Source organism: Schistocerca cancellata, chromosome 4 (assembly GCF_023864275.1).
Source record: "Schistocerca cancellata isolate TAMUIC-IGC-003103 chromosome 4, iqSchCanc2.1, whole genome shotgun sequence".
Taxonomy (NCBI): domain Eukaryota; kingdom Metazoa; phylum Arthropoda; class Insecta; order Orthoptera; family Acrididae; genus Schistocerca; species Schistocerca cancellata.
In genome coordinates this window covers 22,948,469-23,092,647 of record NC_064629.1, presented here as the reverse complement: position 1 = coordinate 23,092,647, position 144,179 = coordinate 22,948,469, and the positions used below count along the sequence as shown (strand labels likewise).

Genomic DNA, 144,179 nt, shown 5'->3' with positions numbered 1-144,179 from the left:
CATTAGGAAGTAGAGGGGGGAAATTTACCTTTATAGCTGATGCACAGTCATCTGTTTTACATTGTTCCAAGTAAGACTAAGAAACTTCTGTAAAGCAGCAATTAACAAGATCCATTTCAAAATTTACTGTCAGCACTGGTTTTCTCCTGGGTTTCTCTCTTTCTACTGCAATTACTTCATTTTCTCCTTTCTTACTTTTTCTGATTTAGTCACAAATAGTTGAGCTCAATACTCAGAACATTTTCTCCATTTTCAGTGTTCTCATTTCTTTATTTTGAGCAGCATGACATGCAGCCTGAAGACTTGATGTGGACTACATCTATCTTTTATTCGTATCAGTTGATATCTTAGAAGGTTTTCTTACAAAGACATTGATGCCAACATATTAGATTTATTAAACCAATATAAAACAGTTGGAATCTGAAGGGTACTTTCGCAGATAGCAGTGTGTGTTAGAGCATCACTTCTGGTCTGGTGAGGTGCTTTGGCCAAATCCGTCCAGCAAATTAATGACAAAGATTGGTGTGCTGGCTAGCCTGCACATGGTTTTTGGGCAGTTTCCTGCATCCCTTTAAGTGAATACTGGGCTGGTAGCCATGACCCAACTCATTTACAAGATTCACAACCAATTAGGAAAATTTTCTCACTTTCATACACTTAACACTACACACAGACAGTTGGGGTACACATATCGCATCCCGAGACTAATGGGATGGCAACAGCAAGGAGATCTGGCCACCCCTTAAATTAACCATGCCAAATCAATTAATAATTACCATCCAAACCCTGTGCTGATGTAGGACAAAGGCACAAGAAAAAGAACAAGAAAACAGAAGGGTAATGCATGTGACCACCAATATGAATATTAACAAAATCGCCTGTAAATGGCATTAAGTACAGGTTGGTGGGCAATATTATGCACACAGCCAATTGAAACACTCCCTCAAAAAACAGAAGCTCAAAAAAAGTCTATTTTGCAAAATATTATGCTACTGGATTCTACATTTAACACCCATTGTAATGGTGTAAACAGAAATAATATTTAATTGCATGCACTTGATTGTTTCTCAGCAGGAATTGAGGTCAAAACAATGACGAACAAGATGAGAAGACTTTCACTTCCATTATGGTCTTGTCTGTCAGTGTTAAGTTTTGTGTTTGGGGCTTACCAAAGCTTGAAGCTTATCATATGAAACCAAAGATGCTGTTTATATTGCCTTCTGAGTAGTTGTGGATAACATTTGGGACACTCCCTTGCTATCACACACTGGATCACATGGACTATGAAGTATACAAAATGCACAAGGGTTCCAAACCCAGATGGCATTCAGAAACATGTTCTAAAAAGAGTTCATAGATAAAGCAACAAACAACAAATATCACAAATGTGATCCTCCACCACCAACACTTCCCTTCCTAATGAAAGGTGACCAACTTTCTGATATTAAGGATGCCAGAGAAAGACTATCTATTTCAACAAAATTACCCACCCCTCTGTTTTCTGAACTTGCTCACCAAAATTGTTGAGAGATTCCAAAACATATGTCCAGGCACTGTAACAATGATGACACCCTGAGACTGGAACAACTCAGCTTCAGACATCACCACTCAACAACAAAGCAACTTCTCTGTTGGGAAGTGGGATATATCACAGACACCTGGACACAAGAAAGGTAACAGAAGTGTATTCCAATAGTGTGATTAAATTAATTTGCAACTTTTGACATTTAGATCAACAGTAGGAAAGGGATAATATTCTTCCAGTAACATCAATGGTTGAGCTGATGTCCTCTCCCATGCCAACAACATTTCAAGTGGTCATAAAATAACTTTGCAATTAACAGCTTGTAGAGGTAGAGGGCATTGTTGCCAGCATGTAGCCAGACACACTTGAAGTGGGCTGTACAAACAGCTGGCCAACTAATAGTGTTGCATGGTAAACCAGCTGCTCCCCTTAGCCATTAGATGTGAAAATGTTTGGCTTAATATTTAACATTGCTACGAAGCCCTGTAGAAGCACATGTGGATCCAGGATTCAGGTCTGGGGGACTCACAGTTTGTTAAATTTAACTAGTTGCCAGTCATATTTTTATAATGAAAGCAATAATAGTTGAATATATTAAATGTTTTTCTATATTAACTATAATAATCATAATACTTTACACATCTGTGCTTAGTCCATTGCTTTAACATAATTGCAACTCAGAGAAAGACAGCACTTGGAAAGTTTTCATTTGAAAATTTTAGAAGTACATACACCACTACAATAGCAACAAACAGCCATAATTATGACAAAATCAAAATTTGCATGAAAAAACTGAAGTGTGCAGTCATCATTAATAGTATTTTACTTAACACTATGATTGAGAACTCAGGTCTGCAAACCTAGTTTATGTGAACATGCAAATGAGGGGAATGTTGTTTCATTCAGTCATTTCTGCTTATGAGAAGGGGGGAGGGAAGGAGGGGGGGGGGGGCAAGGAGGTTCTTTGCGTATCTGCCTCATTTACTCAACTTCCTATAGTTTACCTGTCCTACCTGTGGGCACGTCGAACTGTGTTGGCAAGTATAGTCAGCCTGTGAATGGGCAGCTTTACCTGGCTTGAATATTCTCTGCAGATTATCAGGACACAAGCTCATCCACATGAGCAAGAAACTTAAAAGTAGAGCTTGTAACTTTCTAGAATTCTTTGTCATTTTGAGACTCTCACTTTCTTTGCTACTTTGTTTTCCTAAAGTGGCTGTAGAATATGGAACTTTATAAGTGTAAAAATGTAAACACTTTTAGTAAAGTGTTATTGGGAGGGGGGAGGGGGGGGGGGAAGGATAATGCATCCCCCATTCCAAGACAAACATCTCCTGGGTCAATATCTAGACAGTCTGGTTTTTAGAAACTTATCTTTGCCCAGACTGTTTCCAGTTTCATTTCCCCCACAACTATCAGAATGCCAACATGGCAACAGGAACATGCATATCTATAGCACGAGTTAGTGTGTTACTGAAAAGATTTCCATGGCTCAGGTTCACTCTGTTGAAACTTCTATGTAAATCTGTGTACAAGCCTCTGATTGACAACAAATCACAATAAAATTTAAGCTGATACAAGTTCATTGGCACCACTGCTGAGCTGGTATATGTTCATCCAGTTTGGGTCTCTTATGCTGATAGTTGTGGAGTAGAAATTAATAAAATACAATGAACAGCAAGTTCGTATTAGAGGGGATTTTATGACAAAAGTCTTGTAAGAAGATTTCTCAGTCTATAACATTTTTTAGTGACAGTCTCACCAAAGGAGAAGAAAGTTTTTGGATTATTTCAACAAAACGTTACTCAAATATCAGGAGTCATTCCATGGTCTTATGTTGCATCCAATGATGGCCCAATCCATTATACTTTGTGTTTGTCCATTCTGCTGCTATACAATACAGGCTGCCACACAGTAGTCTCTATGACAGTATCTACCACATTTGCAGCAATTACTTAGGTCAATACTCATCCACAACCACTATGCTTGGCTGCAGAGCATGCCAGTGACAGTAGGTAACTGTCTACCTACTGAAAATTTTTGCAGATGTTGTAAGAGTGTGCAGATCACCTAGCCAGTCAAAGATTTGCTACTATTTATTGTTACTTCCGAGGTGGTTTTTTTTCCCCCCCAGTTAAATTTTCATCTGCAACATTCGAGTGCAATTTGCTGTTACCTACATGCTGAGTAAAATCATTGTTTAAGCATAAGTTGTTTGTTCCAGTAGAACATGCAGACACATGTAACTCTGCACTGTTGTACCCAGCCAGTAGGAAGTGTGGGAGATAGAGCACATGTTGGCTGCCAGTCATCATCTGGAGTGTTGGGTCTATCTGGCGCTGTCTTTCAGCTAGCTGGGATGTCAACCATCTCTTCTCTCCCCCATTTTTTTCAGAAATTTTTCCAACACTAAAACTATCATCTTTGCTTGAGCACCTGGACTGGCTGACTTGGGGATTGTTATAGAGAGAGGTGACAAAAGTCACGAGATACCTCCAAATATCGTGTCGGACTTCATTTTGCCTGGTGTAGTGAAGCAAATCAACAGGGCACACAGACTCAACAAGTCATTGGAAGACCTCTGTACAAATATTGAGCTATGCTGCCTCTATTGCTGTTCGTAATTGTCGAAGTATTGCTGGTGCAGGATTTTGTGCACAAACTGACCTCTTTATTATGTCCCCTAAATGTTCAATTGGATTCATGTCAGGCAACCTGGTTGGCCAAATCATTTGCTCAAATTTTTCAGAATGCTCCTCAAACCAATTACAAACAGCTGTCACCTGGTGCATTGTTATGAAGTCCATGAATGGCTGCAAATGGTCTCCAAGTAACTGAACATAACCATTTCCAGTTAATGATTGGTTCATTTGGACCAGAGGACCCACTCCATTCCATTCTTCACATCTACATATTTGCAGTTGTCTGTCACTAGAGGGCTCCGAATTGTAGCACGCAACATGGCAGTGTGTAAAGTAACTATGTTAGTGTGAGGAAGCGCATGCGGTAATCACGTTCTGAATTCAAAGAATTCATCCGTAACATGCCAGATCACAAACAACCACTGCAACAATCTGATGTCTTAGGTTCACTGTCATCAACCATCCTCCGTACAGTCCTGACTGATTTTCGTCTATTTCCAAAACTTAAAGAACACCTTTGAGGACTTCACTTTGATACTGATGAGGTGGTGGAAGCAGAGTGAGGTTCTGGCTCTGTCAATAATGTCAAACATTTTGGAGTGACAGTATCAACAAGCCAGTTTCTTGTTGGGAGAAATTTGTTTGTTGCCAGGATGACTATGCTCTTACAGAACTATGTAGCCATGAAGAATAAAAATGTAGAATGTTAGTAACATTTGTTTTATTTAAAAAGCTTTAAGAGTTTCCACATAAAGAAATTTTGAGACATTACTTTTCAGCATGCCCTTGTACGTCTTTCTTTAGGTGGTGTTTATCACTTACTGACACTGCCGTAATATTCTGATACACAGGGCGAGTTTCATTATCTTGAGACAACAAAATATCTCACATCAGGTGCCAAAAATTCGTGTTCAGTATTTTAAAACTGCTATCCATCAAAACCCATGTTGACCCCCCCTCACCCCATCTCCAGGGGGTAGGGTAAAGGGCTACTTTGAAATCTTAAATTGGAACATCCCATTTTTATTATATAATAGAATTCCATGAGAAAAAGTATGTAGAGCCTAACTTTTGTGTGTAACATATTTTTCAGTGCATGATAGATAGTGCTGTAACCAATAAAAAACAAAATTGAGTTCAAAAACCAAATTATCTAAAAAAAAAAAAAGAGCTTTGGATTGAAAAACCAAAACCAGACAAGTTCAGTAATTGTGAAGAAAGCTTTTTGAGGTATCTCTCTTCCCCCCCCCCCCCCCCCCCCCCCCCCCATTACCACCAACAGGATGCTCTTTTGATGTGTTCCTCTCACCTCACACCAACGGGCTGCTTCTTTGTAGAAATTATTGCACAGTAAGTGCTGAAACATGTTGGCACACATTGCAGTGCCCTTACTTATCTGCACATGGAATAAACAACACAGCTACGAGGTATTTCCAATGTCAATCACCACTTAAGATGCCATCAATAAAGAATGGACCAATGCCAATATTCAATTTGGTGTTAGCAACGTGTATTTTCCACATTTCAATTATGCATATTGTGTTAATAGTACCATGGTTCATGAAGGTCAACTCATCAGATACACACATCAAAACAAGTTTTCCATCACCTTACAGAACCTGTACAGAAAATTGGAATGGAGATCAACATAAACATCATTTCCATCCTTTTTATTGCTCATGAAAACCACACATTGAATGTTGTACCACCAAACAGCGAGACTTTCAGAGGTGGTGGTCCAGATTGCTGTGTACACCGGTACCTCTAATACCCAGTAGCACATCCTCTTGCATTGATGTATGCCTGTATTCGTTGTGGCATACTATCCAGAAGCTCATCAAGGCACTGTCGGTCCAGATTGTCCCACTCCTCAACGGCGATTCAGCATACATCCCTCAGAGTGGTTGGTGGAACACGTCGTCCATAAACAGCCCTTTTCAATCTATCCCAGGCACACTCAACAGGGTTCACATCTGGAGAACATGCTGGCCACCCTAATCGAGCAATGCCATTATCGTGAAGGAAGTCATTCACAAGATTAGCACAATGGGGGCACGAATTGTCATCCACGAAGATGATTGCCTCACCAATATGCTGCCGATATGGTTGCACTATCGGTTGGAGGATGGCATTCAAGTATTGTACAGCCATTAGGGCGCCTTCAGTCACTACCAGCGGCATATGTTGTCCCCACATAATGCCACCCCAAAACAGCAGGGAACCTCCACCTTGCTGCACTTGCTGGACAGGGTGTCTAAGGCATTCAGCCTGACCAGGTTGCCTCCAAACACATATCCGATGATTGTCTGAAGGCATATGTGACACTCATCGATGAAGAGACCGTGAAGCCAATCCTGAGCAGTCCATTCAGCATGTTGTTGGCCCCATCTGTACTGCACTGCATGGTGTCGTGGTTGCAAAGATGGACCTCGCCATGGATGTCAGGAGTGAAGTTGCACATCATGCAGCCTATTGCACAAAGTTTGAGTCTTAACATGATGTCCTGTGGCTGCATAGAAAGCATTTTTCAACATGATGGCGTTGCTGTAAGGGTTCCTCAAAGCCATAATCCGTAAGTAGCTGTCATCCACTGCAGTAGTAGGCCTTGGGCAGCCTGAGCGAGACATGTAATTAACAGTTCCTGTCTCTCTGTATCTCCTCCATGTCTGAACAATATCGCTTTGGTTCACTCCAAGATGCCTGGACACTTCCCTTCTTGAGAGCCCTTCCTGGCACAAAGTAACAATGTGGATGTGACCGAACTGTGGTATTGATCATCTAGGCTTGGTTGAACTACAGACAACACACGCCGTGTACCTCCTTCCTGGTGGAATGACTGGAAATGATCGACTGTCGGACGCCCTCCATCTAATAAGCGCTGCTCATGCATGGTTGTTTACATCTTTGGGCGGGTTTAGTGACATCTCTGAACAGTCAAATGGACTGTGCCTGTGATACAATATCCACAGTCAACATCTGTCTTCAGGAGTTCTGCGAAATGGGGTGATGCAAACTTTTGTTGATGTGAGTAACAATACTCAGGGTAAAAAATTGGTGTGTGTGTGTGTGTGTGTGTGTGTGTGTGTGTGTGTGTGCGCGCGCTTGCTGAATGAAGGAAGATTAGCATTTAACATCTCGTTGACCTCAAGGTCATTAGAGATGGAGCACAAGCTCAGATGGTTTCGAAGATGGGGAAGGAAATTTGCCATGCCCTTTCAAAGGAACCATTCCATCATTAACCTTGAACAATGTAGGGAAATCTGGAAAATGTAAAGCTGGATGGCTGGACACTGATTCGCACAATCATCCCCCTGAATGTGAGTCCAGTGTGCTAATTGCTTCACCACCTTGCTTAGTTTGTATTTGCTGAAGTGATACTGGCAAAACGTTACTCGGTTCTGGAAATCATTGTCATGAAGTTCCTGATGGAGGAAAATATGGAACAGACGCTGTTTTCTATATTCAAAATTTAACAAACAGTAGTCTAATTCCCGATTCATGATGTAATAGCTGAGTGCTAATGCAGGGGTTATGATTCACTGTAGCTAACACTACAACCTCATTACTTGCTCCAGCAACTGTTCGTCCATGGTACTTTTCTCATGGTTGTGCAGTTCCCTCAGTGGAGAACTGTTGAATAACTCAACAAAACGAAGTGTGTGAATGGACTTTGGAAAACACTTAGCATAAAGGGTTATAGCATCATCAACATTCCTGCCACTTTCTCTGTAGGCCTAAATGTAAACCTTTACAGTTTTCCTTTCTGTCATAATGGCCTGCATTCTAAGCAATAACACAGTCAGGTTATGAAGAAACATATGTAAGAAATGAGAGAGAATGTGCAAGAAATGATATCATCTCAAATAATAAATTAATGGTTGGTTGGATTAAAAGAGGAGGAAAGGGACCAGACTACAAGGTCATCAGTCCCTTGTTCCAAATAAAACAATGCCACAAGTGTGCGAATAAAACAAATAAGATTGACACCTCAAAACGGAATGAAAGGAAAAAAAAAATCACAAGAATGATGAAGGGCCACAAACATGTAAATGGACAAAAGGGGACAAGAAAACCACAGAAATGAAAGAAATGGGATGAAGAGATTAAAATAAAAAAGCAGATTACCATGGCTGGCTGACCATGAGGATAAAAAAGGAGAAGCCAGCCACTCTGCAACACATTAAAACCTCCACCCTAGAAGCACTAGGGTGGAGGACACAGAGGGACAAAGGACATGCGTTAAAACTTAGATCAAATGATAAAATCCACCCTCACAAATAAAAAGTAAAACTAAAGCAGCTGATGAGTCGTCGTCAGACAAAATTAGCCCAAGATTTCGTTGCTGGGCAGTCAAAGTGGGACAGTGCACCAGAACGTGGGCCACTGTCAACTGGGTGCCACACTGACACTCAGGTGGGTCTGCACAGTGCAGGAGGTAATTGTGGGTTGCCCAAGCATGGCCAATGTGGAGCCAGCAGAGGACAACTGATTCCCTGTGAGAGGCCTGCGTGGAAGTCTTCCACACATTCATAGCCTCCTTAATGACATGCTGTTTGTTGTGTGTACTGTTATGCCATTCTGTCTCTCAAAGTCAAAAAACCCTATGGCATAAGTCAGAACGCAGGTCAGGTTCAGAGATGCCCATCTCCAGAAGCAGTTTCCACGTGGCCTGTTTGGCCAGCCTGTCGGCAAGTTCATTGCTGGGGTCCACACAAACACCACTGAACAATGGGACTGGTCCAGGGCATAGATGGACTCCTGGGTGGATGCTACAAAAGGATGGTGAGGGTGGCACTGGTCGATAGCTTGTAGGCTGCTAAAGGAGTCAGTACACAGAAGAAACAATTCCCTGGGTCATGAACGGATATACTGAAGGGCACGAGAGATGACCACAAGCTTTGCAGTGCATACACTGCAGCCATTGGGAAAGGAAAACTGTTCAAAATGGCCTCTATGGATGTAGGCGAAGCCGACATGGCCATCAGCCACCAAGTCGTCAGTGTAAACCACTTCAGAGCCCTGTAACATGTCAAGAATCAAGAGGAAGTGACAGCAGAGAGCGGCAGGAGTAATTGAGTCCTTAGGATCATGCAAAAGGTCCAGACGAATCTGTGGCCCGGGTGTACACCATGGAGGTGTATGCAGACAGACCTGGATGGGAGATGGTGCAGGGAAGGACTCCAGTTCAAACAGAAGGGATTGCATGCGAACTGCAATCATTAGCCCTGACCTGGGCCACCGATGCTGGAGATGAACTGCTGCAGATGGAAAAAGGAGACGGTAATTCGGATGCTCAGGAGAACTACGAATTTGCGCAACGTAACTGGCGAGCAGTTGGGCACATCAGATCCGTACCGGAGAGACTCCGGCATCCACCGGGACATTGGTCACTGGACTCGTTTTAAAAGCTCCCGTCACTAGGCGAACACCACAGTGGTGCACTGGGTCGAGTACACGCAATGCTAAGGGTGCTGCCGCCGAACCATAAACCAGAATCCCATAGTCAAGGTGGGATTGAACAAGGGCTTTGTAGAGCTGCAGCAGAGTAGAGCGATTTGCACCCAGTTGGTGTTGCTCAGGCAGTGGAGGGCACTGAGGTACTGCCAGTACTTCTACTTTAGCTGATGAAGGTGAGGTAGCAAAGTCAATCAGGCATCAAAAACCAGTCCTAAGAATCGATATGCCTTCACTACAGTGAGTGGATCATCATGAAGGTAAAGTACTACATTCCAGATGAATGGTACAATGCCAACAGAAGTGGATGACACACGACTTATTGGCCGAAAACTGGAAGCTGTGGGTGAGAGCCCATGACTGAGCCTTATGGATGGCTCCCTGTAGGTGCCGCTCAGCAACACCAGTACTAGTGGAGCAGTACAAAATGCAAAAGTCATCTGCATACAGAGAGAGTGACATGGACGGCCCTACAGCTGCTGCTAGACCATTAATGGCCACTAAAAATAGTGATACATTCAATACAAAGCCCTGTGGGACCCCAATCTCCTGGATATGGGGGCAACTATTGGAGGCACAAACTTGGACACGGAAAGTACAGAGCGACAGGAAATTCTGGATAAAAATCGAGCGGGCCTCAGAGACCCCACCCGTATAATGTGGCAAGGATATGATTTCGTCAGGTGGTGTCATACGCTTTGCGTAGATCAAAAAAGATGGTAACAAGGTATTGGTGTCTGGAAAAGGCTGTTCAGATGGCAGACTAGAGGGACACAAGATTATCAGTAGTAGAGCACTCCTGATGGAAGCCGCCTGGATATGGAGCAAGTAGGCCACGTGACTCCAGGACCCAGCCCAACTGCAGACACACCATACGTTCCAGCAGCTTACAAAGATCATTGATGAGGCTGATGGGCCAATAGCTATCCACATCAAAAGGGTTTACCGGGTTTGAGCACCGGAACAATGGTGCTCTCCCATCATAGCAATAGAAAGACGCTGTTGCACCAGATCCAGTTGAAGATGACGAGGAGATGGCGCATGTAGTCAGACGAGAGATGTTTAATCATCTGACTGTGGATCTGATCTGGCCCAGGAGCTGTGTCAGGGCAACGTGCAAGTACGCTGAGGAGCTCCCACTCTGTAAGTGGGGTGTTACAGGGTTCACTGTGGCGTGTAGTGAACGACTTTCCTCTCCATCCATCATTTGAGGTTGCGAAAGGCTGGGGGGTAGTTCTTCAACACAGGGGCTCGAGTATAGATCTCAGCAAACTGCTCAGCAATTGTGTTTGCATCGGTACATAGCACACCATTGATGCCAAAGACACCTGTTGGAGTCTGGTACCCAAAAAGACATCTGATCTTCACCCAGACTTGTGAAGGTGATGTATGGCACCCAACAGTCGACACGTACCTCTCCCAACACTCTTGTTTCTGTCATTTTATAAGCTGGTGTACACAGGCCTGGAGCCGCATAAAGGCTATCAGATGCTCTAGGGAAGGGTGCCACGTATGTCACTGTAGAGCTCACCAACACTCTGTAATTGCCTCAGCATCTTCTGGCAATCACCAAGGGACTGTATTTCGCTGGGGGCACCCTTAAGAGCGAGGGATCACATTTTCTGCCGCAGAAATGAGTGTGGTAGTCACCTACTCAACCATCACATCGATGTTACCATGTGGAGAGAGTCAACGGTGACATCAGAGGTGAAAGTTTCCCAGTCTGCCTTGTTCAAATCCCATCTGGGCAGGCGTCCATGGGGCTGACTTACGGGCGGAGACAGGAAGATGGGGAAGTGGTCACTACCACACACATCATATGCTCTCCAGTGGGTAGATGGGAGAAGTCCTGGGCTGCAAATTGATAAATCAATGGCTAACTACCTCGAGCCACACTGAAATCTGTGGCGACCCCAGTATTTAAGAGGCAGAGGTCAAGTTATGACAGTAAATTTTCGACATCTCTGCCTCTGCCAGTAAGCACAGTGCCACCCCACAAGGGGTTATGGTCATTAAACTCTCCCAGAAGTAGGAAAGGTTTAGGGAGTTGATCAATTAGTGCAGTTAATACATTCAGGGGTACTGCGCCATCTGGAGGAAGATATACATTGCAGACAATTGTTTCCTGCATCGTCCGCATTCTGACAGCCACAGCTTCAAGAGGGGTTTGAAGGAGCACAGGTTCACTACAGACTGCGTTTAGGACATAAACACAAACTCCACCTGACACTCGATTATAGTCGCTATGGTTGCTGTAATAATCTTATAGCCGTGGAGGGCAGGGGTCCACATTGCTGTGAACAATGTTTCCTGAAGGGCAATGCAGAAAGCAGGTGTAAAGCTTAACAGTTGCTGTAGCTCAGCCAGGCGGTGGAAAAAGCCGCCACAGTTCCACTGGAGGATGATATCATTGTGAGACTGGGAAAGCATGGAACATTCAGTGAGGACATTTACGCCTCAGGGTCACCTGCTGCCACCAAGTTTTTGCCTGAGCAGTCTATATCCATTGTGTCTGAGGGTCTGGCGAGATCCAGGTCCTCGGCCGATGCCAGAATCTCCACCCCATCCTCAGATGCAGAGCTTGTAGGTAGCAGTGGTGTGGGTGCCACTGCATGTCCCTTCTTCTTGGAGTGGGGGGTGGTCTTCTTTTCCGATTTCTCATGCTGTTCCTTGGGTTTCCCTGGCTGGGACGACTTCACTGTATCACTCTCCGGGACTGAGGATGAGCATGAAGCCTAACGACCAGCTGCTTTTGGGCTCTTCAGTGACTGGTGGGTGTCCTCTTTCCCACTAGCAGAAACCTGGGAAGGGAGTGACCGAAGGGAGCCCATCCTAGCGAGAGGAGCCGAAGAAGCCTTATGCTTCTCTGGCTCAGAAGTGGGGACTGAAATGCCTGACAGTTGGGGGGGGGGAGGTGGGGGGTGTTGCTCCCAAAGTAAGTGGAGCGGGAGCAACAGGGAGGGAAGTTCCCCCCTCCCCCCCCTCCCCCCCCCTCCCCCACCATCAAGGTGGCAGTTATAGTCTCCCCATTCTGAGAGGCTAAGGGAATTAGAGGAACTGATGGGGCGACAACTGTTCTTGTAGCAGCGGCATATGAGGTGGTCATAGCCACAGGATGTAGGTGCTAAAATTTCCTCTTAGCTTCAGTGTAGGTCAGTTGGTCTAGGGTTTTATATTCCATGATTTTCCTCTACTTCTGTAAAATCCTGCAGTCTGGTGAGCAAGGTGAATGATGGTCTCTGCAGTTGGCACAGATGGGAGGCAGGGCACATGGAATACTGGGAATGCTATGGATGTCCACAATCTCGACAGGTGGGGCTGGAAGTATAGCAGCTGAACTTCCAGCACTTAAAGCACCACATCGGGGGAGGGATATATGGCTTGACGCCACAGTGGTAGACCATCATCTTGACCTTCTCGGGCAATGTGTGACCCTCGAAGGCCAAGATGAAGGCACCGGTGGCAATCTGGTTATTCATCACAACCCAATGGACATGCCGGATGAAATGAAACACCTTGCCGCTCTAAATTGGCGTGCAGCTCATCGTCAGACTGCAAAGGAAGGTCCCTGTGGAATATAATACCCTGTACCATATTTAAGCTCTTATGAGGCGTGATGGTAGCAGAAACATCTCCCAACTTGCCAGAAGTGAGTAATGCCCGTGACTGGACAGAGGATGCTGCTTTTATCAAAACTGACCCAGAGCACATTTTGGACAAGCCCTCCACCTCCCCAAACTTGACCTCCACATGGTCCACAAAAAAATTGTGGCTTCATAGACATGAAAGATTCCCCATCAACTCTTGTACATGTGAGGTACCGGGTCAAATAAGCTTCACTGTCATCCTTAGCCTGGTGTTCATCCCATGGTGAGCCCAGGGAGGGGAACGACTTGGGGTCATATTTCTTGGCATTGAAGTTGACTTTGCCCACTTAGAGACTGCTGGCAGCGGACCACCAGCAAGAGACAACACACTACGCTTCATGGCATGTCATCCTGCCACCCACTCCGACCAGGGGCCCTCCCCACCGGGGCCACCCAGCCGCAGCAAAGGCCACCTGGCAGGATGGTCATTGCCGGGAGTCCCGATGCACCAGGGTGACAGGCACCTACTCCTTGGCATACGTGGGGAGTTAACAGTGCAGGCATCAGCAAAAAGATCCCTTTGTTGTCAGGGGGCTACAACCAACAGGGTACATGGCGACCCCACCACAATGGACTGGCTACCGTTCTGGATATGAGGTGCAAAGAAGTCGATGGTTGTCGTTGGCACAGAAAGTGACATTGCATAGGCATGGTGGAAAACGCACCCAGGAAGGTGTCCTCGCCTAAGAGATGGAGAATGGGGGGGGCAGGGGGGGGGGAGACTGCTATGCGACAATGAGAAAATGTGCTAATGATCTCAATGCATGATGGACACGATGCACCATGTAAGGCACCCGTCGCCAATTGGCTTGTTCTTTGGGAAAATTTTGAAAAATGGAGGTCAAACCCTACAGGGGACTATAACAAAGGACGAAACATGTGAGACTCCTTTTAGTCACTTCTTACGACAGGCAGGAATACCTCGGTCCTATTCTAACCCTCGGACCTGAAGGGGGGAATGAATTAATGAATTTTTCAAGAGCTTCTTGGAGAAAACAGCACAACACTGAGTCTTTTGCCACACATGACTGTTTTTATGTTTTTGATACACTGCATTTGAGTTATGAAACCTTATTATCTCAACAGTCATATTATTCATTGATTACAGACCCATCTATCATGAACCACAAAAGTGTTACATACAAAAGTTACATATTTTTGCTGTAGAATCCATTTCTACAATAAAAGTTAAATGTTCCTATTTAAGATTCCAAAGTTGCCTCCCTCCCCCTACCTCATAGCCAGGAGGGATGGAGGGGATGGCAGGGAGGGTCAACATTGGTATCGCCAGAGAACATTTTTAAAAATATTGAACACAAATTTTTCCATTTGTTAGTCTGACATTTAGTTTTTTTTTTTTGAGATATTGCATTGTCTCAAGAAGGAAACTCATGCTACATAAACAGTGAGTACACTGCTATAATATGGTGTACAAAAGCTTGTCTGCATGGTATCTCGGCTATACATCCCACCGCTATTTTCTGAATTTTAAATATTCCTTTTAGATACCATAACTACCTTATGCAGTTCCTCATATATGAATTTAGTAGGACAGAGATAGGAACATAAGTCCATAGTACATTTTCCTGAGAATTTAATCATCGACAACTTTTCCTGTTTTGTGCATGAGGAAAATCTTTGTGTTTATCTTTTTATACAATGCACAACACTGACATGATGCCCACATCCTGGCCATCAACCACTCTGATCCTGCACAAACTGATATCAAAAGTGGGATCCCCTAACTTTCGGTCTATAAAGTGGGATGTGATTTCGTGGAAACATTTGCTATGAGTTAAGCATCAGAAGCTAACTGGGGCCGGTGAGAGACAATCTGAGTACTGAATCAGCATGCAGCCAGCTTGACATTCTCCTCTCTATCCTTAGCCATTGTGATCAGCACAATCCATGGTAACACACAGCCAGCCACTGACTGTCATCACACACAGTCCCAACACACATGCAGCTATGTGGGTCCTCGCCTCTGAACCAAAGATGTTGACACCTCACCGCATTGCATCACCTCAATGATGAGATGTTTATTGTAAGTATTGCTAAAGCACAGATTTAAAACTGCTAACCTGTCCAGCCAGGAGTTCTGAGGATGCAACAGACATTAGAGAAGAAAATAATATTTTTATGTTGATGAATTTTCCGGACCAAGTCCAGAGGAGAACTCCTAGCATATCTGCATGCTCATGTTTAAATTTTTTTCTTTGCATGCCTTGTCACTAACTTTATTACAGAAATATGTACTACCCATTCACAAATGGAAGGTTCTATAGAGGCAGGCAGTATGGATCCACACAAAGCATTGGAAATTCATATAGAGGCCTTTGTCCTGAGGAATTTACAGCTGTATGAACAGCTGTGAGCAAAACAAGAAGTAAGTAGGCTTGTGTGTTCAGTAAACTCTAGATGAGTCTTTTACACACACACATTGAAATTCCTTCTCTTATATTGCAGTCAGGAGTCAAACAGTTTTCCCACCGTTAACTTCGTACCTCTGTTTCAGAATGCATCTGAAAATGTCATCTGTGTTCTTGCAAAATGCACATGATATTGGTTGAAAATGTTCCTGGCTTGGGAAGTTTCAGTTGAATGTTACACATACGAAGCTGACTGTAGACCCAAGATCCTATGGGGAATCAGTTGAATCACTACAGAATGTCAGTACCTTTGACGTGTTGACCGAGGAGTTATTGATCATTACACCAATAAAAAGGGTACAAGTTTTTAGAGTGACAAGTTGTCCAATCTTCATCAGTGAACCAGAGAAGATTTTGAAGCTTTTACTGATCCCAGTGGATTCATTTCATGTCGTAGTTATGTCCTCAGTTCACACAAAGGGAGAAATGATGTGCTTCTTGGAAGAGGCAGAGGTGAGAGTTGTGGGTGTGTTTATCAAGGGAATAAACTCGAAAATTAGTGGAGAAATAATATTTGCATCAACCCCATTTATACAAGAGGCTGCATGCCTTGTTTACTGCTGAGAGAAGAAACACACAGCTGATAATTGGTGGTACTCTGCTGTCCACACTGTATAGAGATCAGTCATTTAAGTGCCAACTACAACAGTTCACAGAACAGACAAAACAGAGGGCATGGAGGACTTCAAGGAAATAGAGTTAATGGAAGATATGGGTCGAGAAATGGGAAGGGAGCCGGTATAGCTGCTGCTCTGAGCTTGCATTAAAATCAGTTACTCCTGTTAGTTTTCAAGAGTTAACTGAGATAGTAGACTTGATTGTAAAAGCCAACATAATTTTAATAGACACAGGCATTCACAGATGAGCCTATTACTTTTAACCTCTGGCAATAAACAGGCATTAAAGCCACCACACTGTCACATTAGTGGATTCTGGATAGAAACTATTTTTCTGCTGGTGACATGTCATGTCAAAATGGAGATCAGTGAAGGAAAATATAAGTGTGATATGGGAGTGCTTGGGAAATGAGGACAACACTGATGTTACTCTTGGGAACAATTTCCTGCGCCACTTTTGTGGAGTTGTCGACTTTTGGTCACAGAGTGTCCAACTCAGTGCACCAATTTGGCAGAGAGGACACTGCAAAGGCACAAGTAACTCAGGAAAAGAGGCCTACTGCCCAAGTTCACACCAAACCAAGTTCTTAAAGTTCAAAGTGTGCACCCCTAAATTTATTCATGGGGAGCAGGAAGAGTTCTCTGGATAGGAACTGAGATCCCAGAGCCCAAAGGAATCCTCTTTCTGGTTGATCAACTCAGCAGAAACTCTTTTAGATCTCTCTGCACCTACATGACTATTTTGCAATTCTTCGGACCACCTTCAGGCTATTTCTTTACCATTCCACTCTCTAACAGCATGTGGTAAAAATGAACACTTAAATCTTCCTGTACGAGCTCTGATTTTCTCTTGGTTTATGATGATGATCATTTCTCCCTGTGTAGGTTGGTGGCAATAAAATATTCACATTCAATGGAGAAAGTTAGTGATTGAAATTTCATAAAAGATCTCACAGTAATGAAAAACACTTGTTTCTCCCCTATTTAGCGAAAATACAAAATGAGCTGCTCTTTTTTTCCTATTTCATGGTAATACAAAATGAGCTGCCCTTCTTTGGCCTTTTTTGATGTCTTTTGTGATATTGCTATGTGGTAAAGATCCCATACTGCACAGTAGTACTCTAGCACAGGATGAACAAGTGTAGTGTAGGCAGTCTGCATCTTCTAAGTGACCTACCAATAAAACATAGTCTTTGGTTTGCCTTCCCCACATTATCTATGTGGTCGTTCCAATATAAGTTCTTTGTTATTGTAATCCCTAGGTATTTAGTTGAACTGACAGACTTTACATTTGTGAAATTTATCGTGTTACCAAAATTTAACAAACTCCTTTCAGTACTCATGTGGACAACATCACACTTTTCATTATTTAGTATCAATAGCCACTTTTCACACCATACGGATATCTATAGCAAATAATTTTGCAATTGGTTTTGATCTGCTGGTGACTTTACTACGTGGTAAATAACAGCACCATCTGCAAACAATCTAAGTGGGCTGCTCAGATTAATTCCTAAATCGTTTTTGTAGATTAGGAACAGCAGATGGCCCATGACACTACCTTGGGCAATGCCAGATATCACTTCTGTTTTAATCAATGATTTTCCATTGATTACTACACACTGTGGCCTTTTCAAGAGAAAATCATGGATCCAGTTGCAGAGCTGAAACAATACTCCATAGGCACACAATCCTATTAGAAGTCACTCCAAGTATAAGCAAAAAAAGAGGCATTTGTTGAGCTGAAAGCATTAACAGAGAAATATGTATTCCCATGTGCTTAGACAATTTTGGAATACAAGATGTAACAATTTCATATGGAACAGTACTGGCCAGTGTAGAAGAAACTGAAGCAGTAGCTACTGAATAGTATCACACACAAGAAATAGAGACCCAGGAAATTTCAAGGGCTCACAATTGTGTTAGAGGGTGCAGGAAGCAGTCCATGAAGAATCAAAAAAATTTGTTAAACCAAGAACTGCATACAATCACACCACCCATTAAACATTAATTGAGAGAGAAGTTAATGCATTTGATGGAGCCAGACAGGAACCTGATGCAATCAAAGTTAACATAATGTAAATGGCTGTTCAAGGAAAGATAATATTTACTGCCACAAAGTTCACACAGCATGAAATTCCAACTGGGGATATGAGGCTGACAGCTCAGAAGCCTTACCACATCCCGTATCATCTACAGTCAGTTGTAGAAGAAAGCTTTCAACAGCCATTAGATGTGGGAATAATTCAACCTTCCTCTAGCCCATGAGCCTCACCCACTGTCATAGTACCCAAAACAAAAGTATCAATGTGGAAAAAAATTACTGCATCTGTGTTAATATGCGAGCAGTGAATCAAGTAATCAAGTTACAACACTTGACACACATTCAGCCCCCTTTCCCCTCCCCAATCCCCCCCCCCCCCCTACCCCATGTCAAAGAAACATTCAACCACTTAAGAAATTGCTAGTGTTTGAGGGCACAAGAAATGAAGTTGGATTGCCTTCAGATACCTATAGCTACTTAATATAGACCCGAGATGGCATCTGTAGTGCCTTCCAGACTATATGAATTCCTCAGAATGTCTTTCAGACTAATAAATGCACCCCTACTTTTCATCACTTTGCAGACTTCTATTATGTAGATTGAAACCCACTATCTGTCTGGTATATTGGTACCTCAACAATATCATTGTCTTCTCTCTGTCAATTGAGAAACATGCGGAATGATTAAGAAGCATACTGTTGCATTTACAAAGTGCTAATCTCAGCCGAAAACTGGAGAAGTGTCCTTTTGCAGAGTCTCATGTGCAATACCTGGGCCACATTATAAGTTCTGCAGTAGCTAAGCTTGACCCATGCTTCACTGAAGCTATGGACTACTTTCTTGCACTGAAAAATGTGAAAGACCTAAAATCATTTCTGGGTCTTGCAAATCTGTGTAATTTTATGCCATAATCACGAAACCTCGGATAAATTATTGGAAAAGGGGGTATCATTCAACTGGACCACTGAATGTGATATGACAATGCAACAAATTAAAGATGATCTAATAAAATCCCCTCTACTCGGATATCCAGACTTTGAGAAACCATTTATTCCCTTGTGTGATGCTAGCGATTATGCTATTTGCTGTGTTCTAGGCCAGAAACAAGATGGTGTTGAGAAACCAATTAGCTATGCTTAACAACAACTGAATAAAGCAGAAATTAACTACAGTACTACTGAGAAGGAGCTGTTAGCTCTGGTATTCAGCATAAATTATTTCAAGTGCTATCTTTATGGGAGATGTTTACAGTAGTTACTGATCATGCTGTGCTTCTATGGATTCTAAATTTAAAAATTCTGAGTTCGTAGATTGACACAATGGGCTCTAACACTTTCTGAGTATGATCATGAAGTCAATCATAAACCCAGTGCACTTCACCAAAATGCCAATGCACTAAGTAAGAAAGTCCATTTGTTGCAAGTGGATGAAGTGCTCCTAGCTGAATTGAAAGAGGAACAGGAAAAAAAGGAGGAAAGTCAGCAACTTGCCATCCTGCCATACTGTGTGTCCAAAGATGGTGTGTCTTACCTTAAAACCCAACAAGGAAACAAACTAGTAATACCAAAAGCACTTCACTGATGTATTATTGTACAATAGCCTTGTGGCCACTAAATATTGGTGGTATGACACAACACTGAATACTATATCTGTACCTGCATCTCTCCCACACAAGGCACACAACAGACTAAAATTCTGCTACAAATACAAACTGAAGCCTCCATTCCCCTTTGAAATAGTAGCTTTGCTCACCGTATGGCCATGTCCACAAACACAGCAAGAAAATATGAACATATTATCAATCACTGATCACTTCTAATGTTTCCTAGTCTTGGTCCCAACTACTGACAAGGCAGCAGAAACTGTGGCAAATGCATTTGTTACAAATTTTGTTGTACACTTTGGGAAGTCCTGCAGCAATACTCTCAAATCAAGTGAGACAGACATCATGTCTTCATTCATCATTCATGTCTATAAGCTTGGGGAATGAAGAAATGGAGGACACATTTTCATCCTAAGGCGAATGGAATGGTGGAGCACATATGGGGGGTTTCCCCCAAAACTAGAATTATTCTTTAAAAGCTATATATTTTCAAATTGTTTACAAAACAACTTTATCCCCTTCAAAATAATCTCTATTACAACTAATACATTTGTCCCACAAGTGCTTCCACTGTTCAAAACATTTTTTGCAGTCATGGTTAGAAATGGCTGACAGCTCCTCCCCTTTTTTTCGCGATTTCTTCAATGTTGTCAAATTGGTGTCCTTCCATGCCCCTTTTCATGTGGGGAAATAAAGTGTGTCAAGCCTGGCGACAAAGAGTGATCCAATAAAATAAACTGGATTACACCAGGAATAAAAGATTATAGTGCCAGGGAAAGACAGCTTCACAATGAGTTAAAACGTAACAAAAATGCTGACTTTGTGGGGTATGTAAAGAGATATAAGAATACATTCAAAAAAGTTGTATAGGCAGCAAAAAAATTGGCTAACAGCGTGTATATTAGTAAACATGAAAATAAGTCACAGGTAATTTGGGGTGTGGTCAAATATGAGTTGGGAGTAAAGAACAAGTGCCAAGAAATTGTCCAAATAAAAATTAAAAATGATATAATTATAAATCCTTTTCAAATGTCAAACTGTTTCAGTGATTTCTTCATAAATGTGGCAAAATTGAAAGTAGATATCACAGCTCACCTGGACAAGGTAGATGTTAGCTTTGTAAATATAAAACAAAATGGCAAGCCTTAAAACATTCAAAAGAATTATCGAAAAAGATGAAGATGCTATAGTGTCTTCAAAAAACAATAAATCAGCTGGGTGGGATGAAATTCCAACTACTGTAGTCAAGGCTATTTATAACATCATTTCTCATCCATTGGCTAAAATTATTAATCAGTCATTTGAGGAAGGATAATTCCCAGATGTGTTAAAACTCTGTTCAAGAATGGCTCACCAGATGACACAGGAAATTACTGCCCTAATTTGCTGCAGCCACTTTTTGCTAAGGTGGTGGAAAGGATTGTTGCAAAACATCTTGAAAACTTTCTTATAGAAAATGATATTATAGTAAAAAATCAATTTGGATTCCAAAATTGGAAAAATACAATAATTGCGATCAGCGAATTCACTGAAAAGAAAAGCTCTGCTTTAGACAAGGGTAAAAAGGTCACAGGTATTTTTTGTGATTTGATCAAAGCTTTTGACTCGATCAATCACTTACCACTGTACTTCTACACAAGTTAGAAAGAGATGGGATTGTGGACAGGGCATTGCAGTGGTTCAAATCTTATTTGTAAGAACTGGAGAAAGATTTTTACAGAGATCCCACTGGGCTCAATTTCAGGGCCCCATCTTTTTCTGCTGTACATAAATGATTTACCTTTAAGCATTGATATTCACTGGGTTTTATTCGCAGATGACACCTGGTTTTAATTGAAAATTACAATTTAGAACAAATTCATGATACTGTGGAAAATACAGGGTGATTCAAAAAGAATACCACAACTTTAAAAATGTGTATTTAATGAAAGAAACATAATATAACCTTCTGTTATACATCATTACAAAGAGTATTTAAAAAGGTTTTTTTTCACTCAAAAACATGTTCAGAGATGTTCAATATGGCCCCCTCCAGACACTCGAGCAATATCAACCTGATACTCCAACTCGTTCCACACTCTCTGTAGCATATCAGGCGTAACAGTTTGGATAGCTGCTGTTATTTCTCATTTCAAATCATCAATGGTGGCTGGGAGAGGTGGCCGAAACACCATATCCTTAACATACCCCCATAAGAAAAAATCGCAGGGGGTAAGATCAGGGCTTCTTGGAGGCCAGTGATGAAGTGCTCTGTCACGGACTGCCTGGCGGCCGATCCATCGCCTCGGGTAGTTGACGTTCAGGTTTCATAACTAACCTTTTTCGTAGGACTCTCCATACAGTTGATTGTGGAATTTGCAGCTCTCTGCTAGATCTGCGAGTCGATTTTCCTGAGCTGCGAACAAATGCTTGCTGGATGCGTGCTACATTTTCATCACTCGTTCTCGGCCGTCCAGAACTTTTCCCTTTGCACAAACACCCATTCTCTGTAAACTGTTTATACCAACGTTTAATACACCACCTATCAGGAGGTTTAACACCATACTTCGTTCGAAATGCATGCTGAACAACTGTCGCCGATTCACTTCTGCCGTACTCAATAACACAAAAAGCTTTCTGTTGAGCGGTCACCATCTTAGCACCAACTGACGCTGATGCCTAGTCAACAGCGCCTCAAGCGAACAAATGTACAACTAAATGAAACTTTATAGCTCCCTTAATTCGCCGACACATAGTGCTTAGCTCTGCCTTTTGTCGTTGCAGAGTTTTAAATTCCTAAAGTTGTGGTATTCTTTTTGAATCACCCTGTATAATGAGAAACCTAGAATTATGGTTTCAGCATAATGGATTAAAAGTCAATGTCAAAAAACACAATTAATGCAGTTAGTTCTAAAACATCATCAGTATCTCCAATAAAAACAGTGCACGGAAATCAGGAAATGACTGAAGCAAATTATGAAAAATTTCTAGGTCTAAATCTTGACAAAAATTTAAATTGGGTGGCACACGTAGACTTCTTAGCAAACAAACTAAACAGCTTAGCTTATGCGATGAATATCTTATCTGGTTCCACCTTTATGGACACCAGGAAGATAGTCTACCACAGCTACTTTGAGCCTATAATTTGATACGGAATAATTTTTTGGGGAGACTCTACAAACAACCTGAGATTACTTACTCTTCAAAAGACAAACATAAGAAAAATGTGTTTAGTCCAAAAAGAACATCATGTCACCCATTATTTTAAAAAAATAAAATCATGACCATTCTTTCTCTTTACATACAGGGTGTTACAAAAAGGTACGGCCAAACTTTCAGGAATCATTCCTCTCACACAAATACAGAAAAGATGTTATGTGGACATGTGTCCGAAAACGCTTAATTTCCATGTTAGGGCTCATTTTAGTTTCGTCAGTATGTACTGTACTTCCTCGATTCACCGCCAGTTGGCCCAATTGAAGGAAGGTACTGTTGACTTCGGCGCTTGTGTTGACATGCGACTCATTGCTCTACAGTACTAGCGTCAAGCACATCAGTACGTAGCATCAACAGGTTAGTGACCATCACGAACGTGGTTTTGCAGTCAGTGCAATGTTTACAATTGCGGAGTTGGCACATGCCCATTTGATGTATGGATTAGCACAGGGCAATAGCCGTGGCGCGGTATGTTTGTATCGAGACAGATTTCCAGAATGAAGGTGTCCCAACAGGAAGACGTTTGAAACAATTGATCGGCGTCTTGTGGAGCACGGAACATTCCAGCCTATGACTTGCGACTGGGGAAGACCTAGAACGACGAGGACACCTGCAATAGACGAGGCAATTCTTCGTGCAGTTGACGATAACCCTAATGCCAGCGTCAGAGAAGTTTCTGCTGTACAAGGTAACGTTGACCACATCACTGTATGGAGAGTGCTACGGGAGAACCAGTTGTTTCCGTACCATGAACAGCGTGTGCAGGCACTATCAGCAGCTGATTGGCTTCCACGTGTACACTTCTGCGAATGGTTCATCCAACAATGTGTCAATCCTCATTTCAGTGCAGATGTTCTCTTTACAGATGAGGCTTCATTTCAACGTGATCGAATTGTAAATTTTCACAATCAACATGTGTGGGCTGATGAGAATCCGCACGCAATTGTGCAATCATGTCATCTACACAAATTTTCTGTGAACGTTTGGGCAGGCATTGTTGGTGATGTCTTGATTGGGCCCCATGTTCTTCCACCTACACTCAATGGAGCACGTTACCATGATTTCATACGGGATACTCTACCTGTGCTGCTAGAACATGTGCCTTTACAAGTACGACACAACATGTGGTTCATGCACGATGGAGCTCCCGCACATTTCAGTCGAAGTGTTCGTACGCTTCTCAACAACAGATTCGGTGACCGATGGATTGGTAGGGGCGGACCAATTCCATGGCCTCCACGCTCTCCTGACCTCAACACTCTTGACTTTCATTTATGGGGGCATTTGAAAGCTCTTGTCTGTGCAACCCTGGTACCAAATATAGAGATTCTTTGTACTCGTATTGTGGACGGCTGTGATACAATATGCCATTCTCCAGGGCTGCATCAGCGCATCAGGGATTCCATGCGACGGAGGGTGGATGCATGTATCCTCGCTAACGGAGGACATTGTGAACATTTCCTGTAACAAAGTGTTTGATGTCACACTGGTACGTTCTGTTGCTGTGTGTTTCCATTCCATGATAAATGTGATTTGAAGAGAAGTAATAAAATGAGCTCTAACATGGGAAGTAAGCGTTTCCGGACACACGTCCACATAACATATTTTCTTTCTTTGTGTGTGCGGAATGTTTCCTGAAAGTTTGGCCGTACCTTTTTGTAACACCCTGTATACAGAATTTCTATTTTCATATACAAAAAACACTTGAAAATTTTCATTTTGACCACAATTACAGTACTCGTCTCAGACACACTTTCAAACTTTTCTCTCATAATTTAAAACTTTACACTCAAACACCACTGTATATGGGATTAAAAATTTACAATAAATTAAACAACACAAATCTGCTAAATATGGAGTCTGACCTACTGAAAACATTGTTATTTAATACAATAGCAGAAAAATGTTATTCAATTGAAAATTCATGCTGGACAGTTAGGCAATTTGAAAAGAAAAGAAACAATAAAGATTATATATTGTACAATAAATTGTTAATATATTGTATAAATTGTAATGGAAGCTGCAAAATGACCATAAGTGTTATATATGTTCTTGTTAAATTGTTCATGTCTAAAAATTCAGAAATACCTGTTTAAATATGTTATTGTAATGTTATTTTTTAAAAGTAATTTGACATGTCTCCAGTACAAAAATCTTTGATTTGTAACTGCAAGTTACAAGATGATGAAATTACATCCTACATTCTGCTTGGTGCAGTGGAACCATGCCATTTTTAGCCAAATACTGTCTAACAGATTGGTTGTGGGCGAAGTTGCTTTGTCATGGTGGAAGAACCACTCTCCAGTCTGCCCCAAATTGGGTCTTTTTTGACTAACAATGTTGTGCAAGCTTCTTGAAACTTTCAAATAAAAGATTTGATTGATGGTCTGACCTGGGGGAACAAACTCTGAACGAACTACAGCCTTGGCACCAAAAAAGCACATCAGCATTGTTTTGATGTTTGATATAACTTGACGACTTTTTTTTTTTTAGACGGGGTGATGATGACATCTTCCACAGGCTTGACTAGTGCTTTGTTTCTGGGTCATAACTGTAGCACCATGACTCATTACTGGTAACGACCTTTGACAGAAAATATGGATCAGTTTCAAGCTGTTGTTTCAAAGCATGACATGTTTCAACTCAATGTTCCTTTTGATTGTCAGTCAGAACCTGAGGAACAAACCTGGCAGCAACCATTTTCATTCCCAAATCTACCATTAACATTTGCTGAACAGAGCTCCAAAACAACCCACTAATCTCTGATAATTCTTCACTAATTGTCTGTCGATGCACTGTGGGTACAAGCTCTTGAAATTTTTCAATATTTTTGGTGATTCAGGCAGTTGATGGACATCCAGAACAAGATTTGTCACCAACTGACATATCACCATTTTTAAATCGATCAAACCACTCATACACTCGAGTTTTTCCCATATTGGTAAGCTGTTTTCAACATTAAAACAGTTTCAGCAGACTTTTTAGTGAGTAGAAAACAAAATTTCACAGCAGCACATTGTTCACTTAAACCTGCCATCATAGAAAACAAAACAAGAATGAAACAGTGATTGAAAAAGCAATCACTGCAGGTAAACAGAACAAGCCAGATAAACAACACAGGTGGCACTGATCTGGCAATGAGCTGTGCTATACATGCCCAGCAGTAGAAATGCTTACTACAGAACTTGTGCCCACGGTAACGTTATTCCTGTCTTTTTTGGGTACCTCCTTGTACACAGGACCATATCTAGGATGCTTTCTTACTAGATCACTAACCCCCCCGACTGAGATAGGTACATGAGCTCCCCATTCAAATTAGAAAAATGATTCAAAGAGCAGTCACTGACCAATAAAGAGGTAAAAAGCTGCTATTGTACCACCCAAATTGGGGGGGGGGTTGAGTTTTATTGAGAAATCCTCCATTTAAAATGGGTAAAACAAGAAATTCTCCTCATCTTATGAGGGCCACACTGGATTTTGTGACACACACCACCTGTAAATGCAGAGTTACAACTAGCCAAATCCATTATGATAGTACATTTCAACAGCATAAAGCCTTAATGTGGTTATCTGACACTACCACCAGCTGTAATTTCTGTCAATCTTCCACCAACTAGATTTGGTAACTCACAAGGGGTTAAACAATGTAAAAAGTTTTTGCTTTTAGCAGCCCATCAATATGCTTTACATTCCAAGCACCCATACAAATTATGATCAACAGATTTAATTCTGTTTCTTCAAACTCCATTTTACAGGAATAATCACACTTTTTTGTTGATGAATTTGATGTTATCCTCCAGAATCTCATACCTTATGACCGTACAAGGACCAAACTTGGTAGAATTACTGTCAAGGACATGAGGAAGAGAAATAATGCAGAATCAATTCACCTGAAACACTTTTAATGTGCTGCTACAGCACACCATACCATTACATACCGGTACCATTACTGTTGCAAAAGGGGCTCAATATGGTACCTGTCAGTGTCCAGAAGAGTCTGAAAGCACAGGATTGGATTCTGCCCAGCAGAATGAAGCATGTCTGTAGGTATAATGGCTACCTTTCTTGATATGCTGTGCTTCAGATCCGCACGTGTGAATGTTCTCCTGGTAAACCCTGTTCTTCAGGTAGCCCCGCAACCCGAAATCACAGGGAGTGAGATCAGGTGCTCGCACCAGTCAAGTATTGGGAAAAAAGTCAGCTGACAATTTGATTGTTTCCAAATGTGTTTCGGAGAAGCAGGTGAACTTCAAGAGAGATGTGCGGTGGGGCCTCATCTTGCATGAAAACTGTTGAGTTCAATGTGTGTCTCTCCCATAGGGTGCGTATGACATGTGGCAAAGCAGTTGTAATTTTTTTCTTCTCCTGTTTAGATCAACTAAAAATGAAATGAAACCTCAATAAATTCCTCACTAGCATTTACAATGAGAGAGAGAGAGAGAGAGAGAGAGAGAGAGAGAGAGAGAGAGAGAGAAGATTACAGATGAAAATGTAAGATAACAGAATTTTAAATCTCATTTTAATATTATAGTCAACATTGTATCACAGTTTTGTAGTACTGTTCACATGTAGTATGAACGGTTATTAAAAGTTAAATTGAAAGCCCAATGACACAATCATTTTTGTCCATTTTATCTTATTATTATAGTTCACAATAGCTTTCAATTCTGTATCAAGAAAAATAGCATATATTATGTCATTTCACTAAACATGGATATGAAAATACTGCATCTCCTTTCCTTTTCAGTTTCATCCGTACCTAAAAGTGGATTTTTATGATACACATATAGTCTTCTGAGTGAAACCAAATCACTTATTTTCTGATATGCTAAGAGTAATTTGTCTTATCAAAGTTGAGAGTATGCAATATGAAGATTCTAAGGAATACAAGATCTTTTTTTATTCCCTCGTTGTTAAAGATATAGTATTCAGCAGTTGGTAACTTCTCTTCATCTTCATAGTCTTATAAAACTGAAGTGCAAGATGCACAGCTGCACTTTTACACATTTCTTTCAAACTGATTGAATTGTACACTAGATCACTGCAATACATGTACACTGCTGAACTTAAACACAAAATATATTTTCTTCCCAACAATAAAGTTAATTTGGTAAAGGCAATTTCTGGCGTTTGTCTGGAAAGATTTCCTGTATCTTGTGAGCTTCTTCTTTAATATATTTAATTTTACCTGCAACAAAATTAACCAATAAGACAAGCAACTTGCTCAATATGTCAAGTTTAAAAACTGCAAAGAAATTACTCAGTGAGTTAATTTGAAATACGTATACACAAAACAGAGATCAAAGAGCAACTTCATATATTCAACGCAATGGACTCGAAAAGCACAGTTGCAGGGGTTGGACAAAATCAGGAAACACCATAATAAATGCATGTTTGTATATAAATGTTAGCCAGGCCATGCCTGCAAGCTGTACTGTTGTTTTTGACCATGAACAGCCCCTGTGCAATGTCCTCAATACACTGCAAGTGTCAGTCATGGTCAGAACAATGTTCTGTGTAGTTGTGGGTGCATTATGTTGGAGCTAAGTGAAGTTGAATGTAGGCAAATTGTTGGTGCTTGTACGGTGGGTGCTTCCCTAACAAAGGTAACCAAAGTGTTTGGTGTTTCAAAAGGCACCTTAAAGGTTTATACTGCAAACAGGGAAAGCAGAAAAAGCAGCATCCACTAAGTCGTAATGTGGACAAAAATGTGTGTTGAGTGATTGTCTCACACAGTCATCAAAGATAATTGTGACAAAAAACAAGAGAACAACAGATGCAAAAGTCACTGCAAAACTGAATGTCGCACTTGCGAACCCTGTCAGCAACAAAATGACACAAAAGGAACTCCGTAAGCAGGAAATTGCAGGGCAAGCTGGAATTCTAAAATCTTTTATCAGTGATGCAAATGCCCATAATAGGAAAACAGTGCTGAAGTCATAAAACTTGGACTACGGAGCAATGGAAGAATGTCGTTTGGTCGTATGTCTTCCTTAACACTGTTCACAATTTTTAGCCAAGTTTACGTCCAAAGAGTGAAACATTGTGGGGTTTGGTAACGATTTTGGCAGGCTTATCATGGTATTCCATGGGCCCCATGGTTACTCAGCAAGGTCACAATAGGGACAAGAATTATGTGACCATTTTGGTTTATCAGGTCCAGCCCATGGAACATTGTTTGTTCCCCCGTGCTAATACTGATGCTATGTTTCAAAATGACAGGGGCACCTGTTCACACAGCTCGCATATTCCAGGACTGTCTTGTTAAGTACAAGGATGAAATCTTACATCTCCCCTGGCCTCCACAGTCTCCAGATCTCAATATTATTGATCCTTTGTGGCCTGCTTCGGAAAGAATTGTGCATCATCACTATCCAGCTCCACCAACATTGCCTGAACTTCTCAATATTTTGCAGGAAGAATGGTATAAGAATCCTGTACTTATCTGTTCCAAGATAACTGGAAGCCATTTTGAATGCCAGCAGTTTCGTGTACCACATTAGGCATGTGTTGCATTTTTGGTGTTTCCATATTTTTGTCAAACCTCTATATACAGATATAAATGAAAACATGTATGAGACTGTATAACCAAGCCATGCAAGGAATATGGGACAATATATAATGTGAGACAAATAGTAAAATACAGACTGCACTCATCACAAAGTTAAGGAGATTTCTGGATCAACTGCAATTTGAATAGTGATTGTGGCATCACAGAAAAGAGAGAGATTACACTTTACATTCGAGTTACACCCAGCATTCGTCTGCAGTGCCTTAATGAAACCAATCCAGATTTTCTATTTACCCATATGTCAGCCACAATATAGATGCTGAATCTTCCAGTGCCATATTTTATTTGTTAAATGTCACGTAACTGAAAAATAATCAGCACAGCATAAAAATGTAGTCGAATACAATGAAACACCACCTCAGACGTAAAAATGTGACAGATTAACAGATTAAACAGCTCTTCTCAGGAAGTTGATTAAATATTTTTAGAGCAAGTGGAGACTTATCCAGAATTCGTAGTGGATCTCTGGTCACCTTTAATGCTGACAAATTAAAAAGTTTATTTGTAGCATGCTAATTCTTTATTTCTATTTCGACATCAGGAGTGTGTTTGGCACATCACTCATGGTCAGGATTCTATCCTCTTAAGCAAAAATTTATTACTTTATTTACAGTAAGGACATGAGAATGAGCTCGCTGATACAGGTAGGAAAAAATATTCTTATTGTGGTTTTATAGAAACAAAGGTCTTCAGGTCTTAATTTAGCTGGTAATAGTGATGAGGAAGGGGAGAAACAGTGACCTATCTAGTTTGATAAACTGCATGAGTGTTAATAGTGCTGAACATTATGAAGAACTGTTGTTGCTATTAGCTAATACCACAAGGAGAAATTGTAGCACAGTAGACATGTACTAGCCTCTTACTGTGACAATTACAGATAGACTGGTGTACAGAAAAGGTTAGCATCCATATCATAAAATAATTTATACAATACTGTTAACCAACGGACTGTAACAAACAATACCCATAACTGAAACCAAGACAGGTTTTGTATATTTTTAGGAACACATTACACTATGAACTTAATTCAGAAATGAAAGCAGGGTAAAGTTCCCACAGTATCTTTACCATCAAAATCAAACAATCTCACAGGGAAGTTAACACAATAAAATCTCTCTTACAATTCTGAGGTATGTGACTCAGCAAAGTGAAGCTTTTGCATATTAATTTACTCAAGTTCAGTTTTCTAAAAGTAAACGTTAGATTCAAACAAATTCTGCCTCTACTTGTGGTCTGTCTGTACTACAACTGTAAAACTATGAATGGCAGTATTACATAATTTATCACTCTCTAACTCACTCAATCCAAATATTTAAAAAAATAAATACAAATAAAAATCTAAGTTTCCTATAATACTCAGAATTAAACATTGTGCCCTCTTACATATAACACAAATAAACTAAATTTACTTCAGTACTTTTTTGTATTTGCACAAAGTGATTAAAAATGGTAGACAAAGCACACTCATAAATTGAATTTTAACCAAACTTTTCCCAGTTACTACTCCACCATTATGTAAACAGAACTTGCTTCCTGCTTCTTCTTGCATTTCAGTATTCATATTAATCTTTTTTTTGCATGTTTTATGGAAAAAAATGGAAAAAAATGTTGCACAATCCTCATGACTTTCAAGGTTTTGTTTTCTTTTTAGCAGAAACCTCTTTCTCAGTACAATACCACCTTTGCAATGGGCATACAAGTTAGCCTTCATTCTCTGTGCAGTTGCATAGAGAACACTGTCTCCAATTGTTAACTGGACAATGCTGCTTGTCTACATTGTTCAGTATGTTGGCATGTCTCTAACGGTCATCTCAAGCTTAAATGATACAGACACACACTGTCACTTTATGCCAAAAAGATTTCTCAGCATCATCATTTCTCTCCTCTTACCTCTCTTCACTTGGTGGTATTCTACAAGGGAAGTTCAATAAGTAATGCAACACATTTTTTTCTCCGCCAATTTCAGTTGAAAAATGTGAAATTAGTTGTGGGACAGTGCGGAATAATTTTGCTTCAGCCACTACAGTTTCACGATTTTCTAATAGGTGATAGCAGTATATGTAGCCTTCAAAATGGTGTCTATAACGGAGGTGCATTCCAAGCAGAGCCATCATCAAGTTTCTTTTGGCAGAAAACCAGAGCATCGCAGATATCCGCAGGAGCTTTCAGAATGTTTACAGGGATCTGGCAGTAAATAAAAGCACAGTGAGTCATTGGACGAGGTGTCCGTCGTCATTGCAACAAGGTCATGCAAACATGTCCGATCTCCCATGTACCAGCCAGCTGCACACAGCTGAGACTCCGGCAATGTTGGAACATGTGGACACTCTCATTCGAGGTGATCAACAGATCACAATCAGACACCCCACTGCACAAGTAGACATCTGTGTTGGTAATGTCAACACACTTGTCCACCACTTAGGGTACTCAAAGATGTGTGCCTGCCGCATTCCTCGCCACCTAACAGAAGCCTGTAAAGAGCATTGAAGGACAACGTGTGTGAAGTTTCTTGTGCATTATGTGGCTGATTGTGATAATTTTTTGTGGATCACCATCACAGATGATGAAACATATGTTTATCACTTTGAACCAGAAACAAAATGGCAGCCCATAGAGTGGTGCCACACCACCTATCCTCAGAAAGAGAAAGTTCAAAGCTGCATCTCAGCTGGTAAAGTCATGGCGATGGTCTTCTGGGACTCTGAAGGGTATTATTTTGTTTGATGTCCTCCCTCAAGGCGCAACAATCAACGCTGATGTTTATCGGACTACTCTCAGGAAATAGAAGAAATTACTTCAGCATGTTCATCACCACAAAAATGGAAATTAACATATCTTTCTTCATGACAATGCAAGGCCTCACATAAGTCTGTGCACCTGAGAGGAGCCCACCAAACTTCATGGAACTGTTCTTCTGAATCCACCCTACAGCCACAATCTTGCACCTCCTGACTCATCTGTTTGTCCCAATGAAGGATGCCCTCTGTGGCAAGCAGTACATGGACAATGGGTAGGTTACTGATATAGCAAGATGGCTCTCACATCAACTGGTAGAGTGTTACCATGTGGGCATACAAGCCCTTCCAGTAAGCTGGTGTAAAACCATCTCATGTTGAAAAATATGGTTTTGTGGCCAGAAGAGTGGGGAATAATATGGTATGTTGTAATTGTGAATAAAAACCAACCTGCTTTCAGGAAAAAAATGTGTTGCATTAATTACTGAACACCACTCGTACGTGTAGTAGTTTTCTTTTTGGCTTATGGTACTAATACATTCTGAGCACGATGGTGCCAGGTACTAAGGGAAGCGTGAGAAGGTATCTGCCCAGGAGTTGATGCAGCACTTACTCGATCAAGTCACTCAAATGTGTGAGCAGATAATTTAGAGTTGCATAAGGAGTTAGAGAGGTTACGGGAGGAGAGAAGGGAACGGTACCCTCAAAGTGTGTGTCTATCCATACCACATGCTAGCACCACCAGATTAATGACTCCTTTACTGGGTAATTCAAGGGAAGATGTTTTGGCAGTCCGTGGACAAATTACACACAGCTGCAAAGTTAGAAGGATAGAACAATAAGCAATGGTTGATCACGGATCTATCAGTGTAAACAGGGGATGCAAGGGCATATGTTATGAGCCATAAAAGGTTACGGGATGCTCGTTCCTTCCAGGACTTTTGAGAAGGGTTACTGGAACACTACACGAGGAAAAAATATGTGTTGTTAGTATAAGGAACAGCTGAATAGTGTATCCAGAAAGAAGGGAAGACCATAGAAAATTTTGTGGACAGAATTAGGCGACTTAGAATTAATCCCTATGAGCTTACAGACAATGACAGTGTTAATTAAATCATTCTACAGGAAGCATAACAAAGGACTCTGGCCACATTGATGTGGGGTTTGCCAGCTGAAGTTTCCTGTAGGGTATGAGTTTTGACTTACTGAGTTATTTCCTGTTGGATCATAGGGCAGTAGTAGTGACCTCCCATCTGGTTCTGTTGGCATCCAAACATTTCACTTCATTCCACATTTTGCCAGCTTTCAGAGCTAGTTCTTTCACCACCTTCTCCAGGTTGTCTTCATGCAGCTATATCTACATGTTCCTTGTGGGTTCCAAACAAGTACTGCCTTTTCAATAGCATCAGTTTTTTGTACTGTGTGACCAATCCATCTCCATTTACTTTCCCTTATTTGCTCACAGGCTGATCACTAGTTTGTTATCTCCCACGATTGATATTTTATCTGGCCAGCTAACATTTATACTCTGCCAAACACAGCAGTTAATGAAGACTTATAGCTGATTTATAACTGCGTTTGTCACCTACCATGTTTTTCAGCTATACAGGACTCGCTCACTTTAAGTTGCTATTGAACGGTCACAACTTTCTTTGTCTCGCGGTATTATGACTGACAAGGTGTAGCTGGCTAAAGGCTCTATTTGCCTTCCATAACTGATTCTTTACACCCTACACTGGCCCTCCACCCTTCCAGATGGTACTTGCTAGGTATACAAAGGGGTCTACTTGTTCCAGTTCCTCTGTATGCTGTTAGCTACCAACAGCATCCACACACATATAGTACAGTTACAGGATGTGCTGCACAGCTAACACAAAAATAAAGGAAGTTCGCTATTTAGGGTATATTTTTGGTTGGGGGGGGGGGGGGGGGGGTTGTGAACAGAGACCCAGCTCATATAAGATGTGCAGTAATTTCTTACTCCTAATATGGAAAAAGAGTTGCAGTCCCTTTTAAGTATGGCTAACTATTACAGAAAATTTGTGCCAAAATTTGCATAAGTACCATGACCCCTCACAAATCTTATGAAAAGTGGATAAAGTTTTACTGAACACAGGATTGCAAAAAAGGTTTTGTGTGGTTGAAGCACTTATTGACCACTGATGCCAGTCAAGCTTTTCTCTATCACCAGAAGCAGTTCATACTGTCATGTAATGCTGACATGTGACATGATCTGTCAGTGTAAACAGGGAATGCAAGGGCATATGTTACGAGCCATAAGAAGTTACAAGATGCTTGTTCCTTCCAGGTTTTTCGAAAAGGGTTACTGCAGCACTACAGGAGGAAAAAATATGTCTAGGTAGTATAAGGAACTTGATGGGTATTAAGTAAAGAAGTAGATGGAGCAGAGCACCCAATGCCTACACTTCCAGGCAGCCATGAAAGGTGAAGAAGAATTATTCTACAAAAAGAAGATGCAGAGCTTGATTTATGGTATCGCATATTCCCGTTGTATGGCAGTTGCTTCAACATAGTAATGGATCAAGCAGCATTACAGCAGGTTATGGGCCTGAAAGATCAGATTAGCTGCAAACCTGCTGCACATTAAGGCTTAGTGACTGACTTTGAAGTTATACACAACCTGAAGAAAGCTCGAGGTAATGCTGTTGGCCCCAGTCAGAAAGGACATGCAATTTAAGATGTTGACATTTCTGCAGACGAATGGTGAAAGGCAGAGGGTGCTGACCCAGACTGTCAGCAGTTAGCAATCAAAACACAGTTCCGTGCTGATGACTGGAAATTCTATATTTAAAAAAAAAGTGTTGATGATGTAGAGCAACACCAACATGTTTGCAGGACTAAGTATGGAGACAGGTCACTTATTCTATCCTGGCAGGACATGGAGGACAATGAACTACAAAGTGACACATTGCAGAGAACTACTGGTGGTGGACACAAAAGTGGAAAGTGGAGCAACATGTGAAGTACCGTATAAGCTGAGCACAAGGAGCAGAGCTTAGCCACAAGTGGGAACCATTGCAGAAATTGCCGAAGGACAGCCCACTGTTCCAAATGACTGGCATGGATATCTTCAGTCCTTTGTGCAAACACCAGAGGGGAATTGGTCCAATTCTCATGCTGTCATACCAAATTAACAGGCAGATCAGTAGCTCATGCAGCATTGAACCAATTTTATACCTGAACTGATGAAGCTCCAGCAAATTTGGAAGTTATGGACGAGTGCACTGCACCCACAGGCTAATGTAAGAACAGAGCCCAAGGCCAGAAGTAAAATGTTGAGTTACTATGTGAACAGTCATCACAGTGACAGATGTTTACAATATCATATATAGTAGCAGCTTACAACTCGAAGATCCAAGAGAGTACTGGACTGTCACTATGAGAGGTTGACTATGGGTGGAGAATGGCATCCCCTTTAAAGTTATGCAAACCACCTCCTGACAAAGATGTGTCAACCATCCACAACACTGCAGAAAGGTTTAGAGATGTTTGGTATCAGGTGTGGACACAGATATCAAAGCTCTATAGCTGCAAGAAATTGAACAAAAACACAAAAAGAAACTACCTAAGTTCTGAATTGAGCAGTAGGTAATGATAACCAACCCTTATATTCCTAATGGTAAAACAAATAAATGGATTATACATTATCAGGTGGTCAAGAACATGTCCCAGGTCAATGTGAAATTACAGCTTCTGATATGTACCACTGTGGTGCAGGTGGAGAGATTGCGTCCATTCAGAGATATCCCAGAAGCTCTGCCAAAGTTGCCAGCAGCCTCCTCGAAAGACAGGAGGGAGATGGTAGGAGGTAGAGGTAAGAATAGTAAGACCCAGCAAAGTCAGCAAATTCCACCTGCAGCAATAGTAGCCCCTCCACATGAGGTTGTGAAGTAAGCCATCACCGATGTGGGAAGATACTGACCGCAAATTTCAACTTTTACAGGAATTACAATGCCGAACACCATTTATTCTCTGCTTTACTACCTGATCTTCCTCTGAAGATCCTGTCCAATGAAAACCTAACATGCCTAAACACCACTTTGTACTCAACACTTCTCACCTCCATAGACCAAACGACAACAGCACAGAATAACCTAATTTCAATGGAACAGCTACTGGGACATGTAAGGCAATATCACAGAGAGTATCAGAAGCAACTCTTTACATTATGCTAATTCGACTATCTGCCTGACAAAAACAGTGAAGCACCTACTGGAGGAGAAGGAAATGAAATGTAACTTCATGAGTTGAGTATGTATATAATTTTATTTCAATCCTCACAGATTCAACTTAATTTTACAAAGAACTTGGCAGTAAGACCCCATTTATTAGCATGACGTTGCATTCCCTCTAGCCTGTGTGCTCTAATTCGGCTGGGCATTTATCATAAAGCCTCCCCTGAGGCAAGTTGACCCCACAATTCTTAGCTGGTCATTGATATCCTGGATACTGGCACTAGGATAGAGTTGACATCCAAGCTAGTTACACAAGTGGTCTGCCGGGGACATAGTTGGGGACCTTGACGGTCACAAGAATACATCAACATTATGTAAACAGTTTATAGAAACATGTGCCATATGCGGAAGAACATAGTCTGTTAAAAAATGGCACCACAGTACTGTTGCACGAGAGGTAACATGAGGAGACAGTGTGCCCGATGCACCAGTGTGCCATCATTCACTATCAGATACAACCTGCAGTTAAAAGTGAAGCACCCGAAATATGTGGTTGAATGTCAGTATAACATTGTACATGTACACACCATCAGAGGGTATGTAAGGGATTACAGCTACAAATCTCTGTGGTGGGTAGAGTGACCACCAGAGTGCATAAGTGCATTTTGTGTTTGGTGTTGTCACCAAACCTTGTAGGGTACTGTAGTGCTATCACTATTTTTTAGGCACTACTCCAGAAACTAGCAGACCAGTCACAGCTGTTGAAGACAGCTGGACAGTGATAAACTGTTGACATGCTGGTTGCAGCAACAAGGCTGTTTATACAGCCTGGGGTGAACTAAACCAAGCACCAAAATAACGCAATGCAGCGGTAAAAATGGAGCTCTTGCAGGACGAGTCGAGCTGTTTACACATGGCCAGCCCCCGGATTTTTTGTCCAGAGTGTGATTAGAAACAGTGTGTTTGCATAACAAGTGCGCTGCGAACCAGTATAAATAACCATTAATTTTAGCGAGGAGAGCAGTCCACCCAGCACTTACAGGGATGAGGGGCCCCGTCAGATGACTGAGTGATATGGAACAGCACACAGCTGCTAAAATCTTAGCCTCCACTGCCGCACCTTCTGCTAGTGCTGAGTCTTCCTCCTCCTCTACATGTGGGCCGTCTCCTGGCCCACTCCTATAGAAGTCAGACTCCTGCCCTGGAGGGCAGTGGAAAGAGACCAGGACAGCATAGCCACCTACTCTTCGGTGCCCGTACAGACACCTAGGCACTACGCACTGTCACTTGCAAGGATGAGATCCACCACCAGGAACTGGCTTCCGCTGCGAGCAACATGACAGTCTTTGGCACCACTAGTTCCATCTGTGTGCAGCCGCGTCCCTGTAACTCGGGTGTACACGGCTGCATAAGTTTCTGCAGGCAGCATTCCTGGATGTCACTGTCACTACTTGGTAGCCATCAGCTCACTGCTGCCACATGCCATTCTTGCCAGATACTGTGAGGGGATGTGGCTGCTGCCTCCACTGAGACCCCAAAAAGTATAGTTGCATGAGTATTAATAATATGTTTTAACTTTTGATGCTGTCTAAGCTACCAGTTGCATGCTCCCTCATCCTAGCACACCCCAGAAAGCTGCAGTATGTGGAGAATGTGAACAGCATCAGATGTCGCACTATAACTGAAGGACAGTGAGACCATATTTTCAGCACCTAACAGAGTTTTAAAGGAGCCTCACTGTGGATCTTCATTCGACCAGCTTGTTGTATCGTGCAGTATCCAGATTTGTGGGGCATTCGAATGTGACAGTATACATACTTATTGTCAAGGTTATGAGTGACCATGTCTGACCACCACAGTGGAGCATCACTGTACTGTGCACTAAGCACACTGTAATCCTTTCACATCTGCACCTGCCATCTGAGAACAATTAATAAACTCCCTGCAACAGTCTGTGGCAATCTGCAACATTGGTCAGAGACTAACAGGAGCCGGGCTAGGGAATTACTGTCCCATGCATAGTCTGCATTAACAAAATACCACAAACAGTTGTTCTGGAGTTGTGCTGCGACTGAGAAGCATGGACTGCTAATGAATAGCATCGCATCATGTTCAACTGTGAAGCACAGTTCTGTACTACCTTTGACGAAAGTTATCTGCGACCTGGGGAGAGGTCCCATTCTTGATGTTTTGGAGAGGCACAGTGGTGTTCCTTGTGGCATCGTGGTTTGTGAAGCCTGCTTGTAAGGAGCTTGAAGGAGCTAACAATTCACTGTGTGTGTGTGTGTGTGTGTGTGTGTGTGTGTGTGTGTGTGTGTGTGTGTGTGTGTGTTCAGAGAGTTACAGGTTCAAATGCAGCATGGGATACGGGCAGTGAATTTTCCACAGTGGGGAGGAACATGATGATGCAGGTAGAAGTAAGTGCTCATTGCCATACTTATGCTACTTGCAGTAATCAGCTGGCACAGCAATTCGCCATTGTTCTGCACTGGTACATTGGTGTCAGTATGTTCACTCAGTCACTGACCAGGGGTGTTACGAAAACGAAGTTGCTTCTGCAGTGCTGCAGGGGAGCTACGTGACCCCATTTCATCCAATTTAAACATTTTCTCATGTGAGAATACAGCACCACCTGCCTTAATGGTGTTCTGATGGCAAGTGGGATACATTGTTTACGTGTACTGCAAGTCATCATTCCATGTGAAATTTTTCCACACTAAGTGCTCAATGGCGGTAGTCCTAAACCCATGCAAATATGCCTATGGCTTGTGATACACAATGAATAAAAGTAAATGTGCTGGTAGGTGGCATCTGAACCACACAGCGAAGTCGTTATTTTATATGAAATGTCATTGACAAGTACTGAAATGACTGTACTGTACACTGTGTGTCTTCTGTTACAGTCTGTGACAGCTGACAATAATTCCTGTTAACAACATTCTGTTGACAATCCAGGCCGACTCTGATGATGACAGTTTTCTCCAACTTTAAGTACTCATCATTTAGCCTTGACATGATGGCATGTAAAGAGCTCAATGCCCGGTCATCATCAGAGACAGAGTGCCCCATTTATCTGGCATCCATATCAAATCACAATTAAATGCACTGATATTTTATTTCTTGCCATCCTTGCCTGCTGAGCAAACAGTGAATACTAGCACTAATGATTACACTTGTCTTGGCTGCTAAAATATATTGTTCTCGGTTTTCACTTCTCATGACATGTTTCAGTGCCACCATCATCAAATCTGTGATATAAAATTGCAACATAAGAAAAATTTGAGAAAAGATCACTACAGTGGCATAGTGAAGCTAACAATGGGAATCTGCACTATTTGTCACAAAGATGATGATTTTATTTCATGCACAATATGTTTCGAGCTTTGTGCCTGTCTGCAGGTGGGTTACATTCAATTACATGTTTCCACACTCAATGCTGAAGATCACTGTTCAGATAGAAAACAAATAATGTGATGATGAGTACATAGACACAAGTGGAATAATTGGAAGTTGATAAGTGACATGTGTTGTACAATAGTTTAGTAGTTAAATACAGATGGTATTAAAGTGGAAACAACATGGATACTCCAGATGAACGTAAGTACTATAATGCTTTACAACACACTTTGCTCATCAACTTCCAATTGTTTCAGTTGTATCTGTTTATTCATCCTCACATTATTAGTTTTTTATTTAAACAGTGATCTCCAACACTGAGCATGGAAGCATTTCATTGTATGTATACCACCGGAAGATGGGCACAACCTCAAAACCAGTCATACATTAAATAAAATTATATATTATGACTGGTAGAAGTTATTATCCTACATCCTATAAAGGAACAGTCATTGAGTTCAATTGCATCCATTATGGGTAAAAATCACTTAAAAGGGTTCCTATTTTGGCTTAAGTGCCAACACTCAACATGTTCTGTGAGAAAGACAAAGTTTTGATAGTACTTTATCAGTTCATCCATGCAATTTAAATTCAAGCAGTGGTTCAGAGCACAACTTCAACTTTCTGCATCCTATGTTCAAATCCAATCTAGTGCTGGTTCTTTGTTCTTCCTTTTGTTGTTGCATAAGTATGCAACATCAATATTTTTTGTGACATCATGAAATACAATGGAATTATTGATAAAAGAAATAAGCATTTTAAATCTTATTAAAAATAGATTTTATCATTGCAAATCTTATATAAATCTCATAACTAAGAATAATTAAAAATGAAATGTAAATCCTAATATTTCAATTTTTGCTTTTTTTTTTTATCTTTTAAGGAAACCAATGCATACAAAAATCAAAGCATAAAAATTCAGAGCACCAAGGGCAATGTACGAAGTCTCAGTCACATTTTTTTTTTGTGTGAATATCATTAGTAAAAGCAACATCATTAATGTTGCTAAATAGCTTTCAATCTGGCACTAATTTCATGGCAAACTAAGCATATCCAAGCATTTTCTCAAAAGCAGGAGTTTGCAACTGATTGTTAATGAAGGTGCTTATTTTCGTTGCATCACTTCTTCTTGTGATTTCTCTTCACTGTGCAATGAGAACAGGACACTCCTGTAATCAGTAAATGTATTCTTCACATGGCAGTAAAAATATAAGTTGCAGGGTTCACAGAAAGGCATACTCTTTGGCAGAATTACTTTTAATGAACATGTTGGTATTCAGATTTCACTGACAAAACAGCTCATAATGTGAGGAGGTATGACATTGCTCATCCCAGGAGCCAATAACGTATAGAAACGGCTCCATTTTTTACTGAATGTCACAAAACTTTGTCCAAAAAGCAGTGATAGGTGTCTTTTTTGTTTTGTTTTAGGGCGCAAAAACAACTACGATCATGCATGCCCATGTCAGAACCTGAAAACATTAATGCTAAAAAGGAGTTAATTTTTTTTAAGAATAATAGAAATATTCAGTTATCAGCTGCACTATTTTTTTATTAAATTAACTTCTTGTCTAGGTTTGGCAAATAAATTTACCATCCTCAGAAGATCATACAATTAGGCTTGAATCAGAAAGCAATCATCAGGCAAACTCTGGACAATGGAGTCCTACAAAAATGGGTATAAAATAAGAATTAAGTGATAACCAGGGTTGGATCACAATTAACAGCTGATTAAAAACAAGAAGTGTACAGTGAAAACAGAATATAAACGTACCTTCGTTACAATTTTTACATAGTACTGTCAATCAGTTAAAAAGAAATGTAAAAAATGCGAAGATGTGGTGACCAAAAACAACTTCATATCATAAGCAAAATATTAAAATACCATGAGACACACTACGATTAGCCCTGACAGAATAATAAAAGATTTCACTTCACTATAAAAGATGAGAAGAAACAAGCACTAATGTGCCTAAAAGCTTGCGAAAACTAAGCACAATAAGGACACTTGTATCTTTACTATAAGTCAAACAAAACAGAACATCAGTCTTAAAAAGAAATGAAACACCATTATGACCTTACATCATGTGCTAATCAAGTGTATAAATTTATACACAAAAATAACATATCTGGTGAAAAGGGGGCTAAAAATAGGTACAATGACCAAGTTTATTTAATAATCAGCTGACAGTGGTGCCATGGGCCGATGGAGGAGCTTTGAACTTTCATGTATCTTGATGCAGAGACTGGCCGAACAGCAAGTGTGAGACTCCACTGCATTTTTACAAGTTGCCTTTCTGTTTAGGACCTCTACCCACAGCTCTTATAAATAACAGCTGCAGTACAACACATTTACATTAGTACCTTAAAACCTTGTCAAGAAGTTAATAAAAAAAATTGTGCAGCTGACGACTGATTATTTCTATTCTTAAAATGTGCTTCACAGCAGCTGACTGACAGCCATGAATAAAATTTTAAAACGAGTTACAAGCAACTACACAGTAAGCCCAATCGATGGAAGAAAAGAGACCTAAGAACAAGGACTTCCTCTTGGAGAAATGTCCACAAAATATGCCATACAGACAACAGAGGTCTCGAACTAAAGATTAAATGCCCTTCACCATTATTGCTATGATGCTTAAAAAGTGAAACATGGTCAACAGCCCACGTGGCATTCGCTAAAACGGCCAGTAACTCAGGCGGCTAACATATATAAGAACCTAAGTGGTTAAGAGAAGGGCATTTGGACTGGAGATGGTGAACTGTCAAAGGTTGATGACAATTAGCACAAGTAAGATCAGTGGTGACGCTAACGTGACACAAGCTGCTGACAGACAGCAACATGGAGCTCATTGGAAGGAATGGAAGAACTAGCAGGCAGAGATTGCAAGACTGCAACCTTGGCAGCAGCATCAGCAGTCTTATTTCCCCATCAGACAAACGTGACCAGGAACCTAGAAACATCACAGTGGTTCCCTCAAGATTGAGCAATTGGAAGCTTTCTTGGATCCACTGCACTAAGGGATGGATTGCGTACAGCACACACATGCTCTGAAGGATACTGAGAGAATCTGAGCAGATGACTTAACTGAAAAGCCTGTGTCGTAAGATGTGCTGCATGCCCTGATAGAGGGCAAAGAGTGCTAGTGTAAATACTGAGCAGTGTTCTGAAAGCTGGTACCAAAAATTCTCGGTGCCAATGATGAAGGCACACCTGACACCACGGTCAGTCTGAGAGCCGTCAGTTTACACAAAGGTACTATTGCTAAGTTCTGTGCACAGGTCAACAAACTTACAGTGATAGATTGAATATGGAGTAGTTTCCTTATGAAACAAATGAAGTCCAAGGTGAAAACGGGCCGTTGCATGAAGCCACGGTGGTGAAGGGTTCACATCCACTGGGAGAGTGGCAGGTAGCGTGAAGTTAAACTGCTGATACAATAGTCGAAAGCAAACTCCAGGAGGTAAAAGAAGAGGGAAGTGCCCCATACTGGTGGTCAAAGAAGTCATATAAGGAGACGGCATAGGATGTGTGGCAGGGTATGGCAGACAAACAGCATGCATATCCACTGAGGAGAACATCATGCCAATAATAATAGTAATTCGGAGGCTTCTTTGTAGGGGCTCTCAACCAGGCTAGTGTAAAAGCGCCAGTGAGCAAATGGATTCCATGATGGTGGATTGTATTTAGACAGTGTAAGATGGACAGACATGCAGATGCATTAATGAAACAACCATAGTCTAGTTTTGAACAGACAAGAGATCAGTACAAAGGGAAGAGGGTGGTCCTATCCGCTCCCCGGTGAGTACCACTTAGGAACACGTAGAACAGAGACCAGATGCAGCGTGTGGCCAGGTAAGACACGTGGGAGGACCAAGAAAATTTTCTATTAAGCGTGAGCCACAGGCCTTTCATAGTTTCAGCAAACGGAAGAGCAACAGGTTCAAATGTAAGGATGGTGGAAGAAAGCCATTGAGCTGCCAATTTTGTCAGTGGGAAAGTGAAAGCCATTGTCAATGCTCCATACGTAAAGATGATCAAGACATCACTGAAGATGCTGGTCAAGGAGCCAAGTCCAGGGAGAACTGCAATAGATCACAAAGTCATTGACGAAAAAAGAGGCAGAGATGCCTGGCAGGGAACAGGCCATAATAGGGTTAATGGCTGCAGCAAAGAGGATGACACTCAGGACAGAGCACTGAGGCACAACGTTTTCCTGGGTAAAAGTGTCTGACAAGGCAGAACCCACACGTAACTTGAAAACTTAGTCCTGAAGGGAAAAGGGCAGGTGGCCTCAGAAACCCCACATGCAGATAGTATGGAGGATACCACTCCTTCAGCAGGTGTCATAGGCTTCTCTAGAACAAAAAATACAACTACAGTCCTGGTACTTCCACAGAAAACTGTTCACGGCATGGGTTGACAAAGTGATGACATGGTCAACAGCAGAATGTCATGCCTGAAATCCACATTGTGCAGTGGTTAGTAAATTGTGAGACTCGAGCTGCCATACCAGCCGGACATGAATCACACATTACAGGGAAGGTGTTTGACCTTCCCAGCCTTAGGTATGGGTATGAATGTGCCATCTGCTCAGATACAATTGTATCTATCAAGGAGAAAATGCATGCCTGCAAGAGAAACGTGCTACAACATCTGGATGTTAACATTGTCTGGCCCAGGGGCAGAAGACTGGGATGAAGTGAGAACATGATCTAGCTCCCTCATAGTAAAGGTGGAATTGTAGCATTCACAAATCTAAGAGGAGACGAGTATCATCCAAGCTGCCTCCACTCATTTCAGATGGACGAAGGTGGGATGATAGTGAGTGCAGCTCAAAATCTCCAGAAAATAGAGGCCTAAGGTGTTGGGGAGAGAGCAATAGGGTCCATAATGACATCACCTCATACAGTCAGGGCGGAAATTGAGGACTGGGCCTTGGTCCCAGAGAGCCGTCAGACTTTGGCCCACATGACGGAAGAGGGAGTGGAACTGTTAGAAGAACTAGTAAATGAAATCCAGCTAACTGTTTTGCTTTACTGAATAATGTGATGACACTGCACACACAACTGCAACTGTTTAAAATGAAGACAGTTCATCATCATAAGATGACTGCTAAAACTGTGGAGAGCATGTTTCCACACACAAATTGCGTCATGGCACGCCTCCACCAAGGGACCAGGACACAATGTGGTAAAGATGAAGTGTGAGGAATGGAATGTTCTCTGGCAGTAAGGATAACATTTTTAAGGCATTCTACCTGGTCAACCCAACTGGGGAAATGATGTTTGTCTAAGGTCGCCAGAGATGAGTAAAGCTGTCAATTGGGTTTACACATAGGTGGGGGTAGGAGTCAGCAAATGGACAGCATCAGTTTCAGAGAGAAGAAGGGCAAGCTGGGCATTGCAGAATGAGAGGTCAAATGGGAATAGGTGTGCATGGAGTCAAAGGAATGAGAGTACTCGAATGTTAAGGCAGATGATGTCGAGTTCATTGAGAAGGTCAGCCAAGGGCACACTTCTGATAGGTTCTGGAAGAGCCCAAAAGGGAATGGAGTGCATTAAGGTTCTGGAAGAGCCCCGAAGGTGATGGTGTGCATTAAAGTCACAGAGCAGCAGAAAGGGGTGAGGGAGTTGACCAATAAGCTGGAGGAAGTCTGCCCTGGAGATACCGAAAGACAGAGGGATGTAGACATTACAAAAAGAAAAGGTGAAGCTAGAAAGGAAAATTGGACTGCAACAGCTTGCAGTCAGGTGTTCAGTGAGATGGTTTGACTATGAATGATCCCTGATGAGCAGCATGACACCCCCCCCCCCCCACCCCGAGATGGAATGCTGTCCTCAGGAGGGGGGGAAGGTCAAGACAGACAGGAAAGAAATGCAAGAGGTCAAAGTGGTCGCAAGGGGACAATTTTTTTCCTGAAGGCAGAAAACAAGTGGATGCTGTGATGTAAAGAGCAGCTGTAATTCTTCCTTGTTCGATCTAATGCTGCTGATGTTCCATTGGAGGAGAGTCATGATGAGTAAAGGGGAGAAGGGAAAAAATGAAGGGCTGTCACCCTTTGAAGACTCGCTGTTATAGGGTGCAGAGGTTAAAGGATTCTGTTCCACAAGATCTACAGAGGCATTGACAGTCTATCTGGGCTAGCCTGCAGATTCCAGAGCAGAAAAACAGTTGGCACTGCGCACTGGTAAAACGGGGGTTGGCTGGATGAGTGTATCATGCAGTGACAACACTGAAGAGGATCTCAGAATTGGTGAAGGAGAGGACTGTTTGTCTTTTTTTGATTTCTTGAGCCTTTCAGACTGGCAGATGAAGACTCAGACTTTTCTTGGCTGTAGGGACATAAGAAATCTTTGGACGAGTATTCCTTCTGTCCTTTCCAACCTGCTGGTTGTGTAGTGGGCGATTTTGCTGCTGGAGACGAAGATTTGGTGGCTTGTCGCACAGCTGGAGGAGAGAGATATGGGGCTGTTACCTTGACACTGGGTGAATTTATAACTGCAGTGCTGAATTTGAGGTCGCAAGTCTGCATGACCATGACCTTCATGGAGCGAGACACAGCAAGAATGGCATTATAAGTGCCAAATGGCAGAATGCAGGTTTTACAACTTGCTAGCGGCAGGGTAAGGCACTTTTTCCTTGACTCAGATCTCCTGGACAGCACACTCATTGAGATACATGGGACATTCTCAGTATGAGGCTGCATCGTCTTCATTGCAATTGATACAGTGGAGAGGAGGAGGAGGAGGAGGAGGAGGAGGAGGAGGAGGAGGAGGCAATCGCCCTAGTGAGCAACACTACCAATTTTTGCCATATTTCGACAGCATATTCCAATGCGATTGTAGTGTTGACATTCGTAACAGTGCATCGGGTTTGGATTTTATGGTTGGAACATGACAACTTCATAGTCTGCTTGAACCTTTGATGGAAGCACTACTCTATCAAATGTAATAAAAGGAGTGTGTGTAGGCACTAAGGCTGGATTGACTTACTTCATTACCCAATGGACTGCAGTGACATCCTGATCAGACAGGTACGCTTGAATTTCTCCCTCAGTCAGGCCATCTAAAGACCTAGTGTAAATAAAACCACATGCAGAATTCTATGTTTTAATCTTTGATGGGTCTCAACACAAACAGGACGGCCATGGAGGAGTGAAGTTACAAGCAGTTGTTGGGCTTGAAAATCACAATTGGTCTCCAAAAGCACAGTGCCATTACATAAACGAGAGCAGATATCACAAGGCCTGCAACCAGATCAACACCTTTCTAAATAATGAATGGATTAATCATAGCAAAGGACTGACCACCTTCAGTACGTAATACCAGGACTAACTGAAGTGCACCTGAGAGATTCTTGGAATCTTTAGCCTCATTCTGTTTATGTTTAGAAGATGTAGACTGAGATGGTAATCAGCTCATTCTTAGAAAATCCCCCATGATTGCCGGCACCTCCAATGGCACAAGCCTAGATGGATCAAGATCAGGAGCTGAACAACAATAGGTACGACATATGATAACAGAGCACTGTCTGAAGACAACTGACATCTGAGCCTGTGCTGCTGGCTTTATAGGGCCCATGAAAGTGCCAATAGGCCAGCGTGGCATTATCACTATTTTAACCCAGTGCTAAAAGTACACAATTTCTTACACATGCCTTACTTAATTTTTATTCCTCAATGAGTGGTAGTAGAGACCAACAGCTATCATAACACCACTTGTGAATAACACACTACCTGTATTCTCATTATGTTGTATTAAATGTCTGGATGCCTCCTTCCTATTTTAAAACTATTTTCTTGCTATTCACTGCAGCTTTACGTCTTGTGGAAGCATTACCTGTGCACACACCTTTTGAGTCTCTACCAGATCCATCTTACTTTTCAATAAAGTCTATCCCAACAGCCAGTGGGGTTTTATATATATAAGAGGAAAATACAGGGTGTTTCAAAAGCAGTACATGTATAACAAAGTATTATGTTGTGAAAACTACTGAGCATTGCACCACACCTTGGTTACTGAAGGAAAGATTACACTGTCTAGTTTATAATCAATGCCGTTGCCACTGCGAAATACCTACTCCACAGGAAAAATGATATTGTGTTCTTGAGTTTGTGAAGTATAATTCCATAATTATAATGCAAAGACTTCTCAGGCTGAGGTATCAAACTGAGCTTGCAACTGGATGGAACATTCACAAACAGTATTGACAGTCTGTAGACAAGTTGTGTATGTAGAGGCAAGAATCCTGGTCACCCTCATTTCCAATGAAAATTTCAAACAAATTCAAACTGTTTTCCAACATAGTCCTAAAAAATCGACTCATCGCACCAATCAGGAGTTACAAGTGCCTAAAAAAAATAAAAAAATAAAAAATTTGCATGTTTTGAGAAATCTGTTGATTATGAAGTTGTACAAGTTACAGCTGTTACAGGCTCTAAGTCACGACGACAAACACAAACTTGTGGCGTTTTCTGATGAGCTTCAGAATGCTATTGGCAATGATGACACTTTTGCACAATGCATTGTGTTCAGTAATGAAGTGACTTTCCACCATACAGGGGAAGTAACAAACACTATGTTCAAATTCAGCACCTACAGAATGCACATGCACACAATGTCAATGTGTTTTGTGCAATATCCCACTCATCTCTTTATGGTCCATTCTTCTGAATGGTAACATGAGAAACAGTCAGCACTATCTTTCTATGTTATAACTGGCTGTTTCTCAGGATGAATGAGAACAACTTCAGTTTTCAGCAATTCATTTTCTCCCTCGCTGGAGTTGCCAAGGTGTGAATGTCTGAATAAAACTCTACAGAGTCGCTAGGGTGGTCATCAAACAGCAGGAGAGTTAGCACTTCTCAGCTGGCCTCCAAAATTGCCAGATTTGACACCCTGTGATTTCTTCCAGGGAGGGGAGGGGGTGGGCGTGTTCATCAAGGACATTATGCACCGACACAACCGCAGAACCTAGAAGATTTGAACTGGATCTGTACTGTAGTAACATCAGTGACGATGGACGTACTTACCAGAGTATGGGAGGAATTCAACTATTGATGTGATATTGTACATGTTGCTTGTGGAGGACATATTGAACAGCTATAATCTAAACTTCAGAGATTTGTAAATGTGCATCCCAAGTTTCATAATTGCATGTCTTACAGTTTAATAAATACAGGTGTTCAAAATACATATATTCTTTCTAAAACCTCCTTTATAATGTTAACTGTCTCAAGAGACAGATACCTTCATTTCAGACCCACTACAAGGTCCCCACTGATATACTAACATAAGAATTTTAAGATGGGAGAGCTGATGGGGTGACTCCAAATTCAAAGCACATTGACATAGATTTCCTTCTGCAGAATTAAAATATAGGTTTATTTAAATAAAAAGTGTCTCGGTTCAACACAAAGTATTGGAACCATACAGAACTTCTCAAGGCCTGACCAATCGACATGGATAGGAAATGGAGTATCAGTCTGATGTTTGTAGTGCTACATACAGCACTCACATAGAATGTATTGATGTACAACCAGTATGAAAATCAAGATTTTTCTGTCAATACATGCATAATTTTGATCATGTATGCTTTGTTTATAATTAAATATTAAAATCTATCCTTTCTTTACTAAGCACTCTGTTTCCTGTAAATGTTCCAAAGCCTTTCCAAAATTAACAGCATGTGTATCCTCAATCTGTTCATTTTCTACTGTAGAATGAGAGTAACTTCTTTGGGAAGTCTGCTATCCTCTATATCGATGACTCCAGTTTCATTACAGGTAAGTTGTAGAGTTTATTAATTAAACTGCAGCAGTTTAATCTTAACAAAAACATACAAGAAGCTAGTAGTATCCTGTAATTTTACTTTTGCAACTTTTTAATTCAAACCGGAAACCAACAGTTTACCTGAAGTGAAATATGCAGTACTATGGCCTGTACTATTGCAAACTTTGTGGAATTTTAAGGCATCAGCAATCAGATCAGGAAATTCTTTAAAAATTACATTAAAAAAGCTGGAGATAAGATACCATATTCGAAAACATACAATTGTCAATTTATGCATACATCTTTACTGATGCCATTCATCAGCTACTAAGTTTTTACAGCCAGCTGTATGCAAATTTATATAAACATGCAGGTATACCATTTTATTTTATGTATATAGTATGGTAAAATTTTTTGTTATAATGTGAAATTCAAACACACTGCATATGTGTATTGTTTAGCATTCACTACTGACTAATTCATGAATATAACTGACTACAGGTTTTTTCACCACTTGCTACCTAAAAATAAAACAATAGCAGCTTCTGCACTTGTTAAAAATGTAATGACAGGAATGGAAATTGTTACACCACAAACACGACCCATGACTGCCAAACATGCTCTACTATTTAAATGCTTTTGGAATAGATTCGTTAAAATTTCATTCCTACGTAAGCTTATCTTCTGTACAGAAAAAAACCATTCCCGCAGGTGAATGGCATGAGTACATGACTGTCATTACGTGTGACATTACTGGAACTTTTCAGGTGGAGATCACATTGAAGCACACCAGATGATGTGCGCATAAGGCTTACTGCCACATTTTGGACTTCGAGAAAGATTGAACCATTGGTGAGATGGACATGTGAACATCACAACTAATCAAACAGGCAGTTGGTCATAGCACAATGACTGTAGAAAGAGTAATGTCAAGATGGACTTTGGCCGACTGTGTAGCAGCACGAAGTGCAGGCATGGTCCTTCCAAAAGGAGTACACCGTAAGAAGGTAGTTTGACTGGTTCTGATGAATAGACAGATGACAACAGCTGAAATCGAGGTAGAAGGTTACAGGTAGTGTCACCACAGACCATCAGGAACAAAATATTGGAGGCTGGGTTTACATCTCAACTCACCATGTGTCACTTACCTCTGACACTGTACCACGGACAGAAGATAATTGCATGGTGTGGAGCGAGAGCCACCTAGGATACCAAGTGGCATTAGGTAGCATTCAGTAAAGTGTCTCATTTCTGCTTGTGACAGTACTTTATTTGCCAGTGTAGAAGATGCACTTTTTTCCTTCAAAAATAGATGTAAAAACTGGATGAGTCTTATACGCTGTTAGGAAGTTAAGGTAGATACCTATAAACTCCATTTCTTCAAAATTGGAGTGTTTTGACCTAAGGCAATTCACTGTTAGCTTCCCTGCAAATTTTGAGCATTCCATTTGTATAGAATTCAGTGGCTGCACATGCCCCAGCATTAACAGTTTTTATATTGCTCATTCAGGCTTAAGTTATTGATGTGTTCAGTGTGGAGATCCACTTGGGTCATACCTATATTGTGGTTTTATTTGCAAAGCATTTAAGCTGCAAGTGACTGCACAAGCAAAAAGGAGCATGGAAACAGGGCAGTAGAAAGGCATTTCAGGCCACTCAACTGAAAAACAAGAACTTGGTAGCATCAGGAAGATGTTTTAAAGAAGACACCTTACAGTAAATATAATCTGAGAAGTGGACTGTTAAATGATCAAAACTAAGCAGAACTCAATACTTGGAGTTTAGAGAACAGACAAGTCAGAATTTCAGTTTCTACAAAAATGATAATTCATCAAGCGAAAGCAATATCCACTAACAAAGGGATTGTCGACTTTACTGGATCAACATCATGGTGTTCATGATTAATGACAAGGTATCAACTATACATGTGACCGAGACAAAAATATCGCAGAAGATGGCAGCTGAGTATGAAGAACAAATTGTTGAATTTCATCGATTCATCATTAACGCAAGGAAAAGAGAGAAGTTTGAACTCTCACAAACTGAGAACATGGACTCCACTAACCTTTGATGTGCCTTCTAACAGAACTGTGGATTCCAAGGGCACAAAAAGTGTTATTGTCAAAACTCTACACAGTTGTTTTATCCTGCTGTGCTGATGGAACTCAATTACCACCACTTCCGGTTTTTTAAAAGGAAGACGCTTCCTAAGGAACAACTGCTGAAAGGAGTATTTGTCTATGAACACAATAAAGGCTGGATGGATGGAGGAGGAATGAGGTTGTGGATAAACAAAATTTGGTCTAGGCAACCTGGAGGCCTATTGAGGAAAGCTGCCCTGTTAATATGGGATCAGTTACTTCTCACAGAGCAGAAGTCATTAAAAACAGACAGAATGAATTCAAGACTCTGTGCACTGTAATTCCATGAGGGCTAACTAATGCAGGAAGATCTGCAGTGGATAGGCACTTGGTGCAGGGAGTGGCAACTGACCCTTAACATAGACAAATGTAATGTATTGCGAATACATAGAAAGAAGGATCCTTTATTGTATGATTATAAGATAGTGGAACAAAAACTGGTAGCAGTTACTTCTGTAAAATATCTGGGAGTATGTGTGCGGAACGATTTGAAGTGGAATGATAATATAAAATTAATTGTTGGTAAGGCGGGTACCAGGTTAAGATTCATTGGGAGAGTCCTTAGAAAATGTAGTCCATCAACAAAGGAGGTGGCTTACAAAACACTTGTTCAACCTATACTTGAGTATTGCTCATCAGTGTGGGATCCATACCAGATCGGGTTGACAGAGGAGATAGAGAAGATCCAAAGAAGAGCGGCGTGTTTCGTCACAGGGTTATTTGGTAACCGTGATAGCGTTACGGAGATGTTTAGCAAACTCAAGTGGCAGACTCTGTAGCTTGCTCGCCAGGTTTCGAGAGGGTGCATTTCTGGATGAGGTATCTAATATATTGCTTCCCCCTACTTATACCTCCCGAGGAGATCACGAATGTAAAATTAGAGAGATTTGAGCATGCACAGAGGCTTTCAGACAGTCGTTCTTCCCACAAACCATACGCGACTGGAACAGAAAGAGGAGGTAATAACAGTGGCACGTAAAGTGCCCTCCGCCACACACCGTTGGGTGGCTTGCGGAGTATAAATGTAGATGTAGATGTATATGTAGAAGTAGTTTATGTCAACTGTTACAAGTGTGTGTCAATTGATCATTTAAGGGACTTATGGAGGAGGAGTGGAACAGAAGGATTGAATCTACACATTTTAAAAGCACGCTATCACTGTCAGGAAGGAGGAAGAGACCTAGCATTTCTCAAGTTTGTGAGTTTGTCAAGGCTTCATGGAACACGGGCAAGGCTTCATGGAACACTATGAAAACTGAAACAATGATTAAATCATTTAGGAAGTGTGGAATCAGGAATGCACTGGATGGTACAGAGGATAATTTGATAATTTGTTGTACAATGATTCAGATTCTGACATGGCAGCTTCAAGTATTTCTTCTTTCAATCCTGAGGATGAATTTTAAGGATTTGAAGACAAAAATTAAAAGATGAGCAATTTTTTCCTGTTTATATTGCCCAAATGTTTCATGTCAAGCACATATATAACTGTGTTGCAGTAGATGTATTTAAACTTTTTCCCTAAAAAAAAGTCTTAAAATAGCAAGGTGTATCTAAAAAAGTCTTAAAATAGCTAGGTGCATCTTTTATGCTAGCAAATAAGGTAGACTGATGCAAACCTGTGTGCAGGTGAGCTGGGGGAAGGTCACAGGAAGCAGCAAAGCAACAGGACTGATTTGGCAGCTGAAGGGAGGCTGAATGCGTGGCAGTATATGACAGTGGTAAAACCTGATATACTCTCTAGGATCAGGGTACCAAATGGCATATTCCAGCATAAAAATACAAGGCCCCACACTAAAGTTCTTAACACATGTGCCTTGATGAATGTACAGATCCTTGACTGGTCTGCCTGGTCCTTGGATATGTCATCCATAGAGCATGTCTGGTATGCAATGGGGGAGGCATGAAAAGAAGCTTCCAGTCAGTTAAGGTGTGGCAAGAAAACCCTCAAGACAAGATTACTGATGATGATGATGATGATGATGATGGACATCATTTCTGAATGGAAAGAGTTCAATCATTCAATCATTAACACTTACACAAAGTTTGATAACTTTCAGACTGGTGCTTGGTGGTGTACCACTTTCCAGTTCCAGCAGAGCATATCATTGCATTCATATATCCTACAAGCAGCTACAGTCATCAAAATCTGTTAAGAGCAAATAAAGGATATCTGACTGTTCTGCGCAAAACAACACACAATCAATGCTTTTCTACCATGTCTCCAGAAAAAATGGCTAATATCTTGGGCATTATCAGCACCAACACCAAATCTGTAATTAAATGGCTTATAGATCCACAAGAAGAATTTAATTCTGTATTTTTTGGGGCACATGCTATTATAAATCTTAACTTTTGTTTGTGATGTTTATACAGCCTCATACACAACGAATTCACTGTTAACTTTGTAACAAGATTATTAATTTACCACATCTTATAAACTAAGCAACAACTGCACTCATTGCAAAATATGTAATGACTTTGTCAAATGAGGAACTCTGAATATAAAGCAACTAATAATATCTATGCTTAAATTTTTATCAATGTCCACCACCTGGAGAGCCTTCACTCTTGATATGTTTGTAGTAATATAAGATGTAATGTCTCATACCTTTCTACAGTCATTGCCATATTTACTTTGATTTTGCATCTTTCAATTTTGTACGCGCCTCTCCACTCATTTCACTCGTGAACTTGTCTGTAAAGTGAAATGATGTGCTGATTTTTCATGCAGAATGAAAATTCAGAAAAACTACAAAACAATGATGAACACTCAAATCAGAACACATCTAATGACCTAAACCAAGCTGTTACAGAATAACTAACTGACTGGATAAGCAACAGCAAAATTTTATGGGAATATTATATGTCTGCCTTACAAAAATTACTGAAGAGCCTTAGTTCACTTGGGACCAATTTAAGATTTGTAAATGTAATGTGTCTGAAAGAACTGTAAAATGTGAGTAAATATGAAATTTCTAAGTGATAAATTACTACTTTCTACCAGACCTGTAAAACTGCACCACTCTTTGAACATGGGTGTACTACTGCCATCTCTTGATAGGTGATATTTTGATGAGGTCACATTAGGAAGTAATTCTGTCAGCAGCAAGAAAATCCTTTGACATTTTTTGGTGACAATCAGATATCAACTTACATATAATGATCTGAATACATGTTAATTTTTAAGCCAGGATTCTTTAAAAATGACAAGTTGTGGAAATGGAAAGTGAGTTAATAACATAACATTAAGTAATCAAATTATGCATGCTGAGGAGCACTCACGATCTTTCATTATTTACATTGACATCAGCCAATAATACGACCACTTATAAAGAAGGTTTACAAAGTAGTACTAGGACATGTTGAGGATGGAAGTTGTTTAGAAAAATACTGTGTTCAAATGCGAGAACACTATGTATCTTATACTATTCATTTCTACTTCAAACTGAACCTCCATACTCTCATACTCTGTGACTGAACATAATTAACAGATTACAGTCTGCCGTTACACCCTCTTTACGTGTCTGTGCAGACACTCCCCAAAGAAAGCACCTTATCATACACACATTCTTTAGTGGTTACACTGTGGTCAATAATCTAAAAAATCATATTCTATTTAAATATTTCCCAGTTGTTATTTGAAAACAGGTTAAAAAGTTTAGCAAATCCTACATAGCAATGTTTGAACCATGTACGTGACAACTAGCTAACACCTGTGACAAACCATGGAGGTAACATTGTGTGCTTCTTTATAAAAGTTGAACAAATCAAGACTGTGGAACTATATGGTATGTGCAGGAATATTTCCATTCAACAATAAACTACTCCAAAGCTGAGTATTTATGACCAGATTAGGGAGCTTACACAAACACTTCCTTTTCAAATAGACCATACTGCTAGTCACCAAATGTGATTTAGACAAAATATAAATCTAGATAGTCTAATGGGGATTTAAACTGTGCTCCTTCCTAAGCAGAGTCCAAAAAAATGGTTCAAATGGCTCTGAGCATTATGGGACTCAACATCTTAGGTCATAAGTCCCCTAGAACTTAGAACTACTTAAACCTAACTAACCTAAGGACATCACACACACCCATGCCCGAGTAAGCAGAGTCCAGTCTGAACTATTGCACCATCATACTTTGTACTTTTAATGAGAAAGATTATACAAAGCAGCTGTGGAAAATTCAGAATACTACTACTAATACTGCTACTCCTCCTACAACTACTACTACGTCAGGGAACAATGTATGTTACACACAAAATAATGCTTTCACAGTTTAATATCTCAACATAAAAGTTTTACAGAGAATGGGAGATGCCATTTACATACATACTTATCTCTGTATAACCATTCACTTATCAAACCACAACTTAAGGGCATCCAATCCAGTTTAATTTCCTTCTTTCTAATCCATTAATTATCTTTCTATCCTACTCTTCTCAGTACTCCTTTATTTCTCACTATCCATCCAACTTAAATGATGGGCTTATTCTTTAACTGATGTCATTCTTTCCATCCTGTGCCATGTCCAGATCTCAAAAGTTTCACACCTTGCTCCATCTTTCTTTCTTCAGTGCATGTTTTAGCACCATACAGGAGGACACTCCAAACAAAACATTGTATTAGTCTTCTCCTTAAATCTTTGTCCATATTGCTGCAGAAAATTCTCCTTTTCTTATAAATGCCTCTTTCACTATTGCTATTCTTGTTTTTAATTTCTTGTCACTCTTCGAGTTGGTTTCTATCCTGCTTCAAAAATATTTAAAGCTTTGGACATGCTCTAATATTTCTCCATTCAGCATTACTTTTACTCTTATTTCCTCCTCTTGCCATAAAATTCCATTTTCTTGGTACTGATTTTCATTCCATAAATCTTTCCTGTAACTTTAATTGTATTCACCATATCCTGTAATTCTTTTTCATCTGCTCGAAAAGGGTGGTGACATCTGTAAACCTCAAACACCATATTCTTCTTCCTCCAATTTTCATCCCCTTATCAAGTGAGCAGTAGTCGATCATATTTTCAAAGCATAGGTTGAGAAAGGTAGGAGACAGACAGCACCCTTTTCTTCTTCCGTTTCCTAATTCTGTCCACATGATACTTTCTCCTCTCCCTTTTACTGACACTTTTTTTTAGTTAAATATAATGAGTCCAAGTTGTCTTGTCTTCCAGCCCACTTTCACTTTAATGCTTGTCTTATAGTGTAACAAACAAGGTAAAAGTAATAAAAGTAAAAAAATTTAACAAAAACTAATTTGGGTTAAACTATTAAATAAAAATCTTGCTAACTTTTTCTCAGCTCACCAAGTCTCTCTTCCTGGTCACTCCGAAATACTCCACACAAAAAGGAAATTGAACACACTGAAAGCATGACAATTTTAATACAGTTGCTTCACTTTTCCCAGTACTTCTCATATAATTTCTGATAATATTAAAGACAGGAATGCAAAGGCATTACTATCTATCCCCTAATTTATCAATGACCATTTTGACAATGACAATACAGTACAAAGTTTCAATTGAAATACAGAAGTAGCTGCAGCCAGTTCCTAACATTTATCTTAGGTATCTGTTTATTGCTACTAGAGTTCATAACAATAGTGGATAGGCCAAAGACGATTTACATGTATACAAAGTTAATTAAACATTCGATTTTTGATAGTACATAACATTCTGTACAACTTAAAAGGAAATGAGGGTGCTTCAAAGTAAGTTCTTTTAAGTCAATACGGTATTTTAAAAGACAATGCCTAAAGTATTTTATAACTGCCTCAATGAACAGAAAATTATGTAACAGTTACTGTCCTCAGCAAGAGGCAGGTGGTACAATTATGATTACTCTTAACATGTGTGTTGAATACAATCTATAAAATAAGCAACTGTTCAGAAACTAGCGTAATAAAGGTAAGTTATTAAGTAGTCAAGGCATTGAGTTGTCCAAAGGCACATAAAACCAAAATTTGCTGGCTTTCAGGTGAGCCATCAGGTGCACAGGATGATAGCAACATGACACAGGCACCAGTGGTGCATGATAATGATGTGAAGGGAGGTGGGGGGTGTGTTACGAGACAGAGGAATGGGGAATTGCAGGGAAGATAGTGCGGATGCAAGATAAAGCAGGGTTGAGATGGATGTGGTGCAGGGGGCTAGCAGAGATCGAGGTCAGGGAATGAAGTATACGATGCCAAAACAATTCCCACAGACAGGTTGACATATGACAGTTCCATGCAGGTGCCAGCATGTTTACGGGCCCTCTACAGGAAACTTTTCATGCAACTCAAAATTCCAAACCCCTTATCTGATTCAAGTTCAGTGACATCATTATCTAGACCCAAGACCAAAACGCACAGTCCTCATTCTTCCAAAGGCTCAACACCAACCCTCACATTCACTTCACCTGATCCTCCTCAGCCCGTGTCACTTTCCTGGACATTGACCTCCACCTCTGATGGCTTCACACGTACCTTTCTCCATAAAAAGCAAACTTACCAACACAACCTGCATTTCTATAGTTGTTTTCCCTTCCACACAAAAAAAAGAAAATCACTACCATAAAGTCTGGACAGCACATCTGTAGTGGCAAGAATTTCCTTTCCCAGTGTGCTGAAGGTTTCGTAGATACCTTCACAGACAGGTGCTATTCCCCAAAGTTAGTCAACAGATTTACCCATGCCATACCCTCATACATCCCTAACCCTTCCACAATCCCCGAAAACCAGCTGGAAAAGATCACCTCCCTCAGCAACCAGTATCATCCCAGACTGGAACAACTCGACCATGTCTTTTGCTATAACTTCAACTGTTTACGATCATCTCCTCATCTCCTTCCTCACCCCTCCCACTCCATCCAGCACAAACTCCACCCTGGCAAAACTACAGTCCTAGCATTGTGCATTCAGCTAGCACAGATCAAAAATATATTCCTGTTGTCTTAAAATATTACTTGCCAATATACCAAATTTGCTGCCACTAGTCAGCCCACTATGTTCAGAATCATTCCTATACCAGTAACATGTCAATCCAGATCTCCTAGCTGGAATTGTTATATCATCATATAGTAACACTAATCACCATCCAAATTCGGTAAAAGAAGTGGTTACTGCAATCACGAGTCTCAATAAATCTGGTACAAAATTTTTTGAAAGTTACTGCTCTGTTTATCACTAGATATTATATTTAATACTGATCTTTATGTTACTTCTTTCGTAGTCTAGCTACACTTACCATTTAACTCTCATCTGGAATTTCTGCCATAAGAAAAGGTATTGTTTTGCAGGAATGAGATCGGACACACAAACGTGTAACAAATATTAGAATTTTAATCAAACCTTAACGTGGCATTCTGTTACTGAACTATATACCAACAATGACTGCATTTGGCAACAATATCAGTATCCCAACTGCCTCAAATTATGTCCAATTTTGCAAAGGGAAAGTTGTGTGTGCAGTACTTAAAGTCAAATCCAGTATAAAATTACAAATATTACTCATTTCAATACACACACCAGTACTCAATTACTCTGCTAAATATTGCTGTGATAACTTGGCATCATTTAAAAACTGTTCTATTAACAATTCCAACTTATCACAACTACCACTGTCACAATCATTTCCACTCCAGCTTAAAGGAACAGATTAACTAAAGCTACTGCATCACAACTCCTCCATTACAGTAAATCGTACTTCTGGGTGTTCAACCGAGTTGTCATTTCCATTTTATGTACAATACTTTGACGACTGACCCAGACTTCTCCAAGTGCTGTGAGTGCACACAAAGGCATAAATTCCAGCACGTGAAGAGGATGAATTGGTTGTTCATGGAGGTATTGTGCAAAAAAGAGCTCAGCTGAAGGCCCAGAAGTGCATCATTACACAACATTCTTATATTGCAAAGGAAAGATGTCATCCTAGGAGAGGAAGAGAAGTCTTTCCAGTTAGGTTTCTTAACAACCCATCAGGGGTATTCCAGCCAACAATGCAGTATGACATTACTTTACAGCAAAACATGCAAAGTGATAACTTAATTAAAATAATTTGGCGGAATTGCACATGTTAATTATATGGACATATATATCACAACAGACTAACAATGTTCAATCACAGGGCTCTAATTAACACCATATTTGACAAAGTACACAGGAAGCTCTAAAAAGGTATTTTCCAAATAACATTTTCACAGTATACCAGGAAGGGGGGGGGGGGGGGGGGGGGGGAGAGAGAGAGAGAGAGAGAGAGAGAGAGAGAGAGAGAGAGAGAGAGAGAGAGAGAGAGAGAGAATGTCCATAAAAACATTTCCACTTCCCATTTGAAGAAGGTTTATTGGATTTGTATGTGAAACAAATGCATTAATTCTTGGCATTAATTTATTGTTCCATCTTTTAGGCTGTGAGGCAATACATATAACCTTTATGAAAACATCACCAACAAAGCTTTTACTTACTGTTATTTAGTTTATAATAATACATTAAAGAATTACACATTACTGCAACAAATGCACCATGGCAACACTCAAGATAGTCTGGGACATGTCAAAATGAAAATAAACTGAACTTTTAAGATTTATCGCAGAAATAAACACAGCCATAAAACATGCCCAGTTGTTAATGTGACAAAAGACACAAAGAAGTACAAAAAACACACACACATACACACACGCGCACACACATCAAGTAAGTCTTCAAACATGCAGTACACAGTTTCACTTCATAGTACATTACAGCTTCAGAAAAAGTCAGTCAAAAATTTTGACAAATGAAGGAATGAGAAACTTTCTGTATAATCTCAAATGTGTTTTGAATTCCACAGAACATACAAAAATACTCACACATCTCATTCAAAATATGTACACTATATGTCTACATCAATACAACAAATATTACGGATATACAAGGCCCAGTATAAGCTTGCTAATTGGAGGAACAAAGGAGTCCCATTATGTTCAGTTGCTGAACACAAAAATATTCAAATGCAGCCTGGCCAAGTTCTTACATCTCAGCTGTGCCAAAATAGTAACATTTTTAAGGGATATCATGAGAGAGCTGCTTATCTGTCACATAGACACACAAGTTTCAATACAAAACCATCAATGGCATCAGACTGAATTGCCACATATGTCAAACTAAACAGAAATGGAAGTACAAAAGTCAACTCCACTGACAGAGCTTCAATCCACACATTTTTCATACTTATAATGGAAAATAAAGAAGTCCCATGTCAAATACAGTTATTGAAATAGCACAATTTTTTTATGTGATTAAAGAGAGTACTAACGAAGGTAGCTTGCTTAAGATGTGACTCATGGAGTTTTGAAAAAAAGATATAAGTTAACTTTACACAGAATTATCCACATTCAACATTTTTTAATATATGTTTAAGACCATTATTGACTTCTACAGCTGCATTTCAAAATTTGTGAGCATTTTTATGCATCACAATGTGAAGATTTTGATCGTAAATTTCTGATTATATGAAGTGGAAATTATGAACTGTGTTATCTAGGAGTATTATTATATACTTTTGGATTAAAGGAGAGCACTTACCGAAAAGTATAAGGATTGAGCTGTAGATGGCACAAACAAAAAGAAAGAAAAAACTTGCAAGCTTTCAGAATAATCCTTTTTTGAACTGGTTTACTCAAGTTCAAAAAAGGATTACTCCAAAAATTAGCAAGTTTTCTTTCTTTTTTCTGTGCCTATCAATGACTCAACACTTCTGCTTTTCCGTGCATGGTCTCCTCTAATCCAAAAGTATTTACATTCTACCAGAACTTTCCTCCAACAACATGTAGTATATCATTCCCAGAACATTATTTCATGAATTTTTATTGACCTGTGTCCTATTTTCTTTCTACAGCTGTGACATCTAAACACTAAAATGTCAAGCATTTCATCGAATGACGGTGTTTCACTTTTTTTTTTTTTTGCCACTGAATCCGATGTTTAGAGAAAACTATTTCATCTGTTCACCAATCAAGAATTTTCTAAAATATGACAATTCTGTTTTCAAAACCCAGACTAGAAGCAATCAATGTTTTCAGTCAAAAAACTGACATAAAAAAACACGTTACATCTGCATAAAAACAGACATCACCACTTGCAGGAAATCCAAAAACTCTCACGAAGGTCTGCTGCTGCTCCCCCCTCATTCAGAATGTTTGTGCAGCTATCAAGATTAAATTTTTTATGCACACAGTAATGATATGATGTCACTAAATATTGCAGCTAAACCAAGCAGTGCAATTCAGACACTGATTCAGACAAAATTTTTTACCTTTATGCTAAAAAATTACAGCCTTCAAAAATACACTTCTGTTCAGAAATTAATTCTCCTCTTCTGCTGATCTACACTGTCAGCACTGACATATTTGAAAGACTGACAACATATCCTTTAGGTTAACACTTTTGTTTCTGTCAGGTTTCTATAACCCATCAACTCACTTTGATACTCTGATTGCACAATGATGACATGAGGAATAAGTGAACATCATGATACACTGTTATAGGAAAGAAACTTAAAGACATGAATATGTAATAAAAAGTAAAGTTTTGTGAAATTCTAGCACTAGTTCAGTAAGTACAAAACTGTGAAAATGATGCAAAAAGTTTGACAGAGGACCTGTTTTGGTTTTTTTCAGAGCAAAATTCACAATTTAATAACAGATCAACATATTTATACGTTTCCTCAGTTCTTTCTGCTCTCTCGACATATGTCTAAATAAGTGGTAGCCAAGCTTCACAAAAAGCAAATGATGGATTTAAGTGCTATTCACAAAAGATAAAAATTTTCTACTATATCTATTACACTTTACTGCAAAGAAGTCGTGCCTAAGGGCTCTACTTTCATTTCCGTAACAATTTTTATCTTCGACATTTTTCTCTAGACTAAAAACATTGCACAGAAAGCATCATGGCAATCACTGAAGTTTATGTTCAGGATTGGTTAAAAGTGTCCACAAAGCACTTTATCAAAGGGCACGAATATTTTAATACTGTATCTACTTTACGAATCGTGTGAACAATTTGAAACAATACCATAGCTTGGATGTGATTTAGTCCTCTACACTGATATTGGCTCCTTTGTTACTTAGTAGCACAATTTGATTTAAAATATGTCAAATATTTTATTAACTTTTGTCTAAGCACAAACACATTTTCAAAAGACTAAAATCATTTCAAGCATGCACCACCTTTTCTTTTTCTTTTCTTTTTTTTTATTTTACTCTTGCTTGTTTTTGGGCCTAATGGACAAGAACTTTGCTATTTTAATTATTGAACCACAAAAAGTACCTTGATTTCATTTCCAGCATTTCAGTCTGTTATACATTAAATATTACTATTTGGTACAGAAAATGTTATATTAAATAAAATACAGCAGTTATATAATTTATTCACTACAGGCAAGTTCATCAAGTGCACAATTCTGTGCACATAAAAATGCTGTCACACCACATGGAAACAGTGGTCAACAAAACTTCTTAAAAATTATATATGTTTAGGTTTTTAGGACATCCATACCAATGGATTCCAGAAAAACACCCATTGGTGTTCTCTTCAAACATATTGCCTCCATCGTATTAACAAGTTTATTCTTCATGTTTCGAAGTCTCATAGATGCATGCACAAATGTTACTGAAAGAAATAAAAACAAAGTTAGTGACAACATCAAAGAAAATTCTGGAAAATTAAATCCAAAAAAAAAAAGGAGCTGCACTGATAAAAGTAAACTGGCGTCCTTTTTCAAGTAACCTGGCTACATTATCTCCAAGCAAAACTACTTTGGATGGATACTTTTTTTTAGTGATGCAGCAACTGAATAAGTTTGATTACTGTCATACATCTATGTTGGGTGCCACACATTTTTGATCCTTTTTAGAAGGTTTGGTCAGCATAAAGTTAGTTATATTGGATAATGGCATGTCAATATCGGTTCAAGAAACAAAAACATATAAGATTAAGTTTGGGTAGAAGCAAAGCTCTAAGCGTATAATAGACCAGAACAGACAAGTGCAATTTCTGTACTCCCTCTAGATAGAAACTGTACATCCAGTAAAAGCAATACTTTTGTAAAAAACACAACCAAATAAATATTTGTTGTAATCAGTGGCCAAAAGGAGGAGAAAAAATATATAAATTTTCAGAAAATGGCAGGCACCTGCCCAGTAAGCAACTCCAGTAAGAGAAAGTGAAATGTAATGTGACGTTGATAAACAGAGGAAAAGAAGGGAGGGGGAAGAAAGGAAAGAACATGCTTAAAAGTTAAGAATGTAAAGCTGTTATCAACCTACATGTTGGTTTGCCCTTGGATTAATAACAAAAATAACTTTATTTAAAATGTGTGCGGCTGTATTAATTTAAACTAGTCTAATACAAAAATTGTTATGTACATAAAAGACATGAAATGATAAATTTCAGCAATGAATAAGTTGGGATGTTTAATATGAAAACAACTGTGCTATACTAAAAGAGAGATACTGTTATAATCCTATATGCAGTATGCTACTTTAATAACTCATTAGCACCTAGTCCTTACTATACAAATAAAATTTCCACAAAAAGCTGAAAAATTAAGACAAGGATTGCAGATTGTCTTCTTCAGTCAGTATACTGCCATGCACACAGGACACTATGTACACAGAAATTTTTTGGCATAAAACTAGTGATCAGAAAACTAGTGTATTTTATTGACATATTTACTGGAATCATAACTACAAAAAGCAGGCAGATGATTACTTATTTTAATTTAATTTTAAAATATATGTTTGCTTAAATGGCTTCACTTCACATTTAATAAACAAATTTACCTGCAATAGGAAGCAATATACCCATCAGAAAAACTAACATGGACCCCAGCAAATAAACAGCAAAGTGAATGGCAACTAATATAAGTATCAGTCCAAAAACTGGGTAGTTCTTCTTAAATGCTCTGGTTGATGCTGAAGAGTTAATGAAATAGTAAAAAAGGCAAAATGCACCAAATGTTGACAGAAATCCCAGAAACAAATCCACTGGATGAATAACACTGAAAAAAGTAAGAAACACAATCTGTAAACTTTTTCTTTTAGGAGACCAATACAAAACTAAATTCAGTTAGAGATTAATTAATATCCAAATTACAAGATAAGTTGGTTAACTGTGTGTTCCATGGATCATAACTGACATGCACATCTTTCCAGCACCTCCTTGTGGGGCAGCCTTTAAACTTTGTTTTCTGTTCATTAATTACTCTGTTTTATATGATACCACTTGACTCTAATCAGATAAGTTGTGTAGTTTGGCTAGTTTTGCATCATGGCCACAGAGATCATTCACTAGTGCATGAACATATCACTGACTACATTTTAATCTACAAAAATGTTGTCTATTAGTGTTCTGTTTTCATGTGTGATTTTGATGGGAAAATTAACAACAGAACATATGCTGTGAGTGTTAAGTAATATTTAAACATTGTTCCTTTTATCTAAGTCTAACACAATATTTAATAGTAAAGTCCTCAGAGCCTATCATGTAATGTCTTGTCTGCTAAGTGATATGACGACTCAGTTTTTTGCAAGAATATTGAAAGTTTCCCAACTGGGTCTACATAGTTAACAATTTTATATGACTTTTCTGGTACCCACAGCTTACACACAAATGCATTCAATTTTTTATCTAAACAGAAATTACTGTTTATCAATATATTTGAACTTTATTTTTACATGCATGACAAATTCTCCTTTCCCCATATTATCCTTCCAGAAATGGCTGCTAATTGATAGTCCTCTATGTTTAATATATGGAGATTGTTCAAGACATATCAACTTCCTTTTAAAATTCTAAATCATGCAAGCAGATGAGAAAATTAGATTATTACTGAAGTGTATTTGCAAATGGGATGGGTTTTCCTTGATTGACAGCTCAAGGTCATTGATACTAGCAGGACAAATTTCTACATTATTGGTTGGTGGGGGGTTAAAAGACTAAACAGCGAAATCAGTAGTCCCTCTATCAAAAGAGTTCATCTCATGTCACTTATGTCAGCCAGAACTTTGATTGAATTATGAAAGACTGGACGAGTGATTAGATCAAGGTCTTTGAAGCAATACTGGTGCCAGAGCTGAGAAATAATTTAAAGATAAGTAAACGTATATGGTTCCAGCTAGACTGTAGGTCAGAGCAGATGAGAGGTCTCCCAGAGTCCATCTGCAGCAAGACAAACCCCACTCTCATATGGCCCCTGCCACCTGCCAACCCAATTAAGGGCGAAGACCATTAAGTGTAAACAATATCTTATAGGTGGGAAATTTGTAATAGTAGAAGTGAGTATGCTAAAATGTAATGGATATCAGTTGGACCAACAATACTAAAATAAGCCAGTGAAATAATTAGGTCAGTAGACAGGTAATGCCAAACGAGTGTTCCCCCAGGGCTCTGCATGCGACAGTGACCATTGTCCATGCCACTTCAGTGACGATTCATCATAATGAAGGTGTTAAAAGAGAGGAACAGCACAAACTATTTACCAGTGTGCTACCACTAAAACAGAAAATAGGGTGGAGCAGAAAAAGGGGGGCTAACCTCATCTAAACACAATTAAAATAGAGCAAGAGGGATGACCAAGGCAGCTGGCAAAATAGGTAGGGTCGAGGGACCCTCAGAACCAGTATGTAGTGGAAGATGCCTCAGTCCCAACCACCCCACCTCCATCCAAAAAGTAGATGATGCCTACAGGTTTATAGAGATTAGGCATTTTGTCTATTAGTCCCTTGTTGCTTTGGTAATTCAAATAAAGCAATGTGGACCAAGAAAAGGAGAACTGACAGCTCCGGGTTTTGCATCCTTCTCATCGTGGATGAAAATAAGTGCAACAGTAAGAAGTAGTTCAAGTGAGACAAAACCCAGGCAGCTAAAATCTAACCAGTCACTGAAGGACACTTCACAAGAGGGAATCATTGTCATATTAAAATGGGCTGAGAAAATGAAGACTGTAAGGAATTTAGAGGCAGTTAGCTTAAACTTACAGAAATAAAACAGAGAGAAAAAAATTTATAATGGCCTGACAGTGCAGAGGTAGAAAGTTGCTGTAAGGCCACATGCCGCAGTGAGAGGAACCCCTCTCCCCCCACAGATCCACCCAACACTAAACATTGAATTGCAATAAATTTTATTATAAAATCTGCTTTCCCTCAGAAAACTTATGATGTTAGCTGTTATCCCATCATCTGCAAGTATCTGTGGTAAGGAGGTAGACAGGTTAATTGCTCACCTCAGATGAACCATCAGGCCACATACTTCATGAATATGGGCTATTGTGAGATTACTAACACAGCTGCATTAAGGGGAGTCTTCCTGAGGTGAATGGAACTTGTGGGTATGTCTGGTGTAGCTCTCACAGATTCAGCACAGTACGATGACATCTTTACGAGAGGCTTGAAGAGAAGTGTGCCACACCTCGGTGGTACCTTTAATTTCTCCAGGCTTGTTGAGGGTCATGGTAGCCTGCCATTCCATATCCCAGATACTCAAAATTTGATGTCGAACTTGCCATCTTCGGTCTGTGCCTGGTACTCCAAATTTAAGTTTGTCTCCTGTGGTTGCTTCTTTAGATAATTTGTCAATGAGTTCATTTCCGAGAATACCCACATGGCTCAGTTACTGTGGTTATGGAGCTATGGATGTCAACTAATAGGTCTCTGATGTTAGTGACCAACAAGTTTCTGGGATAGCATTGAGATATGTTTTGTCAGCAGCTCATGGAGTTGCTACAAACGAGGAAGTCCTTAGTGGCAAGATATAGCCCATGGTATGACTCGCAACTCTGCAGCATATACACAAATGTACTCAGCAGAGAATACTTCTTGTGTCCCCTAGAATGTGCAAAACACACAATCCACCGTGTCATTGATTTCCTATCCCTCTATGTAGATGCGTGTCGAATTTGCGTAGTCACGGAGAGTTGAAATAAATAGGCACATGGTAATGTGGAATCAGCATTTTCCTTGGAGCTATAGGAGAGGTGCATCTGAATCATAGGATTGGGTACACACCACAGTGGGGAGGCGGGTTCCCAGACAGAACGCTATACAGAGTGAACATTAATAAAACTGACAAACTGCCCAGATGTATTCCTGACAAAATGGAGAAAAAAAGGTCCTATAAACATGTGTCCAGAAATGGACAATGTGCATGCAATGACAAAAATAATCCTGGAACACAGTACAGAGCTGCAATGCATCCACATGACACCAGGTGTCTCAAGTGGTCTACATGGGATGCAATGCATGCGTTTACACGTCGCATTATGGATTGCCGCACACTTTCGTGCGTCCCGGCCTCTCAAAAAATAGCATCACAGATGTTGTCAACATGCTGTTGAATGGTCTGCACATCAAGAACTGATTCAGCAAACAACACTTTTCAAACGCACCCAGAGGTAAGAGTCCAGAAGGTTTACGTCCAGTAATCTAGCAGGCCATGCTACAGGGCCTCTGTGTCCTACCTAATGTCAGGGAAAGACAATGCTGAGGTGTCCGTGAGCTGTAATGTGGAAGAGGGATGTGTCATCATGCACAAACCATATGACCTGTTGTTCTGCCAATGGCTCACTTGCAAGCGGCCCAGGCAGAGTATTCTGCAGGAAGTCCCGGTACATTCCTCCGTCAGAGTGTTGTGGAATAATAGCCGGTCCACGTATGTGGACACCAAGAATCACTGCCCACACACCGATTAATTGATTGATTGAGAGGGGGTTATGGGGCCCAACAGTGACATCAGCCCGGCGATTCCTAACTTAGTCTCAGAAGAAAGAGGGTCCAATAGAAGTGGAGGGATCCAGTCAGAGGAGTCAAATGATAAAATGATGAACATTAAACACGCACAATAAAAGCATAAAAGGTGAGACCAAATCTAAAACCTGGAAAAAAAGGGGGGTGGTCATGGGGCCACAGACCAGGAAGACTAAACGAAGTCCCAACCACAACCAACATGCCTCTGCTCCAAGACTAAAGTAGGACCTCATATCTGGAAATAAAAACCACATTCTTAGAGGAAAATGAGGACCAGTTCAACCATCCGTAGACTGTCTGCTAAAATTAAATTTAAGCAATTGGAAAGACTATCCTTAACATGCGCTGAAAGAAAGGGACATTCCACCAATATGTGAGATATCGTCAGTTTGGCTCCACAACCACATTGTGGGGGTGTGTTGTTACGTAGGAGGAAACAATGGGTGAGCAGGGTATGACCAATGCGTAAACGGCATAAAACAGTGGACTCCTTCCTAGAGGAGTGGAAGGAAGAGCGCCAAACTGCAGTAGACTCCTTGATTGTGGGGAGTTTATTACTAAGAGCAGTAGCACTCCAGATGGCATTCCACTTTTGCACAAAGAGAGATTTGACAGACCCACGTATCTGAAGCTGGAATCGTGAAAGGAAATAGTCGGTAAGTACCTGCTTCTCTAGCCAAACGGTCAGCCAGTTCATTTCCTGGGATGCCCACATGACTTGGGACCCAGAGAAAGATGACTGAACAGATGGCACACTCAAGAGTGGAGAGAAGGTCATGGATAGCAGAGACCAAAGGGTGACAAGAGTAGCATCAGTCGATAGCCTGCAGTCTGCTCATGAAGTCTGAACAAATTAGAACACTGTGGAGGGAGACATGAGAAACTAAATGGAGGGCCCTGTGAATGTCTAGAAGCTCTGCTGTGAAGACACTACATGATCCCAGCAATAAATGGTGTTTGAAGCCAGTAGGAAACGTAAAAGGGTATCCCACCTTATCGAGTGTCTTAGAACCATCAATGTAAAAGATGGTGGCACCCTAGAACTCTGCAAAGATGGCACATACACGACGCTGGTAAACCATAGGAGCAACAGAGACCTTAGGACCCTGGAATAGATCAGTCCTAGTACGTGATCTAGGCACCATCCAAGGGTGGGGGGTATGGGAGGAAAGACAAGGTGCAGTCCAGTGAGTAGAGATGGAGATCCTGACAGAGGGAAGCGAGACACATGCCAACCGGCAATCCCACCCATGGACAGGTGTTAGGAGGGAGACATCCCTCATTGGCAAAGAGCACAGGGTACACAGAATGGTCAGGGAATTTGCGAATGGTGAATGCAAAAGAAACAAGGAGTTCGCTCTGTCAGATGTGTAGAGGGGGATTCCCCTCTTCTGTGAGGAGACTATCAACAAGACTAGTGCGAAAGGCACCAATAGCCAGACGCACCCCACAATGATGGACATGGTCAAGGAGTTTCAAAGTGGAAGGAGCTGCTGAGCCATAAACCTGACCACCATAATCTAGTCTGGACAAGACCAGAGCATGGTAAAGATGGATGAGAGTGGAATGGTCTGCACCCCAAAATGTGTAGGCCAGGAGGCAGAATTAATCTTCCACATACATGTAGTCTATAGGTGGCGAATGTGGGGCAGCCATGTCAGCATATTATCAAAACTAAAGCCAAAGAAACGGGACAGTGCTACAACATCGAGGAGCTGGTTGCTTGGAGTGTACTGTGGGTCAACGACAAGAGTGTTTTGGAGGAAGAAAACTGGAAGCCATGAGCGGTGGCCCGTGCAGACGCCTGTCGGATGGCACTCGACAGATGCTACTGAGTGAGAGCTGCACCAGATTCAAAAATTGCCAACATACAATGCTGGGGCAAGCAGAGGTCGCAAGCCCATTGATGGCAATGAGGAAGAGTGTGACACTTAGCACAGAACCCTGTGGGATACCATTCTCCTAAATCTGAGGGGCACTGAGTGAAGTGACAACTCTAACCCGGAAGAGCCTGTGAGATGACTCACGGATAAAAATCCGAAGGGGACCACAGAAGACCCAGTCATGGAGGGCAACTAAAATGTGATGGCACCGGACGGGGATAATTATATTGTCCGGCCATTGTGATGGAAAAGCACTCTTGAGCCAAATGAGGTTGAAGACACTGAAGAGCTGTTGCCCCTGGGGAATGTCCAAGTGTTGGATCATTTGGTTGTGGAAGGAATACGGGCCTGGGGCCGTGTCTCGTGAAGAACTAAGAGCCTGCACCAATTCTCCATTCAGTGAAGGGTGCAGTATAGGGCTCAACATGGTGTGGGATGAAACGGGGAAGGGAGGGGGGGGGGGGGGAGGTGGACAACTCTGCATTTCTGCCGGAGAAAGGCAGTAGGGTAGGAAGAGGACAATGATGCTGTCGCGAGGTGTTCTGCGAGAACCAAGAACCAATGGATCAGTGCACAGAGCACCTTGGAGGCTCAGACCCTGGACAGTAGACTGTCACTGGTGACCCAGAAGGCTATGAACTTGGACCAAACCCGTGATGAAGTGGCATGTGTCCCCAGGGAGGAAACATTGCACTCCCAGCATTGCTTTTCACTTCACTTAATAAGGTAACAAGCCTTAGCATGGAAATGCTTTAAAGTGAGGATGTCGGTCTGTGATGGATGTAGTTTAAATCGCTGCAGCCTCCGTTGGCGGTCCTGGACAGGGACTGCAACATTCTTGTTCCACCAGAGTATCGATTAACGACTAGAGGGACCTGAGGATAAGGGGGCAGCTGTGCCAGCAGCATGAAGAATAGTGGCAGAGATGCCTTCCACGGCTACATCAATGGAATTCGAGAGGGAGGCGTCAAAAGTGGTTGGCTGGTTGGTTTAAAAGAGGGGGGAAAGGGACCAAACTACAAGGTCATCAGTCCCTTGTTCCGAATAAAACAATGCGACAAGTGTGAAAACAAAACAAATGAGACTGACAACTCAAAACGGAATGAAAGGAAAAATCACAAGAACGATGAAAGGCAACAAACATGTAAATGGACAAAAGGGGACAATAAAACCACATAAATGCAAGAAACAGGATGAAGAGATTAAAATGACAAAGCAGATTACCATGGATGGCTGACCATGAGGATAAAAAAGGAGCAACCAGCCACTCTGCAACACATTAAAACCTCCACCCTAGACGCACTGGGGTGGAGGACACAGATTGGCAAGCGATACGCATTAAAACTTAGATCAAATGATAAAACCCACCCTCACGAATAAAACGTGAAACTAAAGCAGCTGATGAGGCGTCACGTAAAATCAGCGGCAATGAGTCCGGTAACCCAAGATTTCGTCACTGAGCAGTCAAGGTGGGACAGTGCACAAGAGATGGCCACCAGCTATGCAGTGAATACACTGCAGCCATCATGCAAGGAATGCTGTTCAAAACGGCCTCTGTGGACATAGGTGACACCAACATGACTATCAGCCATCAAGCCGTCTGTGTAAACCACTTCAGAGCCCCATAACACATCAAGAATCTAGAGGAAATGACAGCGGAGAGTGGCAGGAGTAACTAAGTCCTTAGGGTCATGCAAAAGGTCCAGACAAATCTGTGGCCTACACATGGGCTGCCGATGAGGGAGATGAACTGCCGTGGGTGGAAAAAGGAGACGGTATTTTGGATGCTTAGGAGAACTACGAATGTGTGCAATGTAACTGGCGAGCAGTTGTGCATGTCACCAGACTCATTCTAAAAGCTCCCGTCACTAGGTGAATGCCACAGGTGTGCACTGAGTCGAGTACACGCAATGCTGAGGGCACCGCCGAACCATAAATGAGACTCCCATAGTCAAGACGGAATTGAACAAGGGCTTTGTAGAGCTGCAGGATGCAACAGGGTAGAGCGATTTGCACTCCAGTTGGAGTTGCTCAGGCAGCGGAGAGCATTGAGGTGCTGCCAGCACTTCTACTTCAGCTGGTGAAGGTGAGGTAGCCAAGTCAATTGGGTGTCGAAAACCAGTCCTAAGAATCGATATGTCTCCACTACACTGAGTAGACCATCATGAAGGTAAAGTACTGGTTCCGGATGAACGGTACGATGCCGACCAAAGTGCATCACACACATCTTAGTGGCTGAAAACTGGAAACCGTGTGCGACAGCCTATGACTGCACCTTGTGGATGGTTCCATGTAGGCACTGCTCAGCAACAACAGTGCTGGTGGAGCAGTACGAAATGCAGAAGTTGTCTGCATACAGAGAGGGTGAGATGGGTGGCCCTACAGCTGCTGCTAGACCATTAATGGCTACTAAAAATAGTGATACAATCAATAAGAGCCCTACGTGATCCCAATCTCCTGGATATGGGGGGGGAACTATGGGAGGCACCAACTTGGACACAGAAAGTATGGAGCGACCGAAAATTCTGGATAAAAATCTGGAGCAGGCCTCAGAGACCAAACCCGTATAATGTGGCAAGGATATGATGTTGCCAGGTGGTGTCCTACACTTTGCATAGATCATAAAAGATGGCAACCGGGTGTTGGCGTCTGGAAAAGGCTGTTCGGATGGCAGACTCAAGGGACACAAGATAATCAGTGGTAGAGTGAGCCTGGTGGAAGCTGCCCTGACATGGAGCCAGTAGGCCACGTGACACCACGACCCAACCCAACCGCCGACATACCATACGTTCCAGCAGCTATCCACATCAAGTGGGTTTTTTCCGTGTTTGAGCACTAGAACTATGGTGCTTCCAGCCATTGCGAAGGAAAGATGCGATCACACCAGATCCGGTTGAAGATGACGAGGATATGCCACTTGTAGTCAGATGAGAGATGTTTAATCATCTGACTGGATCCGATCCGGCCCAGGAGCTGTGTCAGGGCAATGTGCAAGTGCGCTGAGGAGCTCCCACTCTGTAAATGGGGCGTTATGGACACTCACTGTGGCGTGTAGTGAATGAGAGGACTTTCCTTTCCATCTGCCATTTGAGGGTGTGAAAGGTTGGGGCGTAGTTCTTCGACACAGAGGCTCGAGCATAGTTCTCAGCAAACTGCTCGGCAATTGTGTTTGCTTCGGTACATAGCACGCCATTGATGTTAACGCCAGTGACACCTGTTGGGGTTTGGTACCCAAAAAGACGTCCGATCTTTGTCCAGACTTGGGAAGATGACGTATGGCACCCAGCCGTTAACACATACTTCTCCCAACACTCTTGTTTCCGTCATTTTATAAGCTGGTGTACAAGGGCAAGGAGCCGCTTAAAGGCTATCAGATGGTCTAGGGAAGGGTTTCGTTTATGACGCCGCAAAGCTCACTGATGCTCTGTAATTGCCTCAGTGACTTCAGGCGGCCACCAAGGGACTGTCTTTCGCCAGGGGCACCCTAAAAAGCGAGGGATTGCATTTTCTGCCACAGAAATGGTTGTGGTAGTCACCTGATCAACCATCACATCGATGTCACCATGCGGGGCAGAGTCAATGGTGACATCAGAGGTTAAGTTTCCCAGTCCACCTTGTTTAAAGCCCATCTGGGCAGGAGTCTGTGCGCCTGACAGGGGGCCAGTGACAGGAGGATAGGGAAGTGGTCACTATCACACAGGTCACCATGTGCTCACCAGTGGGTAGATGGGAGAAGTCCTGGGCTGCAAATTGATAAATCAATGACTGACTACCTCGAGCCACACTGAAATGTGTGGCGGCCCCCGTATTTAAGAGGCAGAGGTCAAACCGAGACAGTAAAGTTTTGACACCCTTGCCTCGGCCAGTAAGCACAGTGTCACCCCACATGGTGTCTCCCAAAAGTAGGAAAGGTTTAGGGAGTTGATCAATCAGTGCAGCTAATACATTCAGGGGTACTGCACCATCTGGAGGAAGATGTACATTGCAGACAGTTATTTCCTGCATCGTCCATATTCTGACAGCCACAGCTTCACGAGGGGTGTGAAAGGGCACAGTGTCACTAGGGTGTTTAGGACATAAATGCGAACTCCACCTGACAGTTGATTATAGTCACTACGGTTCCTGCAATATCCCTTATAGCCACAGAGGGCAGGGATCCACATTGCCGGGACCAGGTTTCCTGGAGGGCAATGCAGAAAGCAGGTGTAAAGCTTAACAGTTGCCATAGCAAAGCCAGGCGGTGGAAAAAATTGGCGCAATGACATTGTGAGACTGGGAAGGCATGGAACATTCAGTAAGGAAGTTTACGCCTCAGGATCACCTGCTGCCACCGACTTATTGCCTGAGCAGTCTATATCCATTGCATTTGAGGGTCCAGTGAGATCCAGGTCCTCAGCGGACGTCAGAACGTCCACCCCATCCTCAGACACAACTTGTAGGTAGAGGTGGTATGGGTGCCACCCCAAGTTCCTTGTTCTTAGGGCTCTTCTTTTTTGATTGCTCGTGCTGTTTGTTGAGTTTCTCTGGCTGGGAGGATTTCACTGAATCAGTCTCCAGGACAGGATGAGCGTGAAGTTCTACGACCAGCTGCTTTTGGGCTCTTCAGCGACGGGCGGGTGTCTACTTTCCCACTAGCAGAAACCTGGGAAGGGAGTGACCCAAGGGAGCCCTTCCTAGCGAGAGGAGCCGAAGAAGCCTTATGCTTCTCTGGCTCAGAAGTGGGGACTGAAAGCCCCTATGGCTGTTTCTCCCGAAGTAGGTGGTGTGGGAGCAACAGGGAGGGAAGTGCCCCCCCCCCCCCCCAATCAAGGAGGCAGGTGTAGCCTTCTGGCTCTGAGAGCCAACTGGAATTCGTGGAACTGATGGGGCTAAAACTGCTCTTGTAATGGTGGCGTATAAGGAGATCATAGCCACAGGATGCAGGCACTCATATTTTCTCTTAGCCTCAGTGTAGATCAGTCCGTCCAGGGTCTTATATGCCATGATTTGCCTCTCTTTTTGTAAAATCCTGCAGTCTGGCGAGCAAGGTGAATGATGGTCTCCGCTGTTGACACATCTACATCTACCTCTACATCTATACTCCGCAAGCCACCTGACGGTGTATGGCGGAGGGTACCTTGAGTACCTCGTATCAGTTCTCTCTTCTATTCCAGTCTCATATTGTTCTTGGACAGAAAGATTGTCAGTATGCCTCTGTGTGGGCTCTAATCTCTCCGATTTTATCCTCATGGTTTCTTCGCGAGATATGCGTAGGAGGGAGCAATATACTGCTTGACTCCTCCGTGAAGGTATGTTCTCGAAATTTCCACAAAAGCCCGTACCGAGCTACTGAGCATCTCTCCTGCAGAGTCTTCCACTGTAGTTTATCTATCATCTCCGTAATACTTTCGTGATTACTGAATGATCCTGTAACGAAGTGCGCAGCTCTCCATTGGATCTTCTCTATCTCTTCTATCAACTCATCTGGCACGGATTCCACACTGGTGAGCAGTATTCAAGCAGTGGTCGAACAAGTGTACTGTGACCTACTTCCTTTGTTTTCTGACTGCATTTTCTTAGTATCCTTCTAATGAATCTCAGTCTGGTATCTGCTTTACTGACGATTAATTTTATATGGTCATTCCATTCTAAATCACTCGTAATGTCTACTAGCAGATAATTTATGGAATTAACTGCTTCCAGTTGCTGATCTGCTATATTGTAGCTAAATGATAAAGGATATTTCTTTGTACGTATTCACAGCACATTACACTTGTCTACTTCGAGATTCAATTGCCATTCCCTGCATGATGCTTCAATTCGTTGCAGATCCTCCTGCATTTCAGTACAATTTTCCATTGTTACAACCTCTTGATATACAACAGCATCATACACAAAAAATCTCAGTGAACTTCTGATGTTATCCACAAGGTCATTTGTATATATTGTGAATAGCAACGGTCCTACGACACTCCCCTGTGGCACACCTGATATCACTCTTACTACGGAAGACTTCTCTCCATTAAGAATGACACGCTGCATTCTGTTATCTAGGAACTCTTCAATCCAAATCACACAATTGGTCTGATAGTCCATATGCTCTTACTTTGTTCATTAAACGACTGTGGGGAACTGTATCAAATGCCCTGCGGAAGTCAAGAAACACGGCATCTGCATGGGAAACCGTGTCTATGGCCCTCCGAGTCTCACGGACGAATAGCACGAGCTGGGTTTCACACGATCGTCTTTTTCGAAACCCATGCTGATTCCTACAGAGTAGATTTGTAGTGTCCAGAAAGTCGTCATACTCTAACATAATACGTGTTCCAAAATACTACAACTGTTCGATGTTAGAGATATAGGTCTATAGTTCGACGTCCCTTTTCGAAAACGGGGATGACCTGGGCCCTTTTCCAATCTTTTGGAATGCTACGCTCTTCTAAGAGACCTATGGTACACTGCTGCAAGAAGGGGGGCAAGTTCCTTCACGTACTCTGTGTAAATTCGAACTGGTATCCCATCAGGTCCAGGGGCCTTTCCTCTTTTGAGCGATCTGAATTGTTTTTCTATCCCTCTGTCATCTATTTCGATATCAACCATTTTGTCATCTGTGCGACAATCTAGAGAAGAAACTACAGTGCAGTCTTCCTCTGTGAAACAGCTTTGGAAAAAGACATTTAGTATTTCGGCCTTTAGTCTGTCATCCTCTGTTTCAGTACTATTTTGGTCACAGAGTGTCTGTATATTTTGTTTTGATCCACCTACCACTTTGACATAAGATCAAAATTTCTTAGGATTTTCTGCCAAGTCAGTACATAGAACTTTACTTTCGAATTCATTGAACGCCTCTCGCATAGCCCTCCTCCTCACACTACATTTCGCTTCATGTAATTTTTGTTTGTCTGCAAGGCTTTGGCTATGTTTATGTTTGCTGTGAAGCCCCTTTGCTTCTGTAGCAGTTTTTTAACTCAGTTGTTGTACCACGGTAGCTCTTTTCCACCTCTTATGATCTTGCATGCACATACTCACACAGATGGGAGGTGGGGCACATTGAGTATTGTGATGCGATGGATGACCACAATCTCTACAGGTGGGGCTGAAAGTACAGCAGGAAGACATATGGCCGAACTTCCAGCACTTGAAGTATCCCATTGGGGGAGGCATATATGGCTTGACGTCACAGCGGTAGACCACCACCTTTACTTTCTCGAGCGATGTATCACCCTCGAAGGCCAAGATGACAGCACCAGTGGCAAGCTGGTTATCCCTCGAACTCTGGTAGGACGCACCAGACGAAATGAATACCTCGCCGCTCTAAATTGATGTGCAGCTCATCATCAGACTGCAAAAGAAACTCCCAGTCAAATGTAATATCCTCGACCGTATTTAAGCTCTTATGAGGCGTGATGGTAACAGAAACATCCACCAACTTGCCTCAAGTGAGTAAGGCCCATGACTGGGCAGAGGATGCTGTTTTTATCGAAACAGACCCAGAGCACATTTTGGACAAGCCCTCCACCTCCCCAAACTTGTCCTCCAAATGCTCCACAAAAAACTGAAGCTTCATTGACATGAAAGATTCCCCATGAACTCTCATACATATGAGGTACCAGGGTGAATAAGCTTCTCATACATACGAGGTACCAGGGTGAATAAGCTTCAGTTCCATCCTTAGCTCGGCGTTCCTCCCATGGTGCGGCCAGGGAAGGGAACGATTGGGGGATCATATTTCTTAGCATTAAATCTAGGTTTTGCCCACTTAGAGACTGCTGGCGGCAGACCACCAGCAAGAGATGATGTACTACACTTCATGGCATGTCATCTGCCCTAATGCCACCCACTCCAACCAGGGGCCCTCCCCACAGGCACCACGCAGCTGTAGCAGAGGCCATCTGGCAGGATGGCCATTGTCGGGAGTTCCAATGCCCCAGATTGACGAGCATCTACTCCTTGGCATATGTGGGGAGTTTACGGCGCAGGCGTCAGCAGAGTGATCCCTGTGTTGTCAGGGGGCTACAACCAACAGGGTACATGGCGGTCCCACCACAATGGACTGGCTACCATGCTGGATATGAGGTACAAAGAAGTTCATGGTCATCGTCAGCACAGAAAGTGACACTGCATAGTGCATGGTGGAAAACGCACCCAGGAAGGTGTCCTCGCACATGACAGAGAGAATGGGTGAGACTGCAATGTGAGGACTAGAAAGTGGGCTAAGGATCTCAATGCACGATGGACATGATGCGCTATGTAAGGCACCCTTCCCCATTGGCTCGCTCTTTAGGAAAATTTCGAAAAATGTAGGTAAAACCCTACAGGGCACCATCATATAAAGGCCAAAATGTGTGAAACTCCCTTTAGTCACCTCTTATGACAGGCAGGAATACCTTGGGCCTATTCTTACCTATTCTTACTCCCTGACGCGGGGGAGGGGAGGGAGGGGGGGGGGGGGGCAGCAAGGTGCACAGCAGACGTATATGAAGTCCAACTGGCCCTGTGGAATGCCCAACATGGGGGGCCTGTCTGCCTGGTGGCACCAGGGGAACAATAGAATCACTGGAAAAGGGTCTCTGTCACAAAAGTCATCATAGGACGACCAATGTAGGGAAGCCACGAGGGCAGGGGAGGAGATTGTGGGATCAATAGCAGAGAAGGTGCCATGAGCAGCACTGAAGGAGGGGGAACCACCATCGAGGAGAGACAAATTGAGGTCCGTAATAAGTTGACCAATTAGGATGCCCCTACCCGTTGGAGTGACACTCCGCCACAGTGGATAGTGGGCACTGAAGTCCCCAAGGAGAAGAAACAGGGGCAGGAGTTGCTGGTTTAAGGTAGACAGTGCTACGTAAGGAAGTGGGCTACCTGGAGGGAGGTAAACACTGCAAATGGTGAGTGCCAGAGTCATCTGCACTCGCACCACTATCAATTCCAAGTTGGTACATAGGGGGATTCACTCGCTAATGACATCGGAGTGAACAAAAGTGCAGACCCCACTGGATGCTACACCGGGGCCAGCACAGTTCCGACAGAATGCCCGACAACCACGAAATGTTCGAGAGTGGCCATCACGGAAATGTGTTTCTTGAAGAACAAGACAGAACACAGAATAGGAGGAGACAAGATGTTGCACTTCCATTAGGTGACAATAGTATCCATTGCAATTCCACTGGATGATCGTGTGGTGAGAGTCCAAGGGGTAGACATGAAGAAGCCGAGGAGGACGTCAGCTCACTCGGTCAGTAGTTGTCACCGACAATGATGGGGTGACATCCATAAATAAGATTTCAGACACAGGTTGCAAGGAGAGAGATGGTACCCATGGGGGCACCGGCGGTGCCTTGTCTTGGGATTAATGTTGTTCTCCTCCTCCTCCTCTTCTTTCTGAGGACTGGGTGGCAGAAGCAGCTTTGATCAACAGGGCACAGCGGGGTACAGGCTTCTGCAAGATCTGGAACCGAAGGAGAGCGGGCGACCTTGGGGTGCACAGACGGTGCGCCCTGTGGCCAAGTGGTTGTAAGAGTCTTCCGACCTGAGAGATGCCGAGGAGAGAGGTCCCAAGAGCAGATGCCAAAGAAGGGGGGCACTTCTTCAGCTGGGGAGGAGTAGCGGCTCCCTGATAGGAGGTCGTGGGAACTGCAGGGCAGGGGGACGGGGGAGATGGACGGGGCTGGGTAAGGACGAGGGGGGAGGAGGAGGAGGAGGAGGAGGAGAAGTTAAAGATAGTGACACTGGATGAAGTCTCTCATACTTTTGGTGAGATTCAGCACAAGACAGACAATCAAGGGGCTTGTATTCTTGAATCTTCTTTTCTCTCTTCTAAGGCAGGCAATCCGGACACGAGGGGAGTGGCAGTCAGCACAATTGACACACACAGGTGGCGGAACACAGGGGCTTCCCCATGGAGTGGGTGGCCAATCACCACACAAAGGGTCTGCCATACAGCAGAAAGACACGTGCCCAAAATGCATGCACCAATCCCCCTCGAAAGCCAGAATGAAGGTGCCAGTATCGGTGCGATTGTCTTTGCGACCCCTTCTGCACACATTGAACAAAATGAATGCCACGCCACTCCAGATCAGCTTGGAGTTCCTCATCAGTTTGCAGGATTGGGTCCCTATGAAAAATTATTCCCTGGACCATATTCAGAGATTGGTGAGGAGTAATAGACAGCAGGACATTGCCAAGACTATCACAGGCACAACGAGCTGCGGACTGGGTGGCAGAAGCAGCTTTGATCAATAGGGAGCCCGACCGCATCTAACTAAGAGACTCCACTTCACCAAACTTGTCCTCGATATTTTCCATGTAAAACAATGCCTTTGTGGTGGTGAATGTGTCCCCATCCATCCTAGTACAGACAAGGTAAGGGGAAAGGGTTTCATCCCAAGACGGCGAGTGTGGCCCCCCTCCTATGGTGTAGCCAGGGAATGATCCTTCGCGATTTGAAGAAACGGCCATTTGAGAACAGCCAGATTTTTGCAGCTTGATACGCTTCATGCGCCAAGCTTCTGCCCTGATACCACCCACTCCGACCATGGGTTCTCCCCATCGGCACCACCCAGCCAAAGCGAGGGCCTTCTGCCACGGCGGCCGTTGCCAGGAGTACCAATGCTCCAAGAAGATTAGCAACCAATTCTTGGCATACATGGGTAGCAAACAGTTCAGGTATCAGTAGCGTGATCCCTGTGTTGTCAGGGGGCTCAGCCATATGGATACATAACAGCTCCACCACACGGACTGCCTACAAGTGATGGTGATACAGTGGGGAAGGAAGGGGGGAGGGTTGGAGGGAGGGTTGAGGGAGGGATGAAGTGGGAAGGAAGGAAGGAAGGAAGGGAGAGGAATCCATAGTGTAGATATTAGGGAGGGAGTTCTTCCCCGTATGGCTCACACTAAAGACAGGATATTTTGAAGTGGAGGTGAAACCTCAAGCAGGTGTGTCATGCCAAAAAGGATGAAAGAACAGGTAAAAAGAACAAAATTGCAACCAATATGGAAAACCAAGTGGATAGCTAGGTCAACATAAATCAGAAGACAGAGAGAGGAAGGAGGTGGCAACAGGGAAGGAGCGAGGATAGGGAAGGAGGTCAGGGCGAAGGAAATGCAGCCTGCAGCCAGGGACACATGAACTCATGAAGGAACTTTTCTTTTTTTTGGTGTTATGGTTTTAGGGCGCAAAACTGCTAAGGTCATTAGTGCCCGGTCTGTGACTTAGGAAACAGTAAAAAAACGAAAACGGAAACTAGCAGCAATGGGAACGAAAGTCATAAAATTGGAGAAACTAAAAGCAGAAGGAAGGCTTAAAAATTCACTACAGAAGGGGGTTGGTTGTCCCAAAAAAAACTTCAAATGACTGACGACATTTCACTGGCACGAATGAACTCTAGAACGCGATCGGCCGATCGCGTGTCATCTGCTAAAATTGACGATATATCAGGCGACAGCTGTAGACGGAGTAAAATAGGGGCACTCAATTAAAATGTGTCTTACCGTCTACAACTGAGAGCAGTGGGGACAGAATGGGGGAGGATCACCGCTTAAAAGATGTCTATGGCTAAAAAGACAGAGCCCTATCCGGAGTCTAGTTAAAATTACCTCCTCCCGACTACGTGTTCGGGAGGAAGAGGTCCAAGCACAAGGAAGAGTTTTCACGTCCCGCAATTTATTTTGGGGAAGTGTCGACCAGTGCGCGTGCCATAAATGAACAACACGACGACATAAAACGCTCTGTAGATCAGCGACGGGAATCGATGGAATAGCTGGCCGAAGAAGAGAGACTGCAGCCTTGGCTGCAATATCGGCCACCTCATTTCCGCAGATATCGTGTCCCGGGAGCCAGAGGAACGCCACCGAGACGCCCCCCAGGTGGAGCAAGAGCAGACAATCCTGAATCCGGTAGACCAGAGTGTGCACAGGGTAAAGAGCTTGGAGACTGAGGAGAGAGCTGAGAGAATCGGAGCAGATAACGTACTGTATCCGCTGATGGCGGCGGATGTAGTGGACAGCCCGGAGAACAACGTAAAGCTCCGCAGTATAGACCGAACACTGGTCGGGAAGCCGAAAGTGATTTGGGGTGTCGCCAACAACATAGGCACTCCCTACACCTAACGATGTTTTCGAGCCATTGGTGTAAATAAATGTGGCTTCCGTCATTTGTGCACATAGAGCAGCAAATGCCCGACGATAAACAAGTGAAGGGGTACCATCCTTGGGAAATCGACAAAGGTCACGGAGCAGGCAGATCCGGGGACGGAGCCAAGGCGGTGCTGTACCCCAAGTTGTCAAGAAGGTTTTAGGAAAGCGGAAGGAAAGAGAATGGAGCAGTTGACGGAAGCGGACTCCCGGTGGTAGTACGGAGGAGGGGCGGCCTGCATACCCTACATCAAAGGAGGCGTCGAAAAATATGTCATGGGCTGGATTAGCAGGAATGGAAGACAGATGGCTGGCATAACGGCTCAGAAGGATTGCTCACTGATTGGACAGCGGAGGTTCAGCAGTCTCAGCATAAAGGCTTTCCACAGGGCTGGTGTAAAAAGCTCCAGACACTAAATGTAATCCACGGTGGTGGATAGAGTTGAGATGCCAAAGAATAGACGGCCGAGCAGAGGAGTAGACTATGCTTCCATAGTCCAATTTCGAGCGCACTAAGGCGCGATAGAGGCGGAGAAGGACCACTCGGTCCGCTCCCCAGGAGGTACCATTCAGGACACGGAGGGTGTTGAGGGATCGCAGACAGCGAGCCGAAAGATACGAAATGTGGGAAGACCAGCATACTTTTCTGTCAAACATAAGACCCAAGAATTTAGCGACGTCTGAAAACAGAAGGTTGACAGGTCCTAGATGTAAGGAGGGTGGAAGAAACTCCTTACGTCGCCAAAAATTAACACAAACGGTCTTACTGGGAGAAAAACGGAAGCTGGTTTCGATGCTCCAAGATTGGAGGCGATCGAGACATCCTTGAAGACGTCATTCAAGAAGGCTGGTCCGTTGAGAGCTGTAGTAGATCGCAAAATCGTCCACAAAGAGGGAGCCCGAGACATCATCAGGAAGGAGACAATCCATAATTGGATTGATGGCAACGGCAAACAGTACAACAGTACAACACTCAGCACGGAGCCCTGGGGTACCCCGTTTTCTTGGGAGAAAGTACGGGAGAGAGTAGTGTTCACCCGCACCCTAAATGTGCGCTCTGCCATAAATTCGCGAAGAAAAAGGGGCAGAAAGCCCCAAGAGAACAGTGTGCGGAGGATACCTGTCCTCCAACAGGTATCGTATGCTCTCTCCAGATCAAAAAATATTGCTACTGTTTGGCGTTTCCGGAGAAAATTATTCATGATATAAGTGGAGAGAGCAACAAGATGGTCAACGGCAGAACGATGCTTTCGGAATCCGCATTGGGCAGGTGTTAAAAGACTGCGGGACTCCAGCCACCACACTAGACGGTAATTCACCATACGCTCCAAAACCTTACAGACACTACTCGTGAGAGAAATGGGGCGATAGCTAGAGGGGAGATGTTTGTCCTTTCCAGGTTTCGGAACGGGAACGACGATAGCTTCCCGCCATCGTCTGGGAAAAGTACTGTCGGTCCAAATTCGATTATAAAGGCGAAGGAGGTAATGCAGACTATGGGTTGATAAATGCAGCAACATTTGGACGTGGATACCATCCGGTCCTGGGGCGGAGGAGCGAGAAGAAGAGAGTGCATGTTGGAGTTCCCGCATGGAGAAAACAGTATTATAGCTTTCGCGATTTTGAGAGGAGAAAGCAAGAGGTCGCACTTCCGCTGCACATTTCTTCGGGAGAAACGCTGGCGGGTAATTGGAAGAGCTCGAAATCTCATCAAAGTGCTGACCCAACGAGTTAGAAATTGCGACGGGGTCCATGAATGTATCATGCGCGACAGTGAGCCCAGACACCGGGGAGAAACTAGGCGCGCCTGAGAACCGTTTAAGCCGACTCCAAACTTCCCAGGAGGGAGTGAAGGTGTTAAATGAGCTAATAAAGAATTTCCAGCTTGCCTTCTTGCTATTGCGGATGACGCGACGGCATCGCGCACGGAACTGCTTATAGCGGATACAGTTGGCCAAAGTAGGATGGTGGCGGAAAACGCGGAGAGCGCGTCGCCGCTCACGTATTGCATCACGGCATGCCTCGTTCCACCAAGGAACTGGGGGGCGCCGGGGCAATTCGGAGGTGCGTGGTATTGAATGTTCCGCAGCCGTAAGAATAATGTCGGTAATATGTGTGACCTCATCGTCGACGCTTGGAAAGTGACGGTCATCGAATGTCGCTAGAGACGAAAAAAGTGTCCAATCAGCTTGGGCAAACTTCCATCGTCGCGGGCACATGTATGGCAGTGGAGGCTGCAGTCTAAGGACACATGGAAAGTGGTCACTCGAGTGTGTATCATCAACGGCGAACCATTCAAAGCGCCGAGCTAGCGGAACAGTACCAACCGCAAGGTCCAAATGAGAAATTTGTCGTGGAGGCAGATAAAAATGTAGGGATCCCAGTGTTGAGGCAAACTAGATCCGCTTGGTGGAAGACGTCTAGCAATAGTGAGGCACGTGGACAAGGATGTGGAGATCCCCAAAGCGGGTGGTGGGCATTGAAGTCCCCAACCAGCAAATAGGGGGTGGAAGCTGACCAAGAAGATGAAGGAGATCAGCTCGTGCCATTGGTGTGGACGATGGAATGTATACAGTACAAAGAGAGAACGTGTATCCGGAAAGGGAAAGACAGACGGTGACAGCTTGGAAGGAAGTGTTTAAGGGGATTGGGTGATAATGGAGAGTATCATGGAGAAGAATCATGAGTCCTCCATGGGCTGGAGTGCCTTCAACAGAGGGGAGATCATATCGGACGGACTGAAAATGAGGGAGAACAAAGCGGTCATGGGGACGCAGCTTTGTTTCCTGAAGACAGAAGATGACCGGCGAGTAGGATCGTAAGAGGATCGACAATTCATCCCTATTGGCTCGAATGCCGCGGATATTCCAGTGGATAATGGACATGGGGTGAACATAAAATGGAGGAATGTGACCAAAGTTGCTGTCAACTCAAAGACTGCTCGGAGCTAGCGACCGACAGCATGGAATGGCATTCAGCCGAAGGCAGAAGATCCTGATCCATAGGTTGGTCAGGAGCAGCTCCTGCCACCAGCGATCGGCCACCAGCAGTGCGCCTCGGCGACACAGAAGACGGCCGAGGGAGATTTCCGCCAGGTGGTGCTGTAGATGGGACACACCTTGGCAGAGAAGGAGAGGAACTGGTTTTTTTTTTGTAGCCTTCTTAGAAGTATGATGTTTAGATGAAGGAGGAACCGATGGTTGGGAAGTTGCGGTACATAAAAACTCTCCACGAGTATGCTCTTTTTTGGAAGGCTTGGTGTCTGACTTTTGGGCTCGAGATTTAGCAGAACCCGATGAAGGGTGAGCCATAGAGTGGGCAGGCGAAAGTGGTGAGGTTGAACGGGCGATCTTTGCGCTGGCCGATCTGACGACCATGGCACTAAAGGTGAGGTCGCAAGTCTGCGTGGCCACCTCCTTTGTTGGCCGAGGAGAAGCAAGGACAGTGCTGTATTTTCCTGTCTGAGGCACGGTGGGCTGGCGACTGGCAAATAATTTTCGAGCAGCAAAGGTCGACACCTTTTGCTTCACTCTTATTTCCTGGATGAGCTTTTCGTCCTTAAAAACGGGGCAATCTCGAGAGGAAGCAGCGTGGTCACCCATACAGTTGATGCAGTGAGGGGATGGAGGTGGACAAGCACCCTCATGGGCATCCTTGCCACACGTAACACATTTGGCCGGATTGGAACAGGACTGGCTGGTGCGATTGAACTGCTGACACCGATAGCAGCGCGTAGGGTTTGGGGCGAACGGAAATTATCTCATAACCTGCTTTGATTTTCGATGGGAGTTGAACTTTGTCAAATGTCAAGAAGACAGTGCGGGTTGGAATGATGTTCGTGTCAACCCTTTTCATAACTCTATGAACAGCCGTTACGCCCTGGTCAGACAGGTAGTGCTGAATTTCTTCGTCAGACAATCCATTGAGGGAGCGTGTATAAACGACTCCACGCGAGGAATTTAAGGTACGGTGCGGTTCCACCCGGACAGGGACGGTGAGGAGCAGAGAAGTACGCAGCAATTTTTGTGCCTGGAGGGCACTGACTGTTTCTAACAACAGGGTGCCATTCCGTAATCTGGAACAAGACTTTACAGGACCTGCAATTGCGTCGACACCTTTCTGAATAATGAAAGGGTTGACCGTGGAGAAGTCGTGACCTTCGTCAGACCGAGAAACAACAAGGAACTGTGGCAACGATGGAAGAACTGTCTGTGGCTGAGACTCAGTGAACTTACGTTTGTGAGCAGACATAGTGGAAGGTGAGGAAACCATTGCGGAAGAATCCCCCATGATTACCAGCGTCTTCGATGGCGCGCTCCTCCCTTGTGGGGCCCTCACTGAGGGCACTCCCGCCTTAGGTGATTGTTCATACCTCAGGTCACACCTCCCGACAAACGGACGGAGGGACCAATCGGCACTTTCGGAAGGTATCAGCTCAGGTAATCACCCCTCCCTGGGCCTGGCCGTTACCAGGGGGTACGTACGTGTCCTACCTGTCTACCCGGGGCGGGAAATTACGCGTTACCATGTCACCGGCTACGCATGGAAGTGCGTGGGTCGGCCTTCAGACACACACAGGGAGGAAAAAAGAGAAAGGGAAAGGAAAGAAGAGGGGTCTCAAACGCCGCAGCGGAGAAAAGTGCAGAGAGAAGCGGGAAGGAAAAGAGAAGGACAGAGGAAGGGCGAAGACTCGCAAGTATAGAAAGCAAGGGATTTGTTACAGTTTAGAGCGTCCGTCTCCGGACGTAGGCACAAACCATACTCCCAGAGGGGGAGAAAGGGAAAGAAAGAGCCAGAGGTGAGGGGGGGCGAAGATGGGGGAGGGGGAAGGATGAGGAAAGGGAAGGTATGCAGCCCGGAAAGGAAGGAGGGCCACATTAGCTCGGGGTCCCGTGCTCGCTACGCACGGGGGGGGGGGGGGGGGGGGGGGGGGGGGGGGGGGGGGGGGGGGCAGACCGCGATTGTACAATCTGACCGGTGTCGACGTTCTGGCAGATGGACGACCGATTGCGGGAACAGGAGACGGTAGTACGGATGCCCAGGTGAGCTAAAAACATGGGCAGCATAAGCGACCAGTAGATTTTGGCGCCTCAACCGCAATGAAGGGACACCTACCTCCGCAAGTATGCTGTCCACTGGGCTGGTCCGGAAAGCACCAGTGGCAAGGTGTATTCCGCTGTGTAGGATTGGGTCCAGTACCCGCAGCGCAGATGGGGATGCTGAGCCATAAGCCAGGCTCCCATAATCCAGACGAGACTGGATTAATGCCTGGTAGAGCCGTAATAGGGTAGATCGGTCGGCGCCCCAGCGGGTGTGGCTCAAGCATCTCAGAGCATTTAGGTGCCGCCAACACACCTGTTTAAGCTGCCGGATATGAGGCAGCCAAGTCAACCGGGCATCGAAAACCACCCCCAAAAACCTGTGTGATTCCACCACTGAAAGAAGTTCGCCGTCAATATACAGCCGCGGCTCCGGGTGGACAGTACGTCGCCAGCAGAAATGCATAACGCAGGTCTTGGCTGCCGAAAATTGGAACCCATGAGCTACAGCCCAAGACTGCGCCTTGCGGATAGCACCCTGTAGCTGATGTTCAACAGCTGCAATGCCAGTAGAGCTGTAGTAGAGGCAGAAGTCGTCAGCATACAGGGTAAGCGGAGACAGAATTTCCCACCGCTGCAGCGAGCCCGTTTATTGCGATTAAAAACAGGCAGACACTGAGGACAGATCCCTGTGTTACCCCGTTCTCCTGGACTCGGGAGGAACTATGGGAGGCTGCGACTTGCACGCGGAAGGTACGATACGACAGAAAATTTCGGATAAAGATTGGCAGAGAGCCCAAAGACCCCAACCGTGAAGCGTAGAAAGTATGTGATGACGCCATGTCGTATCGTACGCCTTCCGCATGTCGAGAAAGACAGGGACCAGGTGCTGACATCGGGCAAAGGCAGTACGGATGGCAGACTCCAGACTGTCGGTGGCGGAGCAGCCTTTATGGAACCCACCCTGAGACTCCAGTACCCAATTCAAGCGTCGGCTCACCATCCGCTCGAGAAGCTTGCAAAGAACGTTGATGAGGCTAATGGGGCAGTAGCTGTCCACCTCCAAAGGGCTCTTGCCCGGTCTCAAAACGGGGATGACATTGCTTTCCCGCCACTGCGACGGAAACTCACCCTCGACCCAGAGACAGTTGTAAAGGTCGAGGAGGCGTCGCTTGCAGTCCACTGAAAGGTGTTTCAGCATCTGACGGTGAATGCGATCTGGCCCAGGAGCAGTATCAGGGCAAGCAGCAAGGGCACTGTGAAATTCCCACTCACTGAATGGATCATTGTAGGATTCAGAATGGTGGGTGCGAAAAGAAAGGCTCCGATGTTCCATCCACTCTTTAATGGAGCGGAAGGCCAGTGGGTAATTGGAAGAAGCGGAACTGAGAGCAAAATGCTCTGCCAAGCTGTTGGCAATTTCGTCGGAGTCTGTACAAACTGCTCCATTCAGTGAGAGCGCAGGGACGCTGACAGGGGTCCGATAGCCATAGAGGCGTCGGATCTTGGCCCAGACCTGCGATGGAGAGACATGGAGGCCAATGGTGGACACATACCGCTCCCAGCACTCCTGCTTGCTTTTGGTGGATAAGGCGGCGGGCCCGCGCACGCAGCCATTTGAAGGTGATGAGGTGTTCAATGCAGGGATGTCTGCTTGTGACGCTGTAGCGCCCGCCGGCGATCTTTAATCGCCTCAGCGATCTCAGGCGACCACCAAGGCACAGTCCGCCGCCGAGGGGACCCAGAAGAACTGGGAATGGCAGATTCTGCGGCAGTAACGATGCTGGTGGTGACTGAGTGAACCACCGCATCAATGTCGTCATTAGAGAGAGGCTCAATAGCGGCAATGGAGGAGAACAAGTCCCAGTCAGCCTTATTCATAGCCCATCTGCTGGGGCGCGCAGAAGAGGGACATTGTGGCAGTGACAGAAGGATCGGAAAGTGGTCACTGCCACACAAGTCGTCATGCACACTCCATTGGACAGACGGTAAGAGGCGAGGGCTACAGATCGAAAGGTCGATGGCGGAGTATGTGCCATGCGCCACGCTGAAGTGTGTGAAGGAACCATCATTTAAAAGTGAAAGATCGAGCTGTGCCAATAAATGGTCAATGGTGGCGCCTCGACCTGTTGCCACTGACCCACCCCACAGAGGGTTATGCGCGTTGAAGTCGCCCAGTAACAAGAAAGGTGACGGCAATTGGGCTAGCAGCGCAGCCAGCTCATGCTGCGCGACGTCACCATCCGGTGGAAGGTAAAGACTGCAGACGGTAATAGCCTGTGGCGTCCACACCCTAACAGCGACAGCCTCTAAAGCTGTTTGTAGAGGGACAGACTCGCTGTGAAGAGAGTGAAGGACATAGATGCAGACGCCACCAGACACCCTTTCATAAGCTGCACTGTTCTTATAATAACCCCGATAGCCACGGAGGGCGGTTCGCATTGCTGGAAACCAAGTTTCCTGAAGAGCAATGCAGAAGAAAGGGTGAAGGCTGATAAGTTGTCCGAGCTCAGCTAGATGATGGAAGAAACCGCTGCAGTTCCACTGGAGGATGATATTGTCCATGTCCAAGAAAGGCGTGATGGGACTGGGAAGGCAGATTACGCCGCTGGGTCACCTGCCGCCTCAGATGGAGCACCGGTGCAAATGCTATCCATTGCGCCTGAGGGACCGGCGAGATCGAAGTCCTCAGCGGACGCAAGAATCTCCACCTCATCCTCAGATGCAGAGCTTGTAGGTAGTGGTGGAGTAGGAGCCACCGCAGGTGCCTTCGTCTTACAGGGCTTCAATGTCGTTTTCTCTCGCTGTTCCTTCGGTTGCCGTTGTTGAGAGGGCTTATTGGTGTCAGTCTCCGGAACCGAAGATGATCGCGAAGCTCGACGACCAGCGACCTGTGGCTTCTTCAGCCACTGGTTGGTGTCTGCCGTGCCGCTGGTGGGAACCTGGGAAGGGAGGGACCCAAGGGATCCCTTTCAAGCGAGAGAAGCCGAAGAAGACTTACGCTTCTCTGGCTTAGAAGTGGGGACTAGTGTCCCCGGTGGTTTAGTGGGTGCTGCTCCCGAGGGAGATGGTGTGGGAGCAACAGCAAGAGAAGGGGCCCCCATCGTCAAGGGGGCAGGTGAGGTCCTCTGACGCTGAGAGCTGACTGTCTGTGGTGCAGCTAAAGGAGCTGGAGCAGGAGTGACAGTGGAGGCATAAGATGACATCATGCGCACGGGATGTAGCCGTTCAAATTTCCGCTTAGCCTCAGTGTAAGTAATTCGGTCCAGGGTCTTATATTCCATGATTTTGCGTTCTTTCTGTAAGATCCTGCAGTCTGGCGAGCAAGGTGAATGAGGCTCTCCACAGTTGACACAGATGGGAGGCGGAGCACATGGAGTATCTGGACGAGATGGGCGTCCGCAATCTCGACATGTGAAGCTGGAAGTACAGCGGGAAGACATATGGTCGAACTTCCAGCACCACATCGGGGGAGGGATATAGGGCTTGACGTCACAACGGTAGACCATCACCTTGACCTTCTTCGGTAATGTATCACCCTCGAAGGCCAAGATGAAGGCACTGGTAGCAACCTGATTGTCCCTCGGACCCCGATGAACGCGCCGGACGAAATGTACACCTCTACGCTCTAAGTTAGCGCGCAGCACGTCATCAGACTGCAAAAGTAGGTCCCTATGGAAAATAACACCCTGGACCATATATAAACTCTTGTGTGGTGTGATGGTAACGTTAACATCCCCCAACTTGTCACAAGCAAGCAACCTGCGTGACAGGCAGAGGATGCTGTTTTTATCAAAACTGACCCAGAGTGCATTTTAGACAAGCCCTCCACCTCCTCAAACTTGTCCTCCAAATGCTCTACAAAGAACTGAGGCTTCACGGATACAAAGGATTCCCCATCTGCTCTGGTACAGACGAGATACCTGGGCGAATGCATGTCACTGTCATTCATTGCCTTTCGTTCCTCCCATGGTGTGGCCAGGGATGGGAACGATTTGGGGTAGTAAACATTAGCTTTAAAATGAGCCCTTGAACGCTTAGAGACTGCTGGTGGCTGGCCGCCAGCAAGAGATGATGTACCAAGCTTCATTGCGGGACATCCGCCCTGATGCCACCTACTCCGACCAAGGGCCCTCCCCATGGGCGCCACCCAGCCACATCAAGAGCCACCTGGCAGGATGGCCATTGCCGGGAGTCCTGATGCCCCAGGGAGAAGGGCATCTACTCCTTGGCATACATGGGGAGTAAACGGCGCAGGCATCAGTAGAGCTATCCCTGTGTTGTCAGGGGGCTACAACCAACAGGGTACATGGCAGCCCCACCACAACGGACTGGCTACTGTGCTGGATCTTAGGTGCAAAAACGTATAAGGTCATCGTCGCAGCTAAAAGCAACACTGCACAGTGCAGCGTGGTAATCGCACCCAGGGACGTATCCTCGCCCAAGAGATGGAAAACGAGCGGGACACCATTGCAACGACGAGAAAGCCGGCTAAAGGTCTCAATGCAAGACAGATACAGTGCACCATGTAAGGTGCCCTTCCCCAATTGGCTCGCTCTTCGGAACAATTTAGAAAGATGGAGGTCAAACCCGAGAGGGGACCATCACATAATGCCGAAAAGGTTGAGACTCCTTTTAGTCACCTCTTACGACAGGCAGGAATACCGTGGGCCTATTCTTACCCCCGAACCCGCACGGGGGAATGAAGGGTGGGTCGACTGAAACAGCAGAATTCAGCTTCTCAGATTTCTCCTTTTTGTTCCTGTCAGGTTTCAGTGTTTGCTAGCCTTTTGTCCTTTGGGCCTTTTAAGCCTCCACAACCCGAAAGTAGGGGTGGCTCAGTATATAAAATAAAACTACACGTTAGTCTGCTATGACCGATGCAGAGGTGAAGTAGGACAGTGGATTCCTCTTGAGAGAAACAGACATAGGAGCACTACACAGCAGTAGTCTCCTTGATAGTGCAGATTTTATTGGAGGGTGCAGTAGCATACCAGATGATGTTCCATATCTGAGTGATGAGAGATCATACTTGCACCAGCAAATCAGCACATGGAACGGTCGAAGCACATGTTGGGTGATTAATCTCTTCTCTAGCCGAACAGTTGGCCAGTTCATTCCCTGGGGTACCCACACAACTTGGGACCCAGAGAAGGGCGGCTAGATTGGTAGTCCGAGTAAAATAAGAGAGGTCATGGATAGCAGATATCACAAGGTGGCAATTTAATAACATCAATCAATGACCTGGACACTGATCAGTGAGTCACTACACATCAAAATGCATTTGAGGAAGGTCTCTTTAATAGGGCACTGTTAAGAACTATCAGCACTTTGGTAAAAAACATTACCTGCAACAAACGTTCCTAATTGGTGGGATATGTAAAAGCATATCCCATCCTATGCATGGTTTTAGAGCCATCAATGTAAATGGCAGTAGCAACTTTATACCCCTGAAGAACTGAGGGGGAATAGAGATCAAAAGGTCACCTGGGTGACTAACTTCATGTCCTTGAAATATGACTGATCCTACTTCATGGTCCACATGCTAATCACGACATGCATGTGAGGAAACACAGGTAGCACATCCTAAGAAAGTTAGATGAAGTTCCTACAAAGAGCCTCAAAATGCATTCTCAGTAGCAATCCTACCCAAATGTGGGTGTCAGGGGGTCAACATCTCTTATACGCACAAAGAACTTGAGTTGGATGAAAAGGAAATTGCCAGATAGTGATTGCATAGGTGAGTAAGAGTTGGTACCCTTGGAAATGAAGAGGGAAAATCCACACTTTCACAAGCAGACTGTCAATGGGACTACTCCAGAAGTTGCCAGTGGCCAGTCTCACCCCACAATGATGGTCCAATATGAAAGCTGAAGGTGTCACTGAGCCCTAACATAACATCCACCTTGCAAATGGGGATGAGACCACAGACAGGTAAATGAAGAGTAGAGTAGCACAATCTGCACCCCAAGAGATGTGGGCAAGGAAGCAGAAAGTGTCAAGTTTCGAGATACAGCTAGTCTTTAGTTCATAAATATGAGGGAGTCATGTCACCTTTATATCAAAGAGGAATTACAAAAAAATTGGGACTGTGCAGCAACATTCAAGCATCGGGCATCCAAGCCACAAGAATGTGCGAAGAGATCATAAGGTTGACAGCCAAAAAAATGCATTGGACAGCACTAATGTGCGCAAGAGTACCGTCACTGAGGAGACATGGATCAAGATCGGGAAGAAGCTGATCAATCACAATGCCCCTACCAGACAATATGATCCTTATCCAAGGGGATGGTGTGCACCAAAATCCCCAAGTAGGTGGAAAAAAAAGGGGAGAGGGAGGAGGGAGTGTTCTGGATTAAGATGGTCATTGCATAGTAAGCGCCCTGCCTGGAAGTAAATAAATGGTACAAATGGTGATCACTGGGGTTGTTCACACATTCACTGTTATTGCTTCCAACATGGTGCAGAGGGGAATCGACTCACTGAGGACTTCTGTGAAAACCAATCTACAGATCTCTCCACATGCTCTCTTGTAGAACAACAGAACGTAAGGCCAAAGACTTGTAGAGTGGTCATCCGAGAGCAATGCAGAGCACAACACGAGAAAATTAGTTGCAGTTCTGGCAAGTGACAGTAATATCCACTGCAGTTCCACTGGATCTTCACATTGAGGGTGTCCTGAATAGGCATGAAGGGACCAGGAAGACAGGTCAAGCCCCAGCATCACTGCCACTGAAGGGGTTGGAACAACATCAACGAACATCAGTTCAGGGTCCAACAGGGTAGGGGAATCTGGTACCTTTGCAGACACCCGAGTAGCCTTCACTTGAGATTTCTTCTCTAACTCTTTCACAACTTTTGGTGGTAAAGATTTTTGTGAGGGTTTATCCACTGTAGGTGTAGGAATACAATAAGAGCAGACAGCCCTAGGACCATAATTTTGTGGCTTCCTCAGTCACTGGCTGAGGCTGGGTAGCTGATCTGTAGATTTTCTGGGAGAGGGTTCTTGAATGGGAATCCTGTCACGAGTAGACACCGGAGGAGAATGCCCTTCTCAAACCAGGTGCGAGGAGTTGGTCCCATAGATAGGATACCTACAACATAGCCTCAGGTCTAAGGCTCGTGACTGACAACTCCAGCATCTTGAGCCAGAATGCCAAAATGAGGTCTAAATTAGTACAGCGACTGGCTGTGAGCTGGCTAAGTCAATGTTTGCAATGTAATGATAATTACTACATTATTTCTTGCCAAATGTGCTTCAACATTAGTCACCATTAAATTCAGTTAACTGGACTGAACACCATAACTACACAAGCAGAATTAGATCTGTTGGGCAAGCATGAGAGGAGGGCAACAGCATGAAGTGTGTCTCCCTTAAGAAGACCTCTGCATTTTATGAAATGCTTTTTAGGATCATACAGAAACTTACACTGGATGGTCAGGCCCCACTTCAGTCACATACAATTTGAAGGTCTTTACTACCATGCATTCCTGAGAAGACAGTGCCAGAGACCGAGTACCAGCCTTAGCTTTAATCTAACAACTTGGTATCCAACTGAGTAACAGTTCACTGGCATATATTTAACACTCTTGGAAAAGTCCTAAAAACTTTCAGCAGAACTATACCTCGGTACACCTGAAGCACCTAATTATTTCAACATCAAAAGTAAATATTATGTATCTTACATATTTTTAAATTGGTATGACTAAAGATAATCATCACAATGAAATGCAATTAATATACTTTGGTACATTCAGCTACAGTTAACACACATTTCACTTTTCACTTTTTGTGATAAAAGTTAATACTAACAGCTGCACGTACACTACATTGACGTGGTACATCCAGTTCATAGAACGAGTTCCCTATATCCTCTGTCACCTGGCTAAGGCTAGCCCTTGGCTTCACAATATTTGTGACCTGGTACACTTTTCCTAATTTGTCCTGTACCATCTGGTCTACACCCCTCCCAGGGCTACTACCTAGCAACAAGACTTCTTCCTACTCTCTTTTTGTACCAACCTACACCAAGTTTCTTTGCAAGAAGTCTGCTGCACCATACTGTGACATACAGCTGGATGAGGCTCTTCCCATCCTACTTCGGCTAGCGAGTCAAAGGGGGAGTTGTTACATATATTAAGATAGAACTCAAATTCAAAAAACATTGATACAAGTAGATTTTGTAGTGATCAGTGCACAGGAGTGTGTTCGTGAATTAATATTGAAAAATAGTTCACTTTTAATTGTAACTGTATATAATCCCCACTGGGAAATTTCAAACTGTTTATGAGGAATCTTGATTCCTTACTGTTCTGCCCGACAGACAACAGCAAGCAGTTAACAGTCTATGGCTACTTCAGTGGAGATTTTCTTGCGGATTCTGATACGAAAAATGATCTGGAAAACTTATTTTTATCCTATCCTTTCATCTCTGTAGTTAACTTTCCAACACAGTTGGATAGACAGTAGGACCCTAATTGATAATGTTTTCTATAGTGAGGCTTAAAGCAAGAAAAATAACTTTACTCAGTAACAAATGCTCCACTTATCATGATGCAAAGCCAGTGCCTTACAGTATGGATTCTCCTAAGTGGAAATCAGTTATGATAATTAATACCTCTAGGACAAATGTTTTTAAGAGTAGTTTACAAGAGATGACCTGGGAGTAAATTTATAATGACTCAAATGCTAACATTAAATTAAATCTATTTCATGATAAATTCATATCATCTGAAAATAGCTCTCCACATAAGCTGATCGAACTGAACAGACATGTCAAAAACCATGGATAACTAGAGGGATTAAAGTATTTTGTGAAAGGAAAAGGGAAATGTATCTGTTGGCAACAACAAATATGAATCCTCCACTAGTTTCACACTACAAAAACTACTCAAAATTACTCAAAGATTACTAAAATATCAAGGCACATACATGTCAGAAATCAGTAATTCCAACAATGGACTTATGGCTAGCTATATGGAATGTAGTGAAACAAGAGACATGACAATCAGCAACAGAACAAGATAACACGACTACTGAATTGAATGGAAGGGCTGTAAATGATGATTAACAGGTATCAAATAAATATTTTAATCATTTCTTAACTATAGTAGAAAGTATAGGGACAAACCGTTCATAAGGAAAATAACAGCAGTGTGTTGACAAAGTAACTCACATAATTAAATCGTATGAATGTATTACCAACTTTTTCTGAAGTTAATAAAATTATACATTCTCTAGAAAATAGAAGCTCATCTGGTTTTGAAGGAGTTTCCAATTGAGTACTAAAGATTTGTTGCCATATAATATGACCAGTCTTATCCAAGACACTGATGGTGTTGAACAGTAGTCTTTTACATTAAAAAATTAAGTTTTACAGGAGTATGGAATAAAAAGCCTTCTCAATATCAAACAAATATAAAATTATCACTATCCACATTTCATTAATAAAATATTAAATTAAAAATTGGAATATAAATTTCAAGCTACATATTAAACAAGAAGAGAGATGATGTTGCTATATGAACAAACTAATGTATGTGACTGCAGTTCAACACTACTGATAAGTAATACATTACTTTCTCAAGGCACTCTGCCAGAGAGACAGACATATGCCTTTTAGCCCTCTATGCGAAAAGTGATAAGGGAGATGTCAATTACTACTGACCTGCTTCACTGCTGATATTTTCTAAAATTTTTGAGGTGGTGATGTATTCTAGAATAGTATATCCCCTCAGCAACAATATCCACAGCAAATCACACTTTGGGTTTCAGAAACACCATTTGCATGTTCACTCACCAGATTTTACAAGCAGTAAATAAGAAAATACTGCCAGTCGGTATTTTCTGCGAGCTATCAATGGCATTTGAGAGCGTGAATAACGTATACTCCCAGATAAACTGAAGTCTTATGGGATCAAGGGAACAGCCTACCAATGGCTAGTGTCATAAAATCAAAAAGAAAGCAGAAAATGATACTTAGCAATCAAACCAATATAGTTCAGGGTCAATTCTGACGGGGGGGGGGGGGGGGGGGGGCGGATGTCATACGGGTTCCCCCAAGGCTCAATCTTAACTCCACTACTGTTCCACATATATGCAAACAATCTTCCATCTAATATACAAGTGGAATTAATTCTTCTGTGCATAACACTAGTATTGTAAACAATCCAGGTATACACACAGACACTGAGGTAATGATAAACAAGGTTCTTAAAAGTTTCATTGATTGGTTTTCTGTGAATGGCCTTGCCCTTAATTTTAAAAAGGCAACATAATCAGTACTGCACATGACAATTAATGGAAAGGAAACAATAAATAGGGTGGAAACTTCAAAATTTTCAGGCTTCCATGTTGACGATAATTTAAACTGGAAAACACACATTTTGAAACTCCGAGAACAACTCGGTTCAAGCACATTTAAACTCAGATTCCGGTCTGGGGTAATTCATCTATGAGAAAGAAAGCCTTTGCTGCTCAAAACCATGCTGCAAGAATAATATGTGGTGCTCCCCACGATTATCTCGTAGGCATCTGTATAAGAAGTTCTTCACAGTATATATATTATCTCATGAAGTTTGTTGTAAATAGTCCACTGCAGTTCACAGGCAAAATGATGTACATGATTACAATAGCAGCAGGAAAAATAACAGTCGTTACGCCACATCAAGGGTGTCTTTAGCACAAACAGCAGTGCAAAATGCTACAACAAAAATTTCTGATCACTTACCCAGTGATATAAAATGTCAACAGAGAGCAGTGTAAAATCTGAAAACAAACTGAGAAAGTTTTTCCTTGACAACTACTCCTACTCCGTAGAATTTCTAATACTGCAATGTGTGGAACGTGGTGGGTGAGGAATTCTTAACCCGTCTGTATATTATTTTAAAAAAAGAAACAAAGTTCAGCATGTAACTATATTTACAAATTAATTTACGATGTGAGTGAATGACTCATTCCACATCATTAAGATATATCGTGTAAAATGATCGATGGAACGTGTAACTAACTCATTCTATGATAGGTAATTATTTCCACATAACTTAGTATTACTCACCCCACGATCGCGAAAATTACTATGCCCAGTAAGAAATAATTTGTCTGGTAATACAAAAGATTGTTTACAACTCTTTTTTCCCATTTGTCAAGATCACGAAAGTTTGGGATTTGAAATCTCGCCGACTCCAGCATAAAATCACCTAGACTTCGTAAGGGTGCTATTTCTACATCCATCTTACTACCTTTTTTGTTCATTATTTGGGGACTCACTTACTCAACGCTATCAATATCACTAGTCTCAGCACTGACAACCAATGCCAAGACAGTAACTTCCACTGATGAATAAGTAGTGCGTCAGATCAAAGCTGTAGCCCGGGTGTTTATGGGTAACAAATACCATAGGCTTCAGAGATATCACTTTCGATGAAAGAATCGATAATATGCGGAAGAGGAATGTCAAATAGCATTGCGTGTAATAAAATACGCTTAACTAAACCAGTTATGTATCACACAAAACTGCATGTTTCTGTTGTTGATACCTGCACGATAAAGAATATGGCACGTAATTAACTAAAAGTCGGTGCAGGGATGGGCAAAGGCTTCCGCTAGAATTCTACATCCACATAATTCGTAAACCACTGCGACGCCCAAACTAAGTCGACAATCGGCGCGGTGAATAATGAGTAACACGAATGATTTACAAGGAATCGCCTTGTAAATAGATATTAGATTGATAGCTTTACCTAGCATTCTACACATGAACTGAAGCCTGTCACCGGTTTTCCGTACGACTGAGCCAATGTGACTGTCCCATCTCATGTCCCTACAAAGTATCACACCCAGATATTTTTATGACGACCGATTCCAAATGCACCTTGCTGATACTGTACCCATAGTCTACTATGTTCTGTCTTTTGTGATGTGCACCGTTATACATTTTCGAATCTTTAAAGAAAGTTGTCAGGCTTATCGAGACCATAATGGATATTTGTGCACTTTTTTTCAGGCCGTAGTTAATTAGAGATAACTGCATCACCTGTGAAAAGTTTTGAGGTCACTATTAATATTGTCTGCAGGGTCATTAATATCAAGCATGAACAGCAAGGTTCACAACGCACTTTGTTGGGGCACATCTTAAGTAATGTCTACATCTGATAATGACTCTCCATCCAAGATAAAATGCTGCGTCCTCCATACCGAAAAATCCTCAATTAGTCACAAATTTTGCTTGATACACCATACATAGTCATAGCTTTGACAATAAATGTAGGTGGGTCATTTCATTGCAAATCATTAGATTTTAGATTAAGTGGGTTGGATAATGGTTACAGATTTAAATGAACTTTGGTACAGTTAATACCTCCACTAAAGTAAGTCCATATCTCAGCTACTGAAATGTGAAACCCCCAGGGAGCTGAGCTAGGCCCTCCCAAAGTTACAATTTTGGTCGTTTTTTCCAAAAAAGATGATAACATGTGTGACGTCCTAGATCCTGTACTACATCAGATGTAGTCAAAATGTTGGGGTCATTTGAAAGGTAGTACTTCTTCCTTGTAGGAGAAAGCAATAATGTGTTGCAATGGTTTATGGTTCGAAAGTAATACATAGACAAACAACTACACAAGCTATCACATGTTTGCAAGTTTCCAATATTTTTTTATCTCATGTGTGAATGATAGTGCTGAAACAATATTTGGGGTGTATAGAGAGGTGATAAGGCTGAATTCACAAAATAAATTTGATTGTGTTACTTGCATGCACACACTGACTTTTGGAGTTTTGAAAATTCTGAAATCATCGAAAATCACTATTTGGGACGTCTCCAAATGCAATGTGTGCAAAGTCACAGCATGCTAAAAATTGCTTCATTATGTAGCTTGTATCTATGTCTAATTACCCCCAAAATATCTTTGCTTTGTGTTAATCCAATGCATAGCTTTTTTACTGTACTCTTTAACAGCGTGTACATGTCGATAAGGACAATATTGTAAGTGCCACAGAATTTGACACAAGAGACCCATTATTCTGCAACATATTCAGTGTGAATAAGTAAAAATAATATGTTTCACATTCTGAACACATCAGTCCAAATGAAGGCAAGATACCACTTAGAATCGTAGACACAAATAATGTAAGAAGACAGCCTGATATCTTGCAATGATACTGCTTGGTATTGTACTGGAGGCTGTTGTGCCTCTACATTGTGTGTGAGATAACCCATATCACACCTCACGGAGCATGAAGTATGATACATCTTAACAACATCCTTTCCAGCAGATATAAAGAGGTGGTACTCTCTTGTGTTGGGAATTGTCCTGCACTGATCAAATCTTTCACTCAGTAGCATTGCACTGTTACTTTCAATGTCTTCTGAGGACACAGAGAAGACCTGTATACCCTCTATCTCTTGTGACGCAAATTCAAAAAGTGCTTGTGCAGTGAGGATTGGGGATGAAGTTCATGAAGACTCCTCCTGGCAGCCAGTCTTTTGACTGTCCCCCCAACTCCATCACAGGCACTCTTCCTGTGGCTAGTGGCAAAGAAATGCCACTTAGCATCAATTCTGAAGTCCTGAGGATGCAGTGTCAGATTTTTTAAAATTTTCCAGTTTTTATCTTGAGATGATGCTCCATCTGAATAGTGAATTTTTCCTAAGTGTGACATTATATCTTTTATACGGGGAATAAAGGTCTTCTGATAATAGTGTACTGCAGCTGTTGAGAGAATAAGATAGTCACTTATTATGCGCATTGTCTTTACAGTTGATGATGCTGACCCTGATTTCTGTAGATACACTACAAAAGGATGCACTGTGGCCTGGGATTGTTGCCAGTGAAATTCTTGTGTTGCATCTTGTACAATAAATGACTGATTCTCAGAAAAACCTCCAATCACAATACACCCTGATGGGCTGAGTGTTTCTTTCAGTGAAGCTAGAGAACGTGATTGATGTTTTGTTATAAAATGATGACTTTTGAGCAATTCCAGTTTGTTGCAAAAATTGTGTATGAAATCATCAACTGTTTCCACCACTGATATCAACGTGCACTGATCTGTTGTGATCCACAGCATGTACTGGACATCGTCAGCCAAAGACAGTGCTTCTGATTTTGCAAGAAGAGCTGAAATACATTGCACTCCAGGGCACTTATCACACTTACTATATAACACACAGTCTTTGCATTCTGTAGAGCAGACAATCTTCTCAAGTAAGTCTGTAGTTGTCTTACTAAGCTTGGCGATGTCTAACATCAGCTTCATGTTCTGATGATGAATCCAAAACCCGCTGCATGGGTTCCATGAGCATCAGCGAGTACACACCAGTTGGGATGCAACTGTACAAATTTCGAGAAACCAATTTTATAAGTGGGAAACTTCTCTTTGAAGGCTGCATACAGCTCCTTCAAAGTCACAAAAACAAGGCATTTCTGCTTGTGTTCTTTAACGACACATTCCGATCGGATAGATACAAAGTCTTTCATCCCTGGACACAAATGACTGTACTCATCATCTTCATAAAATATACAAACAGTATCTTGTACATTATCACATAAAGACTTATGTCCATGATGTGTCACATCAGGCAAGATTCCTTGTTTTTCCTTCAGTGCCCTGGCCTTCCGTACCAAATATTCTGACACCTCAAATCCTCTAGCACAGTATGCAATTGCCCACTTCAAAAGAAGGAGACTGATAATCTTGATTTTTATTTCATAGGTAGCTGTATTACATTTTTCTTTTAGCTGTTCAATAATATCAGCAAAGTCTGTCTGGTTGGAAGCTGAAGGGATATGATCCTCATCATTAGATTTTGTAGCTTTGAGACCCATTTTCAAGTGCTCAAGGTCAGCAGAGCAGATTTTCTTGTACTTCATTTTGCCATGTGAGACTTTTTTACTACTACTCAGACACCATTTCTTAAGTGGTGACACACTGAGAGCACTACATATTCACTGCAGCTACAAATTCTTCAGCAAGCTGAATACTATCACTTGTATCGATTGAACATTCATTCTCTTGGTTGCCTCTTATACTGGTGTTGACCATGCAGTAACACTTTGAGCACAGAGATTTGCCAGGTGTAAGATTGACATTACCAGAAAGCTGCCTACACAGCTCTGTGGAAATAACTCTGAGATTTTTTTACCACAGTCTTGTGACGAGAGAATGGGTCACAACATACATGACCAAAAATGTGTGTAAAATTGTACAGGTATACCTTCTCATGATGGTAACACAAAATTTCTTCATCATCAATTTGTAATCCTGTATGAACAGCCAATAGGTGTTTCGTCTCATCACTATAGTCACACATGCGTTTGAGTCCTCATTGTCCACAGTAAGATAGTTTATGACACTCCTGTCCTAATGCTATACCAAGGAAACATTTCTCCATGTCATCCACACACTGACCATGCACTTCACGACTCACTTCCATACTGAACTGTAGTGTCATGCACATTCTTCATAAGATGATTCAATACTGTGCACAATGACAGCACAGCTGTGATTGGATGGTGGTGGTGGACCAATTAGGATTCCTGGGCTGGCACAACTGTATTACAGGTGGTGTGTTAGGTTGCTATCTGTACATAAAAACAATAAATTACTATTACATGTATCTGGCTTTCCACAAGTGATGAATGGGACATTTGGAGTTAGGGAAATCAAAAGAAAATGTTTAATGTAAATCCTTGATTTCTTTAGCTGTAATTCAAACATTTATTATTTGATAGACAAGATTAATGGGCAATTTCAGTAATTCACCATTATTTTTGTCTGCAGGTTTGACTAGTAGTTCTGGATTAACACCATAAAAATATAACAGAGTGAAAAATTAAAAAAAAAAAAAGATTAATGCTGAATTTAACTTAGTGCACTGTGGATACTTCAGAAAACATCCCAGAAAGATAGCAGTGTCATAGTTTGATGCTTCAGGGGATAGGTTTTAACTTAATTATCTCATATAAAGTGTCCCATCCATCACAAGTAGCATATGCCATCCATCACAGTGTTTATCCATCACAGTGTTTATGTATGAAAAAACAATTTGAATTAAAATATAGCTTACAGAATTCAGTAGATCTTGATCATGACTCAGTGAAATAAAAATCTTTCTTTACTATCAAAAACCAAAGCATGATTTTAGTGACAGATGGGAGAGCTTTCATTGTGAAAAAGAAATTAATGCAAAATAACTTGGTGATGCAAACAAGTTTCCAGATTTTCTAGCTATGCTACTGAAAACAAGATTAATAATGAACTATTTGTCAATAATGGTGGGCAATCATTGTAACAGTGAACTGTTTGGTCATTAATGGTGTGAAATAAATGCCAACTTGACAACCTACCATCTACGACTACCAAGCCACAAGTGTAATTTCTCTAAGATGATGGTGATAAATGAATGTTAAAAAGAAGTTGCAGAATGTTTCTGTCCTCTACATGTAATTTTACTGCTTTAGGATTTCATTGAAACTATTCACAGTCATGACTTTCACATTTTTAACATCCATTCGCAGGCTCATTCACTCATGGAATGCCTGGTATAATATGGGGTGTATCAGTATTAGAACATTGTTAAATGACTTACAATAAATGGGAGTAACACAAAGATATTTTGGGGGTAATTAGACTTAGATACAAGCTACACAATGAAGCAATTTGCAGCACACTGTGACCTTGCACACATTGCATTTTCAACCATTTCAGAATTTTCAAAATCCAAAAAGTCAATGTGTGCATGCAAGTAACACAACCAAATTTGTTCCATGAATTCAGCCTTATCAGTTCCCTTTACACATTAAATACTGTTTCAGTACTATCATTCACACATGAGATAAAAACATTGGAAACTTGCAAAAATGTGATAACTTGTGTAGTTGTTTGTCTATGTACTACTTCCAAACCATGAACGATTGCAACACATCCTTGCTCTCTCCTACAAGGGAGAGGTGTTACCTTTCAAATGAGACCAACCTTTTGGCTGTATCTGATTTAGTACAGGAGCTAGGAGGTCACACATGGTGGCATGTTTTTTGGAAAAAAAATGGCCAAAACTGTAACTTTAGGAGGGCCTAGCTCAGCCCCCCAGGGGTTTCACATTTCAGTACCTGAGATATGAACTTACTTTAGTGCAACTATTAACTACCAAATTTCATTAAAATTTGTAACCATGTTGCAACCCCCATCTGATGATTTCCAATTAAATGACCCAGGAGTGGTATTTAGTTAAACACTTTTTGGAAATCAAGAAATGTTGCAGCCATGTAACTGCCTTGTACATAGCTTTCCTGATGTCATGCAAGAAAAGTGCCCATTGGTTTTCACATGATTGATGTTTTTGGAACCCATGCTGGATTATGTTTGGGTTCTTACCAAGGTTAGAGGAAAATCTACAAAGAAGCCATGGATTACTCGAGGAATAGGGGTATCTTGTAAAACAAAAAGAAAACTGTATCTGTCAATCCGAAACATTTCCAATGTTGATGCTATAGCACATTATAAGAAATACTGCAAAATATTAAAGACTGTAATACGGATGTCAAAGCAAATATATTACAAGGAAAAGATAGTCATATCAGATAACAAAATAAAGACAATATGGGATATAGTGAAGGAGGAGACCGGTAGAACCAGACATGAAGAGGAACAAATAGCATTAAGAGTAAATGATACATTGGTGGCAGATGTGTATAGTGTTGCAGAACTTTTTAACAAACATTTTATAACTGTTACTGAAAAGATGGGGTTGTCAGGTTCGGTAGATGCTGCTATGGATTACCTTAGACCAGACATTTCAAGTAATTTCCATAATATGAATTTGACCCTCACTACCCCAACAGAAATAATGTCCATCATAAAATCTTTGAAATCAAAAACATCTAGTGGGTATGATGAAATATCAACAAAGTTAATTAAAGAATGTGATTCTGAGCTAAGTAACATATTAAGCTATCTGTGTAACCAGTCGTTTATCAGTGGAATATTTCCTGAATGGCTGAAATATGCTGAAGTTAAGCCACTGTTTAAGAAGGGGGATAAAGAAATAGCATCAAATTTCCGTCCAATTTCACTGTTACCAGCATTCTCAAAAATTTTCGAAAAAGTAATGTACAGTCGGCTTTATAACCATCTTATCTCAAATAACATACTGTCAAAGTCACAGTTTGGATTTCTAAAAGGTTCTGATATTGAGAAGGCTATCTTCACTTACAGTGAAAATGTGCTTAATTCATTAGACAAAAAATTGCAGGCAACTGGTATATTTTGTGATCTATCAAAGGCATTTGACTGTGTAAATCACAATATCCTTTTAAGTAAACTAGAATATTATAGTGTAACAGGAAATGCTGCAAAATGGTTCAAATCTTATATCTCTGGCAGGAAACAAAGGGTGTTATTAGGAAAGAGACATGTATCAAGCTATCAGGCATCATCCAACTGGGAACTAATTACATGTGGGGTCCCACAAGGTTCCATTTTGGGGCCCTTACTTTTTCTTGTGTATATCAATGACCTTTCATCAGTAACATTACCAGATGCCAAGTTTGTTTTGTTTGCCGATGATACAAACATTGCAATAAATAGCAAATCAAGTGTAGTCTTAGAAAGATCAGCCAATAAAATATTTGTGGACATTAATCACTGGTTCCTAGCCAATTCTTTGTCACTAAACTTTGAAAAAACACACTACATGCAGTTCAGAACTTGTAAGGGGTGTCCCAAGAGTATATGTCTAACATATGATGACAAGAAGATAGAAGAAGTGGACAGTGTTAAATTCTTGGGATTACAGCTTGATAATAAATTCAATTGGGAGGAGCACACCACAGAACTGCTGAAGCGTCTTAACAAATCTCTGTTTGCAATGCGAATTTTGTCAGACGTAGGGGATATAAAAATGAAAAAGCTGGCATACTATGCTTACTTTCATTCCATAATGTCATATGGGATTATTTTTTGGGGTAATTCATCAAGCCAAGCTAAAGTTTTCCGGGCACAAAAACGTGCAGTAAGAATTATATGTGGTGTGAACTCAAGAACATCCTGCAGAAGCCTGTTTAGGGAACTAGGGATACTAACTACAGCTTCCCAATATATTTATTCCTTAATGAAATTTGTCATTAAAAATATATCACTTTTTCAAACCAACAGCTCAATTCATGGAATCAATACTAGAAATAAGAATAATCTTCACAAGAATTTAAAGTCACTTAGTCTTGTACAAAAAGGTGTGCATTATTCAGGAACACACATTTTCAATAACTTGCCAGCAGCCATAAAAAGCTTAACAACCAATGAAATTCAGTTTAAGAGAAGCCTAAAGGATTTATTGGTGGCCAACTCCTTCTACTCCATTGATGAATTTCTTAGTAAAACCAACTGATTCGTATATAAGTACAACATAACTTCTGCACAATTTCAGTGCAGTAATGTGTTCACTGAAAATTTGTGTGTCTGTGTGTGTGTGTGTGTGTGTGTGTGTGTGTGTGTGTGTGTGTGTGTGTGTGTGTGTGTAAGTATAATCTAACTTCTGCACCATTTCAGTGCAGTAATGTGTTCATCGTAAATAAGTATTACAGTAGTTGTATTACATGTTTATTACCTTATAAATAAATAAAAAACTTTTTTATTTTAAATTCAGTGCATTAGTATTTGTAAAATGACTCTTAGTGTTCATTAAAAAATGACGATCATTCCACTTGGGACCTGCGGAATGGTACATTAGCTTATTTGTTTTAGTTGTAAATATTTGTCATGTATTGTTGTTTTTTTGACATGTTCCACATCCAGGAGGACCTCCTCACTACGGATCAATTGGAATGAAAGTAAATCTAATCTAATCTAATCAGAATATGCTGTAACATTTTATGACAAATGTATGTCAAGGATATTGGATGGTAGTTTTGTGGATCATTTGTACTACCTTTCTTGTAGACAGACCTCACCTGTACTTTCTTCCAACTAGTAGACACATTTTTTTGTCCAAGGAATCTATGTCAGATTACACTTAAATGAGGGGCTAACTCAGCCACAAATTCAGTGAAGAATCTGATAGAGATTCCATTGGGCCCTGGTGTTTGGTTCAATTTTAGCAATTTCAGCTCTTTCTCATGACTGAAGTTAATGCCTATATGACTGATATTTGCAGTGGTGCAAGAATTAAACTAGGGCAGTACTCGTGGATTTTCATTTGTAAACTGATTTGTAAACATTTGAAAACTGATTTCAGTATTTCTGCTTTTGGTTTGCTATTCTCCATTTCAGTTCCTGCCTCATCCATGAGTGTCTGGACACTAATATTTATATCAGTAACAACCCTTTCCATATGTCCAGACTTCATTTCAGTTTTGTGAGAGATACTCCAATAAAATTCTGCTATGGCAGTCATTGAAGGCTTCATGTATTGCCATCTACAACCAAATGTGTTTCATTCAGCATCACCCTATCTCTAGCCCTATGCTTTGTTTTACATGTATTATGCTGGCCGCTGTGGCCGAGTGGTTCTAGGCACTTCAGTCTAGACCTGCATGACCTCTATGGTCGCAGGTTCGAATCTTGCCTTGGGCACGGATGTGTGTGATGTCCTCAGGTTAGTTAGGCTTAAGTAATTCTAAGTTCTAAGGGACTGATGACCTCAGATCTTAAGTTCCATAGTGCTCAGTGCCATTTGAACCATTTTTTGAACATGTATTGTGCAGTCCTGTAATATCTGTTGCTATAGAAGTTTGTATACAGTGACTGTATACCATGGAGGTTTCCACCCATTATGGACTGTTGTACTAGGTCTATACATATAAAGTGCCTGATCAACTATTTTTCTGAATCTGAGCCACAGTTTTTCTACATGCTCTTCTACAGACTGAAATGTTTAAAGTTTGTTGTTGAACTATGACAGTGCTGCCTCTATATCTAGTTTGCTGAAAATATAAATCCTTCTACTTGTTTTATTTTCCCTTTTTGTTGGTTTTACAACTGTCTCATTGTTACTGATGCTAGTTTCAATGTGGACACCCTCAGAGATGTCACGTGTATTTGTTGCTCTTAGATTCAATATATTTCCATCATGAATGGGTTTCTGTGTAATACATTGTAGAAAATTCTTGGAGAACACATTCAGTAGTGTTTCACTGGACATCCTGCCATACCCACCACTTATGAAACTGTAAGTTTTCCAGTTGGTTATTGGATGATTAAAGTCTCCTCTAGTGATAACAGTATGTTTTGGGGAACTTACATATTACTGAACCTCCACAATCTAGCAAGCAATTTCATTTTCTACATTTGTGGACGTGAGTTTCTTGTCTACTGTGACAAGTAAACAATCTACATTTACTATTCACCTATGCTTTTGATATACACTTGAATTTTCCTTGAATATCTCACTGCTATCAATCTTGGGTTTCAACCAGCTCTCTGTACCTGGTATAATGTGAGATCCACAGCTTTTTAGGAGCCCTTCAGTCTCTGGCATTTTGTTGTAAATTCTTGGGCATTTAATCACTAGAATTTTATACTCTTGCATGTACAGAGCATTTATTTGGATTTTCTATTGACACTATCAGGTCCTCTACAGCTGGACTGGATGGCGAGTCACTTAATCTAAAAAACTCTTGTGCACTCACCAAACACAGTCAACTACCTAGGTAGCAGCCTGTGATGTGAAGTGCACACCTGATCTATTTAGATGCACCCTATAGTTCTCAACCCTATGCCACAAGACCAGGAAATCGCAACCTAGTTTGTCACAGGACCTCTACAGTCTCTGGTTCAGTCCTGCCACTTGAGTCTGAACAAGGGGGCCACAATCAGTTCTGGAGTCAGTGCTGAAACTTATGAACTTTATTGGACATATCAACCTTCTCTGCCAGTTGCTGGAATCATACAAGTATGACCCCCCCCCCCCCCAAGGGGGCTCACAACTCTTTAGTGAGCTTGTGCTTGGCTACCACAGGGCCCCAGCCTTTGCAGCACCTTTTTACTTTCCTCATTGCATGTCTGTCCTCCTGCTATTCTTTTTCACCTCACTCAGGAAAAATGCCTGGGATATTTTTGGGAATGTGTTCTGAGGTTTTAATAGCCCCTCATCTGCTTTTTCTTTCTTTCCTCATTCTCCATCTCCTAATCTTTCTCTGTGTCAGTGTTTAAGGTTCCTCTGTTTTTCTTCTTCCTCCCTATGTGCTCCTGAAGTCCAGCCCATTCATTTGACATGTAACAGGTGACTGGGTAATGCGTAATTCCCAGCCCTGGGTCAATAGGCAGGGTTTGCACGTACCCCTAGTACAGGCCAGGCCCAGGAGGGAGGGGTGACTGTCTGAGGTATTACCTTCCCAAATTGACAATTGGTCCCTCCATCAGGAGTTCAGGAGGAGTGACCAGAGGTGTGAATAACTGCCTAAGGCAGGTGAGCCTCTCTCTGAGGGGCCCCCAGTTGGAAGCAGCGCAGCATTGTAGATGCTGGAAATCATGGGGGATTTTGGCGCAATCAGCCAATCACCATATCAGTCTATGTCTACTAAACATAAGTGGAATGAGGCTAAAGATTCAAAGAATCTCTCAGCCGCACCTCAGTTCCTCGTGGTGTCACATACTGAAGAACATCAGTCCTTTGTTATGATTAATCTGCTTATTATTCAGAAAGGTGTTGATGAAATTGCAGGCCCTGTGAAATCATGCTCTTGTTTACATTATGGAACATTGCTTTTGGAGAATAATTGTGAATTTCGAGCCCAGCAACTGCTTACAACTCCACTCCTCCACAGCTATCCTGTTCGTGTTGAGGCCCATCGAACACTGAATTCTCCATGTCATGTGATTTATATTTCACTGGTCGATGGTCTGACAGAGAGAGAAATCCAAACTTACCTCTCTGATCAGGGTGTCACTGCAGTCCATAGGGTAATGGAAAAGGTTGATGCAAGGGAAGGAAGAATTTAAGTGTCTCAATTTGTATGGAAGTGTGACATGCATGGAGATCATGCACTTTACATGGAATTGCATCTCCATCTCTCTTTAGCACTGGTCCAAAACTTTCCTTGTATGTCGGCTGCCATTTTTCCTTGGCTTCTCATTACCATTGAGGGGAAATTTATAAACAGAACACTAATTATCGACACTGAGCATCATGCCAAGAGGTAACACAGCTAGCATAAAAATGGTCTAGTGACAAAGTGTGCACTTCGTGATCCACAGAGCGCGGTATCAAATTCCGTTCAGAACACAACTTTTTCACAATAATTTTTAACCAAGCTTTCACTCCTCACAGACGGAGTGGCCACAAAAGACATGTGGTTCAGATTCCACATTAAACTCAGGCCTCCATTTTCCGATTAGGTAACTGGGGAAGGTTAGGGACACCTAAGTAGCTGCAGTTGAAAGACCTGCAAGAGGCCTACCAGGTACACCAGACAGAATTGTCTTCTGCTCGTGCTTGTTAGTATGTTTTCTTAGGTGAAAACTTGGCTTAAACTACACAAACATTTTTTTAATAACTGCATAACAACAGCTCAGTTCTTGCACATGTAATTCTGATGAAAGTGGCTAGCAGAGAAAATAAAATCATGGTGGTGTTTGATGTCACAGACAACTTCCATCAATGAGGACTTTTAATTTGTTGAAATGAAATGTACCTTGCAGTACTACATTTTATAACAATTCCTGTAGGCCATCCCTTATAATAATGTTTGACTATTGTACATCTGAATATCAGTGAAACAGTTCTTTGTGTATTCCCTTTAGTTGTCACAAAAATGTGAAGTACCTACTGAATGACAAAAACAAACATTTTTCTTGCACCAGGCACACCAGACTAAGGAAAAATTAATGCAGTCAGGCACTTTGCAGTAACCGCTAGTTTTATTTAGAAAGAACTGGGATAGAGTCAGAAATGGTCCCAGCCATTGTTCTGCACATTTTGCTGCATACCAGGCATACTTGATCAAATTTGTAAAGCGTGACAAAGAAAACTGGTACTGCACAAATGACTGGAGCTTAAGAATACTGTTTTGCTGATAAACCTTTATCGAGAGGTTGAATCACAATAGTAGTTTCAGGTGGACTCCACATTATATCTACAGATTTTTCATTGTCCTACACAAAAACAGAGGCATCGTTATGTCCAGACCATGAATCCAACAAAAGCAAAGAGTTAGTTTCTGCAGCTGGTAGTAATATGTTTCAAATGAAATGTTGAAAATTATTCTTTCCCATTTTTCCAGATTTTGATACATCGATTACAAGATTTTTGCAATTAAACAGTCCATTTTTTTTTTTATTTTTGGTCCTTATTTGCCTTGTGGTTCTTGAAGACAGATATACAGCTGTGGAAACAGTAAACCACTCATACTTATCACTGGCATAATCATATATGAATGTGTCATTGCATTCATTAATTGGACAACTGACTCCGTCTTTTTTTCATCCCGAAATGATAAAGTGTGGTGTGCATGCAGTTCTTTCATGATACCTAACTGATCAGTGTTATAAACATCAGTTGTGGTGATAACAACAAGTTTCATCTTTATGTCAGGTAAGAATTTCTGTTTAGCATTGACTATCACTGGTGGCTGCTCTACACATTTATGTGATGTAAACTTGGTAATTTTGTAGCTTCCTATTCTGTACAATTTCTTGAACCTGAGTATCCAGGTCTATGGAGCCTGGAAATTAGTGATGTTCATGTCAGATGTGATTCGGAGGGCCCAGTCTCATAGATCTCCATCAGTAACAGTGCATAGCTTCTTACGAGCAGCTCTAAATCTTTAGAACAGTTTTTCATTCAGATGGTTTCGGGTTTTCATTTGGCGCATATTTCTTACTTCATGTAATTCATTCTTCCATTTGTACAGTTGACACTCCGATTTTATGAAACGAAAATGCCTTTGCACTCTGCGTAACTTCAAGCATTTTTCCCTCCTTCGTTTCACCAATATTTCACTGCCTCTTCTTTGCCACTGAAGGCTGTTGCAGTTGGTGTTTTTTTTTAGGCTGGCACAACTTATGTCACCTGAACTACAATTCATGGAATCATCACAGTTATTTCCTATGTCTTCTAATGTATCCACAATTTCAAACGAAATGTCGATATCATTCAAATGAATGACAATGGAATCAACTAACAAATGACACATATGTACATCCTCAGGAGAAGTATGTAATTTCAGCTGCAAGCCATGTTCTTCATATTTCATCATTACTAAACTGAGAATGTTAAGTGGATTGCACATTTCTGTGAAACAGGAAGGAAAAAAAAGAAGGATGATAAATATTAATTCAGCTTTATCTGTATTGTCAATACTTAGTGATAATTTGTAATAAATGTTACTTGAGTGGCTAATTTGAGAGAATAGTAACTGTGCACTGTAGTGTCAGAAAAACTATCAACAAACAGTAACCTGAAACATCTTTTACCAGGTTGTATTGTTTTCCTGTTTGTGTGTGTGTGTGTGTGTGTGTGTGTGTGTTTTCTTTTTCCTTTTTTTCTTTCTTTTTTTTCACATGTGCAGTTGCTACAGTACCAGTAGGGGTGTACATTTCTACCATCACCTGGTACACTACGAATTCGCAATTTTCCTCTTTTTTAAAATTTTTTTTTTAAAATACTTGCAGTGCCTCTTAGCAGCTAAAATTTTGACAGTGCAATTCTTTCATTCTCTTCTTCCTGTGTAAAAAATTTCAGGGTAGGTTTTGAAATGTATTATTGGACTATTTCCTTGTTACTACTATAAAAATTTTCTGTCTCAAGCAAGTTTCTGCATATGATATGGCAGTTCACACTGACCCATAATTCATAGCCAAGCAGTATATATAAATTGAAGCCTGTCACATGTTAATGTAAATACTTTGGATAACAATAGAAAAAATGTGTTAGTAACTTGCTATGTGGTCATATTTATTACAGTAATTGCCTACTGCTTTGAAAAATGGGCATTCTTGCTTATCACTATGTTTGAAACAATCCAAGCATAATTGTAAAGCTTATTTATGTCTTGTTGTTCATGTCTGCCTTTGTATCTTCCAGCATCCACTTGTTTGTTTATTGTGTTGCTATGGGGCTTACTGATTTCCTGATATGGCCTCAACTGCCTTAGAAGCAGTGGCTAATGTCAGCAGTTATGATGCTTTGTGATATTTAATAAGAGTTAACTAGATGTTGATGAGCAGTGGTTGGTAGTCAGAATTAGCTGTTCCAATTTCAGTTTTATGTTGTAGAAGTCTATCTTTTTTTGTCTGTAAACTCGAATGCCTGAGCTACTTGTAGTACTTCTTCCAATAATGAGCATGTTAACTTGAACATCTCATACTGAACATCCTACTCGGGGAGATTTGTCATTAATAAATTAAATACTAATGAGTCAGGAAATGTCACTTGCCAATTCTGACATGTGAACCCACTTGTGACTTGAATTGCGATGACTGCTGTGCCATTCGTACTTTCTGTGATTGCTTCATGATTGGTGCAATTTCAACCAAGATGCTAGCCCATGAGTTTTTGTTAATAAGAACCTAACATATTGCATATTTCTTGAAAATTAACAACTGTGTGTCTACTAATGGGTAAACAACCCAGCAACTAATACCCTTCATGATCAGACAATGACAGGACAAAAAGCATTCTAACTCAAAGAATCTATTTAATTATATGTTTTGAAATACTATGTCAATCATTTAATATATTTAAATCTACATAGATAATCCACAAGCCACCATAAGATTTGTAGCAGAGGATAGCCTGTACCACTACTTGTCACTTCCTCCCCTGTTCCACACGCAAATAGAGTGAGGGAAAAATGACTGTTTATATGCCTCTGCATGAGCCCTCTCATCTCTTATCTTCATGGTCCTTATGTGCCATGTATGTTAGCAGCAGCAGAATCTTTCGGCAGTCAGCTTCAAATGCCAGTTCTCTAAATTTTCTCAATAGTGCTTACCAAAATGAACACTGCCTACCCTCCAGGGATTCCCATTTGGGTTCCCCAAGCATCTGCACAACACTTATGTTTTGTTTGAACCTGCTGGTTCAAATCTAGCAGCCCTCCTCTGAATTGCTTCTATGTTTTCCTTCAATTTGACATGGTATGGATCCCCAACACTTGAGCACTACTCAAGAATAGGTCACACCAGTGTCATGTATGTGATCTCCTTTATAGGTGAACAACTCTTTGCTAAAATTCTCCCAATAAACTGAAGTCAACCATATGCTTTCCCTACCACAGTTTTCACATGCTCATTCCACCTCATATTGCTTTGCAGTGTTATGCCCAGATATTTAAATGACTTGACTGTGTCAAGCTGGACACTAGTAATACTGTATCAGAACATTACAGGTTTGTTCTTCCTGTCCATTCACATTAACTCACATTTTTCCACATTTAGGGCTAGCCGCCATTCATCACATCAACTGGAAATTTTGTCTGTCATCTTGTATCTTCTTACTGTCACTCAGCTTCAACACCTTACCATACACCATGGCATCATAAGCAAACAACTGCAGACCACTGCCCACCCAGTCCGCCAAATTATTTATGTATATAGCGAACAACAGTGGTCCTATCATACTTCCCTGGGGAACTCCTGACAGTACCCTTGTCCTCTGATGAATACTCGCTGTCGAGGACAACATACTGGGTTATATTATTTAAGAAGTCTTCGAGCCCTTCACATATTTGTGAACTTATTCCATATGCTTGTACCTTTGTTGACAGCCGGCAATGGGGAACCTTGTCAAACGCTTTTCAGAAATCTAGAAATATGTAATCAGCCTGTTGCCCTTCATCTGTAGTGCTCAGTATATCATGTGAGAAAAAGGCAAGCTGAGTTTGCATGAGTGATGCTTCCTAACACCATGCTGATTCACGGACATACGCTTTTGGCCTCAAGAAAATTTTATTATATTTGAACTGAGAATGTGTTCAAGGATTCTGTAGCAATCAGAAGTTAGTAACATTGGTCTGCAATTTTGCGGGCCCCTTCTTTTACCTTTCTTATATACTGGAGTCATCTGCACTTTTTTCCAGTCACTTTGGACTTTGTGCTGGGTGATAGATTCATGATAAATGCACGCTAGGTAAGTGGCCAATGCCATAGAGTACTCTTTGTAAAATCAAACTGGGATTACATCCAAACCTGGTGATTTATTTATTTTCAAATCTTTCAGTTGCTTCTCTTCTTCAGGTATGCTTATTTCTATGTCATCCATATGGGACTCTGTATGATGGTCAAATGACAGTATATTTGTATGGTTCTCCTGTGTGAACAATTTCTTGAATGTTAAATTCAAAACTCAGGCTGTCGTTTTGCTGTCTTCAGCTGTTGCACCAGGCTGGTCAACTAGGGACTGTATGGAAGCCTTAGACCCGCTTAGCAATTTTATATTCAACCAGAATTTTCTTGGGTTCTCTGCCAGATCTTTTGATAAGGTGTGATGGTGGTAGTTACTGTGTGATTTGTGCATAGATCTTTTCAAAAACGCATGAATCTCTACTAACTGCTTATCATCACTTGTACATCCCCTTTTGAACCTAGAGTGCAACAGCCTCTGCCTCCTCACCATCTTACAAATTTCATTATTAATCTATGGGTGGTCTTTTTCATCCTTTATCCATTTACTAGGCATGTGACTCTCCAGACAATGATTTAGAATCTGCTTAAACTTTGTCCATAATTCCTCTACATCCTTCTTACTGGTACTAAGTGATGCCAACTCACTGTCTAAGTAAGATGTTAATAACTGCTTATCTGGTCTATCTAGCAGGAACATTCTCCTAGCCTTCTTCACTGATTTATTAACTTTCGTAATCATAGTTGCTATAATGACATCAAGATTGCTAATCCCTGTTTCTATACTGACATTGTCGATAAGGTCTGGGCTATTTGTAGCTACAAGATCTAAGATATTTTCATTGTGTGTGGGCTGCCGAGCTAGCTGCTCAAGACAATTTTCAGAAACCATGTTCAAAAGTATGTTGCATGACTGTCTGTCTGTACGCCCTGAAAAGAATCCATAGATATCCCTGTCTATACAGGGCTATTACAAATGATTGAAGCGATTTCATAAATTCACTGTAGCTCCATTCATTGACATATGGTCACGACACACTACAGATACATAGAAAAACTCATAAAGTTTTGTTCGGCTGAAGCCGCACTTCAGGTTTCTGCCGCCAGAGCGCTCGAGAGCGCAGTGAGACAAAATGGCGACAGGAGCTGAGAAAGTGTATGTCGTACTTGAAATGCACTCACATCAGTCAGTCATAACAGTGCAACGACACTTCAGGACGAAGTTCAACAAAGATCCACCAACTGCTAACTCCATTCGGCGATGGTATGCGCAGTTTAAAGCTTCTGGATGCCTCTGTAAGGGGAAATCAACGGGTCAGCCTGCAGTGAGTGAAGAAACGGTTGAACGCGTGCGGGCAAGTTTCACGCGTAGCCTGCGGAAGTCGACGAATAAAGCAAGCAGGGAGCTAAACGTACCACAGCCGACGGTTTGGAAAATCTTACGGAAAAGGCTAAAGCAGAAGCCTTACCATTTACAATTGCTACAAGCCCTGACACACGATGACAAAGTCAAACGCTTTGAATTTTCGGCGCGGTTGCAACAGCTCATGGAAGAGGATGCGTTCAGTGCGAAACTTGTTTTCAGTGATGAAGTAACATTTTTTCTTAATGGTGAAGTGAACAGACACAATGTGCGAATCTGGGTGGTAGAGAATCCTCACGCATTCGTGCAGCAAATTCACAGTTCACCAAAAGTTAACGTGTTTTGTGCAATCTCACGGTTTAAAGTTTACGACACCTTTTTCTTCTGTGAAAAAGACATTACAGGACACGTGTATCTGGACATGCTGGAAAATTGGCTCATGCCACAACTGGAGACTGACAGCGCCGACTTCATCTTTCAACAGGATGGTGCTCCACCGCACTTCCATCATGATGTTCGGCATTTCTTAAACAGGAGATTGGAAAACCGATGGATCGGTCGTGGTGGAGATCATGATCAGCAATTCATGTCATGGCCTCCACGCTCTCCCGACTTAACCCCATGCGATTTCTTTCTGTGGGGTTATGTGAAAGATTCAGTGTTTAAACCTCCTCTATCAAGAAACGTGCCAGAACTGCGAGCTCGCATCAACGATGCTTTCGAACTCATTGATGGGGACATGCTGCGCTGAGTGTGGGAGGAACTTGATTATCGGTTTGATGTCTGCCGAATCACTAAAGGGGCACACATCGAACATTTGTGAATGCCTAAAAAAACTTTTTGAGTTTTTGTATGTGTGTGCAAAGCATTGTGAAAATATCTCAAATAATAAAGTTATTGTAGAGCTGTGAAATTGCTTCAGTCATTTATAATAACCCTGTACTTGGCAGGTTAAAGTCACCTCTAACTAGTATTCCGTGATTTGAGTATTTATGCACTATTGACAGTAGACCTTTTTTGAATGACTCTGTAACTGTCACAGCAGAATTGGGTGGCTGATAAAAACATCTAACAATTAACTTAGTTTCACCTACACCTGTTATACGTGACCAGACGACTTCACTGTCACACAGAACTTTGACCTCAATAGAGATAATATTTTTGTCAACTGCAATCAAAACCCTCCTATCTGTGTTTCCGATATATGTTCCATGATTTGCTAAATATTTCAGAGCTTTCCATTTTGGGTTTTAGCCAGCTCTTAGTCCTTAGAATAATTTGAGCACAAGAATCTTCGTGGAAGGCAGTAAATTTGGGAACTTTATTATGAATACTTTCACAGTTTACTGATAAAATTGTGACAGTCGAAGTGTCTTTATTCTGAACGCTGTTTGACTTCCACTGCTGTGAATCAACTGGCATGTGTTCATCAGAGCACCTCAAACTACTCTCTAATCTAAAAAATCCTCATGTGCACTCCACAAGTACTCTGCTACCCCAGTAGCTGCTTCCTTTGTGTAGTGCACCCCTGACCTATCAAGGGGAGTCCTACAAAACCCCACATGATAACGCAGGTCCAGAAATCTGCAGCCAAGACAGCCACGGAGTCAATGAAGCCTTTGGCTGTGACCTTCCACTCGACTCCAGACCAAAGGACCCTGATCAACTCTGGGAATGATGCTGAAAATTGTGGGCTCTGCTGGCACCCTGCAGGCAAGGCCAGCAGTCTTTACCACCTCCGCCAGCCCTCTGTACGAACTGAGGATCACGTCAGAACCCATGCAACAGGCATTGTTGGTGCCGACCTGAGCCACAACTTGCAGATGACTGCACCCTACAGGCTTGATAGCCACCAGTAAGACCACCTCCACATCTCAGATGAGGCCCCCCGGCAGATGTACTGAGTGCATATTGGCTTTCTTTCCAGCCCTGAACACTATCTGTCTAAGGGGCTCCATAATGCGCCTAACATTGGAGCTCCCAATAATCAGTAAACTCCTCCCCCTGGGTGCCTGCTCAGACCCTGCTGAAGGAGTGGCCACCTGTGAATGGGTGAAGACAGGCAGCCAGTCTCCACTTTGGCCCTCTGCCTTGAGCGACACGAATGTGTTACCACCAGCCACTCACCCTGCTGTGATGGTGGATCCGCCACGTCATGAGGACTAGGAGGTGCCTCAGAAGCAGAGCCCATGGGCAAAACAAGTGACACCTGAGGTGTCCCCTGCTGCCAATCCTATTTCATTGGTTGGAAGAACAAGAATTCTAGAGCTGGTGGCTTTAGAGGTTTTTCAAAAGTTTTGATCTCAGTAATATTTTTTATGTTTTCAGGAAGTTTGTTATAAAGTTTAACTACCATGTGGAAAGTACCTTTTTGGCACAGAGGTGTGTTGATTTGGGTTATGTGTAAATTTTTGTTTTGTCTTGTAAAGTGATCATGTAATCACATATTTTTTCCAGTCTGCAGTCCTTACCTATTACATTTATATTAAATAATATAAAGATTTCCATAATGTATGTACATGATAATGGAGAAATAACAGATATCTTAAACAGAGGTTTGCAAGAATCTCTAGGATTGTATTAAAGCAAGATCTAATCGCACTTTTTTGCAGTTTGAAAGTGCTATTAGCTGTTTTAGTTTCCCCAGAAAGTGACTCCATATTTAAGGCAAGAATGGAAATAGGTTTTCTCACAACAGCATGATTTTAGTGAGCAAAGAAGGTAACATGTCCTGCTCAGTTCTGTACTGAGGTATCCAATATGCTTATTCCATTTTACATTGCTCTGCAGCCAAAGTCCTAAGAATTTGGTTTCAGTACTGTTACAGAGAAAGAATTTATATTGGATTTTAGCTGGAATACTGTAACATGTAAGTGATTAAGTTTGAAACATATCTTGAGAAATGAATCTGAGTATGAGGGTTGGAACTTAAATAGTGGCAACTACTTATTCACAACAGATACAAAAGAGTTACATGTTTGCACTTGTTACTGTCCTTCAGAGTAGTCTCCAGCATTGTGTAGAACCCGTTGCCAATGATGTGGAAGGTGTAGTATACTGTTAGCAGAGCCTGTTCTGTTGATGGTGTGAATGGAGCGGTCTACTGCCTGCCTAATCTCTGGAACAGTTCTGAAGTGAATGCCACAAAGTGGTTCCTTCATCTTCGGAATCAAATCAAAGTCACAAGGACTTACGTCCGGGGAGTATGGTGGATGGTACAGTGCTTCCCAATCCCATCGACAGGGCAGAGCAGCCACAGCTTGCGCTGTATGTGCCCACACACTGTCGTGCAAAATGATGGGTGGGTTGTCCAGAAAGCGTGGCCGCTTCTTTTGCAAAGCTGGTCGCAGGTGATGCTCCAAAAAAAAGCTTTGCAAAAGAAGCAGTGACAATTTCTGCACAACCCACCCATCAATTTGCACGACAATGTGTGGGTGCGTTCAGCGCAAGTTGTGGCTGCTCCATTCAGTCAATGGGACTGGGAAGTACTGCACCATCCACCATACTCCTCAGACTTAAGTCCCTGTGACTTTGATTTGATTCTGAAGATGAAGGAACCACTTCATGGCATTTGCTTCAGAACTGTTCCAGAGACTCGACAGGCAGTAGACCACTCTATTCGCACCATCAACAGAACAGGCTCTGCTAACAGTATACTACACCTTCCACATTGCTGGCAACAGGTTCTAAACAACACTGGTGACTACTTTGAAGGACAGTAATAGGTGCGAACATGTAATCCTTTTGTATCGGTTGTGAATAAATAGTTGCTGATATTTAACTTCCAACCCTCATATAAAGGATGCATACTAGTCACATCTTATGCATGCCTGTATATTGGTATGCACTATGCCAGACACTTTCTGAACATAACAGGAAACTAGGCAACCCATGAAAATCTGGAGTCAGACTGTTAGCATTTAAACATTAGTAATACCATGTGAGAAATACACATTAGCAAACTAGTATTTGGTGGTAAATCTATAGATGCTAGAGAAGAGAAACTGCATTTGACTATTTCTATTAGTCTCTCATAACTGACAAAAACTTCACATCACATGGTAGGGAAAACTACTTAAAAAGCTTTTTTTTTTTCTTATTTGCTGCCCCAGTACTTCTTTTTATCTATCAGTCTACTACAGTCTTGTTAGTTGACACAGGGTCTTAAAAAAGTGTCCCATATATTTTCAGGAGATATTACTGGTCAAAGATAGAAAAAAAAGGAACCAACTATTTGTTGACATTTGGACATTGTCCTGTGATAGCCATCAGACTATTGACACTACTACCCAATGTGGTTACCACTCATTCCAACATTCTCAGCTCTACTTCTCAGACAATCATGAACATGTGAAAACACACTAAGTCTGCTCTCAGATTTTGACAGGGGCATATGCTCCTGTACTGTGTTAATGTTATTGATGGGTGCAGAATACACCAATGCATTTATCTGTCTCCATAGAAATATAATTGATTAAGTTCAGGTGAACAAGGTGGCTGTACCCCTGAGCCTCTTTGACTAATCAGTTCCTCATTAAACAGATATATACTGTCACATGAAGTTGTCTTCTTGTAAGGGTCACCTTCTCCAACAGTGTGTGTAATTTGTCACACAGAAACTGGTGATAAACAGTACCTGGTAATTTGTGCCTTGAAGTGTATGGTGCTGCGAGTCTGTCACCCACAATTTATTCCCACACATTGATTCTAAAGTGAACCTGTAACCAATATGAATAAAATAAATAATTGTGCAGAATTGGCCATGCCAGAGTGTGGCTTATGCCTTCAGGTGCTCCAATTCTTCACACACTTGTTTCAGATCATCTTCAGCTTGTCACAACACTCAATCCTTCATATCTGGTTTGCAAGATCTACTGTGATCCCTTGTCCTTATTATGATCCTGTGTCTTAGGTCACAGAAACAACTTGCTGAACTTTTTTTCTTTTTTCATGTGGAATGCAGATTGAGAATGTTGTTTAGCATTCAGGACACCTGTCTGTTGATTAACATAGTTGGTTAAATCAAGGGCAGGACACCATGTCCATGATCTGCCAATTACCGCATGGAACAATATGGCTCAGTTTCACTGGTTATGTTTTTCACACTCCATGGAATTATTAATCTTATTCTAATACCAGTACAACCCAAAATTATACAAATGGAATGACTGATGCAGGAAACTGTTGCAAGTACTGAGACAAATACATCCAGTAATGAATGAATGTAAACAGAATGACAGGTTATATGACTGAGTACTGGCTGTACTTGTCACAAGTAAAATGGTCCACATTTAAAAATATATGTATTTGTTTCTAGACATATTTTGCAGAATTCTTGTCTCTAGTTTTGAGCAGTAATATCTCTCTTATGAATAGCAACATCCTGCATAACCTCAGAAGCATATAACTGATGTCATACAGTATGGGTACAGTCAGATTTCCAGACATTCCATTGTAACATAAACATTAACGAACGTAAAACAAGGGTAATGGAGGGTAGTTAAATTAAATCAGGGGATTCTGAGGGAATTATATTACAAAATGAGACACTAGAGACAGTGGATGAGTTTTGTTATTTGGGCAGCAATATAACTGGTGATAGCCAAAGTAGAGAGGATATAAAATGCAGAATAGCAGTATCAAGAGAAGCATTGCTGGGAAAGATAAATATTTTTAGGAAGTCTTTTCTGAATGTATTTGTCAAAAGAGTAGCCTTCTACAGAAGTGACACATAAACAGTAAGCAGTTCAGACAAGACAAGATTAAAAGCATCTGAAATGTACTGTTACAGAAGAATGCTGAGGACTTAGTGGGCATTTTTGAAGAATATTGTCTTTCTGCTGTTCACTGTAATGTTTTATTTCTCAATACATTACAGCCAATGGCAGAAAGCTGATGTTCTTTAAAAATTCCTTTTTACTGTGGACTCCAAGCCCCAGAAGTTATTGGATGGGCACATCAAGTGACCACTGGTATAGATATGTTAGACATTTCAGGATTTAAGCTAGCTTCTTACTTCTGCAGAATAGATGTGGATGGAGGAGGAGTTGCCACATTTATTAAAAACTGCCATAAATTCAAGAACATTGACATTAATAAATTCTGTTTAGAGCAGCATCTAGAAGCATGTGTAACAGAAGTAGAGTTGCATAACAGTAGGATCATAGTAACTATTTACCGAGCACCTGCAGGAAATTATAATCTATTCATAAATAATCTAGAAGCTCTTTTGGGTTATTTAACAGGAAGAAACAAAGAAATTTTGATTGCTGGTGACTATAATACAGATTTTCTAATGCAATCTTCCAGTAAACATTTACTGCAGTTAGTAATGTTGTCTTTCAATGTAACTCACACTGTAAACTTTCCAACTAGGATCACTAAATCCTCAAGGACAGCCATTGATAACATTTTTATAGATAAATCAAGTGAACAAAATCATATCATAAAACCTGCTATAAATGGACTACCAGATCATGACATGCAGCTCCTTGTTTTAGATGTAAATTCTAAGCAGATTATCAAGACTGCTAAATCTGAGTACAGGAGAGTAGTTTATCAACCAAAAATTGAGTGTTTTAGAAAACTGCTCAAAGATATGAACTGGAAAGACGTTTATAGTGCTCATGACATGAATGAAAAATATAACACATTCATGAACAATGTCAGTACCATGTTTGAAAACTGTTTTCCTCTAAAAGTTACTCAAATTAAACAGAAGTCTATAATAAAACCACACGAGGAATAAAGATTTCCTGTAAGACAAAAAGGAAAATGTATCTGTCGACCAAGAAGAGCTCTAGTGCTGATGATTTAGCTAAATACAAGGAATACTGTAAAATATTAAAAAAATCAACTCAGACCTCTAAACAAATGCACTACGAGAAGAAGGTAGCAATGTCAGGGAACAAAATAAAAACAATATGAGATATAGTAAAAGAGGAGACTGGTAGAACCAGAAGGGTTCAGGAGCAAATAGCACTAACAGTAGATGACACATTAGTAACAGATGGGCATAGTGTGGCAAATCTATTTAACAAGTACTTTATATCCGTTACTGATAGAATGAGATTGTCAGGATCAGTAAATAATGCCCTTGAATATCTGAAACTAGCCTTTACAAATAGCTTCAGGTACACGAATATGTCACTCACTTCACCAAAAGAAATAACTTCCATAATAAAATCTTTAAAAACAAAGCATTCTAGTGGTTACCATGAAATATCAACAAAGTTAATTAAGGCATGTTCTTGTGAGTTTAGTACAATTCTAAGTTACTTGTGTAACCAGTCAATTATAACTGGGACATTTCCTGACTGGCTAAAATATGCAGATGTTAAGGCCTCTATTCGAGAAAGGGGATAAAGAGATACCGTCAAACTACAGACTGATTTCACTTTAGCCAGCATTCTCAAAAATTTTAGAAAAAGTAATGTACAGGCAGCTTCTCAACCATTTGACCACAAATAACATATTATCAAGAACACAGTTTGGATTTCTGAAGGGTTCTGATATCGAGAAGGCTATTTACATCTACAGTGAAAATGTACTTAATTCATTAAATAACAAGTTGCAAGCAGCAGGTATTTTCTGTGATTTGTGAAAGGCATTTTATTGTGTGAACCACAACATCCTTTTAAATAAATTAGAATTCTATGGTGTCACGGGCAGAGCTACAAAATGGTTCAAGTCATACCTTGCTAACAAACAAAGGGTGTCAGTGCAAGGGACTAGTGAATTAAGTCATCAGTCATCATCAGAATGGGACGAAATTACATGTGGTGTCCCACAAGGATCCATCTTAGGGCCATTGCTTTTTCTTGTGTACATTAATGATCTCTCATCAGTTACACTGCCAGAAGCAGAGTTCGTTTTGTTTGCAGATGACACAAGTATTGCAATAAATAGCATGTCGAGTGTAGTTCTAGAAAGATCTGCTAATGATATTTTCATGGCTATTAATAAATGGTTTAAAGCCAACTCACTGACATTAAACTTCAAAAAGACTCACTATATGCAATTCAGAACCTGTAAGAGGTTTCCCCCCAGCATATGCATGGAGTATGAAGAAGAGCAGATAAAAGAGGTTGACAGTGTTAAATTCCTGGGATTACAACTTGATAATAAATTCAGTTGGGAGAAGCACACCACGGAACTGCAGAAATGCCTTAACAAAACTGTATTTGCAATTCGAGTGTTAGCAGACATAAGCGACATAAAAATGAAAAAGCTTGCATACTTTGCCTACTTTCATTCCATAATGTCATATGGTCTAATATTTTGGGGTAACTCTTCAAGTCAAACAAAAGTTTTCAGAGTCAAAAAGTGTGTAATACATATTATTTATGTAGTAAATTCACGGATGTCCTGTAGAAACCTCTTTAAACAACTGGGTATACTAACTACTGCCTCTCAGTATATTTATTCCTTAATGAAATTTGTCCTAAATAATATATCTCTTTTTCCAACAAACAGCTCAGTTCATACATGCAATACCAGGAACAAAAATGATCTGCACAAGGACTTAAAAGCACTGACTTTAGTTCAAATAGGGGTCCACTACTCAGGAACACTCATCTTCAATAATCTGCCAGCAAACATAAAAAATTTAGTTACAAATAAAGATCAATTTAAAAGGAACCTGAAAGACTTACTAGTGGCCAACTCCTTCTACTCCATTGACGAATTTTCTAATAGAAACAAATGATGTATTGTATATATTCATACTATTAGTATTGTTATTTCAGCTTTTTTTAAAAAAAATTGACATGTTCCACATCCATGAGGATCTCCTCAGCACGGATCTATGGAACGAAAAACTAATGTAATAATGGATGGGTGTACACAGATTTTTATCCAAGGGGGGGAGATTATAAAATTGCTGCTTTTATAATACTGATTTGGGGTGTCTGAGAACATGTTGTGCCCTAAGAACTTAATTTGACAAGAGCTACACAAAACTTATTGTGTTAATTGTTTGACAGCTATCCACTCAATATGTTTTTGAAGATTAGATTACTTTCCTACCTAAATGGTCAGCATATTCTGTTAGTATCTGTAAATCTCAAATTTTTAAAGATTTTTAAATCCAGTGAGCTATGAAGTAATATGAAAAACTATTTACAAACTATATTTTTATTCATAAATCACAAATGTTGAGCTTTTAGTGAAAATTAAAAATCCAAAGGAGAATAGCAATCAGATTCAATGAAGAAATCCTATATAAAATCAGAAAAAATAACCAGTTAAAAATGCCCCTCTTTGATACACTTCCAGGTGGATAAAAATTAAATAAAGTTATTAAAAAAAGTACTTATTCAACTTTGATACCATTGTTTTTCCTTACAAAATTTCACATGTTTATGTGTCACTTCTGTAGAAGGCTACTCTCTTGACAAATACAGCTGAGCATGCTAATGGATTTATCTCATTATTTACATGACTTCTAACAAAGGAATATCTAGGATGGCCACTGTAGCCAGAGCCAGAGTGTTTTAACAGTGTGGGGAGCACACCCTTCCCACAGCTGGCCTCTGAACTGACTCTCAGCAACCTACTACTGAGCCAGTACAATTCTTGTCTCCTCAATTTGATGCACTGTTGTGTATTCATGTCAAATGAATGGTACAATTCATAATGTGATGCCTGTGTGTTGCACTGTGCTAAAAAGGATGGAGACTATATTTCAGCAATGTCCTCATCATGTCCGAATCTGCCATGTATGAAAAACAGCACCAACACTGCCACTGCACCAAGGAAATGCTATGATTTACCATGAACATCCTGAGAATCAAACAAATTTGAGTTTTGTAGTATTTGCCAAAGCTACAGTTCTTACTGTTGCACTCAGTATTGCTAAATCTCTCATTTAGTTGCATAACTGCCAATCATTTCTGGAGAAGGTTGAGAATCCTATAATGAATAAATTCTAGATTCCAAGAGGGATTTCTATGGATGGGTAATTCAAATCAAGAGGGATGGAATAATTTGACGGAGGCATCAGTTTGGTAACTGATGGAATTGTGTAAAGGGGGGGGGGGGGGGGGGGGGTTAAAAATTGCCGGAGGACACCAAGGCTTGATTACAGTAAGCAGTTTCAAGTGAATATAAATTTCAGCAGTTAAGCAGAGTCATAGAGACTTGCAGAGTATAGACTGGCATCAAGCACTGCATCAATGCTGTCTTCAGACTGGTGTCCACAATGACAGCAATGGGAGACATCTTGATGATAATTAAAGTTTTGTTTGTCGTTACATTAATATGCCATCCGCAAGCAATGGGTTTACATAGTATAAAAGCAGTGACTGTGATACATACCAAATGGTGTACAAAATGATGCCCAGGATAGCAGACAGATGTATAGAAGTATCTGATACATAACATATTACAGAGAACATAAGAAAAATATCTACTATACAAATCATAATCTATACATATATCAGGATATGGCATGCATATTTTCAGATCTGTGGAACATACTGTCACAAGACAAATAATGCAAGGTCAAAACTACAACATTACACCACTAAACTAGAAATAATTACAGAGACAGTATAAATTACCAGAATTTACAAATTTTAAGTTAAGATCTATACACTCAAACCTTCAGCATCTTCAAAAGAGAAGAGAAAAAATTTCAGAACATAAGAGTACGATGAATGGGCTGACTCAAAAAACTCAGAACAACAGGTACAGACCAGTAGAATATACTCAAACATGACCGGGAATCAATCAGCCATATAAACGATAGTATTCAAGGATACGTTGGCTCATGAAAGAACAAAATAATGGAAAAATATTAGGGTCTAAGTTTACAATATGGGGATTGACCCATGAATCCAAACCACACCAGGTACAAACCAGCAAAAAATGTGTCTTTAGCAGTCTTGGCTAATAATTCACACATATTAGTCACAAAACCTATCCAGTCTACTGATGCTCGAGTATGTTACCCAGCACCCACGACCTCTTGCAAGTTGACTGGTCCAGCAGGGTACAGCCATACAACAGTGTGGAGAGTGGGTCTGCCCACATCTTTCAGCTTCCTCCTTAAAGTTCTCATCACACACTCCAACAGATAGGTAAATTCCTGTCTAGGATTCACATCAAATCCTAAAACATTGTTTTGCATACTAAATATGTTGCTCAATACCAATACCTCCTTCACATCACACAAGATATATTCTCCTTGGATATTTTACAGTCAGTTATAAGGGATTTATGTCTGGTGTGATTGAAAAGTGTTCACATATGAAACATTAATAATCAGAGTTAAATGTAGTAAAAAAATGGACTAATAAGTTAATTCACACAGATATGCTCAGATACTATTCCTAATCTTTGCAGTACAAGTTATGAATATTGTCCCATGTCAGAACTGTAAAAAGCTCTATTCATTTAGTCTCATGGCATCAATATATTAAATTCTAATGCACAAATCTATTACAGAACATAATTATATAGTGTATCATTGATTTTAATCCAGTCAATAGATAAGACAAAACTTTAAAAATCACATCATCTTACATACTAAATTCCAGACAAACAAAACAAAGTTATATAGTCTTATGAATCTACAGATATATTTAAACTCAGTCAATGGATAAAACAGAACTCTAGAAATCACATCATCTTACATATGGTACTAAATTCAGGAAAATGGAAAAAAGAGCAAACAAACAAAAATTAGATACTTATGGATCAGTTCAAAAAATGGCTCTGAGCACTATGGGACTTAACAGCTGAGGTCATCAGCCCCCTAGAACTTAGAACTACTTAAACATAACTAACCTAAGGACATCACACACATCCATGCCTGAGGCAGGATTCGAACCTGCGACCGTAGTGGTCGCGCAGTACCAGGCTGAAGCGCCTAGAACCTATCGGCCACTAAAGCCGGCTGGATCAGTTCAGTGATATTGTGTAATCCAAACAACAACTTAGATTTTGGATACACAAGTCTGTATGCATTAGGATGTGGATTTTCAAGAACTTTGAATAGTCCAATATAAATATCGAAAAATTTCTTTATCTCAGATGCCAACTCTTTAGATTTCTCTTTGGCTTTCACCAAGACAAGATGTCCTACTTCAAACTTAGAAAATCTACCTTTACCACCATGTCTCTGCTTTCTCCTATCCCCCTATTTTTTCATCATCTCTTTAATACATTCTTTCCTCTCTTGAGGTGACAGTATTTTACATGGTGGAAACTCAACATTTCCAGAAATAAAGTTATGTGGTCTGCGATTAAACATGATTTGAAATAGTGAAAAACCCGTTGAAGAATGTAAGCTGTTCATAATATCCTCAAAATCACTGACATAATCTATCCAATTAGTATGATTCTTACTACAATATGTTCTAAACAGGCTTCCAGTCTCTGCAGTATTACTTGAAGATGGTACACCGAGATTGAATATGCCTTATTTTTGCATGATTGCTTACTGGTAGCTTTATTGGGAGGCAACAGTTTTATAAATTTCGAAAATACATCAATCACCACAAAAACATAACAAAATCCATTCTTAGACTTAGGTATAGGTCCATAAACATTCACAGACATGAGATCTAGGTTACTATTAGGCAGTATGTTTTGCATTTGGCCTCTACTTGTTTGGTTTCTTACCTTCACTCTTTGACATTTGTCACAACTGGCAACTTTAGTGTGTATTTGGTTGTTCCACAATGACCAAAATTCTCATGTGTATAAGTAATTAAAGTATCAATACACTGTTCCAGACAACATAGTTTCCGATCCGCTGAGTCAGTCTTACATCTTCTGAATAAAATACCCTTGTGTTTGTGTACCTTATAATACTGTTCTGTCTTTTCTCCTCCTTTCTTACCCAACATGCTCTTGACCAATTTCCATTTTTATCATGATTTTGATACCTACGGATGTCTTTGGAATTTTTCAAGATATCTTTTTCCTCTTTCTCACATTTCAAGTACATAATCTTAAACTCTTTTTCTCCTTCTCCAAAGTTGTTACATGATTCACTTCCTAAAGGTGACCTAGACAAAGCATCAGCATCTACATGGTCTGTGCCCTTGATGTATCTGATTTCATAATTAAACTGCTGTAAAAACAAGACCGAAGGAGTAATTCTGTTATGGTACAGTTTACACACCCGAAGATAACATAATGCTTTGTGATCAGTATAGATGATGACTTTGTGATCAAGTAAATAATTTTTAAATTTGTTTAATGCCCAATGTACTTCCAAAAGTTCTTTCTCAGTAACAGTGTATGTCTTTTCATGTTTCTGCAATACTCTACTAGCAAATGCAAGAGATCTATGTTCAATAATACCATCAACTTCAACTTCCTGAAATAAATGAGCACCCAAATCAATATCACTACTGTCTGTCATAATACAAACAGGAAGAGACAAATCTGTTTTGAACAATATCTGACTCTGACACAACAGTCGTTTGATCTCATCGAAAGCATCCTGACACTCCTAATTCCAATCCCAAATGGTATTCTTCTTCAAAAGTTCACACAAGCATGGAGTATTCAAAGCTTGGCTGCTACAAAATTTTCTATAAAACCCAAAAAATGATTTAAGCTGTTTTTTGTTGCGAGGAGGACGAAAATTAGCAGTAGCATCAAGTTTCTCTTTATCAGGTGCAATTCCTTTTTCAGATGTAACATGTCCTCAAAATTTAACTTCTTCCACACCAAATTTACACTTACCTATTTTAAAAGTTATGCCTCCTGATTCTAATTTTGAAAAAAAAAGAAAAAAACATTTCTTAACAGATTCAAATGTTGTTCCCAAGTCTTTTCTGTGACCAGTATGTCATCAACATACACAATTAATTTTGAACTCACTTCACTTCCTATGACAGAGTCCAGAGCTCTTATGAATTCAGCTAAAATACATTTAGCCGAAATGGCACCACACAGTATTGAAAACACTTACCTCTACACAAAAATGCTGTATACTTTCAAGAATTAATTTCAAGTGGGATCTGGTAAAATCCAGAGGTCAAGTCCAAACTAATCATGTATTTTACATAATCAAATTTGTGTAACAGCTTGTCCATGTTCTCAGGATGATCATTCTCTCTGATAAGAAATTTATTAAGATGTCTAGAGTCCAAAACAATTCTCACTGCACCATTTCTCTTACTTACCACAACTAAAGGATTATTGTAAGCACTCCTACTTCTCTCAATTACACCCCATGTTTCTATTTTCTGAATCTCTTTCTCTACATGTTTCCTTTTTTGAAAATGGTGTATTATATGGCTTGAGAAAGAAAGGTTGATGATCTTTAAGGTAAAGCATGCACTGATAGCCTTTCACTCTCCCAGGTTTTTCACTAAACACATTTCTAAACTCCAGTAACAAATTTCTAAGTTGTTCCTTTTGTATGTCATTAAGAGTCGTAGCTTCTCTTACTTTAGAATCCACTACACTTTCAAAATCCTGATCCTCAGTCTCATCAAAATCTATATCATCATCAAACAACTGGTACTCACATTGGTTCACAACGTTTTGCAAATAGTTACAACTTTTCCCACAGTTTAAGATACAGAAATTAGTTTTCATGTAAGTATTACATTTAGGTTCAAAAATAAACAATTCTTTAGCATTCCATCCAAAACAAGCCTCAAGTTTCACTATCCAACCCATACCAAAAATTATATTTTCTTCCAGACTGGGGACCACTAAGCATTCATGTTCAAAGGTTTTGCCTTCCACACTAAACGTTAAAAGCACCTGAGATTTTACCAATTTGCTTTGCTTACCTGCAGCCCCTAATTTTCACAAAATTCTTACTATACTGGATTTTGTCTCTAAATTGTTCGATATACCACAAATTGGGGAACCTGTATCAATCAAACAGTCCCCTTCCCATTGATCAGTCTTAACCTTAACATAAGGACATCCAAAATCTGAATTATCATCTCTGTTATTACACACTTCATGCAAAAGATCACTTTCAATTTCGTCAAATGCTACATCTACACTGTTTTTGGAGGGTTTTATCAACATTCCTAGGAATCATAGCATTACTTTGGTTACACGTGTTGTTAGGTAAAGACTGAACACACTGAATGGGTTCCATAGCACAATTAACATCACTTATTACAGAAGGAACACAAAATACATTACTGTCAAAATTACACTTTCTACTTAGATCTTCTTTCACATCACTCCCCCAATTTGGATACAGATTTTGCCTAAGTGCAGCTGACTTGATCCAGAATGCAAATTTATTTATGTTGTCATCAGTACGGTCCCAATTAAATTTCAAAAAATTTTCACCTTTATTCTCTAAGCTTACAGATAACCCTCCTTTGCTGTTTGGATCATTACATGCTTTCCCCCAAAACTTACCAAGGTTAGAGCAAAGTCTACAAAGAAGCCATGGATTACTCGAGGAATAGGGGTATCTTGTAAAACAAAAAGAAAACTATATCTGTCAATCCGAAACATTTCCAATGTTGATGCTATAGCACATTATAAGGAATACTGCAAAATATTAAAGACTGTAATACGGATGTCAAAGCAAATATATTACAAGGAAAAGATAGTCATATCAGATAACAAAATAAAGACAATATGGGATATAGTGAAGGAGGAGACCAGTAGAACCAGACATGAAGAGGAACAAATAGCATTAAGAGTAAATGATACATTGGTGACAGATGTGTATAGTGTTGCAGAACTTTTTAACAAACATTTTATAACTGTTACTGAAAAGATGGGGTTGTCAGGTTCGGTAGATGCTGCTATGGATTACCTTAGACCAGACATTTCAAGTAACTTCCATAATATGAATTTGACCCTCACTACCCCAACAGAAATAATGTCCATCATAAAACCTTTAAAATCAAAAACATCTAGTGGGTATGATGACATATCAACAAAGTTAATTAAAGAATGTGATTCTGAGGTAAGTAACATATTAAGCTATCTGTGTAACCATTCGTTTATCAGTGGAATATTTCCTGAATGGCTGAAATATGCTGAAGTTAAGCCACTGTTTAAGAAGGGAGATAAAGAAATAGCATCAAATTTCCGTCCAATTTCACTGTTGCCATCATTCTCAAAAATTTTCGAAAAAGTAATGTACAGTCGGCTTTATAACCATCTTATCTCAAATAACATACTGTCAAAGTCACAGTTTGGATTTCTAAAAGGTTCTGATATTGAGAAGGCTATCTACACTTACAGTGAAAATGTGCTTAATTCATTAGACAAAAAATTGCAGGCAACTGGTATATTTTGTGATCTGTCAAAGGCATTTGACTGTGTAAATCACAATTTCCTTTTAAGTAAACTAGAATATTATAGTGTAACAGGAAATGCTGCAAAATGGTTCAAATCTTATATCTCTGGCAGGAAACAAAGGGTGTTATTAGGAAAGAGACATGTATCAAGCTATCAGGCATCATCCAACTGGGAACTAATTACATGTGGGGTCCCACAAGGTTCCATTTTGGGGCCCTTACTTTTTCTTGTGTATATCAATGACCTTTCATCAGCAATATTACCAGATGCCAAGTTTGTTTTGTTTGCCAATGATACAAACATTGCAATAAATAGCAAATCAAGTGTAGTCCTAGAAAGATCAGCCAATAAAATATTTGTGGACATTAATCACTGGTTCCTAGCCAATTCTTTGTCACTAAACTTTGAAAAAACACACTACATGCAGTTCAGAACTTGTAAGGGGTGTCCCAAGAGTATATGTCTAACACATGATGACAAGAAGATAGAAGAAGTGGACAGTGTTAAATTCTTGGGATTACAGCTTGATAATAAATTCAACTGGGAGGATCACACCACAGAACTGCTAAAGCGTCTTAACAAATCTCTGTTTGCAATGCAAATTTTGTCAGACATAGGGGATATAAAAATGAAAAAGCTGGCATACTATGCTTACTTTCATTCCATAATGTCATATGGGATTATTTTTTGGGGTAATTCATCAAGCCAAGCTAAAGTTTTCCGGGCACAAAAACGTGCAGTAAGAGTTATATGTGGTGTGAACTCAAGAACATCCTGCAGAAGCCTGTTTAGGGAACTAGGGATACTAACTACAGCTTCCCAATATATTTATTCCTTAATGAAATTTGTCATTAAAAATATATCACTTTTTCAAACCAACAGCTCAATTCATGGAATCAATACTAGAAATAAGAATAATCTTCACAAGGATTTAAAGTCACTTAGTCTTGTACAAAAAGGTGTGCATTATTCAGGAACACACATTTTCAATAACTTGCCAGCAGCCATAAAAAGCTTAACAACCAATGAAATTCAGTTTAAGAGAAGCCTAAAGGATTTATTGGTGGCCAACTCCTTCTACTCCATTGATGAATTTCTTAGTAAAACCAACTGATTTGTATATAAGTACAACATAACTTCTGCACAATTTCAGTGCAGTAATGTGTTCATTGAAAATTTGTGTGTGTGTGTAAGTATAATCTAACTTCTGCACCATTTCAGTACAGTAATGTGTTCATTGTAAATAAGTATTACAATATGAATATAATAGAGGGAAACATTCCACGTGGGAAAAATATATTTAAAAAGAAAGATGATGAGACTTACCCAACAAAAGCGCTGGCAGGTCGATAGACACACAAATAAACACAAACATACACACAAAACTCTAGCTTTCGCAACCAACGGTTGCCTCGTCAGGAAAGAGGGAAGGAGAAGGAAAGACAAAAGGATATGGGTTTTAAGGGAGAGGGTAAGGAGTCATTCCAATCCCGGGAGGGGAAAGACTTACCTTAGGGGGAAAAAAGGACAGGTATACACTCGCACACACACACATATCCATCCATACATACAAGACACAAGCAGACATTTGTAAAGGCAAAGAGTTTGAGCAGAGATGTCAGTCGGGACGGAAGTATAGATGCAAAGATGATGTTGAAAGACAGGTGAGGTATGAGCGGCGGCAGATTGAAATTAGGAATTAGCGGAGATTGAGGCCTGGCGGATAGCGAGAAGAGAGGATATGCTGAAGGGCAAGTTCCCATCTCCGGAGTTCTGACAGGTTGGTGTTAGTGGGAAGTATCCAGATAACCCGGACGGTGTAACACTGTGCCAAGATGTGCTGGCCGTGCACCAAGGCATGTTTAGCCACAGGGTGATCCTCATTACCAACAAACACTGTCTGCCTGTGTCCATTCATGCGAATGGACAGTTTGTTGCTGGTCATTCCCACATAGAACGCTTCACAGTGTAGGCAGGTCAGTTGGTAAATCACGTGGGTGCTTTCACACGTGGCTCTGCCTTTGATCGTGTACACCTTCCGGGTTACAGGACTGGAATAGGTGGTGGTGGGAGGGTGCATGGGACAGGTTTTACACCGGGGGCGGTTACAGGGGTAGGAGCCAGAGGGTAGGGAAGGTGGTTTGGGGATTTCATAGGGATGAACTAAGAGGTTACGAAGGTTAGGTGGACGGCGGAAAGACACTCTTGGTGGAGTGGGGAGGATTTCATGAAGGATGGATCTCATTTCAGGGCAGGATTTGAGGAAGTCGTATCCCTGTTCCCCACTTGTGACAGGATACTTTCCGGGACTGGATCAGATTCTGAATGTGGCTCTCCAGCAGGGATACGACTTCCTCAAATCCTGCCCTGAAATGAGATCCATCCTTCATGAAATCCTCCCCACTCCACCAAGAGTGTCTTTCCGCCGTCCACCTAACCTTCGTAACCTCTTAGTTCATCCCTATGAAATCCCCAAACCACCTTCCCTACCCTCTGGCTCCTACCCCTGTAACCGCCCCCGGTGTAAAACCTGTCCCATGCACCCTCCCACCACCACCTATTCCAGTCCTGTAACCCGGAAGGTGTACACGATCAAAGGCAGAGCCACGTGTGAAAGCACCCACGTGATTTACCAACTGACCTGCCTACACTGTGAAGCGTTCTATGTGGGAATGACCAGCAACAAACTGTCCATTCGCATGAATGGACACAGGCAGACAGTGTTTGTTGGTAATGAGGATCACCCTGTGGCTAAACATGCCTTGGTGCACGGCCAGCACATCTTGGCACAGTGTTACACCGTCCGGGTTATCTGGATACTTCCCACTAACACCAACCTGTCAGAACTCCGGAGATGGGAACTTGCCCTTCAGCATATCCTCTCTTCTTGCTATCCGCCAGGCCTCAATCTCCGCTAATTCCTAATTTCAATCTGCCGCCGCTCATACCTCACCTGTCTTTCAACATCATCTTTGCATCTATACTTCCGTCCCGACTGACATCTCTGCTCAAACTCTTTGCCTTTACAAATGTCTGCTTGTGTCTTGTATGTATGGATGGATATGTGTGTGTGTGCGAGTGTATACCTGTCCTTTTTTCCCCCTAAGGTAAGTCTTTCCCCTCCCGGGATTGGAATGACTCCTTACCCTCTCCCTTAAAACCCATATCCTTTTGTCTTTCCTTCTCCTTCCCTCTTTCCTGACGAGGCAACCGTTGGTTGCGAAAGCTAGAGTTTTGTGTGTATGTTTGTGTTTATTTGTGTGTCTATCGACCTGCCAGCGCTTTTGTTGGGTAAGTCTCATCATCTTTCTTTTTAAATAAGTATTACAATAGTTGTATTACATGTTTATTACCTTATAAATAAATAAAAAACTTTTTTATTTTAAATTCAGTGCATTAGTATTTGTAAAATGACTCTTAGTGTTCATTAAAAAATGATGATCATTCCACTGGGGACCTGTGGAATGGTACATTAGCTTATTTGTCTAATTTAAAACTCTGCATGACATTAATGAAAAACTGCTTTGACTGGACTAGTATCCCATTACTCTCACTTACATCATCACAAACATCACTTACCTTACCTGTATTCACAAATAACTCTTTAACTTTATTATTCTTAAACTCCACAAAAACCTGAAACTCATCATAATCATAATCATAATCATCATACTATCACCATATTGTTCCAAAATTACTTCATCAATACATCATTAACAACACAAGTTTCATCAGCATCAAAGTCACACTCCTCAACTTCATTTGCAATTTATTTATTTATTTATTTATTTACATGTCAAGTAATGTAGGACAAAATTGAGGAGCAAAAATCCAAGGTCATGGAACATGTCATTACATGAAATTACAACATAAAAGTAATAACAAATAAAAACAAATGTTTATGAACCCAAAAAAGTCAGTCCATAAGTTTAAATAAATGCAATCAACAATGCAACAAGAATCAGCTTAATTTTCCAAGGAACTCCTTGACAGAATAGATGAAGTGACCCATGACGAAACTCTTCAGTTTCAATTTGAAAGCATATGGACTACTGCTAAGATTTTAGGATTCAAGTGATAGCTTATTGAAAATGGATACAGCAATACACTGCACACCTTTCTGCACAAGAGTTAAGGAAGTGCGATCCAAATGCAGGTTTGATATCTGCCGAGTATTAACTGAGTGAAAGCTGCTTATTCTTGGGAAAAAGCTAATATTGTTAACAAGAAATGACAGTAAGGAATATATATTGAAAGCCCAATGTCAAAATACCCAGACTCGTGAACGGGTGTCGACAAGAGGTTCGTGAACTTACACCACTTATTGCCCGAACCACCCATTTTAGAGTCAAAAATATACTATTAGAATGGGAATAGTTACCCCAAAATATAATACCATATGTAATAAGCGAATAAAAATAAGCAAAGTAGACTAATTTTCATGTTGAATGATCACTCACTTCAGATACTGTTCGAATAGTAAAAATGGCAGTATTAATTCTTTGAACAAGATCCTGAACGTGGGTTTCCATGACAGCTTACTATCTATCTGAACACCTAGAGATTGGAACTGATCAGTTTCACTAATCATATGCCCATTCTGTGAAATTAAAATGTCAGGTTTTGTTGAATTGCATGTTACAAACTGTAAAAACTTAGCCTTACTGTGATTTCATGTTAGTTTATTTTCTACAAGCTATGAACTTAGTTCATGAACTGCACTATTTCACACCAAGCCAATGTTGCACACAACATCCTTTATTACCAAGCTAGTGTCATCAATAATCAGAAATATTTTAGAGTTACCCGTAATACAAGAGGGCATATCATTTATATAAATAAGGAACAGGAGTGGCCGCAACACTGATTCCTGGGGCACCCCCCACTTGACAGTACCCAACTCAGACCCCACATCACAGCTGTTATCAACATTGCAAATAATGACCTTTTTCGGCCTGTTGCTAAAGTAAGAGGTGAACCAAATGTGAGCTACTCCCCGTATTCTGTAATGGTCCAACTTCTGGAGCAATATTTTGTGATCAACACAAACAAATGCCTTACTTAAATTAAAAAAAAAAACCTTTTGTTTAACCCATCCAGTACCTCACAGAGAAAAGACAATATAGCATTTTCAGTTAAATGACTTCTAAAGCCGAACTGTACATTTGATAGCAAATTTTGTGATATAAAATGATCAATTATCCTTACATACACAGCCTTTTCAATAACTTTTGCAAACACTCATGGCATAGAAATAGGTATAAAATTATCTACATTATCCCTTTCCCCATTTTTATAGAGTGGCTTTACTACTGAGTACTTAAATCGTTCAGGAAACTGACCATTCCTAAAGGAAAAATTACAAATATGGCTAAACACAGGCCTAACATGTGAAGCACAGTACTTTAATATTCTGCTAGGCACTCCATCATAACTATGAGAGCCCTTAGTCTTTAGTGATTTAATTATTATGAGGAGTGTTTCAGACATCAATCTCGGAAAGGCATTTGCCAAGAAAGTCATATGATTCCCTGTAGAAACCATTTTTTTTAATTCACCAGCAATGCTCATAAAATGATTGTTAAATACTGTACATATATCTGATTTATCAGTAACAGAAATATTTTTATTGCGAACTGACTTTATGTCATCAACCTTAGGCTACTGACCAGACACTTCCTTCACAATTGACCATATGGTTTTAATTTTATCCTGTGAATTAGCTACTCTATGTGCATACCAAATACTCTTTGCCTTCCCAATAATATTTTTAAGCACCTTACAATACTGTTAGTAATGGGTTACTGTAGCTTGATTGTGACTACTTCCAACATTTTGATATAATTCCCACTTTGTTCCACAAGTTAAGAATAGTATCAATTGCAAAGAAATGTATGTTCAAAATTTTTGTTTAGAGCAACATTTTGAATCATGTGCCATCAAAATTTCTGTAAGTAATTCCACCCTATTAATTGTGGCAATTTATAGAGCACCTTCAGGAAATCTTGACCTCTTTTTGAAGCAGCTCGATTTGCTTTTACTGCACTTATTCAACTATAAAAGAGATGTTGTACTGCTTGGAGATTTCAACATCAACTTTCTTACACATAGTAGTGGGAAGACAGACCTAGAAAATCTGATGTACACCTACAACCTTCTGCCAGTGGTCAATTTTCCCACCAGAGTAACTTCATATTCAAGCACACTAATTGACAACATTTTTGTAGACCAGGAGAAATTGGGCAGTATCAGCATTAGTAAAATAATAAATGGTCTTTCTGACCATGATGGTCAAAGACTTACCATCAAAAATATAAATGTTTGTCAGAATAAAACTGAGCCAACATGGAAGGTATTCAGGCCCATAAATGTACTAGCAATCAAAACATTCAAATCATGCCCCCATAATGTAAATTGGAGTCACATATAATCCGAAACAGATGTAAATTCCAAGTACAACCTGTTTAGTAAAGAAATTGCATCAATATTTGAAACCTCCTTCCCAAAAAAAGTTTATAAGAATGTACCAAAAGAAAACACAAAAAAAACATGGATAACAAATGGGATTAGGACATCTTGCAAGCACAAAAGAATTTTGTACATAACAGCAAAAGAATCAGGAAACCCCAGTCAAATAAATCATTATAAAAAGTATTGTAAAACTTTGAGTAAGGTAATCAAACTTTCAAAAAGCATATATTTTAGATCCAAAATCAACCAACCCAGTGATAAAATTAAAGGAATCTGGGACATAATAAGGAGCGAGACTGGTACGAACAGTGCCAGTAAACCAGTAGACATTGTGCTAAACATTGATGACAATACTGTAAGCAACCAAGAGACTATTGCGGATGCATTCAATCACTACCTCATAAGTGCTGCAGAGCAAATTGGTTGCAATGGATCCTTAGAAAGTGCCATGGATTTACTTAAGCACAGTTTTCCCATTCCAGTGAGCAAGATAAGGACATCCCCCATAACCAGATATGAGATTAAAAAAACCATTGCCTTATTAAAATGTAAGGGATCATCTGGTGTAGATAATATCTCCAGTAAGCTGCTAAAAACCTGCTCTGACCAATTAAGCAAAGTATTAGCCCATATATTTAATGCCTCTAAGTACCAGGGTGTTTTACCAGAGGGCATGAAACTTGCTATAGTGAAGCCTCTCCACAAAAAGGGAGACGCAACGCAAGTCTCAAACTATCGTCCAATCTCCCTCCTGTCCACTTTCGCTAAAGTCCTTGAGAAACTACTGCACTCCAGAATTGTAAGGCACCTAGAAAACTTTGGCATCATAAGTGATAGACAGTTCGGTTTCCGGAAAAGTATGTCCACAACTGAGGCCATATTTTCTTTCACAAATGATATACTTGAATCCCTAAATAATAAAATGAAGGCAATTGGAATATTTTGTGATCTGTCCAAAGCCTTCGACTGTGTGGACCACAAAATACTCCTCAACAAAGCATGCCGCTATGGGATAACTGGGGCAGTGGGAAGCTGGCTAAAATCCTACCTCCAAAACAGGAAGCAGAAGGTAATTCTCAATGGGAGCAATAAAGAGGGAGAGGTAGTAGCGTCAGACTGGAGCACTGTACTCCATGGAGTACCCCAGGGATCCGTCCTTGGTCCGTTGCTGTTTCTGATATACGTAAATGACCTACCTTTTTCATGCAATACATGCAAGTTCACCATGTTTGCTGACAACACCAGCATTTTGATTAGTAACAAACAGCTCACTGATATAGAGGTTGATGCCAACAAATTACTTACAGTACCATTAACCTGGTTCCAAGTGAACTCGCTCACAGTAAACCTGAGCAAAACAAATTATATCCATTTCAGCCTTGACCACAAACTCCCCCAGGAGATTACTGTTTTAAATAACAATAATCAGATAGAAAGGGTACACTGCACCAAATTCTTAGGCCTCCACATAGACAGTAGGCTCAACTGGGACCACCATGTCCTTGAGACTGTAAAAAGGCTGTCCTCAGCAATTTTTGCCATTAGGACAATCTCACAATTTGGAGACATAAATGTCACGAAGTCCACATACTTTGCATACTTTCACTCCATTATGTGTTATGGCATCATCTTCTGGGGCAATTCACCATCATCTAAAAAAATCTTCCACAAGCAGAAAAAAGTAGTCCGTATAATGTACAGAGCACCCCTGAGAACCTCCTGCCGTACGCTCTTTAAAAAACTTGGAATACTTGCCACAACCTGCCAGTATATTTTTTCCCTAATGAGTTTCTTGGTTGACAATCCTGCCCACTATGAAACCAATGAAAGCTTCCATTATCACAATACAAGAAAGAAGGCTGACCTTCACTTTGAACTAAAAAGTTTAACTCGGGTACAGAAAGGAGTGCATTACTCCAGTGTCAAAATATTTAACTTATTACCGAGCTATATAAAAAGTCTACGTAGTAACAGTGCATCATTCAAAAACAATCTAAAGTCATATTTAATCGAGAAAACGTTTTACTCACTTGATGAATACTTCAACAGAGAAAAGTAGTCTTTGTATGTATTTATATTTACTGTTGTTTGTTTATGTTCTTTTTGTTCCTATTTGTAACCATATACTTACTGTGACAAATAGGCTTTTGCAATGTGGTAAACTTTGCATAATGTATTATTCCTAAGACTTTATTTTAGTTCATTATTATTTTTGCAAGTCTTATGTAATTTACGTCTAGTTCTGCTCTTGTAAACTAATTGATACCATGGTCTGTGAACATATATTACTCAAGTCATTCTACATCTTAGCGTCATACGCATAACAGGATCTATGGAATTTGTAGATAAATAAAAATAAAGATATCCTTATCCCACTAATCAGCCACCCAGGCTGCCTATTAATGCTAGTACCCCATTTAGAATGTTCTAATGGAAAGCAACTCTCAAAGGGTATGAGAAATGTGTTAGTGAAAGCATTATATTTGTCACCTATGTTATTGGCACTGTAAACATCCTGCCACTCTTGTAGCAATAAGCTATCAATCTCACACTTGCCAACCTCAGTCACTTCACAGCTCTCATTGACATTTACATAAAAAAACACTATCTAATTCAGATGCAGTACAGTTATTACCTGTTTCACATACATCAATAACACTCTTTTCTGACCGAGAGAAGAAATCATTAGTACCTACTACATCAAAATTCTCATTACTCTCACATTCTGGTTTGTGATTAGTATCTACATCATTGTAATTTAACACAGTATTCCAAAACTCCTGATCAAAACATAAATGATTAATCTGGTGTTCCTTCTGATCAACTTCAGATGCCTATGCTACATTATTAGTACTGTTATTATTGTCTAAATGTACATGTAAGTTGGGGTCCTGTACTTGTTGTTTCCTTGCCCCAAAACTGTGGACCTTCATTGAGTCAGACCACTGTTTCCCAAACATTTGCCTTTATGATTGTTTCTCCTATTATATTGCCCATGGTTATCCCCATTATTCTTGTTCTGCTGAGGATCAAAATTTCTGTCTCTATTAACATTTTGACCCTGATTGAAATTACCATTATCTCTGTTTCCGTAGTTGTCCCCATTGTGATCTCTATCATTTCAATTGCTATGGTACATGTTTCTTTCTGCTTCCCTATCCAGCCTATCTACACATTGTAAAAGTTGTTCTAGACAATCATCAGGTCTGTGTACTAAATCCCACTGCAACCTTTCTGGTAATCTCCTTTCTAATATATCAGTTAATGTCATTTCGTCAAATGGTCTGTCAAGGTGTACTAATTTCTTAAGTTGATTCTTAAAAAATTCTTTCAGTGTACCGTCCCTATTCCTATAGTTTGGACCATTCAGAAATTCAGTTTTAATTCTCCCTTGTTCAGCTTCTGACCACAATTTATTTAAAAAAACTTTTTTTTCAAAGCTTTGGTTTGTCACCCACTGACTTAAATTTAGATTTACTCACGGCAGAGCTTCACCTTCAAGACACCTTTTAACAAATTTAATCTTTTGGTCATCACTCATGCCTGACACAAAACTCTCTCTACAATGGTGTCGAAAATCCAGTGGATGAAAAACTTTTGATTGGAATTTTGGAGCAGGCAATACCATTGTTTGAGTACTGATTGTGTGAATGAAATTTTCCTGAACTACTGAAACTTTTTGATCTAGAACATTTACATTATTGAGCACACTGTTTTCAACATTTAAAATTTTTTGATCTAAACTACTAAAGTTCTGTTCCATTTTTTCCTCTATGACCTTCGGTTGAACTCTGACGTCATTAACATTCTTCTCCTGATGCAAAGATTGTGCAACTAACACATTTTCCAAAACAAAAAATTTATTTTCTGTTACATCGACTTTTTCATTCACACTTTTTAATCCATCTGACAAACCATTTTTTAGCTTCGAAATCTGACTGCTAAGTTGGTCTGTTTGGTATTGTACTCTGTCCATTTTGTCCTTGTAGTGAAGTAAACTTTTCGGTTAACTGACCATTAACTACACTAAATTTTCTATTGTTGTCTATCTTCATTTCCTCTAATTTTAATAAAATCAACTGCAAAATATTGGTTTTCACTGTTTCTTTGCTAACTACACTTTAACTTAGTTCAAATGTGTCTAGGCTGAGTCCTACAGCTTTCATTTCATCACTACTGCCCTTGTCTCTATTCATTTTCCTAGCAATTATGTGAGTCCACTAACAATGATTAATTTCACAAATGTTTTCTGATGTCCTCCGTCA

At 41.1% G+C, this 144,179-nt stretch overlaps 1 protein-coding gene across 2 annotated transcripts; it reads right to left on the bottom strand.

Annotated features, from left to right (window-relative positions):
• Positions 1–27,674: 27,674 nt before the first annotated feature.
• LOC126183205 (PRA1 family protein 3) lies at positions 27,675–99,155 on the bottom strand. Of its 2 annotated transcripts, XM_049924980.1 has the most exons (5): positions 98,827–99,155; positions 64,777–64,994; positions 63,491–63,604; positions 54,581–54,667; positions 27,675–28,344 (listed from the first exon to the last, which is right to left on the bottom strand). In XM_049924980.1, the coding sequence occupies exons 1-4, from the start codon at positions 99,021–99,023 to the stop codon at positions 54,603–54,605; spliced, it is 594 nt and encodes a 197-aa protein (XP_049780937.1). In that variant the 5' UTR covers positions 99,024–99,155; the 3' UTR covers positions 27,675–28,344; positions 54,581–54,602. The 2 variants fall into 2 exon arrangements, with proteins under 2 accessions (XP_049780937.1, XP_049780936.1); XM_049924979.1 differs by lacking the exon at positions 54,581–54,667.
• Between the last annotated feature and the right edge of the window lie 45,024 nt (positions 99,156–144,179).

Excerpts from the sequence above, each read along its gene's own strand:
- LOC126183205 (XM_049924979.1), bottom strand. The coding sequence starts at position 99,023 with ATGAACAAAAAAGGTAGTAAGATGGATGTAGAAATAGCACCCTTACGA. Across the intron at positions 63,605-64,776 it reads TATATTGCTTCCTATTGCAG|TAACATTTGTGCATGCATCT; the intron begins GTAAATTTGTTT and ends TATTTCTTTCAG. Across the intron at positions 28,345-63,490 it reads TGTTTTTCTGGAATCCATTG|GTAAAATTAAATATATTAAA; the intron begins GTATGGATGTCC and ends ATTTTGTTGCAG.